Source organism: Canis lupus, chromosome 24 (assembly GCF_011100685.1).
Source record: "Canis lupus familiaris isolate Mischka breed German Shepherd chromosome 24, alternate assembly UU_Cfam_GSD_1.0, whole genome shotgun sequence".
In the NCBI taxonomy this organism is placed as follows: domain Eukaryota; kingdom Metazoa; phylum Chordata; class Mammalia; order Carnivora; family Canidae; genus Canis; species Canis lupus.
The window spans coordinates 33,518,025-33,649,654 of NC_049245.1; the positions used below are offsets into that span (position 1 = coordinate 33,518,025).

The 131,630-nt window shown below is 41.5% G+C and overlaps 7 protein-coding genes across 21 annotated transcripts; 2 read left to right on the forward strand and 5 right to left on the reverse strand.

Annotated features, from left to right (window-relative positions):
* Nucleotides 1-5,931: 5,931 nt before the first annotated feature.
* On the reverse strand, nucleotides 5,932-7,868 carry LOC119863887 (WAP four-disulfide core domain protein 10A-like). Its single transcript, XM_038571378.1, has 3 exons — nucleotides 7,635-7,868; nucleotides 6,578-6,727; nucleotides 5,932-6,199 (listed from the first exon to the last, which is right to left on the reverse strand). Exons 1-3 carry the CDS (start codon nucleotides 7,741-7,743, stop codon nucleotides 6,126-6,128), a joined length of 333 nt encoding a protein of 110 aa, XP_038427306.1. The 5' UTR covers nucleotides 7,744-7,868; the 3' UTR covers nucleotides 5,932-6,125.
* Nucleotides 7,869-15,418: 7,550 nt separating this feature from the next.
* WFDC10A (WAP four-disulfide core domain 10A) lies at nucleotides 15,419-16,805 on the reverse strand. The gene is made up of 2 exons (XM_038571379.1): nucleotides 16,622-16,805; nucleotides 15,419-15,721 (listed from the first exon to the last, which is right to left on the reverse strand). Exons 1-2 carry the CDS (start codon nucleotides 16,710-16,712, stop codon nucleotides 15,570-15,572), a joined length of 243 nt encoding a protein of 80 aa, XP_038427307.1. The 5' UTR covers nucleotides 16,713-16,805; the 3' UTR covers nucleotides 15,419-15,569.
* An 11,172-nt stretch (nucleotides 16,806-27,977) lies between these two features.
* Nucleotides 27,978-35,869, forward strand: LOC119877480 (protein WFDC9-like). 6 transcript variants are annotated; one of them, XM_038572458.1, is made up of 5 exons: nucleotides 27,978-28,175; nucleotides 31,119-31,315; nucleotides 32,962-33,114; nucleotides 34,092-34,239; nucleotides 34,770-35,869. In XM_038572458.1, the coding sequence occupies exons 3-5, from the start codon at nucleotides 33,024-33,026 to the stop codon at nucleotides 34,798-34,800; spliced, it is 270 nt and encodes an 89-aa protein (XP_038428386.1). In that variant the 5' UTR covers nucleotides 27,978-28,175; nucleotides 31,119-31,315; nucleotides 32,962-33,023; the 3' UTR covers nucleotides 34,801-35,869. The 6 variants fall into 6 exon arrangements, with proteins under 6 accessions (XP_038428386.1, XP_038428385.1, XP_038428382.1 ...); XM_038572454.1 differs by having other exon boundaries at nucleotides 27,981-28,175; nucleotides 32,936-33,114; XM_038572455.1 differs by having other exon boundaries at nucleotides 27,982-28,175; nucleotides 32,214-33,114.
* LOC119877481 (NHP2-like protein 1) lies at nucleotides 30,909-31,637 on the reverse strand. The gene has a single exon (XM_038572460.1). It carries the CDS (start codon nucleotides 31,254-31,256, stop codon nucleotides 30,942-30,944), a length of 315 nt encoding a protein of 104 aa, XP_038428388.1. The 5' UTR covers nucleotides 31,257-31,637; the 3' UTR covers nucleotides 30,909-30,941.
* A 22,020-nt stretch (nucleotides 35,870-57,889) lies between the features above and the next one.
* On the reverse strand, nucleotides 57,890-115,821 carry WFDC11 (WAP four-disulfide core domain 11). Of its 10 annotated transcripts, none has more exons than XR_005377921.1 (10): nucleotides 105,634-105,691; nucleotides 104,978-105,136; nucleotides 103,806-103,958; nucleotides 93,741-93,796; nucleotides 90,874-90,955; nucleotides 84,721-84,875; nucleotides 83,614-83,756; nucleotides 64,043-64,137; nucleotides 58,522-62,717; nucleotides 57,890-58,130 (listed from the first exon to the last, which is right to left on the reverse strand). XR_005377921.1 is itself a non-coding variant. In XM_038572465.1 (7 exons), exons 4-7 carry the CDS (start codon nucleotides 84,803-84,805, stop codon nucleotides 60,798-60,800), a joined length of 354 nt encoding a protein of 117 aa, XP_038428393.1. In that variant the 5' UTR covers nucleotides 84,806-84,875; nucleotides 90,874-90,955; nucleotides 93,741-93,796; nucleotides 115,668-115,821; the 3' UTR covers nucleotides 60,670-60,797. The 10 variants fall into 10 exon arrangements, 4 of the variants coding, with proteins under 4 accessions (XP_038428393.1, XP_038428390.1, XP_038428391.1 ...); XR_005377918.1 differs by having other exon boundaries at nucleotides 105,444-105,636; XR_005377919.1 differs by lacking the exon at nucleotides 103,806-103,958 and having other exon boundaries at nucleotides 105,444-105,636.
* WFDC10B (WAP four-disulfide core domain 10B) lies at nucleotides 108,789-110,876 on the reverse strand. Its single transcript, XM_038572466.1, has 2 exons — nucleotides 110,001-110,876; nucleotides 108,789-109,078 (listed from the first exon to the last, which is right to left on the reverse strand). Exons 1-2 carry the CDS (start codon nucleotides 110,089-110,091, stop codon nucleotides 108,948-108,950), a joined length of 222 nt encoding a protein of 73 aa, XP_038428394.1. The 5' UTR covers nucleotides 110,092-110,876; the 3' UTR covers nucleotides 108,789-108,947.
* WFDC13 (WAP four-disulfide core domain 13) lies at nucleotides 115,740-120,368 on the forward strand (the record flags this gene model as incomplete). Its single annotated transcript, XM_038572461.1, has 3 exons — nucleotides 115,740-115,932; nucleotides 118,822-118,972; nucleotides 120,215-120,368. Coding segments are annotated over exons 1-3 (492 nt in total), but the record flags the coding sequence as incomplete, so codon positions are not given.
* Between the last annotated feature and the right edge of the window lie 11,262 nt (nucleotides 120,369-131,630).

Consider the following 131,630-nt stretch of genomic DNA (forward strand, 5'->3'; position numbering starts at 1 on the left):
GTTTGTCTTTCTCCAATTGACTTACTTCACTCAGCATAATACCCTCCAGTTCTATCCATATTGAAGAAAATGGTGGGTATTCGTTGTTTCTAATGGCTGAGTAATATTCCATTGTATATACAGACCACATCTTCTTTATCCATTCAACCTTTCTTAAACTCACCAGAGCACTGAGATCGCAGGGCCACTAAGCAGCGTAGTATCAAGGGGAAGACAGGCACCTGCAAGGACACAGAAGACGCAAGCATTAATTACCTAAGAGATAGGCAGCCAGGCACCAGAAAGGATAATTCAGCTAGGTGATTGGCAAATTGCTAGAGGCTGAGTGTGCACTGGCAAAAGAAAGTGAAAACTCTGAGGCTGAAAATACCGGGCAAGGGTTGAGGGCAACGGGCAGGTCACACACTCTTAGAGATTTTCTCCAAAGTTCACGTTGCACTCGAGGTAACTACAGCAACAAACAACTCATAACCCACAAACTAGCCTGGCTCATGATTATATTAACACAAATTTCCACATAAAGACCTAATAGAAGGAATGGCAAGCCCATATTCAAGGATAAATACTATTGCCCTCTTCTGGTTCCTTGCCCATCCCACTGAATATAGCTATAAAAACTGGAAAGTCAGTACCTACATACAGAGAAGAAAGAAGGCTAGAATTCAAGCACCACATTGTTGATGATGCATCTACTGGGATTTTTCCTCCACTGGTATCCCCTAGCCAACCTGGAAAAAGCACTAGGGCACAGATAGAGAGAATGTCGGGAGAAATTCTCTAAAGATGGCTTGAGACATAGAAAAAAGAAATGTAATGCCCAGAAGAAGTGCAGAAATCACCTGGTTTTTTCTCTTTCTCTTAATTCTTCCCTTTCCTCCTCCTCCACCTCTCCCTCCTCTTTCTTCTTTCAAATATTTATTTTTACATAAACTTTACACCCAACAAGGGGCTCAAACTCACAGCCCAATATCAAAAGTTGCACGCTCTATGGTATCTGCTGAGTGCCCCTTAATCTTCTGGTGTCCTAGTCCCTAAGAAGAAGAGTAGTGATCAGGATGGGAAGGAGCCAAGACTCTGAGAGAGGGGAACTCTTCCTCTGTTGGGTGCAGCTGTAATTCTATAGAGCAGGTGGCCACCGTTGTCCCTGTTTATCTTTTCTCTCTTTGTTCTCTCACCAACTGGCTCTGGATATGGATGTAGGTGTGGAAGGGCCTAGTAGAGCAGGATAACCAAAGCCTAAGCTGTTTGGAGCTGAGGGGAAATAGAAGGCACGGCGGGGGGAGGGGAGATGACCAACAAGAACTTGAGAAAGCAAACACATATAGTTGTTTATTTATTTCTGGGTTCACCTCTAAGCCATTGCATGCACAGATGTGATCCCAGCTGACATACTTCAAGAAATGAGCCAATAGATAGGTTCACCACCACCTGGGTCCCAGACTAGCCACATGGTGGTGCATATTCAGGAAGGCACCAAACGAACTGCAAACAGGGGCTTTGAACAACTGAACCGACATAGGAACACAACTCACCCGAGACAGGTTGAACTCACTCTGTACTTAACCATTTGAATTACTTTTGAAAACACACTATTACCTTCTCCATTCAGTGTGAACAGGACTCAGAGTCCTAAAACATTTAAAATGTCCAGGATAGCGACACCTGGGTGGCTCAGCAGTTGAGCACCTGCTTTCAGCTTAGGGCTTGATCCAGGTCCAGGTTCAAGTCCCGCATCACGCTCCCTCTGGAGAGCCTGCTTCTCCTTCTGCCTATGGCTCTGCATCTCTTTGTGTGTCTCTCATGAATAAATAAACAAAATCTTTTTTAAAATGTCCAGGATAATCCAGAATTTGGAATATATGAAGGAAAAGGGAAATATCAAATCCTATGGCAAAAGGTGACCAACAGACTCATTTCAAGGTGAAATAAATGTTGAAATCATCTGAGAAAGGTGTTAAAGCACCTATTATAAAAACGCTGAAACAAGTAATCAAAACACCCTTGAAAGATCGAAAAATAGAAAATCTTGGCAAAGAAATGGAAGATATAAAGAAGAAGAAAATGGAAATTTGAAATGAGCATGATAACTGAGATTTAATACTCACTGAATGGGCTTAATATCAGAATCCACAGGGCAGAGATAGGAGCAACCAGCTTGAAGACTGCTGCATGGAAAGTATCCAATTTGAACAACAAAGAAAAACATACCAAAAATATACAGAGCCTAAGGGGCAACAACCAAGTTCTGATGCTGAAAAAATATTTGAGGACTTATTTCACTCAGCATAATGCCCTCCAGTTCCATCAACGTTGAAGCAAATGGTGGAATAAGTCAATCGGAGGACAAACATTATATGTTCTCATTCATTTGGGGAATATAAATGATAGTGAAAGGGAATAGAAGGGAAGGGAGAAGAAATGGGTAGGAAATATCAGAAAGGGAGACAGAACATGAAGACTCCTAACTCTGGGAAACAAACTAGGGGTGGTGGAAGGGGAGGAGGGCGGGGGGGTGTGAATGGGTGATGGGCACTTGATGGGATGAGCACTGGGTGTTATTCTGTATGTTGGCAAATTGAACACCAATAAAAAATAAATTTATTATTAAAATAAATAAATAAATAAATAAATAAATAAAAAATATTTGAGGAAATAATAACTGAAAATTCCTAAATATGTTGGGAGACATAAGACTGTAGATCAAGAAACTTTGATGATCACTGAAGACTTGCTCTCTCAGCAACTTGCAAGTATGCAATACACTAGTATTAACTGTAGTCAGCATGCTGTACATTAGGTTGCCAGCATCTGGCAGGGAAGGCCTGTGGTGGAGGTGGGATCAGGGGAGTGCAGGTGCACAGCAGGATGGACTGTCTGTAGATGAGTGCTGTGGTACAGGCCAGTGACTGAAGACAGGGCCTGATCCAAGACCGTAAGTGGCAACAGTGGCCCTGGAGGTCAGCAGGTGAAGCCCTCATGTGGCTCCATATTTTCCCAGGGCATGTGTACTGCAGTGAAGGCCTGTCACAGGTAGGCCAGCCCCAAGCATGTACACTTCACTTTGGTGGGGTCAGTCACGGGGGTCTTGACAGGCATCTTGCAATTGCACAGCTACAGAGGCCTGGGTCGGCTACTGGTGCAGTTCCTGAGCTCCATGTGGGCAGAGGCTAAGGAGTGGAAAGAGACTCAAGTGTCTGGTGACAGTGAGAGTGGCAAAAGCTACTGAAATCTGCTTTGAGGTCTATGGATGCCATGCTGGCCATTGGTATCTTCAATGGCAAATCTGCTGGGTTGGTTTGTAGGGCAGGACACCATTTGCCACAGTCACTTCCACTGTGTGTCTGCTACTGCAGAACTGTTTTTGTTCACGGAAAGCTGTGTAATTATTGATCTATGTGGAGGGACAGAGGCTAGGGTCTCATGTGTTGCCACTTGCTGGACATCATTCTGTATGCATATGTTTTGAGATGTCATGTTCATTTTTCAGTTCCAAATATTTTTTATTTTCTATCATGATTTCATTTTGACCTATGACTCCTTAGAATTGCTTGTTTAATTTTATTTAGATTTTATTTCTTCGAGAGAGAAATGGAGCAGAGAGAGAGAGAGAAGGATAGAGAGACCATGAGCGGGGGGAGGGGCGAGGGGAGAGGGTGAAGCAGATTCCCACTTAGCAGGAAGCCCAACATGGGGCTCAATCCCAGGACCCCAGGATCAGGACCCTTGCCAAAGGCAGACAATTAGTTGATTGAACCACCCTGGTGCACTGCTTTCCTTAACTTTTACCCATTGGAAATTTTTTCTATCAATTTTACCTTACTCATTTCTAGTTTTTTTTCCCACTGTGATATGTTTGATTTCATTTTCTTGACATTGGCTGAGACTTTAAAAAAAAAAATGTTCCATTTGTTTCTTAAGAATGTATATTCTTGGGATCCCTGGGTGGCGCAGCGGTTTAGCGCCTGCCTTTGGCCCAGGGCGCGATCCTGGAGACCCGGGATCAAGTCCCACGTCGGGCTCCTGGTGCATGGAGCCTGCTTCTCCCTCTGCCTATGTCTATGCCTCTCTCTCTCTCTCTCTCTCTCTCTCTCTCTCTGTGTGTGTGACTATCATAAGTAAATAAAAGTTAAAAAAAATTAAAAAAAAGAATGTATATTCTCTAGTAATTCATTTTGATACATGTCAGTGCTTGCTATTGTGTTGTTCAAATCTTCTAGATCCTTCCTGGGTTTGTTGTATTTAGTTTGTTTTGTCTTCCTACTCTATTGGTTACTGGGAAGTGTGTTAAAATTGTCTGCTGGTCAGTTATGCTTCTGGCAATGGCAGGCCAGTTGACTTGGGAACAATCCTTCCAAGAATGCAAAATGAGATCTCCTGGGGTTCTCCTGGCCCCATATTTGGATACTCCCAATTGTGTTTCCAGGATAGGTTACCTCTGGGCTTTGAAGTGAGACACCCCAGAGCAAAGGCTCAGCGTGTTCCTCAGTGTACCCACTGGTTAAGAGTGTCCTATCTGCCTGGTGGCTCCAGAGTCTTTCTCAACTGCTTCTTTTTGTTAATTGCTTAGCAGAAAACAGTTCATTGGTTTTGTCCTAAGGCAAGCACCCCCTGCTAGTCCAGGAGAACACTATGGACCTGTCCTCCTTCGCCCGTCTCAACTATCACTCTTTCTTCACAATGCCCCTTTCCAACCCTATTCGCCACCAGATCTCCTATTTTAAGCACATCTCTGGCCCCTGACATATATGCATTTCAGGAAACTCAAGTACAGGGGCATGTAGAGAATGAGGTCTACATATCTCTTTGTCATCAACCTGCTGAGAGGACTTGAGTAGGTTCAGCCACCTATTGTGCCTATTGGTTTTCCTTTGTTAATTTTAGCAAGTAATACCTGCGTGTTGCAGGTTTCATGGATATAACAACAGAGATCAAAAAGGAAGAGTTGGCAAGTTCCAGTATGCTGGGGTCATAGAGCTTAACGCCAAATTCATAATCCAATCTTGTCCACAACTTCATCTGTTGGTTTGGGGACAGGAAGTAGTGAGGGAATCAACCTTTCATATCCTCAAGTTCCCTTTCTTCTCCCCCACTCTATATTTAATACTGTCTTGGAGGAAAATTAACTTTCATTTGAGTTGCCCCAATTCCTCCCTATCCTCCAATTTTAGGACTAAGTATCTCTTCTTCCAGGAAACCTGATACTATGATGCACAAAATGACCTCTCTGCATTTATATCTTAAGGCACTGAGTGTATATCCCATTCATGCTTTTTTCCATGCCCCATCCTGGTTTCTGCTAGTTTGGATCATAAGACTTAACCTTTCCCTGGACTGTATGCCAACAGAGAGTTAGTCACACCTCGACTCATGAGGAGTGGTTCTTCCCTCAAGTCTGGACACATTGTACGCTCTCTATAACCTTCTAAAGTTTGTTTATTTTTTAAGAGTATTTGCACTTGAAGATATTCCTATAGTTTCCAAGTGATTGAGTAAACGACGCCAACAAATAAGGCATTGTTGGAGAGGAGAGCTTAGAGAAGCCAATGGTATTTCCTATCCATTCTAGACCATGGGTGCTGTCACCTGTGAGATTGATTGTACTTCCCTGGATTAGTTCAAAGGGAGTCCACTTGTGGGAACCTACTAGAATCACAGGCCTGAAAAGAAAAGATAAGCTGCATAAGGAAAGTCTGGAGAACTCAGAGGGATGGTGCTTCCTGTAGCTATAAGAAGATCCCACACATAAGCAGTTTTCCTCAGAGATGGTAGTCTATGAACAAAGAGAGTCCAGGAGTCTTGGCTAAGGAGTTCAGACTTCTGAATGGTGAGAGGGTAGAGAAATCCACTGGGAGGCAGGCGTTGGAAACTTAGGTACTAAATGAAGGGAGCTAAAGGTAGTGGTACTATAGAAGAAGAGACAGAGGTTCTGGGTTAATGCCACTGTTTATTTTTCAGGGAAAAGAAGCTGATATACAATGGTTCAGGGAAGAGGGTTGGCAAATAGGAGAGACATTGCCTTGGGACCCATCCACTCCCCTCCCTGCCGCCTCCCAGCTGGGATAAGACGATCATACCACTGGACATCATGTAGAATTAGCCTGACACCTTGTAGGTGTCTATAGGTCCTAATTCCAAATGGTGGTTGGGTGACACAAAGTAGTTACAGCCTCGGTTCTGGGTGTAGTGTCCTTATGGGTCTCTGAAAGAGAGAAGGGGTAGTAGGTATTCAGTGACCACACAGTTTGCTGAAACATATTTCTTTGAGAGTAACAGATCCTCCCAAACCCTGGGGGCAGGGATACTTAATGTGGTTTAGGGGATACCCACACAAGGCTTCCCTTGGGTTTTTTCGAGTCTAGTGAGCAAAGGGACATTAATATTAGATCTCCTGAGTTTTGAATAAATCAGGCAGGCCTACAAGCAGACAATGGGGGCTTGGGCTGAGGGAAGGGGTGGGGATCCCCAGTTGGAATGGGTCCTGGGACTGAGGAGGTATAGTCTCTCTGTCTTTCCCCTACAATAGTGGTTCTATAGGTTTAACAAACGAGTGGCAAGAGGAAGTGATTCTTAACCCTACCGATTTGTCGGATATTCAAGCAAATACTTCCACAGGCAGCAAAGCAGCATTCATACCCAACAGCACAGTCCCAGGAATATTGGCACTTTCTTTGGCACTCGTAGTAGGTAGGTGACCTCGAGCAATCTCGCATTTTCGGTTTTACTACAACTGAGAAGGAATACATGAGCAGTGACTCCAAGAAGAAGAGTTTTTCTCACTATTATCAGCCCCTCTAAGGCCCCAGCACCACCTCCATTGGTTTCTCTTCTTCTTTTCCCTGCTCAGGGATCTGGGAGGCCTTTTCCATTCCAAGAGTCAAAATCCAGCTCCTACCCCCTAACAAACCCTGCAACCATGAGGCCACCTCCATGGAATTCAACATCACATGACCTGAGTCCTGAAACCCAGTTCGCAGAACAAAGAGGCTCAAAAGATCTACTGGTCTCCTGCTCTCATTTTACAGAGTGAGAGGAACAGGGTCCCAGAGGAAAGGAAGAACCGTCCCTTGCTTTTCCCTGTCTGGCTGAGACAACCCTCCAAACCTGGCTATTCCTCAGAAACCTTTGCCAGCCAGTATGGACCCACTCCTCTCCCCTCAATTCTGCTGATTTTAATTGTTTTACCCGAGCCATTCCAAACTTCTCTTGGTCAATCACCCATTTTAGTACTCTTCCCACATCCAATGTTTTAAAATACTCAATTTGGTAAACAAAGGGCATATTTCAAGAGATAATTAGTCCCCCTTGCCCAATTTGGTGCTCATCTTTGGAACTCCTGAGTGGAAGACACCAATTCCTGGTGGTTCAAGCTAGGCATTCTCTATGCAGGCTTTGAATCCTGTGCAGCTTTCCACCACTACAGGTCCTCCTCAACAAAAACACCATAGTCCCCGCAACATACAGAAGAACATCATTACTTGTCACATCAGGAGTCCCTGAAACTTGAGAACTGCACATTCAGCTTTCCTCTGGTATCCTGGCTTAAAAAAGGAACCAAGAGTTTCACATATGCCAGTGCCGGGTTCCTTTTTGTTTTCTAGCCCCTCTTCAGTTTGAAGCTCCACCAAAATACCTACTGAAATTTGGACGACGAGTTACTTTCTTAGTTTTTTCTTTCATAGTTCCTGTCACTGGCATGATGACCAGGCAGTAGAGTGTCACCAGCTGGAAAACCAACCACTTCATGATGTTAACTCTGGATGTCTGAATGTGAGCCTGGCAGCAGACCCAGTATTTTACCAGGTCCTGCAGGGGGTAGCGAAGGGCTTTGGGGTGTGGAGTTTGGAGAACATGTGACTGGTCTCTCACTGCCCCATCTGGTTCTGTCTCATCTTTTCCAGGCACCACTCCTTGGTTGGGCCCTGATGTCTCCTGAGGTACATCCAATTTCTTATGTCTTCTACTCTGCTCACTGCAGAAATGAATTCTTCATATTTAATCATTTCTTATTTAGAAATTTGAAAAATACAGAAGTACAAAGAAAATGAATGAGATATAATCAGCCATCTAATCTAGATAGGTAATAGTGTCATTTGTTTTCATAGAAAGATAGCTTTAGAATTGTCCTTTCAATAAAAAAATCATACATCTTTACTGTATGAGAGTTTTAGTAAATATTTTTAATAAATTTATTTTTTATTGGTGTTCAATTTGTCAACATATAGAATAGCACCCAGTGCTCATCCCGTCAAGTGCCCCCCTCAGTGCCCGTCACCCAGTCACCCCCACCGCCAGCCCACATCCCTTTCCTTTTTTTTTTAATAATAAATTTATTTTTTATTGGTGTTCAATTTGCCAACATACAGAATAACACCCGGTGCTCATCCCGTCAAGTACCCCCCTCAGTGCCCATCACCCATTCACCCCCACCCCCACCCGCCTCCCCTTCCACCACCCCTAGTTCGTTTCCCAGAGTTAGAGTCTTTCATGTTCTGTAACCTTTTCTGATATTTCCCACTTATTTTTTCTCCTTTCCACTTTATTCCCTTTCACTATTATTTATATTCCCCAAATGAATGAGACCATATAATGTTTGTCCTTCTCCGATTGACTTATTTCACTCAGCATAATACCCTCCAGTTCCATCCACATCAAAGCAAATGGTGGGTATTTGTCATTTCTAATGGCTAATATTCTCTTGTATACATAAACCACATCTTCTTTATCCATTCATCTTTTGAAGGACACCGACGCTCCTTCCACAGTTTGGCTATTGTGGACATTGCTGCTAGAAACATCAGGGTGCAGGTGTCCTGGCGTTTCATTGCATCTGTATCTGTTCTCATTGTTTTTGTTGTTGTTATTGAGGCCATCATGTAGTCAGAATTTATTCAACCTGAAATACCAGCCAAAGTGTGTATTAAGTGTGTATTAATTAATTAATTAAGTGGAGGCATAAGATGTCTCTATTTTACTTATTTCTCATGTACTCTCTCAGGAAGCCCCTCTGGGGTGTATGCTACCAGAATGAGGTCTTTAAGAGGAGGGAAGCAAAGATACAGATGCAATGAAATGCCGGAACACCTGCACCCCAATGTTTCTAGAAGCAATGTCCACAATAGCCAAACTGTGGAAGGAGCCTCAATATCCATCGAAAGATGAATGGATAAAGAAGATGTGGTTTTTGTATACAATGGAATATTAGCCATTAGAAATGACAAATACCCACCATTTACTTCGACGTGGATGGAACTGGAGGGTATTATGCTGAGTGAAATGAGTCAATCGGAGAAGGACAAACATTATATGGTCTTATTCATTTGGGGAATATAAATATTAGTGAAAAGGAATAGAGGGGAAGGGAGAATAAATGGGTAGGAAATATCAGAAAGGGAGACAGAACATGAACTCCTAACTCTGGGAAACAAACTAGGGGTGGTGGAAGGGGAGGAGGGCGGGGGGTGGGGGTGAATGGGTGACAGGCACTGAGGGGGCACTTGATGGGATGAGCACTGGGTGTTATTCTGTATGTTGGCAAATTGAACACCAATAAAAATAAATTTATTATTACAAAAAACATAAGAGGAGGGAGGGGTAGGACCCAGGAAATGGGTTCTGTAATCCAGGAGAATTGAGTTCCACCATGAGGATGGTGAAAGGAAGTCCCTAGTGCTGCTGGATATGGCCCTGGAGCCTAGACACGCTGGTACAGAGGCTGAGGCCTTTCTGAGCCCCCACAAAGGAAAAGAAACTACTTACAGGATGCTTAGGATGAGCGGCTTCAGCTAGGGGTGCATTCTTTGACTCTACCTTCTTATTGCCAGTGGGTTCTCATTTCTGTCCCAGGTAGAAAGAGAAATAGAAGAGGTGACAGAAAGTGTACCATTCTGATTGCCAAGGAACTAACTGTCCTCCTTAAAGTGACATCCTTTTTGGAATGCCCCAGATGAACCAAATAAAATCCCTTCAGATGTTCAAAAGGACGGAAATAAGGAGAGGATGCCTTTTAAAGAAGAGTGTCAAAACTCCAAAGTTAAGCAACTGCTCACCTGGGGCAACACATCTTCTCTCCCTTCCACCTCTAAATGACCCAGGATTGCATTAGACAAAAATCTTTGTTCTTACAAAAAAAGTAACTTCTATTCACTTTTCAGAGCTTCACCTGTGTCTGGTGTTTCTTAAAAATCACCAGCTTCAAATAATCAATGTGCCAAAGAGGCATAACTTGGCTTAGCAAAATTTTCTCCCCTTCATAAGTGACATTTACATGGATGAGGATATCTCCATTTGTAAGGGTTTCTCTCTCTCTCTCTCTCTCTCTCTCTCTCTCTGTAAGTGAAAGAGGAGGATGACTTTCAACCTCTATAAACTCTTTTTATCAGTGGAGCCTGTAGGAGAAATCTGTATGACAACCATACCATTGTTCACTGTGCCTTCCTCGTGACCTCTCATAACTGACCTGCCCCTTCCTTTCCACATCTTTTGTCTTTAGCTGCAGATGATATTTAAGGAGATGGCTTGGATCATCTGGGGAAGTGACTCAGTTTTCCTTGTCTGTATCCCTGTGAGTAGACTTGTGTTTCCTTTTCTCCTGCTTATCTGTCTCTTGTAGCAGGGGGTCTTAGCCATGAACCCAGAAGGATAGCGGGAAACTGCTTTCCCTTCCCCATAATATCTAGGATACCCAAGGGAACAACACATTCCTTCCCTGTCCTTCCCCTAGGGGTCTCTAACCCTTTATTCCTCTCTACTACTTTTGTTGAGAAGGAATAGCTACTTTCACTGGATAGCACTCCAAGTGCTCCTTATCCCTGAAGATCAAGACAAAGCCCCACTCCTGCAGGATGGTTCCCTGAGACCCCGAGTCCTTGTGCCCTTCCCTTCCTCTGAGTCTAAGACGCTAATTAGGGTTCTGGTAGGCCTTAGTCCCTTGCCTGGCCTCAGTCTATTCTGTATCCTGTTCGGAAACCTTTCCATGGGCTCTGTAGTTGATAACTGTGAGGTGCTGACTCATCTCATCTAAATGAGAGTATCTCATTCTCTAGACCAGGCAGCGGCACAGAGATGAACACGTTGTAGGGATTTTATAATACCCTCATCCAAGGGAAGTTACATCATTAAAATGACCTTCAAGATACTTATGGTAGAAATTCAAATATAGAGACTGTCTTTCTTCCAGTAGATAGTATTTCCTCCGTTATGGAATATTAGTTGACCATAAAGTTGAGGGTCCACTTCTGGATTCTCTATTCTGTTCCATTGATCTATGTGTCTGTTTTTGTGCCAGTACCACACTGTCTTGATGACCACAGCTTTGTAGTACAACCTGAAATCTGGCATTGTGATGGCCCCAGATATGGTTTTCTTTTTTTAAATTCCCCTGGCTATTCGGGGTCTTTTCTGATTCCACACAAATCTTAAAATAATTTGTTCTAACTCTCTGAAGAAAGTCCATGGTATTTTGATAGGGATTGCATTAAACGTGTAAATTGCCCTGGGTAACATTGACATTTTCACAATATTAATTCTGCCAATCCATGAGCATGGAATATTTTTCCATCTCTTTGTGTCTTCCTCAATTTCTTTCAGAAGTGTTCTGTAGTTTTTAGGGTATAGATCCTTTACCTCTTTGGTTAGGTTTATTCCTAGGTATCTTATGCTTTTGGTGCAATTGTAAATGGGATTGACTCCTTAATTTCTCTTTCTTCAGTCTCATTGTTAGTGTATAGAAATGTCACTGATTTCTGGGCATTGATTTTGTATCCTGCCATGCTGCCAAATTGCTGTATGAGTTCTAGCAATCTTGGGGTGGAGGCTTTTGGGTTTTCTATGTAGAGTATCATGTCATCAGCGAAGAGGGAAGAGTTTGACTTCTTCTTTGCCAATTTGAATGCCTTTAATGTCTTTTTGTTGTCTGATTGCTGAGCCTAGGGCTTCCAGTACTATGTTGAATAGCAGTGGTGAGAGTGGACATCCCTGTCTTGTTCCTGATCTTAGGGGAAAGGCTCCCAGTGCTTCCCCATTGAGAATGATATTTGCTGTGGGCTTTTCGTAGATGGCTTTTAAGATGTCGAGGAATATTCCCTCTATCCCTACACTCTGAAGAGTTTTGATCAGGAATGGATGCTGTATTTTGCCAAATGCTTTCTCTGCATCTAATGAGAGGATCATATGGTTCTTGGTTTTTCTCTTGCTGATATGATGAATCACATTGTTTTACGAGTGTTGAACCAGCCTGTGTGGAGGTTCCTCAAAGAGTTAATTATAGACCTGCCCTACGGCCCAGCAATTGCACTGTTGGGGATTTACCCCAAAGATACAGATGCAATGAAACACCGGGACACCTGCACTCTGATGTTTCTAACAGCAATGTCCACAATAGCCAAACTGTGGAAGGAGCCTCGGTGTCCAACGAAAGATGAATGGAGAAAGAAGATGTGGTTTTTGTATACAATGGAATATTACTCAGCCATTAGAAATGACAAATACCCACCATTTGCTTCAACGTGGATGGAACTGGAGGGTATTGTGCTAAGTGAAATAAGTCAATTGGAGAAGGACAAACATTATATGTTCTCATTCATTTGGGGAATATAAATAATAATGAAAGGGAATATAAGGGAAGGGAGAAGAAATGTGTGGGAAATATCAGAAAGGGAGACAGAACATAAAGACCCCTACTCTGGGAAACGAACTACAGGTGGTGGAAGGGGAGGAGGGCGGGTGGTGGGCAGGGGGTGGGGGTGAATGGGTGACGGACACTGAGGGGGGCACTTGACGGGATGAGCACTGGGTGTTATTCTGTATGTTGGCAAATTGAACACCAATAAAAAAATAAATTTATTATTTAAAAAAAAGAAAAAGAAATCCTGAAAAAAAAAGGCAATTCAAATATATACTAGGGGAACAGTATGGGCTGGAAATCCTGCCTTGCATTACCAGACAACTCGGGATATGACTACTATTACCAGGTATAATTGCCAGGCAGACAAAATAAGCAGGAGTAAGAGGATACAGATACAACAGAAGGAAGGATCATTCTGGAAGCTCAGAGTACCCACCTTGAGGTCAGCACGCCTACTCTAATGACAGGAGGATGCTTGCTCCATTGGACGGTGATGTGGAGGCCAGGGTCTTGGGTCTTCCTTTAGGAATTTGGCTCTCTATTAGTAGACAGATCAGAGACTGCCTGCGGTAGGTTCACCAAATCCTCCTTTCTGTTGTCCTTGGGCTTATAGCTTCTCTATATTTGTTGATGGGCATTTCTTCTGAAGGTATTGCACTCAACACTGAAATCCAACCCTTGTTCCCCAGGTAGCTCCTTAATTAAGCACCATGGCTTTGTTATGACACATACTACACCAGAAGCAGTAGTGGGGCACACTTTGGGGTGAAGGCATCAAAGGTGTATGGACCCACCTGTGAGCAGTGAGGGTAGGCAAAGGATTGATATGAGGTAGAAGTTTACTTATATCATGGTGTATGAGATGGAGAATATACTTCTAGAATCTCCCATCTGTATAACATAGAGAAGGAGCATGACTGGAGGATGAGAAAAGAATAATCAATGCAGAAGCCATGGCAGCTGTGAGGCTGTGTGTTTGTCACACAGGGCAGCCTGATCAATGATTCTCTGCAGGCCAGGACTCGGTGTTTTGGGCACCAGGTCATGGCAGAATGTACATTTGCTCCCTCCTCTGCCTCCGTGAGATTCAGTCCTTGCAGGGGTCTCACTCCTCCACTTGCCCTATCACAGGGGCACACAGCTGTTCCATAGGACAGAACATGAATTGCTGACCAGGGAAACACTCCTCCCAGCCAAAGCATTCTAGCTGTAGCCTCTTTGTCACTGGGTGGGGTGGAGTGTCGAGAGAGCTCTGTAGAACACAGGCTGGGACACCAGCTGTCCTGATGGAGAAGACCAGCTGTTTCCAGTAGAATTCATAGTCCAAGGTGCTCACGCTGGGGCAAGAAATAGGTCAGCTGGCAGCATGGTGTAGTCACATGATAGGGAACACTAGATATGGATGTGGGAGCTCATTTCCTATATGGGCCCTGGCAGGAACTTTGCCTTTCTTAATAGTCTCTCCCAGGGTGTTTGGGGCATGGCCAAGCACTGGGAAGATGCTTGCAGAGTCAGGCTATGTGAGGAAGCACTAAGAAAGAGTTCCTGCAGAGCATGCTCTTACTGCCCATCTACATCTGATGATGTCTGTGCTGCTGCTTGATCTTGATCTCTCTTTCCTAAGGCCTCCTGGTCAAGTGCAGCTCCTAGGAGAGGTGGAGAAGCTCCTCTAATACTAGGAGCCCTGGGATGCTTCTGAGGTGAGCCAGAGGCTCTGGCCTGAAAGAGGCAGGTTTCCTCCTCTGGACAATCCTTCCCTGCTGCCCAGCAGGAAGCACTGGACTGGAGTGTACACCTGCCTCCAGCAAGGCCTGCTTGCTTTCCTGAGTTCTTTGCACTTGACTCCATGTTTCCACTGGACCTATGTGACCCAGTCTCTGGATTTAGTCCCATGACCACCTCAGAGCCTCTCTGCTGGCACAGAGTGGTCAGGAGTCTGTCCAATGATTAAGGTCCACTGATTCACCATGAGACCATGGGCAACACCTATAGCTACCCTCAATAGGCAATTAATCCTTGGTAGCATCACCATGAGCCCCCTATTCTCTACTGTGTAGCCTTTTCCTGGATTAATAAAGAGAGAGAGTGAGACTATATGGAGGGGGATTGCGGAAAAGTGTGGACCTTTAAATTGATGGAAGGCACTGGCGTCTCAAGTTCTGGTTCCCATTCCAGGCCCCATCCCAAGAGTGGCCGTTCTGGTGGAGGATGTGGTGGGAGATGTTAGTGAAGGCATTCACTTCCATGGCCATGTTTTCACCATAGTGGAGGAGCAGTGAGCAAACAGGGAGTCCAGGCAAGCATCCCCCTCCAGCCTATCATGGTCTCTCAATCTCTTGGCCTTGAGCATATTACTTAACTTCCCTTGGATTAGTTTTCCTCATTGTTTTAAAGGGACAGTAATCTGAACCTCACAAGGAGAATAGGAAGAATGGGATGGTGTGGATCAATTAAGAAGAGGCCTCGTTGTGGGCCTCCTATTCTGTGACCAATGTCTAGCCCCACCTCCCTCACGTTTAACTTGGCCCTTCTGATCCAGGCTAAGGAGTGTTCTTATTAGCTTTGGGAGATATCACACATGAGAAGTTTCTCCTGAGAGTACCCGTTCAGTGAGCAGATCAACAATGAGGCAGGGCCTCAGGGGCCTGGCACGGGTGTGGGGGCCAACAGGAAAGAGAAGAGAGAAGTATGACAAAGGGAGAGAGATCAGAGACCTGGATCCAGCGAGTAAGCACTCTGTGATCTGCACTATGTCCTCAAGGATCACAAGCACTGGGAGTAGAATAGTCTGGTGTGTGGAGGTTCGTTCTGGTTTATTTGACAGGAACAATCAGTTCAGACAGTGGGAAGACTGCTTTCCTGTTGACATCCTCTTGCCTGGGATCTGAAGTCTTCATGCCTTGGTGTGAATAGAGGTTTGGGACAGCAGCCCAGACTCCTCACCCACTCACTGGAGGGTGCTCATGCAAATATTCCCACAGAAGGTTGAACAGCATATATTATTTGCTTGACAGTCTTGATGATATTCACATGGGCGTCTGCACATGTATATAGTGGTGTGCTTTTCACAGACCTTGATTTCCTCAATCAGCTGTATTTCTGAAACAGAGCAGGAACAGGATCAGTGGAACCAGATCCCTTAAGAGCACTCTTCTCAAGTTTAAATCCTCTCCCAAAGACCCTAGAACCTGGTCCCACCCATGACACTCTTGGACTTTTCAGGGAACTCACTTTCTGCCTTTCACCCAATCCTGGTGATGGTGGTATATTAAATCCTATTTCCCCCATTTTCCCCTAATAGATCTCAATGCCTGATCTTCCTGAGCCCTCTCCATACTCTGCAGCCAGGACTCTGTCTCTCCTGTTAGTCATGGCCTTGGTGAATATTCTCCCTAGAATCTACACTCTGAGAAACCAGCAGAGTCTGAGACATCCTGCAGATGCTCTCCACTCTCCAGAATTTTCAGGGTCCAGAGAAGAAGACTTGCCATTTTGCCCCCTCTCTCCTGGCACTGTCCCTGATTCCAGGGCCCTTGCCCCTTCACAGAAAATACCACTTGCACTCTCTTTCTTTCCCTTCCACTGTCACCATCCTGGTCCCTCCAATGATAACTTGGACTTGACTTTGAACACCCCCAAACTTGCTTTCCCAGGGTCCTTTCATTCTACACCTACTCCCACCAACATTTCTGGATGTAACGTGTCACCTATGTGCAGAAATCGAAGAATTGTTTTTTGGTTTCCCCTCATGATTCTCAGGCCATGATGTACCTTTCACTACTGTATGTACCATTTGTGTCTGGGTATTTGGAATGGAGAATCAAAAGATAGAGGTTCCCCCTCCACCCACATCACATTCCCAGAGCTGGGTAAAGGGGCCAGAGGGCCATGGTTTGGAGGACCCAGAGTCTTCATAGTGCTGTGGTCTGAGCAGGATGTGTTAAAGGTTCCAATTCCCAGGTCCTCCTCGGAAGGCCCCTTTCCCCTCCTGTCACCTACCCTGCATCCTCTTGGATTTATGATACCCTCCCGGGGCCTGCAGCAGCAGCAAACAGAGGAGCAGGATAGGCAACAGAGCCTGGGTTGGCATGATTCTGGCCAGAATGGAGTGTTCTCAGTCTGGCACAGACTTCTCTGGAGAGTTGGCTGGTTATCCTAGGCTCCTCCTTGCTTCTACTGGCCTTGTGTCCTCCCCTTATCACACGCTGTTCTCTCTGGGACCTGGGCTTCTGAAGAAGTTTCCTGCTCTCATATGATTAACCTCCTCCTTTGCAAACAAATTTTTCTTACTTCTTTAAAAAAAAAGATTTTATTTATTTATTTATGAGAGACACAGATAGAGGCAGAGACACAGGTGGAGGGAGAAGCAGGTTCCCCTGTATCAGAAGCAGCCTGATACAGGACTAGATCCCAGGACCCTGGGATCATGACCTGAGCCAAAGGCAGATGCCTAACCACTGAGCAACCCAGGTGTCCCAATTTTTTCCTAATTCTAATTATTAGATAATTTACAGAAAAAAGAGAAGAGTATAATTTTTAAAAAATATGATAATCTAACTAGAGAATTCATGTGTGTCTCATTTATTACCATTCTATTTTTGCATATTTAATATAAACAATCTATTGTTTTCTCATATTTGAAATCACCCATCTATTGTTATCCATTTTGCCCCACCCTCATTTAATCAGGTAAATATTTCACAATGTGGTTTTCCATAATTACACACATCTCACTTAAATTCCTATTGTCAACCATTTGCATTATACTAATTACTGATTATCTAGACAATGTATTATATTGAATATTTTCAACCATAAATCTTTTATTTCTGAGATTAATATAAGATAAGTGGATTGTGTGGGTGCAAGAATTAAGTAGATGTGTTAAGTATAAATAAATAAATACACATATATATGCATGTATGCCTGTATAAATACATATACGTATATGTAAAGAGAGAGATGGATAGTTTTGTAACTAAATATGTATAAATCATATTTAACTCAACAGAGGATGAGTGTCAATTTCCTTAAACCTTATAAGGCACCACAGTGTAAGTCTGGAGATAATGGGCATGAATCAACCTTCTATTGTCTATAAAAATTTGAGTAGCAGAGGAATGTTCATACGTTTTGTGCTAGAGCAGATGGGGAGTTGAAACTGACCCCAATATTCTCCAGCTTCGTAACACTGGGACAGTCCTATGACCTCTGTAGACTTAGTCCATTCATTAATTCTTGACACTTCCATGGTGAGGATGAAATAAGATGACATCTTATATACACCCTCATAGTACCTGGCACACAGTAGGTGCTCAATGCAGTACCTTTGTCATGTCTCCAATCTTGCTTCCCAACAACACATAGCAAGTCCTAGGGACCAGAAGGACTCTCTTACCTCATCGTTTACACTGGGTACTAAGATCCAGCCCTGGAATTGGACTCTTAGAAGAGAAACTGTTTGGTCCAAGAGTCGGTGAGATTTGCATGCTTATCCAAGCAGATCTGCCAACTCCACATGGATTGGTAGCAGAGCCAGGAGTAGATATAGGAACTCAAAACAGCCATTTCAAATGAACTACCTCTACTCTCTGAAAGAACAGAAAATGTGGGGAATTTGTTCTGGTATTTTGGAGTGAGGAGGTGAATTCTGAGAAGGGAACTTTTCACGTTCTGTGAGGTGGAGGGTCAATCACTCTACCCTTCCTTCAACTTAAATTATTTCTTCCCGTTGACAAGTTCCACCAACCTACTCCCTTGGAGAGAACCCCTCAGCCTTTCCTTCTCCCCTGCCTCCTCTTTCTTCCTTGTTCACCCTAGTGACTGTGGGGAGAGCTCCACAGACTGTCTCCTCTTTCAACATTTTCTGGGTGGGATAGACACACAATCTTACCCTTTAACTTGAGGTCAACTGTAAAGACCTCCCTGTCCAAAAAGAATTCCTAAGGGATGCTTAAATTTCCAACATCAGCCATTTTTTCTTTGGAGATTGGATCCTTTACAAATGCAAATACTGTATGATCTCACATATATGTAGCCAGAAAACCAAGACAGCCCAAACCCATACCTACAAAGAACAATCTAGTGGTTACCAGAGGTGGCAGGTAGAGTGTGAACAAAATGGGTGACAAGGGTCAAAAGGTACCAACTTCCAATTACAAAATAAATAAGTTCTGGGATGTACTGTACAGCATGGTGATAGTAGTGAACAATACTGTATTGTATATTGAAAAGTTGCTTAGAGAATAGGTCTTAAAATCTCTCAGCATGTGGAAAAAATTATGTAATTGTGTGGCGATGAATGCTAGCTGGATTTATTGTGATGATCATTTCACCATATATATATTGAATCATTATGCTACATACCTGAAACTAATACATGTAAATTATGTCTCAGTTTTAAAAATACAAATATCAGGGCATCTGGGTGGCTAAGTTGGTTGAGAACTGGACTTTTGGTTTTGGCTCACGTCAAGATTTCAGGGTCCTGAGAGCCCCACTCTGGGCTCTGGGCTCTGGGCTCTGGGCTCAGCAGAGAGTCTGCTTGGGATTCTCTCCCTTTCCCTTTGGCCTTCCTCCTGCTCTCTCTCTCTCTCTCAGATATACAGATAAATCTTTTTTAAACATTCAAATGCCAATGGAATAAGCAATCACTAGGGTTTCTCTAGAGCTCAGGAATGGGGACTATGAGAGCAGACACCAACAACACAACCTTATAGTTTTAGAAGAACACAAGGCACATTATAGATAAAAATTACATGAGCATGTATTATATATGTGTGTACTACATGTGTATATGTATACATATAATCATATGATTAATAATTTGTATGAATGTATACATAAATTCATATCCATATATGTATATATGAATATATATGCCTGTCTGTTTATATGTATGTGTGTATATATGTGAGTATATATATTATGTGTCTATATATGTAAGTGTATATATATGTGTGTGTATATGTATGTTCATGCATGTATATATGTAGGTATGTATGTATGTATATGTGTATAAAATATGCAGAGAGAAAATAGATTTTGAAGAGGTGTGGGAAGAAGGAATACATTTTGTAAAATGTTACAATGAAGCTCACGAGTGACATTTGAGTAGTAGGGGTGTTAGTATGTTAAAAATCTATAATGGAGTTAAGGGAGTTACCAGACAGAGAGAAAAGTGAGCTTGCCAAGCAAAGATTGCAGTGTAGATTTTGTCTTTATCGAATGAACTTAAAGGAACAATTTATACTTAAAGTTTGAATGAGAGAACCTGCCATTGTTCCACATTAGGTTGTTGCTGTTTACATTCCTTTGTTGAGCCTACATCCTCATGAGCTGTTTAGCAAGTGTATGTTGAACACCTATGTCTTTGTAAGCTTTTTAGCAGGTGTATGTTGAACACCTCTGTTCATGGTCAAGACAGGATCAGAGGCCATGGATACTGACAAGTGATTTGTCTGTTTTCCTCTGTCTTTTTCCATGACTATATCTACTGCCTCATCTTGATTTATAAACAAAACCTGGAAAACCTACAAAAATAAGTGTTTTGTGGTTATCTAGGAATAATACAGAAAACATTGCTGTTATTTTTGGTGAAGAAAATCAATTTTGTATAGTTTATTTCAACCTAAATAAAATGTGAATTTTGTTTAAAAAAATAAAATAAAATATGCAGAGAGCAAAAGCAAGAGTAAAGGCCTGCTGTTTTCCTAAGATCTACACAGCTTTTTTGAAGATCCATTTGCATAGTCCAAAACCAAGTGTGACAAGAATCCCCAGACGAATCTCCTTAGCACTCTCAGTGACTGTGCTCCTCAAACAGACCACTAGGGACCCCCAACATCTGGACCAGACACAGGGCAGAGCTGTGATTGCCCCTCACAGAACATTATTACCTGGCCATAGAAAAAGAGGTCTTGGGATTCCATAACGCAATCATTTTAGGTGTGGCAGCCTTTGTAGTCCCCACCCATCAAAGTTCCCTTCTGTTTGCTCCCACGCCTTTGTACCCAGGTCCCCAAATTCTGTCTTTTGTCTCTATACAGTCTACCCTCCATAGCCAAGTCCTCAGAATCCTGAAATACATTTCCTACTGTTCAGTGCATTTGATGAATCCTAGAAAAAATCGCTTATACATGGATGTCTCCAGGCAGTGTATGAAATATTCCTGGACATAGAGTTTGGAAGAATGAAGTCTGCTCCCTGGCAGCCCTGGCCCTTGGCCTCTGGACTCTTTTTTTTTTTCTTTTTTCTAATAAGCTCCAAATCATGTGTATGAGTGCCCACTGCAAAACTCCTCTCTGATATTTGGTGAGCAAAGGGCCCCAGCCCTCAACCCACAAACTTGTGTCAAGACCTTGGTGCTGCTAACTGACACCTGCGCGCCCAGGAGAGTTCGCCGAGCTCCCTAAGGGCTGCAGCGCGCAAGGCTGTACCCGGGAGCAGCTCGGAGGGGCTCGGGGGCGGCTCTGCGCGGAGGGGGCTGCGCGGCCACGGGACAGCTCGGCAGGGGCGGCTCTGGCAGAGGTAGAGGCTCCATGCGGAGGGGGCTGCGCGGCTCCGGGATCAGTTCGGAGGGGCTCGGGCGGCGGCTCTGCAGGGGGGAGCTGCGAGGCCGGGAGCGCGAATCCAACAGCGCAGGCTCCGGAGCACTGGGCGCCGGGACACAGCCCAGGATCCGGCCTCCCCCGGGACAGGCAGAGGCCGGGAGGGCCCAGGACAGCAAGGACGCTCCAGCCCCGAGCTGAGCAGATCAGTGGCCCCGCCCCGGAGCCTCCAGGCCCTGCAGGCTGAGAGCTCTGTAGTTACTGTGGGAGCTGAATCCAGATTTCCAGAGCTGCCGCCACCACTGGGGTTGTTCCTCCTGGGGCCTCACAGGGTAAACAACCCCCACTGAGCCCTGCACCAGGCAGGGGGCAGAGCAGCTCCCCCAAATGCTAACACCTGAAAATCAGCACAACAGGCCCCTCCCCCAGAAGACCAGCTAGACGGACAAGTTCCAGGAGAAGTCAAGGGACTTAAAGTATACAGAGTCAGAAGATACTCCCCCGTGTTTTTTGTTTTTTGTTTTTTTCTTTTTGATTTCTGATTGCTTCCCCCACCCTTTTTTTCCCTTTCTTTCTTTTTCTTTCTCTTTTTCTTCTCTTTTTTCCTTCTTTTCTTCCTTTTCTCATTTTTCTTTTTCTCTTTTCTTTCCTTCTTTCTCTCCTCTCTTTTTCTCCTTTTCCCAATACAACTTGTTTTTGGCCACTCTGCACTGAGCAAAATGATTAGAAGGAAAACCTCACCTCAAAAGAAAGAATCACAAACAGTCCTCTCTCCCACAGAGTTACAAAATCTGGATTACAATTCAATGTCAGAAAGCCAATTCAGAAACACTATTATACAGCTACTGGTGGCTCTAGAAAAAAGCATAAAGGACTCAAGAGACTTCATGACTGCAGAATTTAGAGCTAATCAGGCAGAAATAAAAAATCAATTGAATGAGATGCAATCCAAACAAGAAGTCCTAACAACGAGGGTTAACTAGGTGGAAGAACGAGTGACATAGAAGACAAGTTGATGGCAAAGAGGGAAACTGAGGAAAAAAGAGACAGACAAATAAAAGACCAAGAAGACAGATTAAGGGAAATAAACGACAGCCTGAGGAAGAAAAACATATGTTTAATTGGGGTTCCCGAGGGTGCCGAAAGGGACAGAGGGCCAGAATATGTATTTGAACAAATCCTAGCTGAAAACTTTCCTAATCTGGGAAGGGAAACAGGCATTCAGATCCAGGAAATAGAGAGATCCCCCCCTAAAATCAATAAAAACTGTTCAACATCTCGACATTTAATAGTGAAGCTTGCAATATCCAAAGATAAAGAGAAGATCCTTAAAGCAGCAAGAGATAAGAAATCCCTGACTTTTATGGGGAGGAATATTAGGGTAACAGCAGACCTCTGCACAGAGACCTGGCAGGCCAGAAAGGGGTGGCAGGGTATATTCAGGGTCCTAAATGAGAAGAACATGCAACCAAGAATACTTTATCCAGCAAGGCTCTCATTCAAAATGGAAGGAGAGATAAAGAGCTTCCAAGACAGGCAGGAACTGAAAGAATATGTGACCTCCAAACCAGCTCTGCAAGAAATTTTAAGGGGGACTCTCAAAATTCCCCTTTAAGAAGAAGTTCAGTGGAACAATCCACAAAAACAAGGACTGAATAGATATCATGATGACACTACACTCATATCTGTCAACAGTAACTCTGAAGGTGAACAGGCTTAATGACCCCATCAAAAGGTGCAGGGTACTTAATGCAAAAAAAAAAAAAAGGTGCAGGGTTTCAGACTGGATAAAAAAGCAGGACCCATCTATTTGCTGTCTACAAGAGACTCATTTTCGACAGAAGGACACCTACAGCCTGAAAATAAAAGGTTGGAGAACCATTTACCATTCAAATGGTCCTCAAAAGAAAGCAGGGGTAGCCATCCTTATATCAGATACTAAAATTTACCCCGAAGACTGTAGTGAGAGATGAAGAGGGACACTGTCTCATACTTAAAGGATCTATCCAACAAGAGGACTTAACAATCCTCAATATATATGCCCCGAATGTGGGAGCTGCCAAATATTTAAACCAATTAATAACCAAAGTGAAGAAATACTTAGATAATAATACACTTATACTTGGTGACTTCAATCTACTCTTTCTACCCTCAATAGGTCTTCTAAGCACAACATCTCCAAAGAAACGAGAGCTTTAAATGATACACTGGACCAGATGGATTTCACAGATATCTACGGAACTTTACATCCAAACTCAACTGAATATACATTCTTCTCAAGTGCACATGGAACTTTCTCCACAATAGACCACATACGGGTCACAAATCGGGTCTGAACCAATACCAAAAGATTGAGATCGACCCTGCATGTTCTCAGAACATAATGCCTTGAAATTAGAACTAAATCACAACAAGAAGTTTGGAAGAACCTCAAACACGTGGAGGTTAAGGACCATCCTGCTAAAAGATGAAAGGGTCAACCAGGAAATTAAGGAAGAATTAAAAAGATTCATGGAGGGATCCCTGGGTGGTGCAGCGGTTTAGTGCCTGCCTTTGGCCCGGGGCACGATCCTGGAGACCCGGGATCGAATCCCACGTCAGGCTTCCGGTGCATGGAGCCTGCTTCTCCCTCTGCCTGTGTCTCTGCCTCTCTCTCTCTCTCTGTGTGACTATCATAAATAAATAAAAATTAAAAATTAAAAATTAAAAAAAATAAAAAGATTCATGGAAACTAATGAGAATGAAGATACAACCATTCAAAATCTTTGGGATGCAGCAAAAGCAGTCCTAAGGGGGAAATACATCGCAATACAAGCATCCATTCAAAAACTGGAAAGAACTCAAATACAAAAGCTAACCTTACACATAAAGGAGCTAGAGAAAAAACAGCAGATAGATCCTACACCCAACAGAAGAAGAGAATTAATTAAGATTCGAGCAGAACTCAACGAAATCGAGACCAGAAGAACTGTGGAACAGATCAACAGAACCAGGAGTTGGTTCTTTGAAAGAATTAATAAGATAGATAAACCATTAGCCAGCATTATTAAAAAAGAAGAGAGAGAAGACTCAAATTAATAAAATCATGAATGAGAAAGGAGAGATCACTACCAACACCAAGGAAATACAAGCTATTTTAAAAACATATTATGAACAGCTATACGCTAATAAATTAGGCAATCTAGAAGAAATGGACGCATTCCTGGAAAGCCACAAACTACCAAAACTGGAACAGGAAGAAATAGAAAACCTGAACAGGCCAATAACCAGGGAGGAAATTGAAGCAGTCATCAAAAACCTCCCAAGACACAAGAGTCCAGGGCCAGATGGCTTCCCACGGGAATTCTATCAAACGTTTAAAGAAGAAATCATACCTATTCTCCTAAAGCTGTTTGGAAAGATAGAAAGAGATGGAGCACTTCCGAATTCGTTCTATGAGGCCAGCATCACCTTAATTCCAAAACCAGACAAAGACCCCACCAAAAAGGAGAATTACAGACCAATATCCCTGATGAACATGGATGCAAAATTTCTCAACAAGATACTAGCCAATAGGATCCAACAGCACATTAAGAAAATTATTCACCACGACCAAGTAGGATTTATCCCCGGGACACAAGGCTGGTTCAACACTCGTAAAACAATCAATGTGATTCATCATATCAGCAAGAGAAAAAACAAGAACCATATGATCCTCTCATTGGATGCAGAGAAAGCATTTGACAAAATACAGCATCCATTCCTGATCAAAACTCTTCAGAGTGTAGGGATAGAGGGAATATTCCTCGACATCTTAAAAGCCATCTACGAAAAGCCCACAGCAAATATCATTCTCAATGGGGAAGCACTGGGAGCCTTTCCCCTAAGATCAGGAACAAGACAGGGATGTCCACTCTCACCACTGCTATTCAACATAGTACTGGAAGTCCTAGGCTCAGCAATCAGACAACAAAAAGACATTAAAGGCATTCAAATTGGCAAAGAAGAAGTCAAACTCTCCCTCTTCGCTGATGACATGATACTCTACATAGAAAACCCAAAAGCCTCCACCCCAAGATTGCTAGAACTCATACAGCAATTTGGCAGCATGGCAGGATACAAAATCAATGCCCAGAAATCAGTGGCATTTCTATACACTAACAATGAGACTGAAGAAAGAGAAATTAAGGAGTCAATCCCATTTACAATTGCACCAAAAGCATAAGATACCTAGGAATAAACCTAACCAAAGAGGTAAAGGATCTATACCCTAAAAACTACAGAACACTTCTGAAAGAAATTGAGGAAGACACAAAGAGATGGAAAAATATTCCATGCTCATGGATTGGCAGAATTAATATTGTGAAAATGTCAATGTTACCCAGGGCAATTTACACGTTTAATGCAATCCCTATCAAAATACCATGGACTTTCTTCAGAGAGTTAGAACAAATTATTTTAAGATTTGTGTGGAATCAGAAAAGACCCCGAATAGCCAGGGGAATTTAAAAAAAGAAAACCATATCTGGGGCCATCACAATGCCAGATTTCAGGTTGTACTACAAAGCTGTGGTCATCAAGACAGTGTGGTACTGGCACAAAAACAGACACATAGATCAATGGAACAGAATAGAGAACCCAGAAGTGGACCCTGAACTTTATGGGCAACTAATATTCAATAAAGGAGGAAAGACTATCCATTGGAAGAAAGACAGTCTCTTCAATAAATGGTGCTGGGAAAATTGGACATCCGCATGCTGAAGAATGAAATGAGACCACTCTCTTTCACCATACACAAAGATAAACTCAAAATGGATGAAAGATCTAAATGTGAGACAAGATTCCATCAAAATCCTAGAGAGGAACACAGGCAACACCCTTTTTGAACTTGGTCACAGTAACTTCTTGCAAGATACATCCATGAAGGCAAGAGAAAAAAAAGCAAAAATGAACTATTGAGACTTCATCAAGATAAGAAGCTTTTGCACAGCAAAGGATACAGTCGAAAAAACTAAAGACAACCTACAGAATGGGAGAAGATATTTGCAAATGACGTATCAGATAAAGGGCTAGTTTCCAAGATCTATAAAGAACTTCTTTTTTTTTAATTTATTTTTTATTGGTGTTCAATTTACTAACATACAGAATAACCCCCAGTGCCTGTCACCCATTCACTCCCACCCCCCGCCCTCCTCCCCTTCTACCACCCCTAGTTCGTTTCCCAGAGTTAGCAGTCTTTACGTTCTGTCTCCCTTTCTGATATTTCCCACACATTTCTTCTCCCTTCCCTTATATTCCCTTTCACTATTATTTATATTCCCCAAATGAATGAGAACACCAAAGAAACAAACAATCCAATCATGAAATGGGCAAAAGACATGAAGAGAAAAATCACAGAGGAAGACATAGACATGGCCAACAAGCACATGAGAAAATGCTCTGCATCACTTGCCATCAGGGAAATACAAATTAAAACCACACCGAGACACCACCTCACACCAGTGAGAATGGGGAAAATTAACAAGGCAGGAAACCACAAATGTTGGAGAGGATGTGGAGAAAAGGGAACCCTCTTACACTGTTGGTGGGAATGTGAACTGGTGCAGCCACTCTGGAAAACTGTGTGGAGGTTCCTCAAAGAGTTAAAAATAGACCTGCCCTACGACCCAGCAATTGCACTGTTGGGGATTTACCCCAAAGATTCAGATGCAATGAAATGCCGGGACACCTGCACCCCGATGTGCAGGTGTCCACAATAGCCAAACTGTGGAAGGAGACTCGGTGTCCATCGAAAGATGAATGGAAAAAAATGTGGTTTATGTATACAATGGAATATTACTCAGCCATTAGAAACGACAAATACCCACCATTTGCTTCAACATGGATGTTACTGGAGGGTATTATGCTGAGTGAAGTAAGTCAATGGGAGAAGGACAAACAGTGTATGTTCTCATTCATTTGGGGAATATAAATAATAGTGAAAGAGAATATAAGGGAAGGGAGATTAAATGTTTGGTAAATATCAGAAAGGGAGACAGAACATAAAGACTCCTAACTCTGGGAAACGAACTAGGGGTGGTGGAAGGGGAGGAGGGCGGGGGGGTGGGGGTGAATGGGTGATGGGCACTGAGGGGGGCACTTGACGGGATGAGCACTGGGTGTTATTCTGTATGTTGGTAAATTGAACACCAATAAAAAATTAATTTATTAAAAAAAAAGACCTTGGTGCTAGATTCGATCACTTTACTTCCCTCATTTGCTGGGTGGCCATCTGCCTTTCCTAAGTCCTTCCTGTTCAGTCTTTTTTTATCCACATAAAACCCCCAAGGCATTTGGTGGGAGATACTGCTATGCTTTATTTTTAATATTTTTTAAGATTTATTTATTTATTCATGAGAGACACAGACTGAGAGAGAGAGGCAGAGACATAGGCAGGGTCCTCCCAGGGAACCCGATTTGGAACTCAATCCCAGATCCTGGGATCACGACCTGAGCCCAAGGCAGGCACCCAACCACTGAGACACCCAGCCATGCCAGTGCTATGCTTTAATTAGCAAAAGAAAATCAATACAGAGAAAGGTGGGATCTTATTAGCACAAAGCAAGTCCAAAGCAAATAGATACGCAAACTGCACTTCAGTCTACCTATGGGGAGACTCAGATGCATCAGATAGACTCAAGACTTGGGTCTGTTTGGATGGCCAGAACTGTTAGTAAGGTACACAGTGTTCTTCTAGTGTAGCAGGATAGGATGTACTGTCATATTAAAGAAAATCCGATCCTTTGGAATGAGAGAGTATCAAAGGAAAAACTCTGTGACATGGCCAAAATGTAGCTCCAGGGCAGAACTTACAGATCTGCCATAATGCAAATCACCATTAAGTTCTAGGCCTTTGAACCTTGTTTTTCTGCTCTTCTGTCCTGGTTCCAGGTCACAACCTCCTCTCCCCCTCCCCAAGTAAGAAGAGGCCACATAAAAGAGCTATCAGCCAGTTCCTCACACACTCAACTCAAACACCTTCAGAGGTAAGTAAAGATAAGGGTCAGGAGGCACCAGCTTTTATTGATGGCTTGTTTGGATGAGTTCTCTGAATAGGTGGCATCAGCACTATTCCTGTGAGATGGAGATTACTGTCTCTGGTGTTTGAATAAGAAACTTGAGACAGAGGGGACATACCTGTCTGAGGTCTCACAGGTAAAAGGGGCATACATGAAACAAGATATCTGTATTCTTGACTCTAAATCCAGTACTTTCTCCTCTTTAACATTATCTGGTAAGCCCAGGATCCTGAATTCTGAGGGGAGCAGTTGGTCTGTGTCTTTGCAAACCTAGGGGTTTTGTCATTATCCTACCCTCGATCTCAAAATGACCAAAGAATTCACCCAGAATTCTGTATGTGAGTAGGACCCACCCTGGACATGATTATATATTTCTTCTGGCTTGTTAGTGCACCTGAGGTGTGCAAAGAAGAGGATTGAGCATCCCCAGGATCCTGAGCACCCTTTAAGGGCAAGTACAGAACTCAGAGAACTGGACTAAGAGTAAGGCCTTTTCAATGAACAGATCTCAAAGTTCTGGAAAACTGAGATCTAGAATGAAAGTTTTATATTTTTAAAATATTTTTTCTTTTGTTTTTATTTAAGTTTGATTTGCCAACCTATAGTATGATGCTCATTCCATCAAGTGCCCTCCTCGGTGTTAGAAACAAATACATACATAGCTTCATGGAACCCATGGCTTTGGGTTTACTGTGTTTCTGTCAGTGTGCACTAGTTTTCCTCCTTCTTTGAGCAAAGGCAGTGTCCAGGAATGCAGCCCACCCCAGGGCCTACTCACCTTCACCCAGCTACCTCCTACCTCATATCCCCACCTGAAAGTGGCTGACACAGCATCTGCATTGCTCATCTGCCTTGCTATGCACTGCTGCTTACACTCTGAGCCAGGTTGAGGAACTGGATATCCTACCACCTGAACTGACTTTTTTTTTTGCTAACTATGTGAGTGATTTATAGGATTTCTGACAATCTACCATGCTCCAAGATAGTTGGCCTTTGGCCTGGAGCTTTTCCAATTAGGTTGTATCCCTTGGTAAGTATTGCCCAGTGGTAAATGAAGTCTTAATACCTTCAGTTGGCAGTTCTCCTTCATGGCAGGGACACAGGTTCTGAATATAGAAGGTTGGAGAACAGATGTAAGCAGCTAAGAGTGGAAGCCCTCCAGCCTCAGATCTTTTACATTTTAAAGGCTATCCTCCTCCTTTGCTTTCTCTCCATAATCTCCTTCTCTTGTTCTTCTCCTCAGGTCTTCTAAATCTAATCTGCTCACAGTCAATGTGTCAAATGTTCATATGCCTAAAACTTGCATTTTTCCAGCTTCTAAATTTCACTTTTTCTGAAAGAATACATTTTCAAAACTGCCTTTGAAAAATTTTATGCTTTTAAATGATCTCTAGTCAACACTTGCTTTTGAGCAGAGGAATTTTCCTTGATTCATCTCGAGCACTGTTGTTCACTAGAACTCTCAGGGATGTTGGAAATGTTATATGTTTGAGCTGTTCGGTATAATAGCCATTAGCTACATGTGGCTATTGAATGTGTTGAAATGAATGGAAGTCAGATTTTAAATTTAATTGAAATTGTCACTTGTGGGTAGTGGCTATCGTTACTGGACAGTACGGGGGAGGCTTTTCTGTTTGGTGGAAAACTTCTGAACAAATATAAAGACTTCTAAGGAGAAGGACAATCACTGCCTTGTGGCCATGTAATTCATAACATTGGAATTTTATTCTTCTCTTGGACTCTTTTATTTTTCTTCCTCTTTATTTCGGAATATGAATATATTTCCTTATTAGGATGCTCACAAGAATGACACACTAGCACTGTCCTTCTGATGTGATAAAGAATACATACATCTGACCCTGACCCACATTCTGGCAGGAAACAGGCGTAAGGGCTCTCAGAGCTGGTACCAAGTATCCATTGAAGGCAACTCCATTCACCAGAAAGGATGTTTCCTTGATTCCAATGTCTCTGCTATAGCTTCCAGTCAGGTCTCCATGATTTGCTCAGACTTCATTCCAGTGTCAGTGGGCCCTCTTTTTTTTTTTTTTTTCTAGCCACTTCTCAACTCCTTACATCAGCTGCCCCATGTCTAACTCACCCAAGTAGCCTCTGGAATTCTGCAGCACATCTCTTTGGTATGCTGCTGCCCTGCCGCCCTCAGGGGCATGGTTGGGATTTGGGGGAAAGGGGAACAACATCACATTACCAAAGCAAACAGCAGGAGCATTTTGGCAAATGACACTTGAACACACACCTAACAACCTCAAAGAATACATGCTTTCTCCCCTAATGATTCATAATCCCCTAGAGACCAAACACATATGGCATGATTTTGTACTCCAGGCACAAAGGATACAAAGTGAATGGTGTTTACATCCATCATGTCCTACATGCAACAGGCAGTGAGCTCAAACCAGATCTCTGACGAGGCTCTTCCTGCCTCTGAATGGTGTCACCACTCTGTTTCTGCCTGTTCTTGGCATTAGTTCATTTTTCAAAAGGGAGGATAGGATGGTAGAGAGAGAGTAGAATGGGAGATGGAGGTGGGGTGGGGGATTAATATACAGATAACAACCTGTAAAACAAAAATAATACAAAAATGCAAAACCCGAATTTAGTACTAGAATATAACAAGAGAAGGTAGCTGGAGAAACTACATGCGAACACACATGATATGATACACAACCCCAGGGGGAGGACTCACTGAGGAGTGGGACAGAGGCCAGTGGTTTACACTAAGAGCCTTTCAATGGACTGCTGAACGGACTGGATCTGCTGCTTCAGCTGGGAGCCTTCTTTGATGGTGACAGAACAGGAGGCGATGACAGGCCTGGACACCCAGCAGGCCCACCCAAGGGCCTGCTTGGAGCACACAAACATGTAGGGCATGTCCTTATCTTCACACAGCAGCGGAAGGTGCAGGATGATCTCCAGGGGCTCAGCGTCTGCAGTCATCACGATGAACTCAGAGATGCCTCTGTTGAAGGTTTCGGTGGCTTCGTTGGCTCCTTTCTGAAGCTGCTTGTAGTTACATGACTGCTCCATTCACCAGAGAGGATGATCCTGAGAGGATGGAGAGGAAGGCCCAATAGTTTCTTGTTGAGGTGGGCATCTGCAAAGGGGTAGGCCTTCGCATTTACATCAGCCTCAGTCATATCTGCGATTCTGCGGTCCCGCCACCCCTCCTTTTTCTTCCTCTTTGATTTCAGGATGGTGAAGCAGCAGATAAAGGCTAAAGGAGGCAGATGGGAGAGCTCTGGGAATTTTAGCAGTAATTAATGCTCCTGCTTCCAAGGCCTATGTCTGTGCCCCACCCCCCACCTCAGCTGCCAGTTGTCAGCAGGCTATTTCCTCTTCTGCTTCATTGTTTTCTCTTTAACAATTACCACCATATATGGAGGAATGATAGTGATATTGATAGTTGGATTGTTGGCATGACTTGTGTGATGTGATCATATTATTTTGTCTCTCTTGCCTGTATACTTTATTCAGATTGGCTAGTTGTTTCCTTGCCTCTTTAGGAAAACTAGGTGGGACCCCCTAAATTGTGTGACTCTCCAGTCACAAAACAGCTCAACTTAATAATTAAATGTGCAGGCCCATGTAATTAGCCACAATTCCAAAACTGTTGAGAACTGTGGACTCTCTCCTCCCTCAGAAGCTCTAGTTATAAGAAATGATGTGGTATCTCCACCTTGGGCTCTTCATGATTCTGTTCCTTCACATCTATCTGGCTAAAAAAAGTTTCTGTCTCCTAGGTAGTAGAGGCAGGAAGAACCAATAAGTAGGAGTAGGACAGTTCTCACACAGTACACTACTATCAAAAGCTAGATTTGTGCTTCTGGCACTCTTCCATGGGAGATTTCAAGGGTTCACTGAAGAGTGAACTAGATGCCAAAATGGTATCTAGCCATTTACAATTCAGCTGGACTCCAACTGCAGTTCTCTTCTTTGGTACTGAAGGCCACTTTAGCCAGATTTCTTACCCTTCCAAGTCTTCAGTTATGTTTCAGGTCTACAGGATCACTACAAACTTCTGGAGATGCACAGTAAGCTCTATGAGTAGTATCCACCAAGTCTTTTCTGTCCACTTGGAATCAGAAGACAGCTTCCTCACTTCTTGAACAGATCTTCTTACCAATAAAATCTTCAAAACCTCTGCAACTTCTTCAACTTTGGGTCATCTATTTAAATGAAAGTTTTAAGAGTCCACTAACTAATATCTGGCCATCAACTTTCTCAAGTCTTACTGAGTAACCCATCTCCCATAACTCACTCTGGAATCACTCTGGCACTCTGGCTTAGGGTCAGGACCAACACTTTCATTGTATTATAATATTACATATGTTCTTACGTAAAAACATCAGGATCCTTGATATGTTCAGCTATTCCAAGTTTATAGAAATTCTGAGACCGAACATACACAGGGTATCCCTAGGTAGTGAAATCTAATGCTTATCTGTTTCCTTTTTGTATTTTGTTGTCGTCATTTGACAAATTATACAAGCTGAAGATTTATTGCTTTTTAATCAGAAAAGAAAGAAATGGATTTTTAAAAGAAGCAATTTTGCAAAGGAAATGGCTTGTAATGTGAGTTGAGGAAGTAGTCTACAGAAGCCAATGGCTAGCTTGATACGTTGTTAGGTGCCAGAGGGTGAAAAGGAAAAATAGGAGAAAGAATAACCCAATATTCACAAGAAATTTCTATCTCCTTCTGATCCTAGTCCCCTGAATTCCTGTTCTACCTCAGGTGGCATTAGGAGAAGACCTATCTTCTGCCAGAAGTTAACCCAAACACACAGAGTGACAACCATGAAGCCCCAGGTTCTCCTACACATCATGCTCACAAATGGGTTTGTGATGCTTCTGCCTGTGCTGGGAGGTGTCAAGGACAAGACTTTTTGTAGGTGGTATGACATGGGAGGAGGGGTCTCTGCCCAGGCCTGGGATGACGGGTGTAACTGAGACTGAGTGTAACTGGGACTACCTTTTCTGAACCACAACCTCCTTAAAGCAGGGATATCCAAAAGATTTAGGATATGTTTCCAGTTTGGTGCCCCTCTAAATCCCCCTCTGAGATCTGAAAGTGATAATGAGCATATGGAAAGGGAACCTAGCTTTGCCTATAAGTACATCCCATAAGCTATCAGAAATGATAATTTCTAGTATTAGACTACCTTAGACAGGGGAAACACCAACACAGAGCTGCCCTCTGAGTCCATATTTTCAGGTCTCTTGCCTTTGATGAATACCAAAGGACAATATTATTTACTTGGAAGGGAAGAATCTTTTAGAATATGAAAAAATGGAAAAGACAAGAAAGGGATTCTTAGGAGTTAAAGTTTGGGGACAGATGATAAAGAGGGGATAATGAAGGAAGGGTTGTGGGCTAGTAAAAGATATGGAAAGTAGAGAGAGGTTGAGTGCTTAGGTGGTATGAGCACAGAAGCAAAGAGACAAGGGAAAAGATAGTACCTATTCTCCCTCAGCTCAGTTTTCCATTCTGTAAACTGGGTACGGATAGTGGAGCTAGAGAATATTGCAGGCCCTGAAATCCCAAGTACTAAAGAAATAGACTGGTGAGGTAGTACCATTGTTGTGAAGTTGTCCTGGGTCGTATCTTTAGGGAGCTAGGGGAGGGTCCAAAGGCCTGCAGTGCTATGGGGACATGTGCAAAGAGGGAAAGCATGTGATGCAACAAGGGTCTCCTGTGAAAAGACTCAGCTAGAATTCAAGGAAAGGATTTTCTTAAAATGAAGGGAAATATTTTGTTTGTGACTTTGAGCTCAGGATTCAGAGCTTGAGGATTATTAAGCTTGGGAAAGGTGTGTGTTTTCTCTAAGTTGTGGGTGATGGATCTGCCAACATCTACCATCTCAGTTCCAGTTGGAAGAAGAGCCACTGAGCAGTGCTGGGTACAGCCTCTGTTAAAGTATTGTAAGAAGAGGTGCACTAAATTACAGGAGTGTTTATCTCCCAATCATACATGTTGCTGGACCTTCTGTGGAAATATCTGCTTGGACAATGAGTGAGTTGGTTGGAGTGGGAAGGTTGGGCTTGGACATGCTTCCTCAGTACTGGTCACCCTCATTCAGAAGCTGTAACATGGAACAGAGTCACCAAAATCCTGGTCAAAGAAATAGGCACTCTAATCTCAAAGAAATAGGTACTCTAATCTCTATACTGAGACTGCCATTCAGGGCAAAAAACCCAAGACACCAATGTAGGGGTGGGGGGTTCACTTTTCTTCCTTTGCTCTCATTCAGTTCCCCCAAAGGGTCATCCATCGGTTTGTTCATCCCTCCTTTGTCCAAGGTCCAGACTATTGCCTCCTTCGTCTGGCCTTTCCATTGGCCCCTTGAGGCAGGCAGGCCCAAAGAGTCCTGGGCTCCACCTATCTCCCCAGTTGGGAAATCTCTTTGGAGAAATTGCTTAAAATGGGTAACTCCTCATCTTACAGAAAGAATTTCTGTTCCCATTAAGAGGGACCAGGGTGCTATTAAGTTTGGCTGTCCCCAGGGCTCCCTGCATTTTAACCACTTGACTTTTCTCTTCCAGAGAACCCTTTAAAAGCATGCTAAACCCCTAGGTTCTAGCAGGCCCACCACTAGTGTGGACTAGAGGATGACAGTTTAACCTAAGAAGAGTGCTACCTGGCTCCCTACTGGGTTATTCACTTGCCCTGGCTGAGGATCCTTCCGTTCTCCCCTTGATCTCTTTGTCCTGAGAAGATCCAAGTGTCTGCCAAATAAACTGCTAACCAACCTGAGGGCCCTGCTTTGTCTTATGCTGCATTCCTGTAGTTACCTTCTGTTTTATGATGACCAACTGTTGTTCCCATCTGATCACCATTGGGTGTATAGGCACCCAACTCTGCCTTCCCGGTTAGACCTATATATTAATCAATAACCTCACAGCTGTAACAAAAATGCAGAGATTTATAAATATCCCAGTAAATGAAGTAAAAGCTTATTCTCAATTCACTGAGCCTGTGCAGTGAATGACCCCATGCCATGTATGATTCAAAATCCTGCATCCTTCTATCTATAACTCAATCATTATTCAGGGTGGCATCTGCAACCAGACAGCAGATTGGAGAAAATGGAAGTATGGAGGCTCTTACAGAAGCTTTTTAAGGGACAAGCATAGAAAGGGAACTCTATTTTTATCTACATTCTGTTTGCCATAAGGTCATCACACAGTCTTCTTATTTGCAAAGGAGACTGGCAGATATAATCTATCTGTATTCCCAAGACAATACAAAGCAGGGTTTGGTGAACTCACAGCAGTCTCCGATTTATCTAATAATAGAGAGCCAAACTCCTCAAGGAAGACCCAATACCCTGCCCTCCACATCACTGTCCAATGGAGCAAGCATCCCCCTGTCATTAGAGTAGGCATTACTGCCCCCAAGGTGGGCACTCTGAGCTTCCAGAATGATCCTTCCTTCTGCTGTGTCTGTATCCTCTTACTCCATACTCTAGCCTATTTTGTCTGCCTGGCAGTTTATACTTGGCTATAGTACTCATATACTGGATGTCTGGTAATGCAAGGCAGGCTTTCCAGCCCATGCTGTCCCCCTAGCATGTATTTGAATTTCTACCATAAGTATCTTGAAGGTCAAAAAAAAAAAAAAGTATCTTGAAGGTCATTTTAATGATGTAACTTTCCGTGGATGAGGAGATTATAAAGTCCCTACAATGTGTTCATCTCTGTGCCTCTTTCTGGTCTAGAGAATGAGATATTCTCATTTAGATGAGATGAGTCAGCACCTCACAGTTATCAACTACAGAGCCCATGGTAAGGTTCCAGGATTGGATACAGAATAGACTGAGGCCAGGCAAGGGACTAAGGCCTACCAGAACCCTAGTTAGTGTCTTAGAGCTCAGACTCGGGGTCTCAGGGAACCATCCTGCAGGAGTGGGGCTTTGTCTTGATCTTCAGGGATAAGGAGCACTTGGAGTGCTATCCAGTGAAAGTAGCTATTCCTTCTCAACAAAAGTAGTAGAGAGGAATAAAGGGTTAGAGACCCCTAGGGGAAGGACAGGGAAGGAATGTGTTGTTCCCTTGGGTATCCTAGATATTATGGGGAAGGGAAAGCAGTTTCCCGCTATCCTTCTGGGTTCATGGCTAAGACCCCCTGCTACAAGAGACAGATAAGCAGGAGAAAAGGAAACACAAGTCTACTCACAGGGATACAGACAAGGAAAACTGAGTCACTTCCCCAGATGATCCAAGCCATCTCCTTAAATATCATCTGCAGCTAAAGACAAAAGATGTGGAAAGGAAGGGGCAGGTCAGTTATGAGAGGTCACGAGGAAGGCACAGTGAACAATGGTATGGTTGTCATACAGATTTCTCCTACAGGCTCCACTGATAAAAAGAGTTTATAGAGGTTGAAAGTCATCCTCCTCTTTCACTTACAGAGAGAGAGAGAGAGAGAGAGAGAAACCCTTACAAATGGAGATATCCTCATCCATGTAAATGTCACTTATGAAGGGGAGAAAATTTTGCTAAGCCAAGTTATGCCTCTTTGGCACATTGATTATTTGAAGCTGGTGATTTTTAAGAAACACCAGACACAGGTGAAGCTCTGAAAAGTGAATAGAGGTTACTTCTTTTGTAAGAACAAAGATTTTTGTCTAATGCAATCCTGGGTCATTTAGAGGTGGAAGGGAGAGAAGATGTGTTGCCCCAGGTGAGCAGTTGCTTAACTTTGGAGTTTTAACACTCTTTTTTAAAAAGCATCTTCTCCTTATTTCCATCCCTTTGAACATCTGAAGGGATTTTATTTGGTTCATCTGGGGCATTCCAAAAAGGATGTCACTTTAAGGAGGACAGTTCCTTGACAATCAGAATGGTACACTTTTTGTCACCTCTTCTATTTCTCTTTCTACCTGGGACAGAAATGGTAACACACTGGCATTAAGAGGGTAGAGTCAAAGAATGCACCCCTAGCTGAAGCCGCTCATCCTAAGCATCCTGTAAGTAGTTGCTTTTCCTTTGTGGGGGCTCAGAAAGGCCTCAGCCTCTGTACCAGTGTTTCTCAGCTCCAGGGCCATATCCAGCAGCACTGGGGACTTCCCTTCACCATCCTCATGGTGGAACTTCAACTCTCCTGGATTACAGAGCCTGTTTCCTGGGTCCTACCCCTCCCTCTTCTTAAAGACCTCATTTTGGTAGCATACACCCCAGAGGGGCTTCCTGAGAGAGTACATGAGAAATAAGTAAAATAGAGACATCTTACGCCTCCATTCTACATTAATACACACTTTGGCTGGTATTTCAGGTTGAATAAGTTCTGACTACATGATGACCTCAACAACAACAACAACAACAACAACAACAACAACGAGAATAGTGGCTTAAAGAAGACAGGTCAATTTTTGTTCACCTGGAAAATTCAGGTGTTAGGTATCCAAAATGAGTTTAGGGACTTCACAAGACCATGGACCATCCAGGCTCTTGCACCTTTTTCTCCATTCTCCTGACATGAAGTTTCCATTTCCAAGATCATCACCTCATGATTCACAAGGCCTAAGCGAGATATTAAATATCCCCCTCAGCCAAGAATAAAATTCAGACAGAGTTGGTGGGAATGTGATCTGGTGCAGCCACTCTGGAAAACTGTGTGGAGGTTCCTCAAAGAGTTAAAAATAAATCTGCCCTACGACCCAGCAATTGCACTGCTGGGGATTTACCCCCAAAGATACAGATGCAATGAAATGCCGGGATACCTGCACCCCGATGTTTCTAGCAGCAATGTCCACAATAGCCGAACTGTGGAAGGAGCGTTGGTGTCCATCGAAAGATGAATGGACAAAGAAGATGTGGTTTATGTATACAATGGAATATTACTCAGCCATTAGAAATGACAAATACCCACCATTTGCTTTGACTGGATGGAACTGGAGGGTATTATGCTGACTGAAATAAGTCAATTGGACAACAAACATTTTATGGTCTCATTCATTTGGGGAATATAAAAAATAGTGAAAGGGAATAAAGGGGAAAGGAGAAAAAATGAGTGGGAAATATCAGTAAGGGAGACAGAATATGAAAGACTCCTAACTCTGGGAAACGAACTAGGGGTGGTGGAAGGGGAGGTGGGTGGGGGGTGAGGGTGACTGGGTGAGGGGCACTGAGGGGGGCACTTGATGGGATGAGCACTGAGTGTTATTCTGTATGTTGGCAAATTGAACACCAATAAAAAATAAATTTATTATTAATAAAAAATATTTTTAAAATTTAAATTCCATTTAATTAACATATAGTGTATTATTAGTTTCAGAGGTAAATTTTGGTGAGTCATTGATTTTATATAACACCTGGTGCTCATTAAATCAAGTGCCCTCCTTAATGCCCATCACCAGTTACTCTATCCTCCCAACACACCTCCCTCCAGTAACGTTCAGTTTGTTTCCCAGAGTTAGGAGTCTCTCATGGTTTGTCTCGCTCTCTAATTTTTCCCACATAGTTCCCCTCCTTTCTTTTATAATCCTTTCACTATTTCTTATATTCCACGTATGAGTGAAACTGTATGATGGTTGTCCATCTCTGATTGACTTATTTCACTCAGCAGGATACCCTCCAGTTCCATCATTCTTTTTTTTCTAGTTAACTATAGTGTAATATTGATTTTAGGAATAGAATTTAGTGATTCATCACTTTCATATACTACCCAGTGCTCATTACAATGAGTGCTCCCTTCAATACCCATCACCCTTTTTAGCTCATCCGCCACCCTCCTAACTCCATCAACCTTCAGTTTGTTCTCTATCCTTAAGAGTCTCAACACCACCTCACATCAGTAAGAATGGCTAAAATTAACAACTCAGGAAACAACAGATGTTGGCGAGATTGTGGAGAAAGGGAACCCTCTTATACTCTTGATAGGAATGCAAGCTGGTGCAGCCACTGTGTAAAACAGTATGGAAGCTCCTCAAAAAGTTAAAATAGAGCTATTCTACCACTCAGCAATTGCACTACTAGGTATTTATCCAAAAGTTACAGCAGTAATTCTGTGGGATACATGCACCCCAATACTTAGAGCAGTAATGTCCACAATAGTCAAACTATGGAAAGAGCTCAGATGTCCATTGACAGAAGGGTGGAATGGATAAAGATATATATAAACAAAACAGATGAACATAGAAGGAAGGGAAGGAAAAATTTAAAAAGACAAAAAGAGAGGGAGACAAACCAAAAGAGCCTCTTAATTTTAGGAAACAAACCGAGGGTTACTGGAGGGTTGTGGAAGAGGGGGTGGGTGAGGAGATGGGGTAACTGGATGATGGGCACTGAGGAGGGCACTTGATGGAATGAGTACTGGGTGTTATACTCTATGTTTGCAAAATGAATTCAAATTAAAAAATGTAATAAAAAAGAACATGTATAAACCACCCTCTGTCCACAAAAGCAACCACAGCTAAGTGAATTAAAGGCAGTTTGAGTTCATCACCTACACTCCTTCCACTTCACTGGGGTTTCAAACAGACCTAAATTTAATTTCTAATTCTTACACAAATTAGCTCTATGGAATTGAGCAAATTATTAATTTTTTTAGAGTTTATTTATTTATTCATAGGGACACAGAGGGAGAGAGAGAGGCAGAGACATAGGCAGAGGGAGAAGCAGGCTCCACGCAGGGAGCCCAATCCCATGTCTCCAGGACCAGGCCCTGGGCCAAAGTCAGCCCTAAACCTCTGAGCCACCCAGGCTGCCCTTGAGCAAATTATTTGATCTGAACTTGACTGTTCTCATCTCTGATAAAACAATAATACAAATTTCATGGAGATGTCAGATGATTACCTGAGATAATGAAGATCAAGATGTACCACAGAATCTGGCATTTATGTGTTTCATAGGTGACAACAGTTGCTGATTACAATTACTAAATCTCCCATATGTAACAGGGATTGAGTATGCAGTCAAGGCCTGAGTATCAGCATCAATAAAACACAAATTAGCCAAAATAAGAAGGAGGAAGACGAGGAGGGGGAGAGGGGAGGGGGCAAACGGAAGGAGGAAGAAAAGAAAAGAAAGAAGAAAGAAAGTAAGAGTAAAGAAAGAAGAAAAAGAAATAAAGAAGAATAAATAATAAGAAGAAAGAAAGAAGAAGAACTAACAAAATCCCTCCTAAGCCAAGAAAATAGCAAAACAGAGATCGGGCAGATTTTGGGGAGTAGGGTCCCCAAGTCACTTGTCCCCACCAACTTACCTAGATAACTTTCAAATCATCCTGAAAACCTATGAATTCGACCTGAGATTTAAAGAGAGAACAGCTGGAACGCTAAAGAGAGAAGAGTTTGTGCTTCTAACAAGGTAGGAAGACAGAAAAAAAAATAAAAATAAAAAAGAATCAAGTGGGGGAGGGCCCCGTGAAGAGCCGGGCTAGGGCCAGGCAGCAAAAGCCTCCAGACAGGAAAGCCCAGTCCCGGAGAAGCAAGAACTTTAAAAATCCGCACCAGATTCTTCCCAGAAGGAAAGGCATTTAGCAGGGAACTTGGGCAGAATCGCAGGAGGGGCAGTGGAGCCTCCAGGTTCCCAAGGTCACTAACAGAGGAAGTGTGCCCAGGGGAAAGCGCACCACACACCTCATACTGAGCTTGGTAAAGGGCTGGAGTGCGCCCAGTGGGGCCTCGGGAGAAGCTCAGGCAGCAGCTCTGAATGGAGGGGGCTGTGCCCTGCTGCCTTCGCGGGCCACCGCCCCGGGAGCGCAATTCCAGCAGCACAGGCCTGGGATCCCAGGGCCCTGGGGGACATAGCCCAGGATCCTGTGTTCCCCCTGGAAAGACAGAGGCAGGGAGGGCACAGGACAGCAAGGATACTCCTGTTGCCCGGTGCCCCCAAGCTGTGCACCCCCTGCCCCCAGGAGCATCCAGGGCACTGCAGACTGGGAGACTGCGGTAGTTACTGTGGGCGCTGACTCCAGGGCTGGAGAGCTGGCCCCGGCCAGTGTTCTCCCTCCTGGTGTCATCCTGTGCATGGAACGGAGCAGGGCCGCCAGGGAACAGGGGCCTCACAGGATAAGCAGCTCCCACTGAGCCCTGCACCTGGCAGGGGGTGGGGCAGCGTCCCCAGGTGCACACACCTGAGAATCAGAACAGCAGGCCCCTCCCCCAAAAGACCAGCTGGAAGGACAGGGGAAGAGCAAGTTCTTGACCAGCAGCGCTGGAAAGCTCCAGGGGAAGTTGAGGGATTTACAATATATAGAACCAGAGGATACACTTCCTTGTTTTTTTTTTTTTCTTCTTTTTTCCAGTACAACTCGTTTTTAGCCAGTCTGCAGTGAGCAAAATGACTAGAAAGAAGAACTCACCACAAAAGAAAGAATCAGAAACAGTACTCTCTCCCACAGAGTTACAGAATTTGGATTACAATTCAGTGTCAGAAAACCAATTCAGAAGCACAATTATAAAGCTACTGGTGGCTCTAGAAAAAAGCATAAAGGATTCAAGAGACTTCATGACAGCAGAATTTAGATCTAATCAGGCTGAAATTAAAAATTCAATTAAATGAGATGCAATCTAAACTGGAGATCCTAAAGACAAGAGGGTTAATGAGGTAGAAAAGAAACAGTGAGTGACATAGAAGTTGATGGCAAGGAAGGAAAAAAAGAGAAAAACATGAGTAAAGGCTAAGGGAAATAAATGACAGCCTCAGAAGGAAAATTCTACATTTAATTGGGGTTCCAGAGGGCGCCAAGAGGGACAGAGGACCAGAAAGCATATATGAACAAATCATAGCTGAGAACTTCCCTAATTTGGGGATGGGAACAGACATTGATATCCAGGATATAGAGAGATCCCCCCCCCCCAAATCAATAAAACCACTCAATACCTCGACATTTAATAGTGAAACTTGCAAATTCCAAAGATAAAGAGAAAATTCTTAAAGCAGTAAGAGACAAGAGATCCCTAACTTATATGGGGAGAAATGTTATATTAACAGCAGACCTCTCCACAGAGAACTGGCAGGCCAGAAAGGGCTGGTAGGATATATTCATGGTCCTAAATGAGAAGAACATGCAACCAAGAATACTTTATCCAGCAAGGCTCTCATCCAGAATAGAAGGAGAAATAAAAAGCTTCCAAGATAGGCAGAAACTGAAAGAATATGTGACCACCAAACTGGCTCTGCAAGAAATATTAAGGGGGACTCTGTAAAAGAAAGAGGACACCCAAAGAAATAATCCACAAAAACAGGGACTGAATAGGTATCATGATGACACTAAATTCATATCTTTCAATAGTAACTCTGAACATGAATGGGCTTAATGATCCCATCAAAAGACACGGGATTTCAGACTGGATAAAAAAGCAGGACCCATCTATTTGCTGTCTACAAGAGACTCATTTTAGACGTAAGGACACCCACAGCCTGAAAATGAAAGGTTGGAGAACCATTTACCATTCAAATGGTTCTCAAAAGAAAGCAGGGGTAGCAATCCTCATATCAGATAAATTAAAGTTTATCCCAAAGACTGTAGTGAGAGATGAAGAGGGACACTATATCATACTTGAAGGATCTATCCAACAAGAGGACCCAGCAATCATGAATATTTATGCCCCAAATGTGGGAGCTGCCAAGTGTATCAATCAATTAATAACCAAAGTTAAGACATACTTAGATAATACACTTATACTGGGAGACTTCAACATGATGCTTTCTACAAATGACAGATCTTCTAAGCACAACATCTCCAAAGATCAAGAGCTTTCACTGATACACCAGACCTGATGAATAGATATTTACAGAACTTTACGTCCAAATGCAACTGAATACATATTCTTCTCAAGTGCACATGGAACTTTCTCCAGAATAGACCACATACTGGAACACAAATCAGGTCTTAACTTATACCTAAAGATTGGGATCGTCCCCTGAATATTTTCAGACCATGATGCTTTGAAACTAGAACTCAATCACAAGAAGAAATTTGGAAGAAACTCAAACACGTGGAGGTTAAGGACCATCCTGCTAAAAGATGAAAGGGTCAACCAGGAAATTAGAGAAGAATTAAAAAGATTCATGGAAACTAATGAGAATGAAGATACAACTGTTCAAAATTTTGGGACACAGCAAAAGCAGTCCTGAGGGGGAAATACATCGCAATACAAGCATCCCTCCAAAAACTGGAAAAAACTCAAATACACAAGTTAATCTTGCACCTAGACGAACTGGAGAAAGAACAGCAAATAAAATCTACACCCAGCAGAAGAAGAGAGTTAATAGAGATTTGAGCAGAACTCCATGAAATAGAGAACAGAAAAACTGAGGAACAAATCAACAAAACGAGGAGATTGTTCTCTGAAAGAATTAATAAGATAGATAAACCATTAGCCAGCCTTATTAAAAACAAAAGAGAAAAGACTCTAATTAATAAAATCAAGAATGAAAAAGGAGAGATCACAACAAATACCACGGAAATACAAACAATTTTATTTATTTTTATTTTGTATTTTTGTTTTTTTAAACAATTTTATTTATTTATTTTTATAAATTTATTTTTTTTAATAATAAATTTATTTTTTATTGGTGTTCAATTTGCCAACATACAGAATAACACCCAGTGCTCATCCCGTCAAGTGCCCCCCTCAGTGCCCGCCACCCAGTCACCCCCACCTCCCACCCTCCTCCCCTTCCACCACCCCTAGTTCGTTTCCCAGAGTTAGGAGTCTTCAATGTTCTGTCTCCCTTTCTGATATTTCCTACCCATTTCTTCTCCTTTCCCCTCTCTATTCCCTTTCACTATTATTTATATTCCCCAAATGAATGAGACCATATAATGTTTGTCCTTCTCCAATTGACTTATTTCACTCAGCATAATACCCTCCAGTTCCATCCACGTTGAAGCAAATGGTGGGTATTTGTCATTTCTAATGGCTGAGTAATATCCCATTGTATACATAAACCATATCTTCTTTATCCACTCATCTTTCGATGGACACTGAGGCTTCCTTCCACAGTTTGGCTATTGTGGACATTGCTGCTAGAAACATCGGGGTGCAGGTGTCCCAGCGTTTCATTGCATCTGTATCTTTGGGTTAAATCCCCAGCAGTGGGTCGTAGGGCAGATCTATTTTTAACTCTTTGAGGAACCTCCACACGGTTTTCCAGAGTGGCTGCACCATTTCACATTCCCACCAACAGTGTAAGAGGGTTCCCTTTTCTCCGCATCCTCTCCAACATTTGTGGTTTCCTGAATTGTTAATTTTCCCCATTCTCACTAGTGTGAGGTGGTATCTCATTGTGGTTTTGATTTGTATTTCCCTGATGGCAGTTTTAAAAATAAAACAAAAAAGTCTTTTATGGTTTTCCTTCTAGTACATTCTTCTCTTTATTTCCCTTCCACACATCCACCTGTTTTGTTTAGTAAATTCCACATGAGTGAAATCATGTGGTATTTGTCTGTCTCTGATTTATTTCACTTAGTATCATACATTCTAGCTCCATCCATGTTGCTGCAAATGGCAAGATTTCTTTCTTTTTGATGGCTGAGTAATGTTCCACATCTATATAGCATATCTTTATCCATTCATCAGTCAATGGACATTTGGGCTCTATCCATAGTTTGGCTGTTGTTCATAATACTGCTATAAACATTTGGGGTCCATGTACCCCTTTGAATATGTATTTTTCTATCCTTTGGGTAAATATCTTAGTGCGATTGCAGAATTGTAGGGTAGTTCTTAATTTTTACTTTCCAAGGAACCTCCATACTATAGAGAATGACTATACCAGTTTGCATTCCCACGAACAATGTAAGAGGTTTTCTCTTTCTCCACATCCTTGTCAACGTCCTTTGTTTCCCATGTTGTTCATTTTAGCCATTCTGACAAGTGTGAGGTGGTATCTCACTATCATTTTGATTTATATTTCCCTGATGCCAAGTGATGTTGAGTATCTTTCCACGTGTCCATTAGCCATCTGTATGTCTTCTTTGAAAAAATGCCTTTCCATGTTTTCTGCCCATTTCTTAACTGGATTACTTGGTTTTTGGTTGTTGAGTTTGATAAGTTCTTTATAAAATTTGGATACTAACCCTTTATCAGAGATATCATTTGCAAATATCTTCTCCCATTACTTAGACTGCCTTTTAATTTTCTTGACTCTTTCCTTCTCTGTGCAGAATCTTTTTATCTTGATGAAGTCCCAATAGTTCATTTTTGTTTTTGTTTTCCTTGCTTCTGGAGACATGTCAGGTAAGAAGTTGCTGTGGCCAAGGTCAAAGAGGTTGCTGCCTGTGCTCTCCTCTAAGATTTTGATGATTTCCTGTCTCACATTTAGGTCTTTCATTCATTTTGAATTTATTTTTGTATATGCTGTAAAAAAGTGGTCCAGTTTCATTCTTCTGCATGTGGCTGTCCAATTTTCCCAACATTTATTGAAGATGCTATCTTTTTTCCATTGGATATCCTTTCCTTCTTTGTCAAAAATTAGTTGACCATATAATTGTAGGTCCATTTCTACATTTTCTATTATATTCTCTTGATCTATGTGTCTGGTTTTGTGCCAGTACTATACTGCCTTAATGACTATAGTTTTGTAATAGAGCTTAAAGTCTGGAATCGTGATGCCTCCAGCTTTGCTTGTCTTTTTCAGGATTGCTTCAGCTATTCAGGGTTTTTCTGGTTCCATACAAATTTTAGGATTGTTTATTCTAGCTCTGTGAAAATGCTGGTGGTATTTTGATAGGGATTGTATTATTTTTTAATAATAAATTTATTTTTTATTGGTGTTCAATTTGCCAACATACAGAATAACACCCAGTGCTCATCCCGTCAAGTGCCCCCCTAAGTGCCCGCCACCTAGTCACCCCCACCCCCCGCCCTCCTCCCCTTCCACCACCCATAGTTCATTTCCCAGAGTTAGGAGTCTCTCATGTTCTGTCTCCCTTTCTGATTGTATTAAATGTGTAGCTTGCTTTGGGTAGTATAGACATTTTGACAATATTTTTTCTTCCAATCCATAAGCATGGAACTTTTCCCATTTCTTTGTGTCCTCTTCAATATCTTTCCTAACAGTTCTATATATATCTTCAGGGTACAGATCTTTAACCTCTTTGGTTAGGTTTATTCTCAGGTATCTTATGGGTTTGGAGCATTTATAAATGGATCAATTCCTTGATCTCTTTTTTTCTGCTTCATTATTGTTGTATAGAAATGCAACAGATTTGTTTTGGGTTTTTTTTTTAATTTATCAAACTTTTTTTATTGGAGTTCAATTTGCCAACATATAGCATAGGACCCACAGATTTGTATATGTTGATTTTCTATCCTGCAATTTTGCTGAATTATTGTATCAATCCTAACAGTTTTTTTGGTGGAGTCTTTTGGGTTTTCTACATAAAGTATCATGTCACCTGTTAAGAGTGACAGTTTCACTTCTTTCTTGCTAATTTGAATGCCTTTTATTTCTTTTTTGTTTTCTGATTGCTGAGGCTAAGACGTCCAGTACTATGTTAAATAGTAATGGTGAGGGATGCCTGGGTGGCTCAGTGGTTGAGTGTCTGCCTTCAGCTCAGGGCGTGATCCCGGAGTCCCAGCATCAAGGCCCACATAAGGCTCCCCGCTGGGAGCCTGCTCTCCCTCTGTCTGTGTCTCTGGTCTCTCATAAGTAAAATAAAATAAAATAAAATAAAATAAAATAAAATAAAATGTAATGGTGAGAGTGGACATCCCTGTCTTGTTCCTGACCAAAGAAGAAAACTCTCAATTTTTTCCTACTGAGGATAATATTAGCTGTGAGTCTTTCATATATAGCCTTTATGATGTTGAGGTATGTTCCATCTGTACCTCCTTGTTGAGAATTTTTATCAAGAATGGATGCTGTGTTTTGTCAAAAGCTTATTCTGCATCTGTTGAGAGGATCACATGGCTCTTATCCTTTCTTTTATTATTGTAGTGTATTATGTTGATTGATTTGTGAATATTGAACCACCCTTTTAGCCCATGAATAAATCCCACTTGATCATGGTGAATAATTCTTTTAATATACTGTTTGATTTGATTTGCTAGTATCTTCTTGAGAATTTTTGCATACATGTTCATCAGAGATATTAGCCTGCAACTTTCCCTTTTTGTGGGGTTTTGTCTGGTTTTGGAGTCAAGGTGATGCTGGCCTCATATAAATAGTTTGGAAGTTTTCCTTCCATTTCTTTTTTTTTTTTTTTTTTTGAACAGTTTGAGAAGAATCGGTATCAATTCTTCTTTAAATGTTTGGTAGAATTCCCCTGGGAAGCCATCTGGCTCTGGACTTTTGCTTGTTGGGAGATTTTTGACTATGTATTCAATTTTCCTTGCTGGTTATGGGTCTGTCCAGATTTTCTATTTCTTCCTGTTTCACTTTTGATAGTTCATATGTTTCTAGGAATTTGTCCATTTCTTCTAGATTGTCCAGTTTGTTGGTATATAATTTTTCATAATACTCTCTTATAATTGTTTTTAATCCTGTGGTGTTGGTTGTGATCTCTCCTCTTTCATTTGTGATTTTATTTATTTGGATCCTTTCTCTTTTCTTTTTGATAAGTCTGACCTAGGAGCTTGTCGATTTTATTTATTCTTTCAAAGAACCACCTCTTAGTTTTGCTGATATGTTCTACTGTTTTTTTTTTGTTTCTAGATCTTTATTTCTGCTCTAAAATTTATTATTTCCATTCTTCTGCTGCCTTTAGGCTTTATTTGCTGTTCCTTTTCTCAGTCTTTTAGGTATAAGGTTAGGTTGTATATTTGAGACTTTTCTTCTTTCTTCAAGTGGGCCTGTATTAATATATACTTCCCTCTTAGGACCACCTTTGCTGCATCCCAGAGGTTTTGGACCATCGTGTTTTCATTTTAATTTGCTTCCATGTATTTAATTTTCTGGTTAACCCATTCATTCTTTAGTAGGTTGCTCTTTAACCTTCATGTATTTCTGGTCTTTCCAATTTTTTTCTTGTGGTCGACTTCAAGTTTCATAGCATAGAGGTCTGAAAATATGCATGGCATGAGCTCAATCTGTATTTTTGAGAGCTGATTTTTGACCATATGGAATCTATTCTGGAAAATGTCCCATGTGCACTTGAAAAGAATGTGTATTCTGCTACTTTAGGATGAAATGTTATGAATATGTCTGTTAAATCCATTTTGTCCAGTGTGTCATTCAAGTCATTGTTTCCCTTGTTGATTTTCTGCTTACATAATCTGTCCATTGCTTTAAGTGAGGTGTTAAAGTCCCCCACTATTATTGTATTATTATCAATGAGTTTCTTTATGCTTGTTATTAATTGATTTGTATATCTGGGTGCTCCCAAGTTGGTGGAATAAATATTTATGATTGTTAGATCTTCTTTTGGATAGATCCCTTAATTATTACATAATGTCTTCATTCATCTTTTATTATAGTCTTTGGCTTACAATCTAGTTTGTCTGATATAAATATGGCTACTCCACCTTTCTTTTTTTACATCTGTTAGCATGATAGATGGTTTTTCTTACCCTCACTTTCAACCTGGAGGTATCTTTAGGTCTAAAATGAATCTCTTATAAGTAGTATATAAAAGGTCTGGGTTTTTTTTTTTAATCTATTCGGATACCCAGTGTCTTTTGACTGTAGCATTTAGTCCATTGCTGACCTAAAAAGTCAGCATTTATGAAGATTTTCTTTGTTCCTTTCTAGTCTTTGTTATACTTTTTGTCTTTTTTCTCCACTTCAGGGGTCCCCTTTAATATTTCTTGCAGAGTAGTTTAGTGATCACAAACTCCTTTATGTTTGGAAAGCTTTTTATTTCCTCTTCTATTCTGAATGATAGCCTTGCTGGATAAGGTATTCTTGGCTGCTTATTTTTCCCCTTCAGCACATTGATTATATCATGCCACTGTCTCCTGGCCTGCTGTGTTTCTGTGGACATATCTGTTGTGACCCTCATCTCTCTTTCCTTGTAGGTTAGGGATTCCTTTCTCCTGTTATCTTCAGGATTCTTCTTCTGTATAGTCGTTTGTATTCTTTCCTATCTTCTATATTATGCAAATTTTACTACAGTATGTCTTGGTATTGGCTGGCTTTTGTTGAATTTGATGGGTGTTTTCTGTCCTTTATGGATTTAGATGTCTGTTTCTTTTTCCATATTAGGAAAGTTTTCAGCTATAATTTGCTCAAATAAATTTTCTACCCCTTTCCCCCTCTCTTCTTCTTCTTCTGTGACTCCTATGATAAAAATGTTATTATGCTTTATGGAATTCCTGAGTTCCTTAAGTCTACATTTGTGATCTAATTCTTTTCTTTCTCTCTTCTCTTCAGCTTCATTATTTCCCATAATTTAATCTTCTGTCTCACTTATTTATGCCTCTGCTTTGTCCATTCTTGATGTCATTGCATCCAGTCAGTTTTTCATCTCAATTACAGCAATTTTATTTTGGCCGGACTCATTTTTAGTTCTTTTATATCTGCAGAAAGGGATTCTCCAGTGTCCTCTATGCTTTTCTCAAACCCAGCAGCATCCTTGACACTTGTTTTAAATTCTGGTTCAGGCATATTGCTTATATCTGTTTTTATTAGATCCCTGGACATAATGTCTTCCTGTTCTTTCTTTTGGGATGAATTCCTCCATCTTGTCATTTTATCTAGGTCACTGTGTTTTATGTGTTAGGAGAGCTTGTTTATTTCCTATGCCTGAGAGTAATGGCTATATTAAGAAGATATCCTACACTGCCCTGGCATGGCATCTCAAGAAGTGTTTCAGAGTGCACTCTGCTGTTATGTTTTGGGTGCTCCTTCCCTCAGGTTTCTCTACAGAGTTTCTCTTTGCCTGCAGTGGAGGTGTTTGGATCTTGTCCACACTCTGGCAAGTTTTAACTAGGTATGTTTTGGTCTGCATGTTAAGAGGCTAGATCCTATTTTCCCTAGAACTGAAGCTTTGAAGCACTCTTCACAGGTAGACATGGTGTGTCTGAGGGGTTTGTGCTGGTCTTCTGGGGAGGGAGCTGCTATGCTGGTTCTCAGGCTAATTTGCCCTAGTAAAAATGCACCTGCAGGGTGCAGGGTGCTGTGTCTTGACATAAGTGACTCCAGTCTCCCTTGAAGGAGCTGTGTTCTTCACTGAAATCTGTCAATGTTGATGGGCAGGGAAAATGTGTCACTGAGCTTGCTTATCCATAGGGTGGGGACTTCTTACACACCACTTTTCTGTGAGCAGTGCTCACAGAAGAGCTGTACTGGTCATGGAGCCTAATTAGGACACTCTCTGCCTCTACCTCAGCCACTCTCCCAAAGTTTCTACTCTATCTCTCAAAAAAAATAAACTTGGAAAAGGCACATGTCATTATAAGCTAGGGAAATAATTTGGAGGCATTAGGTGATGGAAGGATTCAAAGGACCAAGGAAAGTGAGCAGGGAAAGTTATCTGAAGCCACAAAGGAAGTGGCCTCAAACAACGTAAGTCCTTACCTCCCAACTGACCCTCACTTCCAGGAAAACCTCCTATAGAGGAGAGACTGCAGCTCCTGTGAACCCATATTTCACTCTTTTATTAGATGAGGAAGTGGTCTCCTCAAAGGAGAGAAAAAGAGGCAGCAGGAGCACTACACTCCTCCAGAAGAAGGTGGCACTGTGGAGAGAAGGCTCCTGTGTGAGATGAGAAGAGGCATGGGGATTCAACACAAGCCAGACAGACACACAGACCATGAGCTGAGAATTGTGGAGATAGTCCACCAATTCTCTCAGTTCACAGATGAGAAAACCAAGATGCACAGTGGGGAAGGGGTTTGTCTGAGGTCACGTGGAGAGTAGGGCAGGACCTTCAGGCCCAGGATCCTCCCAGTGGCCCCACACTCTGCCATGGTCCTGAACCATGTCCCACCAGGACACTTGCCCATTGTCTTGCTCCTCCATGAAGGATCACCAGGATTTGTCTGGAACAGTTGCAGGGCTGGTTTTTGCTCACGTCATTCCCAGGGCAACCCCAGACATGAGTGAATACCTTTTCCTTGCTCCACTGTTGACAAGAGACTGGTGGTATGAGATCTTCAACAGGTCCTGAGCATGTCCCCCAGGGTCTTAGTGCCCCAGGAGCAAAAAATCCCAGGTGACTTTGGGTGAAGAAAAGGATACCACAGCCTCTTTCTGGTGTTACCAAGTCTAGTTTCTGATACTCCCAGAGCACTCCACACAGATGACCCTCCCCACTCACTCAACCCCATTTTCACATGTCTCTTCTTTGTCCTTATGTACCTTTTAGATTTGTGATGTGAAGAGCTGATAATGCTTTACCATGTTCCTCTCACAGACTAAATGCATCTTGAAAACAGCAAGAGAGAGAGACAGAGGCAGAAAGGAAGGGAGACAGAAAGAGAGAGCTGCAGAGAACGTTGTTATGCCCAGGAAGGCACCTATGTTATTTGTGGAACTTCAGACATGGGAAAGGCATAAAGTCTTTTCCAGATCTCCTGAAACCATATTATGGGGCTGCCTAAGACTAAAGACTTATAGCAATGTCTTCATTTTTGTCCCCAGAATTCTAATCCTGCATCCTCCCCACATTTTACAACAGTGCCTGGGCTGTTCAGTAATGACAATTATGGCCCCAAACTCAGTGACGCTAATTTTTGGTCCTGGCTGGTAACTTAGCACTGTAGCTGTCTCTTGAGCCTTAGTTTCTTCATCTGGAAAATGGAAATGATACGACCTATCTGGCAACTTTGGCATCACTGTGAGGATTAGATGAGATTGGGTGAAGAGTATTCATGAAGTGGCATGGCATGGTCAAAAATAGTGCTTGGAGTTGAATCTGAACTCATGTGGTGGATCCCCCACTTGACAGCTCCGCCTATTGGCTCAGCACGAACCTCACTGAGCCTTTGTCTGTCTGTCTTTCCTTCTTTTGTTATTTTTTTAGTTTTTTTCGTGGTTTCTGTTATGATTTTAGTTACAAGTAATCTCAGCAATTCAGCAGCGTGGCAGGATACAAAACCAATGCTCAGAAATCGGTGGCATTTCTTTAAATTTTTTTTATGATAGTCACACAGAGAGAGAGAGAAGCAGAGACACAGGCAGAGGGAGAAGCAGGCTCCATGCACCGGGAGCCCGATGTGGGATTCGATCCTGGGTCTCCAGGATCGGGCCCTGGGCCAAAGGCAGGCGCCAAACCGCTGCGCCACCCAGGGATCCCGGCATTTCTATACACTAATAATAAGACTACAGAAAGAGCAATTAACGAATCTATCCCATTTACAATTGCACCCAAAAGCATAAGATACCTAGGAATAAACCTAACCAAGAGGTAAAGGATCTATACCCTAAAAACTACAGAACACTTCTGAAAGAAATGGAGGAAGATACAAAGAGATGGAAAAATATTCCATGCTCATGGATTGGAAGAATTAATATTGTGACAATATCAATGCTCCCCAGGGCGATTTACACATTTAATGCAATCCCTATCAAAATACCATGGACTTTCTTCAGAGAGTTGGAACAAATCATCTTAAGATTTGTGTGGAATCAGAAAAGACCCTGAATAGTCAGGGGAATATTGAAAAAGAAAAACCAGAGCCAGGGGCATTACAATGCTGGATTTCAGGTGGTACTACAAAACTGTGGTCATCAAGACAGTGTGGTACTGGTGCAAAAACAGACACATAGATCAATGGAACAGAATAGAGAACCCAGAAATGGGCCCTCAACTCTATGGTCAACTAATATTCGACAAAGGAGGAAAGACTATCCACTGGAAAAAGGACAGTCTCCTCAATAAATGGTGCTGGGAAAATTGGACAGCTATGTGCAGAAGAATGAAACTAGACCATTCTCTTGCACCATACTCAAAGATAAACTCAAAATGGATGAAAGATCTAAATGTGAGACAAGATTCCATCAAAATCCTAGAGGAGAACACAAGCAACACGCTTTTTGGACTTGGCCACAGCAACTTCTTGCAAGATACATCTATGAAGGCAAGAGAAACAAAAGCAAAAATGAACTATTGGGACTTCATGAAGATAAGAAGCTTCTGCACAGCAAAAGAAACACTCAACAAAACTAAAAGACAACCTACAGAATGGGAGAAGATATTTGCAAATGACATATCAGATAAAGGGCTAGTATCCAAGATCTATAAAGAACTTATTAAGCTCAACAGCAAAGAAACAAACAATCCAATCATGAAATGGGCAAAAAACATGAACAGAAATATCACAGAGGAAGACATAGACGTGGCCAACAAGCACATGAGAAAATGCTCCACATCCCTGGCCATCAGGGAAATACAAATCAAAACCACAATAAGGGGATCCCTGGGTGGCTCAGTGGTTTAGCACCTGCCTTTGGCCCAGGGCGTGATCCTGGAGTCCCGGGATCAAGTCCCATGTCGGGCTCCCGGCATGGAGCCTGCCTCTCCCTCCTCCTGTGTCTCTGCCTCTCTCTCTCTCTCTCTCTCTATGTCTATCATAAATAAATAAATCTTTAAAAAAAACACAATGAGATACCACCTCACACCAGTGAGAATGGGGAAAACTAACAAGGCAGGAAACCACAATATTGGAGAGGATGTGGAGAAAGGGGAACCCTCCTGCACTGTTGGTGGGAATGTGATCTGGTGCAGCCACTCTGGAAAACTGTGTGGAGGTTCCTCAAAGAGTTAAACATATATCTACCCTATGACCCAGCAATTGCACTTGCTGGGTATTTTGCTCAAAGATACAGATGCAGTGAAACGCCGGAACACCTGCACCCCAATGTTTCTAGCAGCAATGTCCGCAATAGCCAAACTGTGGAAGAAGCCTCAGTGTTTATTGAAAGATGAATGGATAAAGAAGATGTGAGATAGATATATATATCGGATTATTACTCAGCCATTAGAAATGACAAATACCCACCATTTGCTTCCACGTGGATGGAACTGAGGTTATTATTAATTATTAATTAATTAATAACTGTGGTTATTATTCTGAGTGAAATAAGTCAATCGGAGAAGAACAAACATTATATGGTCTCATTCATTTGGGGAATATAAATAATAGTGAAAGGGAATAGAAGGGAAGGGAGAAGAAATGGGTAGGAAATATCAGAAAGGGAGACAGAACATGGAAGACTCCTAACTCTGGGAACGAACTAGGGGTGGTGGAAGGGGAGGTGGAAGGGTGGGGGTGAATGGGTGACGGACAGTGAGGAGGGCACTTGACGGGATGAGCATGGGTGTTATTCTGTATATTTGCAAATTGAACACCAATAAAAAATAAATTTATTATTACAAATTTTTTTAAAATAAAAAAAAGAAACGACAAATACCCACCATTTGCTTCGACGTGATGGACCGGGAGGGTATTATGCTGAGTGAAATATTCAATCGGAGAAGGACAAACATTATATGGTCTCATTCATTTGGGGAATATAAATAATAGTGAAAGGGAATAGAAGGGAAGGGAGAAGAAATGGGTAGGAAATATCAGAAAGAGAGGCAGAACATGAAGACTCCTATATCTGGGAAACTAACTAGGGGTGGTGGAAGGGGAGGTGGAAGGGTGGGGGTGACTGGGTTATGGGCAGTGAGGAGGGCACTTGACGGGATGAGCATGGGTGTTATTCTATATGTTGGCAAATTGAACACCAACAAAAAATAAATTTATAAAAAACAGTCAATCGGAGAAGGATAAACATTATATGGTCTCATTCATTTGGGGAATATAAGAATTAGTGAAAGGAAATAAAGGGGAAAGGAGAGAAAATGAGTGGGAAATATCAGTGAGGGTGACAAAACATGAGAAACTCCTAACTCTGGGAAATGAACAAGGGGTAGTGGAAGGGGAGGTGGGGGGGGGGATTGGGTTAACTGGGTGATGGGCACTGAGGAGGGCACTTGACAGGATGAGCAATGGGTGTTATACTATATGTTGGCAAATCAAACTCCAATGAAAACATATACCAAAAGAAAATAATCTCTATACCCAACTTGGTGATTATACTCACAAGCCTGAGATCAAGAGTTACATATTCTCCAACTGAGCCAGCCAGTTGCCCTGCACCTCAGTTTTCCTTTTACCCCTATTTACTCTTGTAAAGAACGTATATTCCCCAGTAATTCTGAACCTTTTTGATACACAGCAGTTACTTGTTATTTGTGTTGTTCAAATATTCTAGATCCTTCCTGGGTTTGTTGTATTTTGTTTTGTTTTGTCCTGCCTGTCTATTGGTAACTGAGAAGTGTCTCCAAAGTGTCTGCTGGTCAATTATGCTTCTGGCAATGGCAGGCAAGTTGACTTGGGACAAATCCTTCCAAGAATGCAAAATGAAATCTCCTGGGGGGCTCCAGCCCCAGATTTGCTACTGGTCATCTCCTAATTCTGCTTCCAGAGTAGGTTAACTCTGAGCTTTGAAGTGAGACACTCAAAAGCAAAGTCTCCATGTATTCCTTAATGTACCCACCAGATAATGTGTCCTATCTGCCGGTGGCTCCAGAGTCTTTCTCAACTGCTTCTTTTTGTTAATTGCTTAGCAGGAAATAGTTCATTGGTTTTGTCCTAAGGCAATCACCCCTGCTAGTTCAGGAGAACACTATGGACCTGTCCTCCTCCGCCCATCTCAGCTATCACTCTTCCCTCACAGTGCCCGTCCCCAACCCTATTTGCCACCAGATCCCCTATTTTATTTTATTTTATTTTTTTGGTATATTTTTTATTGGAGTTCAGTTTGCCAACATATAGCATAACACCCAGTGCTCATCCCGTCAAGTGCCCCCCTCAGTGCCCGTCACCCAGTCACCCCATCCCCCCTCCCACCTCCCTTTCCACCACCCCCCGCCCGCTTCCCAGAATTAGGAGTCTCTCATGTTTTGTCACCCTCTCTGATATTTCCCACTCATTTTCTCTCCTTTCCCCTTTATTCCCTTTCATATTTTTTATATTCTCCAAATGAATGAGACCATATAATGTTTGTCCTTCTCCGATTGACTTATTTCACTCAGCATTGACTTATTTCACTGGAACCCTCCAGTTCCATCCACGTTGAAGCAAATGGTGGGCATTTGTTATTTCTAATGGCTGAGTAATATTCCATTGTATACATAAACCACATCTTCTTTATCCATTCATCTTTCGATGGACACTGAGGCTCCTTCCACAGTTTGGCTATTGTGGACATTGCTGCTATAAACATCTTGGTGCAGGTGTCCCGGTGTTTCACTGCATCTGTATATTTGGGTAAATCCCCAGCAGTGCAATTGCTGGGTTGTAGGGCAGGTCTATTTTTAACTCTTTGAGGAACCTCAGATCCCCTATTTTAAGCACATCTCTGGCCCCTGACATACATGCATTTCAGGAAACTCAAGTATAGGAACATGTAGACAATGAGGTCTACATATCTATTTGTCATCAATCTGCTGAGTGGACTTGAGTAGGTTCAGCCACCTGTCTGTGCCTATTGGTTTTCCTTTGTTAATTTTAGCAAGTGTGTGCTGCAGTATTCATGGGTATAACAACAGAGATCAAAAATGAGACTTGGCAAGTTACTAGGGTAGGGTGATAGAGCCCATAATCCACTATTGCCCACAACTTCATCTGTGGTGTCAGGGAACAGAAGGAAGGTTTGTTATATCCTTCAAGTTATATCCTTCAAGTTATATCCTTCAAGTTCCCTTTCTTCTCCCCCCCAGTCTATATTTAATCCTGTCATGGAGGAAAACTAACTTTCATTTCAGTTACCCCAATTCCTCCTTACCCCTCAAGGTATGACCAAACATCTCTTCTTCCAGTAAATCTGATACCACGACACATGTAATGATCTCTCTGTACTTATATCTTAAGGCACTAACTATATATCCCATTTATCCCTTTTTGCCAAGACCCATCCTGGTTTCTGCTTGTTTGGGTCATAAGACTTGGCCTATATGCCAACAGAGAGTTAGTCACACCTCCATGCATGTGAAGCGGTCCTTGCCATGAGCCTGAGAACAATGTAGGTTCTCTATAACCTTCCAAAGTTTGCCTCTTCTTTCTAGAAGTATTTACACTTGAAGATATTTCTATAGATTTCAAGTGTTTGAGTAAATAATGCTGACATAAAGGCATTGAGTACTGGGTGTTATACGCAATTGATGAATCATAAAACTGTACCTCTGAAACTAATAATGCACTGTATATCAATTAATTGATTTTAAAGGAAAGAAAGAGGAAGATGAAAAGAAAAGAAAAAGAGAAAAGAAAGACCTTTTCAAGACCTCATTAGAAGTTATGGTAATAAAAAACTTCTTTCTTGAAAAAAAACGAATATCAAAAACAAAACAAAAAAAAAAGTGACTTGTCTGAGTGGAGGGCTTGGAGAGGCCAATGGCATTTCCTTTCAATTCTAGACCATGGGCACTGTCACCTGTAAGAAAAATTGTACTTCCCTGGATTAAAAGGTGGCCACTTGTGGGAACCTACTAGAATCACAGTCCTGAAAAGGAAAGAAAGGCTGCACCAAGAAATTCTGGGGAACCAGAGGGATGGTGTTTCCTATAGCCAAAAGAACATCCCACACATAGCAGTTTTCCTCAGAGATGATAGTCAATGAACAATAGAGTACAGGAGTCTTGGCTAAGGAGTTCAATCTTCTGAATGGTGAAAGGGCAGAGAAATCCACTGGGAGGCAGGAGTTTGGGGCTTAAATAAAAGGTGGAGGGAGCTAATGGTAGTAGGACTATAGAAGAAGAGACAGATGTTCTGGGTTACTGCCACTGTTTATTTGTCAATGAACTGAAGCTGACAATATAATTGTTCAGAGAAGAGGGTTGACAAGTAGGGGAGACATGTCCTCCTCCTTCCCCCAACCCACCGAGACAAAACAATGGTCCCACTGATTATCAGGTAGTGTTATGATGATGATGCCTCTGGAACATCTCAGTGAAATTCAAGGGAACAACAGTAGACACCACCGTGGTGCTGGGGTGGTTGCTATCACTGAGGGTCTCTGAAAGAGAGAAGGGGTAGGTATTCAGTGACCACAAAGTAAGCTGAAACACATTTCTTTGAGAGAAACAGATCCTCCCAAACCCCAGGAGCAGGGATATTTTCTGTGGTTTAGGAGATGCCACACAAGGCTTCCCTCAGGCTATATGTATTAAGTCCAGTGATCAAAGAGACATAAATATCTGACTCCTGAGTTTCATATAAATCAGCAGGCTTGAAAGTGAACAATAAAAATGGGGGCTTGGACTGGGAAGAAGGAGTGGGGATCCCCATGCTGGAATGGGTACTGAGACTAGGGAGGCATAGTATCCTTCTGACTGTTCCCTCACATTTAGGGGTTCCATGGTCTTTCAGAACCAAATTGCAAGAGAGGGGTGATTCTTAGATCTTACCAGGTTCTGGCATTTTCATGCAGATTTTTCCACAGACAGACAAGCAGCATTCATTGCCAATACCACAATCTGAGTAAAAGTCGCACTGTTTCTTGCAATCATAGTAGTTAGGCATATCCGGGCAATGTAATAGTTGTGGTGTACGTATAACTGAGAAGAAACACATGAGCAGTGACTCCAATAAGAGTTTTTTCTCACTATTATCAGCCCCTCTGAGGCCCTAGCACCCATTGCTTTCTCTTCTTCTCCCTGCCTGGGGTCTTGGTGGCTTGTCCATTCCCAGAGTCAAAATCCAGCTTCTACCTCCCAACAAACCAGCAACCATGAGGCCACCTCTATGGAATTCACCATCATATGACCGGAGTCCTGAAACCCAGTTTACAGAACAAAGAGGACCAAGAGATTCTCTGGTCTCCTGCTCTCATTTTACCAAGGGAGAGAAACAGAGTCCCAAAGGAAAGGAAGAACTGTCTCATTCTTTTCCCTGTCTGGCTGAGACAACCCTCCAAACCTAGCTGTTCCTCAGAAACCTTTGCCAGACAGTAGGACCTACTACTCTCCTCTCAAATCTGTTGATTTCAATTCTTTTACCACAGGCATTCCAAACTTCTCTTGGTCAATCACCCATTTTAGTTCTCTTCCCCACACCCAATGTTCTAAAATACTCAATTTGGTAAACAAAGGACATATTTCAAGAAATAATTACTCCCCCTTGCCCAATTTGGTGCTCATCCTTGGAACTCCCAAGTGGAGGACACGAACTCCTGATGGTTCAAGCTAGGCACCCTCTATGCGGGCTTTGAATCCTGTGCAGCTTTCCACGGCTATGAGTCCTCTTCAACAGAAACACCATGTAGGCACCACAGTCCCCACAACATACAGAAAAACATCATTACTTGTCACATCAGGAGTCCCTCAAACTTGAGAACTGCACATCCAGCTTTCCTCAGGTATCCTGGCTTAAAAAAGGAACCAACATTTTCATTATGCCAGTGCCTGGCTCCTCGTTTTCTAGCCCCTCTTCAGATTGAAGCTCCACCAAAATACCTACTGTAAATTGGAGATGAAGTTACAATCTCAATTCTTTCTTTCATTTTTCCTGTCACTGGCATGATGACCAGGCAGTAGAGTGTCACCACCTGGAGAAACAACCACTTCATGATGTTAACTCTGGATGTCTGAGTGTGAGCCTGGCAGCAGACCCAGTATTTTACCAGGTCTTGCAGGGGTTACCGAAGGGCTTTGGGGTGTGGAGTTTGAAGAACATGTGACTGGTCTCTCACTGCCCCACCTGGTTTTGCTTCATCTCCTCCAGGCACCATTCCTTGGCTGGGCACTGCCATCTCCTGAGGTACTTTTCTTGTCTTATGCTTTCTACTCCTCTCATTACAGAAATGAATTCTTCATAATTTTATCATTATTTAACTTAGAGATTTGAAAAACACAGAAAAGCACAAAGAAAACTAATCAGATATAATCAGTTATCCACTACCTAGATACATAATGATGTTATTTGTCTTTCATGAAAGACAGCTTTAGAGTTGAACCCCCAAATCATACATATTTATTATAGAAGTGTTCTGGTATATTTGGAAAGCCATTTAAGAATATCAGTAAATGGGGGTACCTGAGTGGCTCAGTTGGTTAAGCATCTGCCTTTGGCTCAGGATCTTATCTAAGGTCCTGATATCAGAGTCCTGTTATGGATCCATTTGTTGGGCTCTCTGCTCAGCAATGAGTCTGCCTCTCCCTCTCTCTCTGCTCCCCGGCCCCTTCTCAGGCCTTCTCTTTCTCAAATAAATATAGTCTTTTTCTAAAAAGAATGTCAATAAATATGTTAACTAAAATTTAAAAATCACCAGAGACTTTTAAAAATTGATTATAAAATTTGAAGTGGACAACTTTTTCTAAGCCTGCATTTCCCCAACATTTTCTGGGTTCCACAAGAATTAGTTCCTAAATGATAGCAGCACATTACATTTTGAAAGAATACTGAATTTAGTTTTTATAGATACACTAATTCTATTTCATTCAATTTCATTAAGGTATTTTTGGGAGTGACATCAGCAAGATGACTGAATAAGACTCCTGTGCTTGAGCCCACACACACACATGCAACATTTGGAATCTACTCACAGACAAAGGTACCTTTGTGGAAGCTGTGAATCCAGCACCATATGCCAAGGGACCAAGGAGGAGTCTCAGCTATGGATTGGGTCATAGGCATGGAGATCTCAGGCTTGGCACAGGACCCTGAAGTGGCCTGAGAACTGGCTCTATCTCTCCTCCACCACAGACCAGGAGCCACTGGAGAACACACATTTAGACAATAACCCACAGGTGACAGAGCTTTGTGGCTGTCCAGGCTTGTAACAGAGTTCCACCACACTGATGGAGAAAAAAATCCAAGTGTGGATGCAATGGAGAGGTTAAATATAACAGTTTGACTCTACCCACTTCACACCTACCCAGACTTTTAAAAAATATTTTCTAAAGAACTATGAATGCAAAAATGTTTATCTATGCACTCAGGGAAAATGATATATAGTCACTGCATCAAACTTAAGCTCATTTCATGCTCACATCATTTACACATATTGTGCATTATCAGTTTCTTCCCCAGATTACTAACTGAAATATTTTCTATAATAGTAGAATCTTATGAATGAGGTTGACATGAGGCAACAATAACTCTGCCTTTCCTCGTGACCTCCCATAACTGGCCAGCCCCTTCCTTTCCACATATGTCTCTACGGTAATATGAGACAGACAAATAGAATGTGGATAGAAACAGAGCTACGCTTATGGACCTGGTCCTCAAAAAGCTTCCGTAGGAGCCTCAATGCTGCCATTTTCTCCAATCTACTGTCTGATTGCAGAGGACCCCCCAGAAAATGATGGAGTTATAGGGAGAAGGATGCAGGGTCCCTAAATCATGCATGGAATGGAGGTCATTCACCGAAAATGCTCAGTAAATGTATTGTGAAAGAGAATAAACTTTTACTGTTTTTACTGAGATATTTATAAGTCTCTGCATTTTTGTTACAGCTATAAGGTTATTGATTAATATGTTGGTCTAACTGGGAAGGCAGAGTTGGGTGCCTATACCCATGGTGATCAGATGGGAACAACAGTTGGTCATCATAAAACAGAAGGTAACCACAGGAATGCAGCATAAGACAAAGCAGGGCCCTCAGGTTGGTTAGCAGTTTATTTGGCAGACACTTGGACCTTCTCAGGACAGAGAGATCAAGGGGAGAATGGAAGGATCCTCAGCCAGGGCAAGTGAATAACCCAGTAGGGAGCCAGGTAGCACTCTTCTTAGGTTAAACTGTCATCCTCTAGTCCACACTCGTGGTGGGCCTGCTAGAACCTAGGGGTTTAGCATGCTTTTAAAGGGTTCTCTGGAAAAGAAAAGTCAAGTGGTTAAAATGCAGGGAGCCCTGGGGACAGCCAAACGTAATAGCACCTTGGTCATAGGTACTATCTTTACCCTTGTCTTTTTGCCTCCGTGCTCATACCACCTAAGCACTCAATCTCTCTCTATGTTCCATATCTTTCACTAGCTCACAACCCTCCCTTCATTATCCCCTCTTTATCATCTGACCCCAAACTTTGACTCCTAAGAATCTCTTTCTTGTCTTTTCCTTTCTTGTTTTTTCATATTCTAAAAGACTCTTCCCTTCCAAGTAAATAATATTGCCCTTTGGTATTCATCAAAGGCAAGAAACCTGAAAATATGGACTCAGGGCAGCTCTGTGTTGGTGTTTCCCCTGTCTAAGGTAGTCTAATACTGGAAATTATCATTTCTGATAGCTTACAGGATGTACTTATAGACAAAGCTAGGTTCCCTTTCCACATGCTCATTATCACTTTCAGATCTCAGAGGGGGATTTAGAGGAGCACCAAACTGGAAACATACATCCTAAATCTTTTGGATATCCCTGCTTTAAGGAGGGTTGTGGTCCAAAAAAGGTGGTCCCACAATCAGTTACACCCGTTATCCCAGGCCTGTGGGGAGACCCTTCCTCCCATGTCATACCACCTACAAAATGTCTTGTCCTTGACAAGTACAGGCAGAAGCATCACAACCTCATAGAAGAGCATGCTGAGTAGGAGAACCTGGGGCTTCATGATTGTTACTCTGTATGTTTGGGTTAAGTTCTGGCAGAAGACAGGTCTTGTCCCAATGCTACCTGAAGTAGAACAGGAATTAAGGAGTTAGGGTCAGAAAAAGAAAGTCTTGTGAATATTGGTTTGTATACCTTGAAAAATACTGCCCAATGGTAAATGAAGTCTCAATACCTTCACTTGGCAGTTCTCCTTCATGGTTGGGACACAGGTTTTGAATGGAGAAGTTTGGAGAACTCCCACTCTCAGATGTTTACATCTGTTCTCCAACCTTTTCCATTCAGAACCCATGTCCCTGCCACCTAGCCTCAGCATGGCTTGATGAAGGAAAACTTCATCAATATAATACTTGCCAATGGACACTACCTAATTGGAGAAGCTCCAGGCCAAAGGCCAACTATCTTTGAGCATGGTAGGTTGCAGAAATCCTATAAATCACTCACATAGTTAGCCAAAAAAAAGTCAGTTCAGGGTGGTGGGATATCCAGTTCCTCAGCCTGGCTCAGAGTATAGTTGTGATCCTCTGGAGTCAGCAGTGCATAGCAAGGCAAATGAGCAATGCAGACTATCTGTCATCCACTTTCAGGCAGAGATATGAGGTAGGAGGCAGCTGAGTGAAGGTGAGTATGCCCTGGGGTGGGCTGTATTCCTGGACACTGCCTTTGCTCAAAGAAGGAGGAAAACTAGTGCACACTGACAGAAACACAGTAAACCCAAACACTGAGGAGGGCAATTGATGGGATGAGCACTGGGTGTCATATAAGTTGGCAAATCAAACTTAAATAAGAACAAATGAAAATATATATATATATAACTATCATTCTAGATCTAAGTTTTCCAGAACTTTGAGATCTGTTCATTGAAAAGGCCTTACTCTTAGTCCAGTTCTCTGAGTTCTGTACTTGCCCTTAAAGGGTGCTCAGGATCCTGAGGGTGCTCAATCCTCTTCTTTGCACACCTGGTATGCTAACTGAGCCAGAAGAGATATATAATCATGTCCAGGGTGGGTCCTACTCACATTCAGAATTCTGGGTGAGTTCTTTGGTTATCTTGAGATAGAGTATAGGACAATAACAAAACCCCTAGACATCACAAAGACACAGAATGACTGATCCCCTCAGAATTCAGGATCCTGGGCTTTCCAGATAATGTTAAAGAGGAGAAAGTACTGGGTTTAGAGTTAGGAATACTGGTATCTTGTTTCATGTATGCCCCTTTTACCTGTGGGACCTCAGACAGGTATGTCCCCTCTGTCTCAAGTTTCTTATTCGAACACTAGAGATAGTAATCTCCATCCCACAGGAATAGTGCTGATGCCACCTATGCAGAGAACTCATCCAAGCAAGCCACCAATAAATGCTTGTGCCTCCAGACTCTTATCCCTACGTACCTCTGAAGGTGTTTGAGTTGAGTGTGTGAGGAACTGGCTGATAGCTCTTTTATGTGGCCTCTTCTTACTTGGGGAGGGGGAGAGGAGGTTGTGGCCTGGAAACAGAGACAATGGACCAGAAAAACAAAGTTCAAAAGCCTAGAACTTAATGGTGATTTGTGTTGTGGCAGATTTGTAAGTTCTGACCAGGAGCTACATGCTAGCCATGTCACAGACTTTTTCCTTGGATGCTCTCCCATTCCAAAGGATTGGATTTTCTTTAATATGAGCAGTACACCCTGCTTAGCTAGGAGGAAAACTGTATACCTTACTTGCAGTTCTGGCCACCCAAACAGACCCAAGTCTTGAGTCTATCTGATGCATCTGAGTTTACCGATAGACTGAAGTGCAGTTTGTGTATCTATTTGTCTTGAACTTGCTTTATGGTAATAAGATCCCACCTTTCTCTGTATTGATTCTCTTTTGCTAATTAAAGCATAACACCGGGAAGCCTGGGCGGCTCAGCGGTTCAGCATCTGTCCTCAGCTCAGGGCATGATCCTGGAGTCCCTGGATCCAATTCCACATTGGGATCCCTGCATGGAGCCTGCTTCTCTCTCTGCCTATGTCTCTGCCTCTCTCTCTCTCTCTCTGTGTGTGTCTCTCATGAATAAATAAATAAAAACTTTTTTTAAATAAGAATAAAAAGAATAGAATACAATAAAGCATACCACCATCTCCCATCAAATGCCTTGGGGGTTTTACATGGACAAAAGAGACTGAAAAGGAGGGACTTTAGGAATAGAAAATGGAGGATGCCTGGGTGGCACAGCAATGGAAAGTCTACCTTTGGCCCAGGGTGTGATCTTGGGATCCGGAATCGAGTCCCATGTAGGGCTCCTTGCAGGGAACCTTGCTTCTCCCTTGGCCTAAGTCTGTCTCTCGTTTCTCTCTCTCTCTCTCTCTCATAAATAAATAAATAAATAAATAAATAAATAAATAAATACATAAATAAATAAAACCTTAAAAAAAGGAGTCCAGGTGCCAAGGGCCAGGGCTCCCAAGGAACAGACTTCCTTCTTTCAAACTCTATGTCCAAGAATATTTCATACACTGCCTGGAGACATCCATGTATAAGCGATTTTTCCTAGGATTCATCAGATGCATTGAACAGTAGGAAATGTACGTCAGGGTCCTGGGGACTTGGCTGCGGAGGGTAGATTGTATAGAGAGAAAAGGCAGAATTTGGGTACCTGGGTACAAAGGCGTGGGAGCAAACAGAAGGGAACTTTGATGGGTGGGGACTACAAAGGCTGCCACACCTAAAATGATTGTGTTATGGAATCCCAAGACCTCTTTTTCTATGGCCAGGTAATAATGTTCTGTGTGGGGCAATCACAGCTCTGCCCTGCATCTGGTCCAGATATTGGCGGGACCCTAGTGGTCTGTTTGAGGAGCAGAGTCACTGAGAGCACCAAGGAGGTTCTTCTGGGGACTCTTGCCATGCTTGGTTCTGGACTATGCAGATGGGTCTGCAAAAAAGCTGTGTAGATTTTAGGAAAACAGCAGGCTCCTGATCTCTCACTATGTAAATATTTTATACACACAATACACATGTATATGCACACATATATGTATATATGTACATATGAACACATAATATATACACACAACAGGGGGAGGAGCAAGATGGCGGAAGAGTAGGGTCCCCAAATCACCTGTCTCCACCAAACTACCTAGAAAACCTTCAAATTATCCTGAAAATCTATGAATTCGGCCTGAGATTTAAAGAGAGACCAGCTGGAATGCAACAGTGAGAAGAGTTCGCGCTTCTATCAAGGTAGGAAGACGGGGAAAAAGAAATAAAGAAACAAAGGCCTCCAAGGGGGAGGGGCCCCGCGAGGAGCCGGGCTGAGGCCGGGGCGAGTGTCCCCAGGACAGGAGAGCCCCGTCCCAGAGAAGCAGGAGCTGCACCGACCTTCCCGGGGGAAAGGGGCTCCCGGGGAGTTGGAGCAGGACCCAGGAGGGCGGGGATGCCCTCGGGCTCCCCGGGACAGTAACAGCAACTCCGCGCCCAGGAGAGTGCGCCGAGCTCCCTAAGGGCTGCAGCGCGCACGGCGGGACCCGGCGGGACCCGGAGCAGCTCGGGGGGCTCGGGCGGCGGCTCCGCGGAGGGGGCTGCGCGGCCCCGGGAGCAGCTCGGCCGGGCTCGGGCAGAGGAAGAGGCTCCGTGCAGAGGGGCCTGCGCGGTTCCAGGAGCAGCTCGGAGGGGCTCGGGCGGCAGCTCCGCGGAGGGGGCTGCGCGGCCCGGGAGCGCGAATCCACCAGCGTAGGCCCCGGAGCACTGGGCGCCGGGACACAGCCCAGGATCCGGCCTCCCCCGGGACAGGCAGAGGCCGGGAGGGCCCAGGACAGCAAGGACGCTCCTGCCCCGAGCTGAGCAGATCAGCGGCCCCGCCCCGGAGCCTCCAGGCCCTGCAGACGGAGTTCCTGCCGGAGCTGAATCCAGGTTTCCAGAGCTGCCCCGCCACCGGGGCTGTTCCTCCTGCGGCCTCACCGGGTAAACAACCCCCACTGAGCCCTGCACCAGGCAGGGGCACAGCAGCTCCCCCAACTGCTAACACCTGAAAATCAGCACAACAGGCCCCTCCCCCAGAACACCAGCTAGACTGACAACTTCCAGGAGAAGCCAAGGGACTTAAAGAACACAGAATCAGAAGATATACACACAACAAACAATACATATATACACATACATATATGCATATATGTATAAACAGACAAGCATGTATATACATATACATGTGTATGTATATGGATTTATGTATACATCTACATTAGTGTATATATACATAATTATTATTGGTACCTTTTGACCCCGTCACCCATTTTGTTCACACTCTACCTGCCACCTCTGATAACCACTAGATTGTTCTTTGTAGGTATGAGTTTGGGCTGTCTTGGTTTTCTGGCTACATATATGTGAGATCATACAGTATTTGCATTTGTAAAGGATCCAATCTCCAAAGAAAAAATGGCCGATGTTGGAAATTTAAGCATCCCTTAGGAATTCTTTTTGGACAGGGAGGTCTTTACAGTTGACCTCAGGTTAAAGGGTAAGATTGTGTGTCTATCCCACCTAGAAAATGTTGAAAGAGGAGACACCTGCAGAGCTCTCCCCACAGTCACTAGGGTGAACAAGGAAAGAAGAGGAGGCAGGGGAGAAGGAAAGGCTGAGGGGTTCTCTCCAAGGGAGTAGGTTGGTGGAGCTTGTCAATGGGAAGAAATAATTTAAGTTGGGGATCCCTGGGTGGCACAGTGGTTTAGCGCCTGCCTTTGGCCCAGGGCGCCATCCTGGAGACCCGGGATCGAGTCCCACGTCGGGCTCCCGGTGAATGGAGCCTGCTTCTCTCTCTGCCTGTGTCTCTGCCTCTCTCTCTCTCTCTCTGTGACTATCATAAATAAATAAAAAATAAAAAAATAAAATTTGAAAAAAAAAATAATTTAAGTTGAAGGAAGGGTAGAGTGATTGACCCTCCACCTCACAGAATGTGGAAAGGAACCTTCTCAGAATTCACCTCCTCACTCCAAAATACCAGAACAAATTCCCCACATTTGCTGTTCTTTCAGAGAGTAGAGGTAGTTCATTTGAAATGGCTGTTTTGAGTTCCTCTATCTACTCCTGGCTCTGCTACCAATCCATGTGGAGTTGGCAGATCTGCTTGGATAAGCATGCAAATCTCACCGACTCCTGGACCAAACAGTTTCTCTTCTAAGAGTCCAATTCCAGGGCTGGATCTTAGTACCCAGTGTAAACGATGAGGTAAGAGAGTCCTTCTGGTCCCTAGGACTTGCTATGTGTTGTTGGGAAACAAGATTGGAGACATGACAAAGGTACTGATTGAGCACCTACTGTGTGCCAGGTACTATGAGGGTGTATATAAGATGTCATCTTATTTCATCCTCACCATGGAAGTGTCAAGAATTAATGAATGGGAGTGAGGCGGGGAAAGATGGCAGAAGAGTAAGGTCCCCAAGTCATCTGTCCCCACCAACTTACCTAGATAACTTTCAAATCATCCTGAAAACCTACGAATTCGGTCTTAGATTTACAGAGAGAACAGCTGGAATGCTAGAGTGAGAAGAGTTTGCGTTTCTATCAAGTAAAACTTGGTTTTGGCCACTCTGCACTGAGCAAAATGACTAGAAGGAAAAACTCACCACAAAAGAAAGAATCAGAAACAGTACTCTCTCCCACAGAGTTACAACATTTGGATTACAATTCAATGTCAGAAAGCAAATTCAGAAGCACAATTATAAAGCTACTGGTGGCTCTAGAAAAAGCATAAAGGATTCAAGAGATTTCATGACTGCAGAATTTAGATCTAATCAGGCTGAAATTAAAAATCAATTAAATGAAATGCAATCCAAACTGGAGGTCCTAACGACGAGGGTTAACAAGGTAGAAAAACGAGTGACATAGAAGACAAGTTAATGGAAAGGAAGGAAACTGATGATAAAAGAGAAACAATTAAAGGCTCATGAGGATAGGTTAAGGGAAATAAATGACAGCCTCAGAAGGAAAAATCTACGTTTAATTGGGGTTCCCGAGGGCGCCGAAAGAGACAGAGGTCAGAAAGTGTATTTGAACAAATCATAGCTGAGAACTTCCCTAACATGGGAAGGGAAACAGGCATTCAGATCCAGGAGATAGAGAGATACCCCCCTAAAATCAATAACAACGTTCAACACTTCCACATTTAATAGTGAAACTTGCAAATTCCAAAGATAAAGGGAAGATCCTTAAAGAAGCAAGAGACAAGAAATCTCTAATCTTAATAGGGAGAAGTATTAGGATAACAGCAGACCTCTCCACAGAGACCTGGCAGGCCAGAAAGGGCTGGCAAGATATACTCAGGGTTTTAAATGAGAAGAACATGCAGCCAAGAATACTTTATCCAGCAAGGCTCTCATTCAGAATAGGAGAGACAAAAAGCTTCCAAGATAGGGAGAAACTGAAAGAATATGTGACCACCAAACCAACTCTGCAAGAAATATTAAGGGGGACTCTATAAAAGAAAGAGGACGCCCAAGGAAACAATCCATAAAAACGGGGACTGAATAGGTATCATGATGACACTAAATTCATAGCTTTCAATAGTAACTCTGAACGTGAATGGGCTTAATGACCCCATCAAAAGGCACAGGGTTTCAGACTGGATAAAAAAGCAGGACCCATCTATTTGCTGTCTACAAGAGACTCATTTTAGACAGAAGGACACCTACAGCCTGAAAATAAAAGGTTGGAGAACCATGTACCATTCAAATGGTCCTCAAAAGAAAGCAGGAGTAGCCATCCTTATATCAGATAAACTAAAGTTTATCCCGAAGACTGTAGTGAGAGATGAAGAGGGACACTATATCATACTTAAAGGATATATCCAACAAGAGGACTAAACAATCATCAATATATATGCCCAGAAGGTGGCAGCTGCCAAGTATATCAATCAATTAATAACCAAAGTTAAGACATATTTAGATAATAATACACTTATACTTGGTGACTTCAATGTAGCGCTTTCTACAATCGATAGGTCTTCTAAGCAGAACATCTTCAAAGAAACAACCTTTAAATGATACACTGGACCAGATGGATTTCACAGATATTTACAGAACTTTACATCCAAACGCAACTAAATACACATTCTTCTCAAGTGCACATGGAAATTTCTCCAGAATAGACCACATACTGGCTCACAAATCAGGTCTTAACCGATACCAAAAGATTGGGATCATCCCCTGCGTATTTTCAGACCATAATGCTTTGAAATTAGAACCAAATCACAAGAAGAAGTTTGGAAGGATTTCAAACACGTGGAGGTTAAGGACCATGCTGTTAAAATATGAAGAGGTCAACCAGGAAATTAGAGAATTAAAAAGATTCATGGAAACTAATGAGAATGAAGATACAACCGTTCAAAATCTTTGGGATACAGCAAAAGCAGTCCTGAGGGGGAAATACATCCCAATACAAGCATCCATCCAAAAACTGGAAAGAACTCAAATACAAAAGCTAACTTTGCACCTAAAGGAGCTGGAGAAAAAACAGCAAATAGATCCTACACCCAACAGAAGAAGAGAGTTAATAAAGATTCGAGCAGAACTCAACGAAATAGAGACCAGAAGAACTGTGGAACAAATCAACAAAGCCAGGAGTTGGTTCTTTGAAAGAATTAACAAGATAGATAAACCATTAGCCAGCCTTATTAAAAATAAGAGAGAAAAGACTCAAATTAATAAAATCATGAATGAGAAAGGAGATATCACTACTGACACCAAGGAAATACAAATGATTTTAAAAACATATTATGAACAGCTATACACCAATAAATTAGGCAACCTAGAAGAAATGGATGCATTTCTGGAAAACCACAAACTACCAAAACTAGAACAGGAAGAAATAGAAAACCTGAACAGGCCGATAACCAGGGAGGAAATTGAAGCAGTCATCAAAAACTTCCCAAGACACAAAAGTCCAGGGCCAGATGGCTTCCCAGAGGAATTCTATCAAACGTTTAAAGGAGAAACCATACCTATTCTACTAAAGCTATTTGGAAAGATAGAAAGAGATGGAGTACTTCCAAACTCGTTCTATGAGGCCAGCATCACCTTAATTCCAAACCAAAGACCCCACCAAAAAGGAGAATTATAGACCAATATCCCTGATGAACATAGATGCAAAAATTCTCAACAAGATACTAGCCAATACTCATCTGAGATTTAAAAAAAAAAAAAAAAAGCTCGGACACAGGCAGGGTGAACACAGGGTTTTGACACCAACTGCAGAGACATGAGGGCTTGATGGCTCTTCTGTGAAGGCTCACTGCAGACTGGGGGGCAGGATGTTCAGCTCCAGAGCCAGAGAACTCAGCGCCCCCTACACACACACACACACACACACACACACACACACAAAAGATACTAGCCAATAGGATCCAACAATACATTATGAAGATTATTCACCATGATCAAGTGGGATTTATCCCCGGGATGCAAGACTGATTCAACACTCGTAAAGCAATCAATGTGATTGATCATATCAGCAAGAGAAAAAACTAGAACCATATGATCCTCTTAATAGATTCAGAGAAAGCATTTGACAAAATACAGCATCCATTCCTGATCAAAACTCTTCAGAGTGTAGGGATAGAGGGAACATTCCTCAGCATTTTAAAAGCCATCTACAAAAAGCCCACAGCAAATATCATTCTCAATGGGGAAACACTGGGAGCCTTTCCCCTAAGATGAGGAACACGACAGGGATGTCCACTCTCACTACTGCTATTCAACATAGTACTAGAAGTCCCAGCCTCAGCAATCAGACAACCAAAAGAAATAAAAGGCATTCAAATTCGCAAAGAAGAGGTCAAACTCTCCCTTTTCGCCGATGACATGATACTCTACATAGAAAACCCAAAAGACTCCACCCCAAGATTGCTAGAGCTCATACAGCAATTTGGCAGTGTGGCAGGATACAAAATCAATGCCCAGAAGTCAGTGACATTTCTTATACTAACAATGAGACTGAAGAAAGAGAAATTAAGGAGTCAATCCCATTTACAATAGCACCCAAAAGCATAAGATACCTAGGAATAAACCTAACCAAGGATGTAAAGGATCTATACCCTCAAAACTATAGAACACTTCTAAAAGAAATTGAGGAAGACACAAAGAGATGGAAAAATATTCCATGCTCATGGAATGGCAGAATTAATATTGTGAAAATGTCAATGTTACCCAGGGCAATATACACGTTTAATGCAATCCCTATCAAAATACCATGGACTTTCTTCAGAGAGTTGGAACAAATTATTTTAAGATTTGTGTGGAATCACAAAAGACCCCGAATAGCCAGGGGAAGTTTAAAAAAAAAAAACCATATCTGGGGGCATCACAATGCCAGATTTCAGGTTGTACCACAAAGCTGTGGTCATCAAGACAGTGTGGTACTGGCACAAAAACAGACACATAGATCAATGGAACAGAATAGAGAACCCAGAAGTGGACCCTGAACTTTATGGTCAACTATATTCGATAAAGGAGGAAAGACTATCCATTGGAAGAAAGACAGTCTCTTCAATAAATGGTGCTGGGAAAATTGGACATCCACATGCAGAAGAATGAAACGAGACCACTCTCTTGCACCATACACAAAGATAAACTCAAAATGGATGAAAGATCTAAATGTGAGACAAGATTCCATCAAAATCCTAGAGAAGAAGACAGGCAACACCCTTTTTGAACTCGGCCACAGTAACTTCTTGCAAGATACATCCACGAAGGCAAAAGAAACAAAAGCAAAAATGAACTATTGAGACTTCATCAAGATAAGAAGCTTTTGCACAGCAAAATATACAGTCAACAAAACTCAAAGACAACCTACAGAATGGGAGAGGATATTTGCAAATGACATATCAGATAAAGGGCTAGTTTCCAAGATCTATAAAGAACTTATTAAACTAAACACCAAAGAAACAAACAATCCAATCCTGAAATGGGCAAAAGACATGAAGAGAAATCTCACAGAGGAAGACATAGACATGGCCAACAAGCACATAAGAAAATGCTCTGCATCACTTGCCATCAGGGAAATACAAATCAAAACCACAATGAGATACCACCTTACACCGGTGAGAATGGGGCAAATTAACAAGACAGGAAACAACAAATGTTGGAGGGGATGCGAGGAAAGGGAACCCTCTTAACTGTTGGTGGGAATGTGAACTGGTACAGCCACTCTGGAAAACTGTGTGGAGGTTCCTCAAAGAGTTAAAAATAGATCTGCCCTACGACCCAGCAATTGCACTGTTGGGGATTTACCCCAAAGATACAGATGCAGTGAAACGCCGGGACACCTGCACCCCGATGTTTATAGCAGCAATGTCCACAATAGCCAAACTCTGGAAGGAGCCTCGGTCTCCATCGAAAGATGAATGGATAAAGAAGATGTGGTTTATGTATACAATGGAATATTACTCAGCTATTAGAAATGACAAATACCCACCATTTGCTTCAACGTGGATGGAACTGGAGGGTATTATGCTGAGTGAAGTAAGTCGGTCGGAGAAGGACAAACATTATATGTTCTCATTCATTTGGGGAATATAAATAATAGTGAAAGGGAATATAAGGGAAGGGAGAAGAAATGTGTGGGAAATATCAGAAAGGGAGACAGAACGTAAAGACTGCTAACTCTGGGAAACGAACTAGGGATGATAGAAGGGGAGGAGGGCGGGGGGTGGGAGTGAATGGGTGACGGGCACTGGGGGTTATTCTGTATGTTAGTAAATTGAACACCAATAAAAAATAAATTAAAAAAAAAGAAAACCCAAAAGCCTCCACCTCAAGATTGCTAGAACTCATACAGCAATTTGGCAGCGTGGCAGGATACAAAATCAATGCCCAGAAGTCAGTGGCACTTCTATACACTAACAATGAGACTGAAGAAAGAGAAATTAAGGAGTCAATCCCATTTACAATTGCACCCAAAAGCATAAGATACCTAGGAATAAACCTCACCAAAGAGGTAAAGGATCTATACCCTAAAAACTACAGAACACTTCTGAAAGAAATTGAGGAAGACACAAAGAGATGGGAAAATGTTCCACGCTCATGGATTGGCAGAATTAATATTGTGAAAATGTCAATGTTACCCAGGGCAATTTACACGTTTAATGCAACCCCTATCAAAATACCGTGGACATTCTTCAGAGAGTTGGAACAAATTATTTTAAGATTTGTGTGGAATCAGAAATGACCCCGAATAGCCAAGACCCCTTGCCATAGCTGGCGGCATCACAATGCCAGATTTCAGGTTGTACCACAAAGCTGTGGTCATCAAGACAGTGTGGTACTGGCACAAAAACAGACACATAGATCAATGGAACAGAATAGAGAACCCAGAAGTGGACCCTCAACTTTATGGTCAACTAATATTCGACAAAGGAGGAAAGACTATCCATTGGAAGAAAGACAGTCTCTTCAATAAATGGTGCTGGGAAAATTGGACATCCACATGCAGAAGAATGAAACGAGACCACTCTCTTGCACCATACACAAAGATAAACTCAAAATGGATGAAAGATCTAAATGTGATACAAGATTCCATCAAAATTCTAGAGGAGAACACAGGCAACACTCCTTTTGCACTTTGCCACAGTAACTTCTTGCAATACATCCACGAAGGCAAGAGAAACAAAAGCAAAAATGAACTATTGGGACTTCATCAAGATAAGAAGCTTTTGCACAGCAAAATATACAGTCAACAAAACTAAAAGACAACCTACAGAGTGGGAGAAGATATTTGCAAATGACATATCAGATAAAGGGCTAGTTTCCAAGATCTATAAAGAACTTATTAAACTCAACACCAAAGAAACAAACAATCCAATCCTGAAATGGGCAAAAGACATGAAGAGAAATCTCACAGAGGAAGACATAGACATGGCCAACAAGCACATAAGAAAATGCTCTACATCACTTGCCATCAGGGAAATACAAATCAAAACCACACCGAGACACCACCTCACACCAGTGAGAATAGGGAAAATTAACAAGACAGGAAACCACAAATGTTGGAGAGGATGCGGAGAAAGGGGAACCCTCTTGCACTGTTGGTGGGGATGTGAACTGGTGCAGCCACTCTGGAAAACTGTGTGGAGGTTCCTCAAAGAGTTAAAAATAGATCTGCCCTACGACCCAGCAATTGCACTGTCTGGGGATTTACCCCAAAGATTCAGATACAATGAAACACCGGGACACCTGCACCCCGATGTTTATAGCAGCAATGTCCACAATAGCCAAACTGTGGAAGGAGCCTCGGTCTCCATCGAAAGATGAGTGGATAAGGAGGATGTGGTTTATGTATACAATGGAATATTACTCAGCCATTAGAAATGACAAATACCCACCATTTGCTTCAACGTGGATGGAACTGGAGGGTATTATGCTGAGTGAAGTAAGTCAGTCGGAGAAGGACAAACATTATATGTTCTCATTCATTTGGGGAATATAAATAATAGTGAAAGGGAATATAAGGGAAGGGAGAAGAAATGTGTGGGAAAGATCAGAAAGGGAGACAGAACGTAAAGACTGCTAACTCTGGGAAACGAACTAGGGGTGATGGAAGGGGAGGAGGGCGGGGGGTGGGAGTGAATGGGTGACGGGCACTGGGGGTTATTCTGTATGTTAGTACATTGAACACCAATAAGAAATAAATAAAAAAAAAGAATAGGTAAATCCATACAGACAAAGCAGAGGGCCTGGGGCTGCAGGATAGGAAAACATGGGGTGACTGCCTAGTGGGTTCACATTCCATTTGGGAGTGATGAACTGGTTTAGGGGACCAAGGGGGATGGTTGCACAATGGTGAATGTACTAAATACCACAGAAATGAACACATTAAAATGGTTAATTGAAAAAAATAAATAAAAAATAAAATAAAATGGTTAAAAAAAAAAAAGAAACGACAAATACCCACCATTTGCTTTGACGTGGATGGAACTGGAGGGTATTATGCTGAGTGAAGTAAGTCAATTGGAGAAGCACAAACTTTGTATGTTCTCATTCATTTGGGGAATATAAATAATAGTGAAAGGGAATATAAGGGAAGGGAGAAGAAATGTGTGGGAAATATCAGAAAGGGAGACAGAACATAAAGACTCCTAACTCTGGGAAACGAACTAGGGGTGGTGGAAGGGGAGGAGGGCGGGGGGTGGGGGTGAATGGGTGAGGGGCACTGAGGGGGGCACTTGACGGGATGAGCACTGGGTGTTATTCTGTATGTTGGCAAATTGAACACCAACAAAAAATAAATTTATTATTAAAAAAAATAAGTCAATCGGAAAAGGACAAACATTGTATGGTCTCATTCATTTGGGGAATATAAAAATTAGTGAAATGGAATAAAGGGAAAGGAGTGAAAATATCAGTGAGAGTGACAAAGCATGAGTGACACCTAACTCTGGGAATAGAACAAGGGGTAGTGGAAGGGGAGGTGGGCAGGGGGTTGGGGTGACTGGGTGATGGGCATAAAGGGGGGCACTTGGTGGGATGAGTACTGGGTGTTATGCTATATGTTGGCAAATTGAACTCCAATAAAAATAATTTAAAAAAACAAATATTTGAGGTTAAATAATAAACTGTCTTAACAAACAAACAAACAAAAAAAGAATTTATGAATGGACTAAGTCTACAAAGGTCATAGGACTGTCCCAGTGTATGATGCTGACAAATATTGGGGTCAGTTTCAACTCCCCATCTGACCTAGCACAAAACGTATGAACATTCCTCTGCTTCGCAAATTTTTATAGGCAATAGAGGGCTGATTCCTGCCCATTATCTCCAGACTTACACCGTGGTGCCTTAAAAGGTTTGAGGAAATTGACACTCATCCTCTGTTGAGTTAAACATGATTTATACATGTTTAATTACAAAACTAATACATACATGTGTGTGTGTATATATAGGTATACCAGCATACAGAATGTATTTATTTATTTATACTTACAATGCCTACTTGATCTTAAGCCCATTATTCTACCTTTTTTATATTAGTCTAAAAAATAAAATTTTTATTTTATTTATTTTAAATATTTTATTTTTCCCTGATATTCTAAAAAATAAAACAGGCTGTGGGGTGCCTGGGTCATTCAATCGGTTAAACATCTGACTCTTAGTTTCTGTGCAAGTCATGATCTTAGGTTCATGAGATTGAGCCTTGGGTCAGTCTCCCTGCTCAGCTTGAGGTTTGCTTGATATTCTCTCTCTCCTTTTCCCTCTGCCCCTCCCTCTGCCGCTCACTCTCAAATAAATAAATATATCTTTTTAAAAAAAGATTTTGGTTGTATATGTTCAACATAATATATTATCTAGGTAATCAGTAATTAGTACAATGCAAATGCTTAACAATAGGTTTTTATTTTAAATAAGATATATACAATTATGGAACACCACATTTTGAAATATTTACTGGATTAAATGAGAGTGGGACAAGATGGGTAACAAAGGGTGGATGACTCCGAAAGAGAAAACAATCGATTAATTATATTAAATTTGCAAAATATGGTAATGCAAAGAGACACGCCTTAATTCTCTGCATTTAGATTATCATACTTTTTTAAAATGTTACTTTTCTTTTTTTCCTGTAAATTATCATATCATTAAAAATGTAGGAAAAAATTATTTGCAAAGGAGGGGGTTAGTTATGTGAGGGGAGGAGTGATCTGCAGAAGCCCAAGTCTGACAAAGAACAGGCAGACAAGGTAAGGGCAGACAAGGGGAAGAAACAAGGCTCCTTGTTTGCCCAGTAAAAGCAAGGAGCCAAGGGTAACAACCCAACTCTCCAGAGAAGTCTGTGCCAGACTGAGAGCCCTCCATTCTAGCCAATCATGTCAACCAAGCTCTGCTGCTCATCCTGCTCTTCTGTATGCTGCTGCTGCAAGTCCAGGGAGGGTACCATGAACTGAAGAGGAAGCCAAGTAGGTGATGCCCTAGTGGACAAAAAGGGGAAGGAGGCCAGGAGGGACTATGTCCCTTTTGAGGAGGACCTGGGAATTGGAACCTAACAGCACATTCTGCTCAGACTACAGCACTTGGTCCTCTCAAACCATGGCCCTCTGGCCCCTTTACCCAGCTCTGGGAATATGATGTGGATGGAAGGGGAACTTATATCTTTTGATTCTCCATTCCAAATACCCAGATACAAATGGTACATACAGAAGTGAGGGGTATATAACGGCCTGAGAATCACAAGGGGAAACCAAACAACTGTTCTTGGATTTCTGCACATAGGTGACACGTTACATCCAGAAATGTTGGTGGGAGTAGGTACAGAATGAAAGGACCCCGGGAAAGCAAGTTTTGGGGTGTACAGAGTCATGTCCAAGTTATCATTGGAGGTACCAGGATGGTGACAGTGGAAGGGAAATAGTGCAAGTGATATTTTCTGGGGAAGGGCAAGGGCCCTGGAGTCAGTGACAATGACAGGAGAGAGAGGGCAAAGTGGCAAGTCATCTTCCTCTCTGGACCCTGCAAATTCTGGAGAGTGGGGAGGGTCTGCAGGATGTCTCAGACTCTGCTGAGTTCTCAGAGTGTAGATTCTATGGGGCAACTTCCTCAAGGCCATGACTAACATGGGAGACAGGGTCCTGGCTGCAGAGTATGGAGACGGACCAGCAAGGCCAGGTATTGAGATCTCTTGGCCCAAGAGATCTCAATACCTGGCCTTGCTGGTCCGTCTCCCCCCCCCCCCCCCGCGCCCACATCCCCCTCCCCGCCAGGCCCCTGAGGCTCAACTTCACTGTTGATCTGCTCACTGAACCGGTACTCTCAGGGGAGAAACTGCTCATGTGTGATATCTCCCAAACTAACAAGAACACTTCCTTAACCTGGATCAGAAAGGCCAAGTTGAACATGAGGGAGGTGGGGCTAGACATTGGTCACAGAGTAGGAGGCCCACAATGAGGCCTCTTCTTAATTGATCCACACCATACTATTCTTCTTATTCTCCTTGTGAGGTTCAGATTACTGTCCCTTTAAAACAATGAGGAAAACTAATCCAAGGGACGTTAAGTGACATGCTCAAGGCCAAGAGACTGAGAGATCATGATATGGCTAGAGGAGAATGCTTGCCTGGACTCCCTGTTTGCTCACTGCTCCTCCATTATGGTGAGAACACGGCCATGGAAGTGAATGCCTTCACTAACATCTCCTACCCCATCCTCTAGCAGCATGGCCACTCTTGGGATGGGGCCTGGAACTGGATGCCAGCACCTGAGACTCCAGTGCCTTCCATCAACTGAATGGTCCACACTTTTACCCAATATTCCTCCATATGGTCTCATTCTCTCTCTTTTTTAATCCAGGGAGAAGCCACATAGTAGGGAACGGGGGGCTCATGGTGATGCTACCAAGGATTAATTGCCTATTGAGGGTAGCTATGGGTGTTGCCCATGGTCTCATGGTGAATCAGTGGACCTTAATCATTGGACAGACTCCTGACCACTCTGTGCCAGCAGAGAGGCTCTGAGGTGGTCATGGGACTAAATCCAGAGACTGGGTCACATAGGCCCAGTGGAAACATGGAGTCAAGTGCAAAGAACTCAGGAAGGCAAGCAGGCCTTGCTGGAGGCAGGTGTATACTCCAGTCCAGTGCTTCCTGCTGGGCAGCAGGGAAGGATTGTCCAGAGGAGGAAACCTGCCTCTTTCAGGCCAGAGCCTCTGGCCCACCTCAGAAGCATCCCAGGGCTCCTAGTATTAGAGGAGCTTCTCCACCTCTCCTAGGAGCTGCACTTGACCAGGAGGCCTTAGGAAAGAGAGATCAAGATCAAGCAGCAGCACAGACATCATCAGATGTAGATGGGCGGTAAGAGCATGCTCTGCAGGAACTCTTTCTTAGTGCTTCCTCACATAGCCTGACTCTGCAAGCATCTTCCCAGTGCTTGGCCATGCTCCAAACACCCTGGGAGAGACTATTAAGAAAGGCAAAGTTCCTGCCAGGGCCCATATAGGAAATGAGCTCTCACATCCATATCTAGTGTTCCCTATCATGTGAGTACACCATGCTGCCAGCTGACCTATTTCTTGCCCCAGCGTGAGCACCTTGGACTATGAATTCTACTGGAAACAGCTGGTCTTCTCCATCAGGACAGCTGGTGTCCCAGCCTGTGTTCTACAGAGCTCTCTCGACACTCCACCCCACCCAGTGACAAAGAGGCTACAGCTAGAATGCTTTGGCTGGGAGGAGTGTTTCCCTGGTCAGCACTCCATGTTCTGTCCTATGGAATAGCTGTGTGCCCCTGTGGTAGGGCGAGTGGGGGAGTGAGACCCCTACAAGGACTGAATCTCACGGAGGCAGAGGAAGGAGCAAATGTACATTCTGCCATGACCTGGTGCCCAAAACACCGAGTCCTGGCCTGCAGAGAATCATTGATCAGGCTGCTCTGTGTGACAAACACACAGCCTCACAGTTGCCATGGCTTCTGCATTGATTATTCTTTTCTCATCCTCCAGTCATGCTCCTTCTCTATGTTAGTACATATGAGAGATTCTAGAAGTATCCTCCTGCCTCATACACCCACGATGTTGGTTAGTTTCTACCTGATTTCCATCCTTTGGCTCCTCCCACTGCTCACAGGTGGGTCCATACTGATGCCTTCACCCCAAAGTGCATCCCATCTCTGCTTCTGGTGATAGTACATGTGATAGCAAAGCCAGGGTGCCTAATTAAGGAGCTACAGGAAGTTATCTGGGATGCAAGGGTTGGGTTTAGGTGTTAAGTGCAATATCTGTCACCATGAATTGCCCATCAGCCCAAATATAATTAGTATGGGCATGACATGCAAGATTCAAGGAAAGCTCTAAGCCTAAAATCCTACCATTATAATTACATTCTCTAGGAGTGTATAGCCATCAGTGAGTGTAGTGTAGTGTCTGTCCAGTGCTTTAGCTTGGGAAGGCTCACTGCTGAGTGGGTGTAAGATGGTAGAAGAGCCTAAGTGAGAGGACACCATGCATCTGATATCTGAGTCTATTCTGGGTCACTGTTGCTGAGGATATGGTGGTCCCTTTTTATGCAGATTCAGGTTTCTTTTATGGATGAAATATTTTTTTGGATTATAGGTTTTTTTCTTTTAACTTTGTTTTTAATATTTTCAAGGCCTGTGGGTGTCCACTTGTGCTGTTTGTCTTCTTTTTTTAAGATTTTTTAAATAAATTTATTTTTTATTGGTGTGCAATTTGCCAACATATAGAATAACACTCAGTGCTCATCCCATCAAGTGCCCCCCTCAGTGCCCGTCACCCAGTCACCCCAACCCCCACCCACCTCCCTTTCTACCACCCCTAGTTCGTTTCCCAGAGTTAGGAGTCTCTCATGTTCTGTCTCCCTTTCTGATATTTCCCACTCATTTTTTTCTCCTTTCCCCTTTATTCCCTTTCACTATTTTTTATATTCCCCAAATGAATGAGACCATATAATGTTTGTCCTTCTCCGATTGACTTATTTCACTCAGCATAATACCCTCCAGTTCCATCCACGTCAAAGCAAATGGTGGGTATTTGTCGTTTCTTTTTTTTTTTTAATAAAATAATTTTTTTATTGGTGTTCAATTTACCAACATACAGAATAACACCCAGTGCTCATCCCGTCAAGTGTCCCCCTCAGTGCCCGTCACCCACTCACCCCCACCCCCCGCCCTCCTCCCCTTCCACCACCCCTAGTTCGTTTCCCAGAGTTAGGAGTCTTTATGTTCTGTCTCCCTTTCTGATATTTCCCACACATTTCTTCTCCCTTCCCTTATATTCCCTTTCACTATTATTTATATTCCCCAAATGAATGAGAACATACACTGTTTGTTCTTCTCCGATTGACTTACTTCACTCAGCATAATACCCTCCAGTTCCATCCACGTTGAAGCAAATGGTGGGTATTTGTCATTTCTAATGGCTGAGTAATATTCCATTGTATACATAGACCACATCTTCTGTATCCATTCATCTTTCGATGGATACCGAGGCTCCTTCCACAGTTTGGCTATTGTGGACATTGCTGCTAGAAACATCGGGATGCAGGTGTCCCAGCGTTTCATTGTATCTGTATCTTTGGGGTAAATCCCCAGCAGTGCAATTGCTGGGTCGTAGGGCAGATCTATTTTTAACTCTTTGAGGAACCTCCACACAGTTTTCCAGAGTGGCTGCACCAGTTCACATTCCCACCAACAGTGCAAGAGGGTTCCCTTTCTCCTCATCCTCTCCAACATTTGTTGTTTGTTTGTGATATTTTTCCATTAACTTTATAACATCTTGTTTTAATAGACCAACAGAGACAGTTCTATGCTCAAATTGTTCTAGGCTTTGGTCACTGGGAGCTTGTTAAGGTTGGTTCCTGTTTTGCATTCTTTGACTTTAAGAGCATTTCCTTACTTTCTGACCCTGTAAAATACTCCAGTTTCATTTTGTATTTTCTAAGCCTATTTCTAGAATCAGCCATTTCACCAAGAAGCCTTCACCCATTTATTGGAGAATGGTAATAAAAAACAAGATCTAGGCTCCTGGTGTATTTATTGCTACCATGGTATCACTGCTTCCAGGCATAGCCAGGAAATACATACATGTGCAACTAATCCATGTCTACACAGTCATCTATTTTACTTCTGTATCAGTCTCTCTGTATATATATATTGAGCTGAATGTGGGTTCATATTGATGTCTCTGACTCAAATCCTGGGGCTCATTCTAGCCTTCCATTTTGCTTATTTGTAACTTCTTTTCTCTTACAGTTAGAAACATGGCTCATATCATCCCCACTTATTTGCTTATTTGTTCAATCTTATATCCATGTAAAGTCATTTTAGAATTGATTACCCGTGGGCATCTGGGTGGCTCAGTTGGTTAAGTGTTCAACTCTTTTTTTTTTACGTGTTCAACTCTTAATTTTGGTCCAGGTCATGATCTCAGAATAGTGAGATCAAGCCCCATGTCCATCTCCAACCTGGGTATAAGGTCTGCTTGGGATTCTCTCTCTCCCTCTCCCTCTACCCGTTCAACCTGCTCATGCATGCTTTCTCTCTCTCTCTCTCAAAAAAAAAAAAAAAGTGTTGTTTACCCATACCTTGTGAGAAACAAATTTACCAGAGACCTGCTCGCTAAAAAAAAAAAAAAAAAAAAAAAAAAAAAAAAAAAAAAATTAAAGGGCTACTTGCCAGTTACCCACATTAAAATGAAGTACGAGAAATAAATAAACTTCTATTCTGTGAAACCCTGGAGATTAGCTTATCAGTTCTAAGGTAAGCAACTGAGGAAGCAAGAGATAAAAGCTATGTAGCCTGTAGGATGGGGACAATATTGGGGGATGTAATAGGGCAATCAAAGATAGTGGAATGGAGTTGAAAAAGCTGAAAGCTACTATTGATAAATGAGTTTATTTGTCTAGGATTTGCTCTTGCCCAGCCCTTAGTGTGAACAGACTGGTATCCTGCTGGGAGTTTAGGGTTTTAGACTTCATGCAAAGATTTTCTGCAAGACACAAATGTTATATACTCAAAAGCTAAGGGAACTCTGAGGAACAAGCATTCATTCCCAAGCCTAATATTATCTATCTCCACCAGACCCTGGGACATGAGCACCTTATGCAATGATAAGAATTGTCCACTTCTGGTGTGGTGAGATGAATCTGGTTTATGAAACAGAGGAAGGTAGAGATTTGTGGCCTGGTTGGGCCAAAAAAGTTCATGGAAAGGTCTGACTATGGAGGCCTTGGGTAGAAATTTGTAAAAAAGAAAAAAAAATAGGAAAAGAGAAAATGATTGCATAATATAATGAGGACAACATAGGCATTGATTATATAATGAAAGCAACAATGTGCCCTAAGCTGGTGTCTCGGCTTATTCACCAGTGAGCTGATGTCCAGGCTTAGGGTACATTGTCTTCCATTATTTTTGTTCCTAAGATGTGGGATGCCTCAATCTTCTCTTTACGAATAACAGCATCTGGGAATCAGTGAAGACCCATGCCCAAGCACACTTCCCAACTCACCTCATTTTTCCAGCAGATGTTTCCACAATAGGTCCAGCAGCATGTGTAATTTTTGTTTGAACATCTAAGGGCTCTAGAACACTTCCTGGTACATTCAATGACATTGGGTTCTCCCCAGCACTCCTCAATGAGCCTTTCATCCCCTGTAATTGACATGAGATGGAAAGAGACTGACAGAGGCCACATAGCCAAGGTGGGAAGAGAAGTCCTTCATCAGCTTAACAGCCCCTCCTAGAATCCAAGCCCCACCAAGCCCTACCCAGGTATTCATCTGCCTTATGAGAATATCCCTCTGCTGAGGCTCCTCATTACATCTTCATAGATCTCTGCCTTTTCTGCTCCCCTAGGCCTCTGGGCCCTCATCAAACATCCTGGAGACAGAACTCAGAATACCCCCACATTCTTGTGTCCTCCTATAAAATCTACATTTCTGTAACAGGAGACCTCAAGGCCCAAGGCAGCCTCTAGCCTCTTTATACCTATTCGCTAATGTGGGAAGCCAGACCAGGGAGAATATGGAAAAGATTCTCTCCTTTTCTCTTCTCTTTCTTGCTGATCCTGCTTTAAGAACAGCTTCCCACCAAATTCTTCTCTCTCTCACCCAATTTTCTTGGCACCCTCCACTGATTCCAATTTCTCATCATATGGCCCCCAACTCTGACCCACCAGGGACACATCTCATGTCTCTTTTCTATCTTTTCACATTCTAAAAGACCATACCCACTGAAACTTAGGGTATATATTAAGAAATCCCCCTATAGTATTCAGTAAAGTACTCACAGCTAAGACACAGAGCTTCTGGAAGTATGGAAAGATATGGTATCCTGATATGGAAAAATATTATATCCTTGTAACTTATGGAATAAAAGGTGACAGGTACCCATTACCATTTTCAAGATTGGAAGAAGAAGCAGCAAAGGACCTCAATTTGGTCATTTCTTAGATCTCTATGCACAAAAAAGTCTCTGAATCTCCAATAGGTGACCCAGGGAAGGTGGGGCCTGAGTCCTGAGTCAGGTGTGCCAGACATAATACCCCTTCACTTGTCCAGGATCAAGCACAGTATCCCCATCTCCCAGTATCCCCACCCCCAGTCTAATCACCTACTGCTATGTTTTTCCTTCAGCACTCCCAGCACAGACAGTAGCACCATACAGAAGAATATCATGAGTTGAGGTGTCCAGAGCTTCATGATGCTGACCGTATGTGTCTGAATATATATTGTCAGGATGTTGTTTTCCCTTTCCAGTTGCTGCTGGAGACTGAGAGATATAAACAGAATTGTAAGGCAAAAAGAAATGTTTATAGAATTTCTTTACTCATTGTCTACCTATTCCTCCTTGCCTCCATCCACTCAACAACAGGCACACACCTAAGCTGAGCATTGGCTTTGCTAAAATGTTTCTCCACATTGCACATTTCATGCCTCCCTTTTGTAGAAAAAAATTATTTTAAAAAGATATTGCCTTCCCTTAATTAAAAGATAATTCAAATCCAGCTGATAAAATTCTTAAAATAAAAAAGTACAGAAAAGACAATCAAATATTTACTTCTAGTAAATCCACTATATTGGTGTATGTTATTCTGTCTTCTATATGTGCACATAAAACTGCAATCATATCAAGCTTGATGTCTATATCTTGATTTTTTATTTAAAAATGTGTAACAAGATATTAGAGGTGACTGAGTGGCTCAGTCAGTTAAGTGTCTGACTCTTGATTTAGGGTCAGGTTATGATCTCGGGGTCATGAAATTGAGCCTGTGTTAGGGTCCATGCTGAGCTTGAAGCCTACTTAAGATTCTTTCTCTCCATCTCCCTCTGCCACTCTCCTACCCCCCAATTTGTGTGCTCTCTCTATATATAAAAAAATGATAATAAATTTTTTTAATTAAAATGTGTAACAGTATCAAAATTAAAGTTTTGGCCAAGACCCTTGGATAGCCCCTAAAATGAGTTTGTGAGACAGATCAACTTAGAGTTTAAAGAAAATCTGCTCAAAAATCACCTTGCAAAAAATATGTCAAATACCTGGCCATTTTCCACGTTTAAAACAAGTCAGGATTTTAAGAGTTACCAAGTATTTTTTGGCCATCTTTCTCTCTTGTTTTTAAAGGATGTTGTGCTCTTTTAATTCCAAGTCACTAGAAAGGCTTTAAGATTACCTCACATAGAGCTTTATATGTGCCCCAAGGTTTTGTGGAGACATAGTGGCACATGTATAAGTCACAACAGAGAAACAAAGAGTAAAAGACTGGCTGAAGTGACCTATAACTTGCACTATGGCATTTGATAGGGCAATGTACACAAGAAAGCCACTATGGGTTTGCACTAGATTCGTGTCAGGCAGGCTGCCTAGGAAGGACATGGAACCTCTGCAGAAGGAGTAGAAAGTGAGTGGCCAGATTCCTAGGGTCTGGAAAAGGTGTCAGAAAAGAGGTAGATTCATCCATATCAAGACAACCACAGGGAAGAAATTTCCATCAGTTGGGGTTGAGGGAAGACTTAACTCATGAAACCACCCATTACAGAATCAACTTTAAGTAATACCAAGCCCAGAAAGTACAAAGCACAAAGGTACAGTACTCCCTGCTGTTCTGACCTCCTCATTCCTTCTCCCTTCTCTACTTCCAAAATGGCACTTAGCCAGCTGTAGGAGAGGAAACTGGCCACTCTCTTCCCCAATCGTGGGTTCCTAGGTATGGGGGAAGCCACGATTTTAATTCAATTTTAGTATTTCGACTGTTGCATGGGCTTAGACTTTTTTCATATATTCTAAATTTAGGCAGTGTCTAGAAAAGTCAAGTTCTATACCCAAGCTCTATATAGAGGAAGGAAAAGAAGTAGCTTTAATGAGTAAGTTTAAATGAGACAAAGGACAAGCTTTTCAACACATTATCAATAATACTCCCTGTGAAAATTTTCCCAATATACTAGTTACACATATCACTCATATTTTCCCATTGATAAGACATCTGAGGGCAGGGGGTGGGGGTGACTGGGTGGCGGGCACTTAGGGTGGCACTTGACGGGATGAGCACTGGGTGTTATTCTGTATGTGGGCAAATTGAACACCAATAAAAAATAAATTTATTATTTTAAAAAATAATAAATAAATAAATAAGACATCTGAAAATTTGTAATTTCTCTTTGTTAGGAAAAAAAACTCAGTAGGAACCATCTTGCAACTAAAATTCAGTTAAATCCAGTATTAGCTTTAGAGTACAAATGTATAGCTCTAGAAGTTCTGAGTAAAGGGTACTGCCTCTTTCAAACCCTACATAGTAGTTGCCAGTTTTCTTCTTCATTAAGATTGTTAGTGTTAACCAGGGCAATTTACACGTTTAATGCAATCCCTATCAAAATACCATGGACTTTCTTCAGAGAGTTAGAACAAATTATTTTAAGATTTGTGTGGAATCAGAAAAGACCCCAAAGAGCCAGGGGAATTTAAAAAAGAAAACCATAGCTGGGGCCATCACAATGCCAGATTTCAGGTTGTACTACAAAGCTGTGGTCATCAAGACAGTGTGGTACTGGCACAAAAACAGACACATAGATCAATGGAACAGAATAGAGAATCCAGAAGTGGACCCTCAACTTTATGGTCAACTAATATTCGACAAAGGAGGAAAGACTATCCATTGGAAGAAAGACAGTCTCTTCAATAAATGGTGCTGGGAAAATTGGACATCCACATGCAGAAGAATGAAACTAGATCACTCTCTTGCACCATACTCAAAGATAAACTCAAAATGGATGAAAGATCTAAATGTGAGACAAGATTCCATCAAAATTCTAGAGGAGAACACAGGCAACACTCTTTTTTGCACTTTGCCACAGTAACGTCTTGCAAGATACATCCACGAAGGCAAGCGAAACAAAAGCAAAAATGAACTATTGAGACTTCATCAAGATAAGAAGCTTTTGCACAGCAAAATATACAGTCAACAAAACTAAAAGACAACCTACAGAATGGGAGAAGATATTTGCAAATGACGTAGCAGATAAAGGGCTAGTTTCCAAGATCTATAAAGAACTTATTAAACTCAACACCAAAGAAACAAACAATCCAATCATGAAATGGGCAAAAGACATGAAGAGAAATCTCACAGAGGAAGACATAGACATGGCCAACAAGCACATGAGAAAATGCTCTGCATCACTTGCCATCAGGGAAATACAAATTAAAACCACACCGAGACACCACCTCACATCAGTGAGAATGGGGAAAATTAACAAGGCAGGAAACAACAAATGTTGGAGAGGATGTGGAGAAAAGGGAACCCTCTCACACTGTTGGTGGGAATGTGAACTGGTGCAGCCACTCTGGAAAACTGTGTGGAGGTTCCTCAAAGAGTTAAAAATAGATCTGCCCTACACCCAGCAATTGCACTGCTGGGGATTTACCCCAATGATTCAGATGCAATGAAACGCCGGGACACCTGCACCCCGATGTTTCTAGCAGCAATGTCCACAATAGCCAAACTGTAGAAGGAGCCTTGGTGTCCATCGAAAGATGAATGGATAAAGAAGATGTGGTTTATGTATACAATGGAATATTACTCAGCCATTAGAAACGACAAATACCCACCATTTGCTTCGACGTGGATGGAACTGGAGGGTATTATGCTGAGTGAAGTAAGTCAATCGGAGAAGCACAAACAGTGTATGTTCTCATTCATTTGGGGAATATAAACAATAGTGAAAGGGAATAAAGAGGAAAGGAGAAAAATGAGTGGGAAATATCAGAAAGGGAGACAGAACATAAAGACTCCTAACTCTGGGAAACGAACTAGGGGTGGTGGAAGGGGAGGAGGGCGGGGGGTGGGGGTGAATGGGTGACGGGCACTGAGGGGGCCACTTGACGGGATAAGCACTGGGTGTTATTCTGTATGTTGGCAAATTGAACACCAATAAAAAATAAATTTATTATTAAAAAAAAGAGACAAAAGCCCCTGAAAAAAACTAGAAAAAAAATAAATATGATTGATTCTTTAAAAAAAAAAAAAAAGATTGGTTTATTCTACCAATATTATGCACATCTTGTCTTGCCATAAAAAAGAAATTCTCTCCCACTTGTTACCACACTGAAGACCGTCAATACTATATAGGACAGAGAATGAAACATGGATATTGGAGTCAGACAGACCTGGGCCTGAAACCCAGCACCAATGCATTGAGCTTAATTTAAATTTTGGAATTGGCTTACCTACCACCTAACTTCTCAAAGCCTCAGTTTCCTCACCTGTAACATGCTGGAATCCACATTGCAAATGTTCAATCTATAAAGCACGGACCATAGTCTGGCACATGGAATGTGCCAAATAAATGGCCTTTATTGTTACTATTAGGCTCAGACTCTTTTCTCTAGAGGAGTGATTGTTAATCTCATTAACTTTATTGTAATCTTTTTGTTTAAAAAAAAACACTATTTAACCATTTGAAATTAATTCTGGTGAGTGGGGGTCCATATTTCACTCATCTGTCTTAAATTTATTCATCCCACAAATATTTATATTTAGTGACTACTACAAGCCACTCTTCTAAGCACTGAGGATACAGTAATGGACAAAATTACAAAAACCTCTGCCCTTGTAAAGCTTATATTCTAGGACAGGGGATAGAAGATAAACAAGACACTCAAAAGGATAAATACATAATAATAGATGGACATCAATGTGAAGGAGGAAAGATAAAGATAAAGATAAAGAGGATCTAGGACCTGGAATGCAGAATATGCAAAATAAGTGCTGGCTGTTATTTTAGGGAGATCACTGGTGATAAGATTCAGGGTTCTGAAGGAAGAGATTAAATACTATTCCCCCAAATTCTCAGTCTTCTCCCCACTTCTCTCTGACTCCCAGCCTGGTGCTTCACACTCCTGAGGCCAAACAGAAGGGCAGATAAAGGAAACAAAGACAAAGAAGTCTGGATACTATGAATTATACAGTCACAGGGGAGTAATTGTCTCTTTCCCAGCAAGTGACCAATTTCCCTTCAAAGTCTTTATTTTTGCTTCCACTTTTTCAACAAAGCAGAAGATAACTTTCATACACATTGGTTGAAATCTCTTCAAATGCTCAAAAATAGACATAATATATAGAGACGTTTCCAAAGGGGCAAAATTCTTTAAGAGGTCTTATTCTCTTCTTTGGCACAAGTGAAAAGTTATAAAATAGGAAGATAAAATTTGAGGAATATGGACCATTAGATGAGTTGCCTTTAAATTATTAAGAACTCTTATTTGGAAATAATTTCAAAGTTATAACAGTAAAAATAGTATAAAAAGCATCCGTATACCATTTGCTCAGAATCATCTATTTTAGGTATTCATCCATAATTACCTCCTCTGTCTCTTCCTTCTTCCCTCTTACATATATGTGTATATATATATGTATATATATATTTATTTATGTGTATTATATTTTATTTATATATATAATATATTTATGTATTTTTTATATTTTATATTTAGAAATAATATTTCTGTATTACAATACTCTATATTATAATTACAATTGTACAATACAATTACAATACAATACTCAAAAATTCTCTTACATGATCATAGTACAATCAACTTCATTAAATTTAACATTGAAAAAATATACTTTTATTCATTTACTAAGCTACCATAAGTATTCCATTTTATAAATTCACCCAACAGTGTCCTTTGTCTCTTATGACATTGAAATTTTTGAAGAATACAGTCAAACTTTTCTTTTAGTTGAACATTCTTCATTTTGGGGTTTGTCTGAAATTTCTTCATGGTTAGACTCAGCTTATACAGGGTCAGTGGGGATGCTATCTAGGCAATACATAGTGTCCTTCTCAGGATACTACACATGGACACAGTATTCATCTACATCATCTTTCTTTCTTGGTTTCTCCATTTTTTAAAAGATTTTATTTATTTATTTGAGAGAGAAATGGAGAGCATGAACAGGGAAGGGGGCAAAGGGAGAGAGAGAGGGAGGGGCAAACTCCCCCCTGAGCAGGTAGCCTGTCATGGGCTAGATCCCAGGATCCTCGGATCATGACCTGAGCCAAAGGCACTTGCTTAACCACTTAACTGACTGAGCCGCCCGGGAGTCCTTTGGTTTCGCCATTTGAACAACGAAGACAAGAATCTCTTCCAAACAGGGGTAGTGTTGGCATGATCTGGAGGCATGATTTGGACAAGGAACTCATCCAACCAAGCCACAAACAAGTGTTTGCATGCTCCTACTTCTAGCCATAGGACTCTGACCTCCACCTACCTCTGAAGATGTTCAAGTTAGAAGCGCTGCTAATTATTTGGCTGATGGCTCTTCTTCCTGGTTTCTGGGAACCACAGAGTCTCTGCATGGGGCAAACGATGGGCAGAACAGATTTCAAAGAATCAGAATGTAATCATAGTTCTGGCTATGGCAGATCTGTGAGTTCTTTCCCAAGTCATAAATTAGGTACGTTCAGAACGTTATCACTGACTTCTTATTCAAGGAGTACTTCCTCTTTTCTCTTTGCAGCAGGTAATATAGAGACAGAAACAGAACACTGTGGATTGCTGGAGCCTCCCCTCCACCAACACACACATTTCTGGAAATCTGGGTGATTATGGAGGTGGGAAAGGATTTACGTATCTGTTTTTCTCTAGCATCTGTGTGAAGACTTTTATAAAGCCCCATCTGTCTTTGATATTAATTTCTCTTTTTTTTATTGGTGTTCAATTTACTAACCTACAGAATAACCCCCAGTGCCCGTCACCCATTCACTCCCACCCGCCGCCCTTCTCCCCTCTACCACCCCTAGTTCGTTTCCCAGAGTTAGCAGTCTTTACGTTCTGTCTCCCTTTCTGATATTTCCCACACATTTCTTCTCCCTTCCCTTATATTCCCTTTCACTATTATTTATATTCCCCAAATGAATGAGAACATATAATGTTTGTCCTTCTCCGACTGACTTACTTCACTCAGCATAATACCCTCCAGTTCCATCCACGTTGAAGCAAATGGTGGGTATTTGTCATTTCTAATAGTTGAGTAATATTCCATTGTATACATAAACCACATCTTCTTTATCCATTCATCTTTCGTTGGACACCGAGGCTCCTTCCACAGTTTGGCTATCGTGGCCATTGCTGCTAGAAACATCAGGGTGCAGGTGTCCCGGCGTTTCATTGCATTTGTATCTTTGGGGTAAATCCCCAACAGTGCAATTGCTGGGTCGTAGGGCAGGTATATTTTTAACTGTTTGAGGAACCTCCACACAGTTTTCCAGAGTGGCTGCACCAGTTCACATTCCCACCAACAGTGTAAGAGGGTTCCCTTTTCTCCTCATCCTCTCCAACATTTGTTGTTTCCTGCCTTGTTAATTTTCCCCATTCTCACTGGTGTGAGGTGGTATCTCATTGTGGCTTTGATTTGTATTTCCCTGATGGCAAGTGATGCAGAGCATTTTCTCATGTGCATTGTTGGCCATGTCTATGTCTTCCTCTGTGAGATTTCTCTTCATGTCTTTTGCCCATTTCATGATTGGATTGTTTGTTTCTTTGGTGTTGAGTTTAATAAGTTCTTTATAGATCTTGGAAACTAGCCCTTTATCTGCTACGTCATTTGCAAATATCTTCTCCCATTCTGTAGGTTGTCTTTGAGTTTTGTTGACTGTATACTTTGCTGTGCAAAAGCTTCTTATCTTGATGAAGTCCCAATAGTTCATTTTTGCTTTTGTTTCTTTTGCCTTCGTGGATGTATCTTGCAAGAAGTTACTGTGGCCGAGTTCAAAAAGGGTGTTGCCTGTGTTCTTCTCTAGGATTTTGATGGAATCTTGTCTCACATTTAGATCTTTCATCCATTTTGAGTTTATCTTTGTGTATGGTGCAAGAGAGTGGTCTAGTTTCATTCTTCTGCATGTGCATGTCCAATTTTCCCAGTACCATTTATTGAAGATATTAATTTCTCCATTGCTAGCATCAACTTACACTACCTTATCACCAATATCTTGTGTCTTTTGTACTGATAAAAAGAGAGAGGTCTACCAAGAGAGCTTGCAAAAGGCAACATAACATAGAGATTTAAAACACAGACTTAACCTGAATCCAAATCCTAGCTCCCATTTATTTTGAGGAAGTCACTAGCCCTCTCTGTGCCTCAATTTCCTCATTTGTTAAATGGGTATAACAGCACTTTCCTCATGAGGTTGTTGTGAGGGCTCTATTAGTGATTATCTGTAAAGCACCTAGAGCTAACGTCTGGCATAGAGGTCGTGCTATGTTTGTTAAATAAATGAATGAAACACCCAGTGAAGTGTCAAGAATCATTCAGTTTAAGACCAAGTTCTGGGATGCCTGGTGGCCTAGCAGTTTAGTGCCTGACTTCTGCCCAGGGCGTGATCCTGGAGACCCGGGATCAAATCCCACACCGGGCTCCTTGCATGGAGCCTGTTTCTCTCTCTGCCTGTGTCTCTGCCTCTCTCTCTCAGTAGCTCTCATGAATAAATAAATAAAATCTTAAAAAAAAAAAAGACCAAATTCACTATGTGTTAGATGTTTAACATGTATTTTTTAAAGAACAAATTTTGTTTTTTTTAACTTATTTTTATTATTTTAAAGATTTTATTTATATTTATTCATGAGAGACAGAGAGAGAGAGAAAGAGGCAGAGACACAGGCAGAAGGAGAAGCAGGCTCCCTGCAAGGAGGCTGATGTGGGACTTGATCCCGAATCCTGGGATCAGGCCCTGAGCTGAAGGCAGACACTCAACCACTGAGCCACCCAGGCATCCCTAAGTACAGGATTTAAAAGGAAGTGAGTCTAGAACCATATGCCACATGGTCAAGACCCCAGATTCTCTTGGGACTGCAAGCCATGATATTCCTTGGACCCATTTCTTATCACCAAGATTACTCTCTCCAGGGGTACTTACAATATTAGCAGAGGATCAGAGTGGGGAAAGGAATGCCAGGGGTCAAGCTGACTATGGATAGCACTGGGTAAGTCCTGGCTTAGAGTATTCTCAGAGTTGCTTGGCTATAATGCAAAGAATGGAGAACAAGAAAGAAGCAAAGCCTTATGGGTTGCCTGAACGTTCCCCCACCCCCTGCCCCCGGTAGGTTTGTTTCCTTATCTTTCCCCACTTTACAACATACCCTTGGCCTTCACTTCTTCTTGAGGCCTCTCTTTACTTCATCCCATTTACTTCCTTCTGTAAAAAAATTAAAAAATAAATAAGTTTCTTTCCAGAATACCATCTGTTGCTTATGTACTACTAAAAAGGCAGCTCATGCTTAAAGTACATACTTGTAAAAATTTTAAGTGACAGAAAAATTTAAAAACTACTGCTAATTTTGTCAGGCTGTGCCAACATATTTGTGTATATCCATGTACTATCTATATATAGATACAGAAGTAATTGATCAAAAAAGCTATAAGGCACATAGAAAATAAATGGAGAGATGACATAAATAAGTCCCTCCTTATCAGTAATTATTTTAAATATAAATGTTAGACTATCCAATCAAAAGTCAGGTTGATGGAATAAATAAAAAACACATGATCCAATCATATGTTATCTACAAAAGACTCACTTTAAATGGTGCAGCCACTCTGGAAAACTGTGTGGAGGTTCCTCAAAGAGTTAAAAATAGACCTGCCCTAGGACCCGGCAATTGCACTGCTGGGGACTTACCCCAAAGATACAGATGCAATGAAACGCCGGGACACCTGCACCCCGATGTTTCTAGCAGCAATGTCCACAATAGCCAAACTGTGGAAGGAGCCTCGGTGTCCATCGAAAGATGAATGGATAAAGAAGATGTGGTTTATGTATACAATGGAATATTACTCAGCCATTAGAAACGACATATACCCACCATTTGCTTCGACGTGGATGGAACTGGAGGGTATTATGCTGAGTGAAATCAGTCAATCGGAGAAGGACAAACATTATATGTTCTCATTCATTTGGGGAATATAAATAATAGTGAAAGGGAATATAAGGGAAGGGAGAAGAAATGTGTGGGAAATATCAGAAAGGGAGACAGAACATAAAGACTCCTAACTCTGGGAAACGAACTAGGGGTGGTGGAAGGGGAGGAGGGCGGGGGGTGGGGGTAAATGGGTGACGGGCACTGAGGGGGACACTTGACGGGATGAGCACTGGGTGTTATTCTGTATGTTGGCAAATTGAACACCAACAAAAAATAAATTTATTATTAAAAAAATAAAATAAAATTTTGAGAAACTTCCAAAAAAAAAAAAAAAAAGACTCACTTTAGATCCAAAGACACAAATAGATTGAAAGTAAAAGTATGGAAAAAGATATTTTATACAAATAGTAGCCAGAAGAGAGCAAGACTGCCTATGCTAATATCAGACAAAATAGACCTTAAATAAAGACGATAAGAGACAAAGACCATTGCATATTAACAAAAGTTCCAATACAGGAAGATTTGTATAATTACAATTATAATCACTCATGTAGCTAATGACAATCATCAAAATATATGAAGCCTCAACGTGGATGGAACTGGAAGGTATTATGCTGAGTGAAGTAAGTCAATCGGAGAAGGACAAACATTGTATGTTCTCATTCATTTGGGGAATATAAATAATAGTGAAAGGGAATATAAGGGAAGGGAGAAGAAATGTGTGGGAAATATCAGAAAGGGAGACAGAACATAAAGACTCCTAACTCTGGGAAACGAACTAGGGGTGGTGGAAGGGGAGGAGGGTGGGGGGTGGGGGTGAATGGGTGACGGGCACTGAGGGGGGCACTTGACGGGATGAGCACTGGGTGTTATTCTGTATGTTGGTAAATTGAACACCAATAAAAATAAGTTTATTATTAAAAATAAATAAATAAATAAATAAATAATGAAGGAGCTCCTCTCAGGGTCAGAAAATTAAAAAAATATATATGAAGCCTAAAATATATATATATATATATATATATATATATATATATATATATGAAGCCTAAACTGACAGAATGAAAAAGTAGATAGTTCTACAATAATAATTGGAGACTTCAGGGGATCCGTGGGTTGCTCAGCGGTTTAGCACCTGGAGTGCTTCAGGCCAGGGCATGATCCTGGAGTCCTGGGATCAAATCCTGCATCAGGCTCTCTGCATGGAGCCTGCTTCTCCCTCTGCCTGTGTCTCTGTCTCTCTCTCTCTCTCTTCCTCCCTCTCTCTCTCTCCCTCTGTGTGTTTCTCATGAATAAATAAATAAAATCTTTAATAATAATAATAATAATAATAATAATAAGAGACTTCAATACTCCACTCTCCATAATAGACCCACTAGATAGAAGGTAAGTAAGGAAATAGAGGATTTAAACAATACAATAAAACAGCTAGACCTAACAAATATATACAGAATACTCAACACAACAACAATAGCACACACATTCCTGTCAAGTGCATATGGGACACTCTCTGAACAAGACAAATGTTAGACCACAAATCAAGTCTCAAGAGATTTCAAAAGATAAATATTATCCAACCACAATGAGTTGAAGGTAGAAATCAATAACAGAAGTAAAACTGTAAAATTCATGAATTTGTGGAAATTAATGCACTCTTTAAAAACCAATAGATCAAAGAAGAAATCATAAGGAAAATTAGAAAATACTAGAGCTGAATGAAAACCAAAATGCAACATATCAAAATTGTACGTGACACAGCAAAAGGAATCCTTTTTTTTTTTTTTTTTTTTTTTTTTTTTTTTTTAATTTTTATTTATTTATGATAGTCACAGAGAGAGAGAGAGGCAGAGACACAGGCAGAGGGAGAAGCAGGCTCCATGCACCGGGAGCCCGACGTGGGATTCGATCCCGGGTCTCCAGGATCGCGCCCTGGGCCAAAGGCAGGCGCCAAACCGCTGCGCCACCCAGGGATCCCGCAAAAGGAATCCTAACAGAAAGTTATAGCTATAAATGCTTATATTTAAAAACAAGAGGTGTTGGCAAGGATGTAGAGAAAGGGGAACCCTCTTACACTGTTGGTGCAACCACTCTGGAAAACAGATTCCTCAAGAAGTTAAGAATAGAACTAGGCTATGATGCAGCAATGCGCTGCTAGGAAGTTACCCAAAGAATATAAAATTACTAATTCATAAAGGGGAAAGGAGAAAAAAATGAGTGGAAAATATCAGAAAGGGAGACAGAACATGAGAAACTCCTAACTCTGGGAAACGAACAAGGGGTGGTAGAAAGGGAGGTGGGCGGGGGGGGGGGCCGGGGGGGGGGGGTGACTGGGTGACGGGCATTGAGGCGGGCACTTGATGGGATGAGCGCTGGGTGTTATTCTATATGTTGGCAAATTGAACAACAATAAAAAATAAATTTAAAAAAGTTATTAATTCAAAGGTATGCATGCCCCCCATTGTTTGTAGCAACATTGTCTAAAATAGCAAACTATGGGAAACAGCTGAAATGACCATCAATGGGTGAATAGATAAAGAAGAGGTGATATATTCATATATATATTGGAATATTCAAATATATATGTTGGAATATTGGAATATTTATTTATTTATTTGTGAATATTGGACTATTACTCAGCTATCAAAAAGAATGCAACTTTGCCATTTGCAATGACATGGATGGAGCTAGAGAGTATCATGCTAAGTGAAATAAGTCAGTCAGAGAAAGACAATATATACTTTCACTCATATATGGAATTTAGGAAACAAAATAGGAGTACCTGGCAAGCTCAGTCAATAGAGCATGCAACTCCTGATTTCACGGTTGTGAATTCAAGCCCCATGTTGTACATAGAGATTACTTTTAAAAAATAATATCGTTTTAAAAAGAAGGAAACAAAGCAAATGAACAAAGGGAAAAAGAGAGAGAGAGAAATAGAAACCAAGAAACAGATTCTTAACTATAGAGAGCAAACTAATGGTTAGTGGAGGGAAGGTGGTCAGGGGAATGGGGTAAATAGGAAATGAGCATTAAGGAGGGCATTTGTCATAACGAGCACTGGATATTGTGTGTAAGTGATGAATCACTAAATTTTACACCTGAAATTAATATTACACTGTATGTCAACTAACTGGAATTTAAATTAAATTGTGGCGGGAAAAAGACAAGAAAGACTTCAATGAACAACTTAACTTTACAACTTGAACTAAAAAAAGAACAAACTAACCCAAAACTAGCAGAAAAAGGGAAATAATAAAGATTAAGCACAGATCAACAAAATAAAAAAACAATGAAGAAAATCAACAAAACCAAACGTTGGTTCTTTGAAAAAAAAATCAACAAAATTGACAAATATTTAGCTAGATAGACTAAGGGAGGAAAAGCAATTCTCATATTACTAACATCAGAAATGAAAGTAAAAACATTACTACTGATTTTAAAGAAATAGAAATGATTATACGACTGTACTAGAAGCAACTGTATGCCAACAAATAGGATAACCTAAATGAAATAGATACATTCCTTGAAACACAAACCCTACCAAAACTAATCATGCAGTACAGAAATCTGGATATATTTATATAACTAATTTTTAAAATTGAATCAGTAATTTAAAATCTCAGCAAAAATCTCCATCAAAGAAAGTTCTGGATCTCAGCAAAATACTATCAAACTGAATTAAGCAGTATATTAAAGGATTATGCATCATGATCAAGTTAAATTTATTTCTGAAATTCAAAGTTTAATGTATGAAAGTCAATCAATATAATATATCACATGAACAGAATGAAGGGGAGGAAAACCACAAGATTATCTCAACTGATACAGAAAACGGATTCAACAAATTTCAACACCAATTCATAATAAAAGCAAACTAGGACTAGAAAGACACTCCCTCAACATAATAAAGGCCATATGTGAAAAAGCCACAGCAAATATCATATTCAGTGATGAAGGAATTAAAGCTTTTCCTCTAAGATCAAGAGGAAGAGAAGGATGCCTGCTTTTACCACTTCTATTCAACATAGTACTGGAAGTTCTAGCTAGAGCAATTAGGGAAGAAAAAGAAATAAAAGTCACCCAAACTGATAACGAAGAAGTCAATCTACCTCTGTATGCATATTATAGGATGTTATATATAGAAAATCCTAAAAATTCCACAAAAAAATCAGAGTTAATAATTGAATTCTGAAAAGTAGCAGATACAAAGTCAACACACAAAAATCAGTTATGTTTCTATCACTGAACAACCTGAAAAAGCGATTATGAAAACAATTCCATTTACAATATCATCGAGAAGAATAAAACATTTAGGAATCAATTTAACCAAGGAGATGAAAGACTTGTACAATGAAAACTACAAAACATTGCTGAAAGAAATTGGAAGATATAAATAAATGAAAATATATCAATGTTTATAGATTGGAAGAATTAATATTAAATGTCAATACTACTCAAAGTGATCTGCAGTTTCTTTCTCTAGCACTTTATTTATTTATTCATGAGAGACACAGAGAGAGAAAGGCAGAGACATTGGCGGAGGAAGAAGCAGGCTCCATGCAGGGAGCCTAATGTGAGTGGGACTCGATCCCAGGACTCCAGGATCATGCCCTGAGCCAAAGACAGATGCTCAACCGCTGAGCCACCCAGGCGTCCCTGATCTGCAGTTTCAATGCAATCCCTATTAAAATTCTAATGATGTTTTTGCATAAATAGAAAACCTCATCCTGAAATATGTATAGTATCCCAAAGGGACTCCAAATAGCCAAAATAATCTTGAAAAAGAAGAATAAAGCCAGAGGACTTACAGTTCTTGCTTTCAAAACTTAATACAAAGCTTCAGTGAATAAAACTGTGATACTGGCATAAAGACAGACATATAAACCAATGGAATGGAATGGAAATCCCAGAAATAAACCTTTGAATGTATAGTCAAATGATTTTTTGACAAAGATACCAAGACCAGTCAATCGGAAAGGGCAGTGTTTTCAACACATGGTGCTGAGGAACTACATATCCATTTGCAAAAGAATGAAGTTGTACCCTCACCTAACACTAAACAAAAAACAAATCAGAATTGGATCAAAGACATAAATGTATGACCTAAAACTACAAAACTCTTAGAGGAAAATACAGGGGAAAACTTCATGACACAGGGAAGAGCTTCACGACTTTGGATTTAGCAATGATTTCTTGAGTAAGGCAGGAAAGGCACAGATAAAAGAAAAAGTAAGGGATCCCTGGGTGGCTCAGCGGTTTAGTGCCTGCCTTCGGCCCAGGGTGTGATCCTGGAGGCCAGGAATCGAATCCCATGTCAGGCTCTCTGCATGGAGCCTGCTTCTCCCTCTGCCTGTGTCTCTGCCACTCTGTCTTTCATGAATAAATAAATAAAAAACTTTAAAAAAAAAAAGAAAAAGTAGATAAACTGAAAATTTAAAACCTGTGCATCAAAAGACATCATTTCTAATGGCTGAGTAATATTCCATTGTATACATAAACCACATCTTCTTTATCCATTCATCTTTCGATGGACACCGAGGCTCCTTCCACAGTTTGGCTATTGTGGACATTGCTGCTATAAACATCGGGATGCAGATTACTCAGCCATTAGAAACGACAAATACCCCCCATTTGCTTCGAGGTGGACGGAACTGGAGGGTATTATGCTGAATGAAATAAGTCAATCGGAGAAGGACAAACATTATATGATCTCATTCATTTGGGAAATATAAAAAAATAGTGAAAGGGAATAAAGGGGAAAGGAGAAAAAATGAATGGGAAATATCAGAAAGGGAGACAGAACATGAGAGACTCCTAACTCTGGGAAATGAATAGGGGTGGTGGAAGGGGAGGTGGGAGGGGAGTGGGGGTGACTGGGTGATGGGCACTGAGGGGGGCACTTGATGGGATGAACACTGGGTGTTATTCTATGTGTTGGCAAATTGAACACCAATAAAAAATAAATTTATAAAAAAAAGACATTATCAACAGAGTAAAAAAGACAGAACTCTTAAAATTCAACACCAAAAGAACAAACAACTAGATTTTAAAATAGGCAAAGACTAAAATAGACATTTCTCCAGAGAAGATGTGCAAATGGCCAACAAGCACATGAAAAGATGTTCCACATTACTAATTATTATGGAAATGCAAATCAAAACTTCAGTGAGATACCATCTCATCCCATTAGGATGGCTACTATCAAAGCAAAACCAAAAAAAAAGTATTAGCAAGTATGTGAAAAATTAGAACCTTGTACACTGTTGATGGAAATGGATGTACAATGGTGTAGCCTCTGTAGAAAACATTATGGCAGTACCACCAGCATTTTTCATAGAGTTGGAACAAACTATCCTAAAATTTGTATGGAACCAGAAAAGACCCCAAATAAAGCAAAGGAATGTTGAAAAAGAAAACTGAAGCTGGAGGCATCACAACTCCAGATGTCAAGCTGTATTACAAAGCTGTAATCATCAAGACAGTACTAGCACAAAACTGGTGCATAGAGTAATGGAACAGAATAAAAAACCCAGAAATTGACCCTCAACTCTATGGTCAACTAATCTTCCACAAAGCAGGAAAGAATATCTAATGGAAAAAAGACAGTCTCTTCAACAAATGATGTTGGGAAAATTGAACAGCCACATGCAGAAGAATGAAACTGGATCACTTTCTTACACTACACACAAAAGTAGACTGAAATGGATGAAAGATCTAAATGTGAGACAGGAATCCAACAAAATCCTAGAGGAGAACACAGGCAACAACCTCTTTGAACTTGGCCACAGCAACTTCCTGCTAGACATGTCTCCAACGGCAAAGGAAACAAAAGCAAAAATGAACTATTGGGACTTCATCAGGATAAAAAGCTTTTGCACAACAAAGGAGACAGTCTACAAAACTGAAAGGCAACCTATGGGATGGGTGAAACTATTTGCAAATGTTTTCTCAGATAAAGGGCTAGTATCCAAAATCTATAGGGAACTTGTCAAGCTCAACACCCAAAATCCAAAAAATCCAGCCAAGAAATGGGCAGAAGACATAAACAGACATTTCTCCAAAGAACACATACAAATGGCTAACAGACACATGAAAAAGTGCTCAGCATCACTTGGGATCAGAGAAATACAAATCAAAACCACAATGAGATACCACTTCACATCAGTCAGAATGGCTAAAATGAACAACTCAGGAAATAACAGATGTTGGTGAGGATACAGAGAAAGGGGAACCCTCTTACACTATTGGTGGGAATGCAAACTGGTGCAGCCACTCTGGAAAACAGTATGGAGGCTACTCAAAAAGTTAAAATAGAACTTCCTTAGGACCCAGCAATTGCACTAGTAGGTATTGATCCAAAGGATGTAAATGCAGTAATTCAAAGGGGCATATGCATCCCACTGTTTATAGCAGCAATGTCCGTGATAGCCAAACTCTGGAAAGAGCCCAGATGTCCATCAACACATGAATATACAAGATATGGTATATAAACCATATCTTGTTTATATATGTATATACCATATCCTGTCTACACACACACACTGGAATACTAACCCATCAAAAATGAAACCTTGCCATTTGCAACAACCATGGAACTAGAGGGTATTATGCTCAGTGAAATAAATCAGTCAGAGAAAGACAAATACCATATGATTTCACTCCTGTGTGAGATTTAAGAAGCAAAACAGATGAACAGAGGAGAAGGGAAGGAAAAATAAAATAAGATAAAAACAGAGAGGGAGGCAAACCATAAGAGACTCTTAACTATAGGAAACAAACTGAGGGTTGCTGGAGGGGAGGGAGGTGGGGAGGATGAGGTAACTGGGTAGTGGGCATTAGGAGGACACTAGATAAGGAGCACTGGGTGTTATATGCAACTGAAGAATCACTCAATTCCACCCCTGAAACTAATAATACACTATATGCTAACTAAATTGAATTTAAATTTTAAAATAAATTTTTAAAAAGAGATACTCAGTACATTCTGCCCTCATATCTGGATGCAGAGCAGGACCTGGGAGAAGATGGAAAGAAATATCATCACAAAGACTCTGATCTCTTTCCCCATCTAACCATCCCCTTCCATCTCCTGTAGGGAAATAAAAGCTTAGGAGAAAACCTCCAACCCTTCTTCTGTGTAGCCTTCTCTGGGTCTGGTAGATCACTTTCTCCATATGAAATTCCATATCCAGTACCCTGAAACCTGTCCCATCTACCAGGCTCTCTTCATCAGATCCATTCATGATCTGGCCGCTTCCAAACCTCATTAATTCTATCTCCTGTTGCCAGAATCATTATCCGCAAGTACCATTTCTGTTTTACAGGCTCTTGATCCGAGACATGCAGTGTCTGTGGTTAAAATTTTAACCTAATATCCAGGTCTCCTGCATCTGCCCCATATTATTACTCTTTCCTACACTGGGCTTTTGTCTCAACTTCACTAGTCTTTTTATGAGTAGCATGGATTTTGAGAGAGGAAAGTGACCTAAAAGATCCTCTAATCCAATTCTGACCTATTGTACATTCTGGAATTGAAGGTCTGAAGTGTGAGGTGACTTGACAAATGCCCCATTGTATCTCAGAGTTTCCTTTTTGTCTTATACCTCTTATACATCAACATATATATATATATATATATATATAACATATATATGTGTGTGTGTGTGTGTGTGTACACATATATACATATATATAACAGAATATTACTCAGCCATCAAAAAAAGAAATCTTGCCGTTTGCAATGATCTGGCTGGAACTAGAGGGTATTATGCTAGGTGAAATAAGCCAGTCAGAGAAAGACAAATAGCACATGATTTCACTCATATGTGTGATTTAAGAAAGAAGACATAGGAGAAGGGAAGGAAAAATAAAATAAGATGAAAATTGAGAGGGAGGTAAACCATAAGACACTGAACTCTAGGAAACAAACGGGGTTGCTGGAGGGGAGATGAGTGAGGAGAAGGGATAATTAGATGATGGGCATTAAGGAGGGCACTTGAAAAAAAAAAGGAGAGCATTTGATGTAATGAGCACTGGGTGTTATATGCAACTGATGAATCACTAAATTCTACCTCTGAAACTAATACAAACCCATACAGATCAACGAGGAAAGCAAATAAATCAATCCATAACCCATAGCCGCAGTATATTGAGGAAATAGAGAATGCTGCACGTTTCAAGCAATCTATGAGCAAAGAAATAAAACATGGAAATCCAGCAGATTTGGACTAGTACTACTGGGAGTCTATAGATGCAGTGTGAAAATTCGTGAACAAAAAAACTCACTGAAATTAAGTTGGAAAGCCACAAGAGGGAGCTCTCACACCACACTCTTCGTCCTCAATTGTGGCGCCAACAGGAAATGTTCCTCGCAAGTGGGTAGTACCTTAGCTGTTTAGTACTTTGCGATCACAGCAAGAGAAAGGTTTTCCTCTTCCCCTGGCAATAACGTAGTCAATAAGAGATTATCACAATGAAAAGCCATTCTACTTGGAACTCCCAGTTACCTCTATAAAAAAGATTCCTCTCCTTTGATCTCTGGACTGGCCTATGGTTCTGTCAAAGCTTATTTGCCCTAAATTGCAATTCTCTGCTATTTCCAAATTAACCCATTTTTGTTAGTAGGATAACTGACGGTTTTATATTTAAGGTTAACAGTATAATACATTGAAATTTAAGAAATAAAACAAATAAGCAGGGAGAAAAAGAGAAAGAGGCAAACCAAGAAACAGGTAACTATAGAGAAATGATGGTCACCAGAAAGGAGGTGGCTAGGGGGATGAGTTAAGTTGGAGATGGCAATAAAGGAGTGCACTTATTGTGATGTTTATGGGATGTTGTATGGACATGCTGAATCACTATATTGTACATCTGAAACTAATATTTACACTGTATCTTCACTAACTCATTTAAATAAAACTTCCAAGAAAAAAAACAGTATAATACATTATATTAACATAATATAATAACAATATAAAATTGATGGTTTTGTATTTAAAGTTATATTTAAGGTTAACAGTATATTTACACGCAGAGACTTCAGAGACTGCATGGAAATGAGGAGATGGGAGCAGAGGGCTTAGCATAGAGGAAATGAGGAGATGGGAGCAGAGGGCTTAGCATAGATAAAATCGCCCTCACAAAAATAAAAGTCTGAATATGAATGGAGGAATACTGAGAATAAGGCTGACACTTGGTAGATTGGATCTCTGGTTCCTGAGAAACCATAAGGAAAAGATTTCAAAGTATGAGGGACACAAACAGGCAGACATGGGAAGACACCACTTCTTGGGGAATGCATGGTGGTGTGGAAAGGGAAGCTGCTCTTGAAGACTTAGTGGCAATGGGTGGGCAAGAATGAAGCAAGAGGAGACATCAGTGGGTCCTTAGGGCCCAAACACCTGATTACATAAGTTACTCATTTCCAGAAGAAAGAGTCTGAATGAGCCCATTCTCACTTAAACCATTTCCATTTGACAATGGACTGCCTCTGTGCACATCCCGTTTTAAGACTTCGTAGGTCAGATAATTCCCAATTTATGATGGAAAATTCAGACGTTCAGTCTTTTACCAGCGTCCACTAGCAAGTAAAGAGCTGCTTCTCAAATGGAAAGCATCTGTCAAAAGAAGAGGACAAGGCTTGAACTCAATACTCCAAGTGTTTGTTCTCTGATTCTCCTACTTGGACATGCAAAAGTTCTATCCATCATCTTAATCTACCATGGACACATTTAGTAAAATGTATATGCTAGGTGCTAAGACCCAGCTGGCAGGCAACTTTCAACACATCCTGATCATGCTGCAAAATATTTTCTTAATTTGGATCTCACACAAAACTAGCAGCTTTACATTCCCCTAAGGAAATAAATGAGAGGAGAATGCCCAAAGTGTCTTTTGGTATCTCCAAAATCCAAAGACACTCACCACACATTGTATCTTTCTTCAAGGTGAGCAGTACAAGGTGCAGAAACTTGTCGCCTGTCTCAAGGGACTATCCCCATATGCACCAACCCACAGGATCTCTGGAAATTTACTAATATTAAAAGTCCTGGATATCATCAGGTGTATCTCCTATACTCTGGCATGCACATGGTAAAGCACCTAGGATACCTACTACTTCCCCAGGATCAGTTAGCACAATGTAAATGACATGAGAGACCAGCATGATTTCCTCTGGGATGTCAAGTGATCAAAGTCTCTTCAATCTCTATTATGTCACAGAGCTGAGGAGATGACTTAGTCCTGATTAAGAGAGTGAGATACCACCTCACACCAGTGAGAATGGGGAAAATTAACAAGGCAGGAAACAACAAATGTTGGAGAGGATGCAGAGAAAAGGGAACCCTCTTACACTGTTGGTGGGAATGTGAACTGGTGCAGCCACTCTGGAATACTGTGTGGAGGTTCCTCAAAGAGTTAAAAATAGACCTGCCCTACGACCCAGCAATTGCACTGCTGGGGATTTACCCCAAAGATTCAGATGCAATGAAACGCCGGGACACCTGCACCCCGATATTTCTAGCAGCAATGTCCACAATAGCCAAACTGTGGAAGGAGCCTCGGTATCCATCGAAAAATGAATGGATAAAGAAGATGTGGTTTATGTATACAATGGAATATTCCTCAGCCATTAGAAACGACAAATACCCACCATTTGCTTCAACGTGAATGGAACTGGAGGGTATTATGCTGAGTGAAGTAAGTCAATCGGAGAAGGACAAACAGTGTATGTTCTCATTCATTTGGGGAATATAAATAATAGTGAAAAGGAATATAAGGGAAGGGAGAAGAAATGTTTGGGAAATATCAGAAAGGGAGACAGAACATAAAGACTCCTAACTCTGGGAAACGAACTAGGGGTGGTGGAAGGGGAGGAGGGCGGGGGGTGGGGGTGAATGGGTGATGGGCACTGAGGGGGGCACTTGACGGGATGAGCACTGGGTGTTATTCTGTATGTTGGTAAATTGAACACCAATAAAAATTATTTTATTAAAAAAAAAAGAGAGTGAGGTACGTGGCTGAGTCTCTACATGTGAGAAAGCTGCTTCTGATTATCAAGACAAAGGGTTGGGAAGAGAGAATTTGCTAGGCGCATGGCTAGAGTAGGAAAAGACAATAAAAATACAGAAGCCATGACAACCCTGAGGCCATGTGTTTGTCACACACAGCAGCCTGATCAATGATTTTCTGCAAGCCAGGACTTGGTTTTTTGGACACCCAGGTCATGGCAGAATGTGCATTTGCTCCCTCCTCTGCCTCCGTGAGATTCAGTCCTTGCAGGGGTCTCACTCCCCCACTCGCCCTACCACAGGGGCACACAGCTGTTCCATAGGACAGAACATGGAGTGCTGACCAGGGAAACATTCCTCCCAGCCAAAGCATTCTAGCTGTAGCCTCTTTGTCACTGGGTGGGGTGGAGTGTCGAGAGAGCTCCGTAGAACACAGGCTGGGACACCAGCTGTCCTGATGGAGAAGACCAGCTGCATCAAGTAGAATTCATGGTCCAAGGTGCTCATGCTGGTGGCAAGAAATAGCTCAGCTGGCAGCATGGTGTACTCACGTGATAGAGAGCACTGGATGTGGATGTGGGAGCTCATTCCCTAATGGGCCCTGGCAAGAACTTTGGCTCTCTTAATAGTCTCTCCCAGGGTGTTTGGGGCATGGCCAAGCACTGGGAAGATGCTTGCAGAGTCAGGCTATGTGAGGAAGCACCAAGTAAGAGCTTCTGCAGAGCATGCTCTTACCGCCCATCTACATCTGATGATATCTGTGCTGCTGGTTGATCTTGATCTCTCTTTCCTAAGGCCTCCTGGTCAAGTGCAGCTCCTAGGAGAGGTGCACTTAATTTGGATCTCACATAAAACTAGCAGCTTTATATTCCCCCAAGGAAATAAATGAGAGGAGAATGCCCAAAAGGAGAGGTGGAGAAGCTCCTCTAATACAGTAGCCCTGGGATGCTTCTGAGGTGGGCCAGAGGCTCTGGCCTGAAAGAGGTAGGTTTCCTCCTCTAGACAATCCTTCACTGCTGCCCAGCAGGAAACACTAGACTGGAGTGTACCACTGCACACCTGCCTCCAGCAAAGCCTGCTGGCCTCTGAGTTCTTTGCACTTGACTCCATGTCCCCACTGGGCACATGTGACCCAGTCCCTGGATTTAGTCCCACGACCATCTCAGGGCCTCTCTGCTGGCACAGAGTGGTCAGGAGTCAGTCCCCCAGTGATTTAGATCCACTGATTCACCATGAGAGCATAGCTCCCCTCAATAGGCAGTTAATCCTTGGTAGCATTACCATGAACCCCCTGTTCTCTACTATGTGGCTTTTCCCTGGATTAAAAAAGAGAGAGAGTGAGACCATATGGAGGGATATTGAGGAAAAGTGCATCCCGTTCCAGGTCCCATCTAATACAATCTCAGGTCCCTCCATCAGGCCATTCTGATGGAGGATGGAGTGGGAGATATTAGTGAAGGCATTCACTTGTTTTCACCATAGTGGAGGAGCAGTGAGCAAACAGGGAGTCCACGCAAGCATCCCCCCCCCCCCACCAGCCATATCTTGATCTCTCAGTCTCTTGGCCTTGAGCATATTACTTAACTGCCCTTGGATTAGTTTTCCTCATGGTTTTAAAGGGACAGTAATCTGAACCTCACAAGGAGAATGGGAAGAACGGGAAGGGGTGGATCAATTAAGAAGATGCCTCATTGGGATCCCTGGGTGGCGCAGTGGTTTGGCGCCTGCCTTTGGCCCAGGGCGTGATCCTGGAGACCCGGGATCGAATCCCACATCAGGCTCCCGGTGCATGGAGCCTGCTTCTCCCTCTGCCTGTGTCTCTGCCTCTCTCTCTTTCTCTCTGTATGACGATCATAAATAAATAAAAAATTTAAAAAAATAAAAATAAATAAAAAATAAAATAAAATAAAAAAAAGAAGAGGCCTCATTGTGAACCTCCTACTCTGTGACCAATGTCTAGCCCCACCTCCCTCACGTTTAACTTGGCCCTTCTGATCCCAGGCTAAGGAGTGTTCTTCTTAGCTTTGGGAAATATCACACATGAGCAGTTTCTCCCCTGAGAATACCGGTTCAGCGAGCAGATCAACAGTGAGGTTGGGCCTCAGGGGCCTGGCAGGGGTGTTGGGGCCAACAGGAGAGAGAATAGAAAAGTATGACAAGGGGAGAGAAATCAGAGACCTGGACCCAGCAAATGGGGCCACTCTGGGGTCTGCCCTAAGTCCTCAAGGATCACAAGCACTGGGAGTAAAATAGGCAGGTGTGTGGACATTTGTTCTGGTTTATTTGACAGAAACAAGTTCAGACAGCAGCGAAGGTGCATTCTTGTTGACATCCTCCTGCCTAGGATCTGAGGTTCTTGTTCCTTGGTGTGAAGAGAGCAGAGGAGCAGGATGCACAGCCCAGTCCCCTTGCCCACTCACTAGCGACTCATGCAAACATTCCCACAGAAGGTTGGACAGCATATAGCGTTCGCTTCTGGACACTTTAGAAAATATGAACAATGATTGCTGCAAAGGTCCATGCTGGGCTTCTTCTCACAGGCCTTTTGACCTAAAAGGAACAGGAGTAGGAGCAAGATCAGTGGAACCAGATCTCTTGAGAGCACTCCTTTCAAGCTTAAAGCCTCTCCAAAGACCCCAGGACCTAGGTCCCACTCACATCATCTTGGACTTTTCAGGGAACTCACTTTCTGCCCTTCACCCAATCCTGGCAATTGGTAGTATCTTAAATTCTATAATCTCTTTCTGTCCCCCAACAGATAAATCTCAGTGCCTAGCCTTCCTGGGCCCTCTCCATACTCTGCAGCCAGGACTCTGTCTCTCCTGTTAGTCATGGCCTTGGTGAATATTCTCCCTAGAATCTACACTCTGAGAAACCAGCAGAGTCTGAGACATCCTGCAGATGCTCTCCACTCTCCAGAATTTTCAGGGTCCAGAGAAGAAGACTTGCCATTTTGCCCCCTCTCTCCTGTCACTGTCCCTGACTCCAGGGCCCTTGCCCCTTCACACAAAATACCACTTGCACTCTCTTTCCCTTCCACTGTCACCATCCTGGCCCCTCCAATGATAACTTGGACTTGACTTTGAACACCCCCAAACTTGCTTTCCCAGGGTCCTTTCATTCTACACCTACTCCCACCAACATTTCTGGATGTAATGTGTCATGTATGTACAGAAATCAAAGAATAGTTTTTTGGTTTCCCCTCATGATTCTCAGGCCATAATGTACCTTTCACTACTGAATGTACCATTTGTGTCTGGGTATTTGGAATGGAGAATCAAAAGGTAGAGGTTCCCCCTCCATCTACATCACATTTCCAGAGGTGGGTAAAGGGGCTAGAGGGCCATGGTTTGGAGGACCAGAGTCTTCATAGTGCTGTGGTCTGATAGGTTTCAATTCCCAGGTCCTCCTCAAAAGGGACATAGCCCCTCCTGGTCCTCTTCCCCAGTCTGTCCCCTAGGGCATCACCTACTTGGCTTCCTCTTCAGTTCATGGTACCCTCCCTGGACTTGCAGCAGCAGCATACAGAGGAGCAGGATGAGCAGCAGAGCCTGGGTTGGCATGACTCTGGTCAGAGTGGAATGCTCTCAGTCTGGCCCAGACTTCTCTGGAGAGTTGGGAGATCCTCCTTGGCTCCTCCCTCCCTCCACTGGCCAAACAAGGAGTCTTGTTTCCTCCCCTTTGCCTGCCCTTACCGTGTCCTGTTCCCTGTGGGACTTTGGCTTCTGTAGGTCACTCCTGTTGTCACATAACTAACCCCTTCCTTTGCAAACAGAATTTCTCCCTGAAAGATGTATTTCTATATTCTAGTTACAAGATAATTTACAGAAAAGAAGAAAGCATTATTTTTGTAGGAAGATATAAAAACAACCTCAGTCCATCAATGGATGAATAGATGAAGATGTAGTATAGATATAGAGATAGATCAATAGATCAATAGATAGATTATTCAACCCTAAGAAGGAAGGAAATCTTGCCATTTTTGACAACTTGAATAAAACTTGAGGCACTGTGATAAGTAAAAATGTCAGACATAAAAAGACAAATATTGTATAATATCGCCTCCATGGAATCTAAAAATTCTGAACTGCTAGAAACAGAGTAGAATGATGGTTACCATGGGTTGCAGATTGGGGAATGGGGAAATGTTGGCAAAAGTATAAACTTTCAGTTATAAGATGAATAGATTCTGGGGATCTAACATACACCATAGTACTTATAGGTAACAGTACTACTTGAAAGTTACTAAGACACTAAGTCTTTTGTGTTCTCACCACAGATAAGAAATGATAATTATGTGATGTGATAGAAGTGTTAGATCACTTTACAACACATAAGTATATCAAATACATTGTACACCTTAAATTTATACAGTGTTATGTCAATTATATCTTAATAAGGCTAGAAAACAATATATTACATATGTTTTATATATATATAATTATATATATTACACACATGTACTTTTCCCAGCTTGAAAAAATTTTGAAATATACCAATTATATCTGGTAAAGCTGGAAATATATATTAACACATATTTTCCGGATTTACTAATATATTAATTATAATTAATAAAATATAATTAATAAAATATTATAATAAAATATCTTATCTAGAGAAAGACTAGAGGAAGACATGAGAAAAATAGGGGCACATAGTAAGTATCTTAGAGCTCAGACAGAAGAGGTGATCTGTCAATCAAGAGGAGGTGGTCATTGACCATAAATATTGTGGAGAAATATTGTGGGCTCTCAGAAGCGAAGTTGATTTTCCCCTAAGAAGAGCAAAAGGGGAACCTATTTTTGGACTGGACTCCCAGTAGGCATTGAAACTGGGAAGAAGATAGCAATGAAAAGTTGAACCCTATTCTGATATTCTAAACTAATACAATCTCCTTCAGTACAGAGGTATAGTTAATTTTTAAAATCTATGATACTTGTATTTTTTAAATTTTTTTATTGGAGTTCAATTTGCCAACATACAGCATAACGCCCAGTGCTCATCCCGTCACGTGCCCCCCTCAGTGCCCATCACCCAGTCACCCCAACCCCCAGCCCACCTCCCCTTCCACTACCCCTTGCTCATTTCCCACAGTTAGGTGTCTCTCATATTTTGTCACCCTCCCTGATATTTTCACTCATTTTCTCTCCTTTCCCTTTATTCCCTTTCACTAATTTTTATATTCCCAAAATGAATGAGACCATATAATATTTGTCCTTCTCCAATTGACCTATTTCATTCAGCATAATACCCTCCAGTTCCCTCCACATCGAAGCAAATGGTGGGTATTTGTCATTTCTAATGGCTGAGGAATATTCCATTGTATACATATACCACATCTTCTTTATCCATTCATCTTTCGATGGACACTGAGGCTCCTTCCACAGTTTGGCTATTGTGGACATTGCTGCTAATAAACATCGGGGTGCAGGTGTCCCAGCGTTTCACTGCATCTGTATCTTTTTTTATTGTTTTAATGAATTTTTTAAAGACTGTATTTATTTATTCAGGAGCGACACAGAGAGAGGTGCGAAGACATAGGCAGAGGGAGAAGCAGGCTCCCTCCAGGAGCCCCGGTACCATGACCTGAGCCAAAGGCAGGCACTCAACCACTGAGCCACTCAGGCATCCCTGATACTCATATTTATAGTTGCAGTGATATGTAATAAAATTCATCAATAGAATGAAGGGAGGGGATCACACAATCATCTCAACTGAAACAGAAAAAGCATTTTACAAAATGCACCACATTCACAAAAGTAGTAATACAAGGAACTTCCTCAACATAATTAAAGATGTCTATGAAAAATACACAATTCTCATATTCAATGGTGAAAAACTAAAATCTTTCCTCTCCATATCAGGAATAAGACAAAAATGCAGCTTTCATTACTGCTAGTCAATATTGTATTGGAAGTTTTAGCCAAAGCAATTAAGCAAGAAAAAAAAGCCATCTAAATTGGAAAGGAAGAAATAAAACTCTATTTGCAAATGACATGATCCCATGTAGAGAAATTCCCAAAGAATCCACACAAAAAAGTTAGTAGAATAAATAAACAAATTCAGCAAGTGTGTTCTAAAACCCGCAATTAGCAATCCAAAAACAAAATTTAAAAAAACAATTCACTTTACAATAAAATATAAAAGGATAAAATACCTAAGAATAAATTTAACCATGAAGGTGAAAAATTTGTGCACCAAAAAATACAAAACATTGCTGAAAGAAATTAAGGAAGACCTAAATAAATTAAAAGATATCTCATATCTGTGGATTGAAGGATCTATGACATTAAAATTGCAATACAATGTAATCCCAAATAAAATTCCAATGGCTTTTCTTGCAGACATGAAAAGCCAATCCTCAAATTCATATGGAATTTCAATGGGCATGCCATATATACAAAACAATATTAATAAAGTACTACAAATTGGAAGACTCATATTTCTCAATTTCAAAACTTACTACAAAGCTACAGTAATCAAAAGAGTGTAGTATTGGCATAAGGATAGACATATAGATGGATAAATAGAATTGAGAGTCCATAAATAAACCCACACATCTAGGGTCAATGATTTTTAACAAGGGTATAAAGACCAAGAATAGTCTCATCAACAAATGGTACTGGGACCCTTGATATTCACATAGAAAAGAATAAAATTGGATCCCCACCTCACATCATATACAAAAATTAATACAAAGTTGATCAATGATTTAATTATAAGAGTTATAAAATTCTAAGATGAAAGCATAGAGATAAATCATCATGACCTTAGATTAGGCAATGAATCATTAGAAAGGGCATCAAAAGCATAGCAACAACATTAATAAAATAGATAAATTGGACATTATCAAAATTAAGAACATTTGTGCATCAAAGATTCTATCAAAAAAGTGAAAAAACACCCCATAAAGTGGGAGAAAATAGTTGAAAATTATATGTTTGATAAAAAGTCCAAAACCCAGAATATAAAAAGAAGTCTTACAATTCAAAAAAGATAAATAGCCCATGTGTAAAATTGCAAAGGACTTGAATAGACATTTCCCCAAAGAAGATACAGAAATGGTCAGCAAGCACATGAAAAGATGCTCAGAAGGGAAATGCAGATCAAAAACCACACTTAGATACCACTTCACACTCACATGAATGGCTATAATCCAAAAGAATGAAAATAGAAGAGTTGGCAAAGATGTAGAGAAATTGGAAATCTTATGTGTTAGTGATAAAAATATTAAATAGTACAAAGAACTATGGAAGCAGTCTGAAATTTCCTCCAAAGTTAAACATATGACCCATCAATTCCACTGACAGACTTACACCCAAAAGAATTGAAAATAGGTACTAAAAAAATACTTGTACACAAACATTCACGCTGCACTATTCACAATCACCAAAGGGTGGAAACAACCCAAATGTCTATTAACAGATGAATGCAAATTGTAGTATATACATGCAATGGAATAGTATTCAGAGATAAAAATCAATAAAGTACTAGTGCATACTACATGAATTAATGTCAGCAACTGCAGAGATAACACTTCTCACTTAGTTTGGCAAAAATTTAAAAACATGACCATACATGCCATTGTGGGAAACACCCATGCTCACATGGTTGGTGGCAGTACCAAATAGTATAAACTTTATGGAGTAGAATTTAGTGGTATTCCAAGAAAACTATGTATAAATTTACCCTTTTAAACAACAATTACACTTGTAGAAATTTACCTTGGTGTTATACCTCCAACAATACAGAAAATATGCACATGGCTGTTCATTGAAGCATACCTGTAATAGCAAAATCTTGGAAAATACAAAAATGCCCCTATAAAGGAGATTGACTGAATGTCTAAGTTTGTGTGCACATGGTAGTATACAACACAATTGTAAAAAGGGGGAAATTGCTATGAACTGCCTCAAGGTAATTTTCAGGATATATTGTTAAATGAAAGCAAGTTACAAATGAGTGTATTGGTGCAATAAGAAAAAAAGGAAATTAAGGATTCAAGTAACTGATTACCTTTATCTTACACAAAAGTTTCCACAAAACTGCTATTCAGCACTTTCTATGAAGTCAGTGCAAATTTACTACAAAACCAAGCAAGGACAGTGTGAGAAAGGAAGGTTACAGTCCCAGCTCTTATGAACATAGGTGTAAAATTCCTTAAAAATAGCAAACTGAACCAAATGATATGAAAATGATAATATCCAATAATCACATTAGATATGGGAGAAATGCAAGAATGATTTAAGGTTAGAAAATCTGAAGTGGGAGTGCCTGGCTGGGGCCAGTCAGTTGAGCGACAGACTCTTGGCTTTGGTTTGGGTCATGATCTCAGGGTTGTGGGACCAAGCTCCACGTAGGGCTCTGAGCTCAGCATGGAGTCTGCTTGGGATTCTCTCTCCCTCTACCTCTACCCTTCCCATTTGTGTGCTTGTTCTCTCTCTCTCTCTCTCTCTCTCTCTCCCGTAAATAAATCTTTTTTTTAATAAATCTTTAAAAAAAGAAAATATGAAATATAATTCAACATATTAACAGGAAAAAAGCAATAAATATAATTTCACATAAATTAAAGAAATTTTTCTTGTCAGGAATGAAAGAATTTTCTAAACCTATGATAAAAGATGTCTATGAGAAACCTAAAACAGACACTATCCTAAAAGGGGAAATTTAAGAAGCTTTCACTTTAAATCAGGTATCAGACAAGAATATGCACATCCTTACTTCTATACAAGTCCTGGCCTGCACAAGGAGGCATTTGAAATGGCATAAAGTTTGAAGAGAAAAAATACAATTGCCATAATTTGCAGATGATGACTGACTACCCAGAACACTATAAGGACCACATCAAAAAATTAAAATCAACAGAGAATTTAGCAAGGTAGCTAGTAACAGACAGTACATAAAAGTCATTTTTCTACATTAGCAACAGAAAGAAGTACTAAAAAAAATTATCCACTGCTTACAATTTTATTTTTAAAGTCCAAGTCCATAGGAATAAATATAATGAAGACATGCCAGAACTCTACATGGGAAAGATTATTAAAATTTTGTAAAAGGACATTAACAAGACCCAAACAGATGAAAGACATAATAAGGCCAAGATTAGATAATGAAAGGAGGGTAGATGTGAAAATACTACCTGGTCCTGAGGAGGATGTGGTTGGGAGGTAACTTGGATGTCTGTCATTGGAATACACAAAGAAAGGCTGGTCACAGCATGCCTGTGCTTTGCCCTCCTTCATTCTCTCGTCCTCTGAGCTGTGTCTGGTCAAATCCAGCAGTCCTCAGCCAAGACCTACCTACTCATCCTGCCAGCAGCATGAAGTCTGCACTGCTTCTCCAACTCCTATTGATTCACTTAACACCACAGCAGGTGCCTGGGAGCCCCAAGCAACATTTTATGAGTAGGTTCTGGGTCTGGGCTCTGGGGAGGGATGCAGCATTTGTAGAGATGAGAGGATCTGAGGGCTGAGGATACACATTATGGAAAAAATACAGTATCATGTTCAAGGGTCCTAGTTTTACTGTCAGTAAGATCCAGGTTTGAATCTCTGCTGTGTGCTTACTGAGTGGTCTTGGACAAAGTGTCCGGGCCTCAGATTTTATCTTTGCAATGGATATAATGACACTGGGACAGTTGGGAGAAGAAACAGAAATAATGCATGCATACTAGAGCACTCTTAATGGACCATGATAAATGCTCAATAAGAACTACTGTAAATGTTATCAGCCTCATCACCCAGTGTAGTCTTGCTGCCCTAGTTTCTTCATGGATGCTTGCACCAACTTTTCAAGCATTAAAACCGAAGCGCCTGGGTGGCTCAGTCGGTTAAGAGTCTGACTCTTGGTTTCAGCTCAGGTCATGATTTCATGGGTTGTGAGATTGAGCCCTGTGTTAGGCTCTGTAGCCATCAGAGAGTTTACTTGAGATTTTCTCTCTGTCCCTCCTCCCCTCTCTAAAATAAATAAATAAATCTTAAAAATAAAACAGAGAAGAAAATTAAGTTGGTAGAACTCAAGCCAGAACCTACAAAATCTCTGCCTTGGAAAATATTTGGGAAGGAAGGAATGAAAGTCTTACATTTTATTGCACATTTTAAACATTCAGAGGTACCTACACAATTACCAGTGACTATCACCAATGGCAAAGTATAGAGTCCATCTCAGCAGCCACCATTGCCCAGCTTAACCTAATGAGTGCTGACCACAGTTATGTTGACCTTGACCAATACCAAATGGGAAATGAACTATTATCCACCATACCTCCACTCTCCTATGAGGAAAGCATCCTCAGAATACTGAGGGCTCAGAGAGGGGTATGTGTACTATCTCAAGTGTCTAGGGAGGCAAGTTTCTGTTTTAAGAATTTCAGAGAGGGCCCACACATTTGTAAGGCTGAGGGAGGCTAAGCTAGATGGGAAAGAATGGGGGAAGGGTAAATTTGGAGAATCAAGGACTAAAATTTGAAGAGAAACACAAAAAGGTCCCTGAAAGACTGGTAAGTCTTTGTAAGTAAGACTGGAATCACATACCCAGAAGAGGAGGTAAACCTGAGAAGGTCCACCTCTCTGAGATCCCTGGCTCACAGACTCCTTCCCCACACTGTCCTATTGATTCCCAAACTCCCCAAAGTGGGGACCAGTTCTAATTTTTTTGCACTGAGCTAGTGAGCCATGGGATGACCAGGAGACCCAAGGTGAGTGCTGTATACTGGTCTCTGCCAAATTGTCAACAATTTGAGCCTTGGATTTTTTTCTCTAGTGCCATTTGCTGTTCCAATTATAGCCCCAACTTCATTTTTTTCTTTTTTTTATAAATTTATTTTTTATCGGGGTTCAATTTGCCAACATATAGAATAACACCCAGTGCTCATCCCGTCAAGTGCCCACGTCAGTGCCTGTCACCCAGTCACCCCCACCATTTTTTCTCCTTTCCCCTTTATTCCCTTTCACTATTTTTTATATTCCCCAAATGAATGATACCATATAATGTTTGTCCTTCTCCAACTGACTTATTTCACTCATCATAATACCCTCCAGTTCCATCCCCGTTGAAGCAAATGGTGGGTATTTGTCATTTCTAATGGCTGAGTAATATTCCATTGTATACATAAACCACATCTTCTTTATCCATTCATCTTTTGATGGACACCGAGGCTCCTTCCACAGTTTTAGCCCCAACTTCATTAATCATTTGTTTCTTCCAGGTCAATATGATACCCTATGGACTCCCTTCTAATTGCAAATACTTGCAAAGCAATAAGTCAACCGGGGCTTATAGAATACTCCACCTATAGATTTGCCCCAGAGAAAGGTCAAGTCACAAGGTACAAAAATTATGGCCTGGCTAGGCTTCAACAACAGGGATAATTGTACTTATCCTTAATGCCTTGGTGTTCAGGAACAGAGATAAGAATGTGAGTTGGAGCCCTACAGAAGGATCTCCTGGTGGAGGTATTCTTGACTTTGACCCAAATACTGAGGGATGAGGGAAATGGGATATTAGCATGAAGATGTTTATTCTTCTCTAATAGTAGAAAATGGGACAACCTGGTGCTCTGGCTTCCTTAGCAGAAGAAACCTGAAAGAAAGAGAAGCCAATCTTTATACCTTATTCCAAAATACTCACCCTCGGACAGGATAAGCACTGAGTGTTATACTATATGTTGGCAAATAAAAAATATACAAAAAATAATAATAATAAAATTAAATTTAAAAAAATAAAAACAAAACACTCACCCTCAATCCCACGGAATAAGTTACCCCTAGAACTCACTTGTGATTTGGGTTCTAGCATTCTGATTCCAGTATCTTCAGTGTATTGTTTGGTCTTTATCATTTCCCAAAATATTCCTTCCCATTCATTCTTTCTCTACACAAATAACATACGTTAGGTCAACTTTAGGACAAACTATGTTGTTAGTGAGAGGTTGTACAACCCACTTGGGGCTACACAGTGAGTCAGTGCAAATGCACCTACACACCCCTTTCTTGCTTACCACAAACTGTTCATTTCCTCAAATATGAAGTATCTGATCTGCAAGGATGTTGAATTGTCAATGAGGGCAGGGTTCTGCTGACCTCTGTCTCTAATCAGATACCCAAGCCTCAGTTTTCCCTGCCAAGAACTCAGAGAAAGGCAGCAGCTAAGGACAACATCTGATTCCACCTCCCTATAACTACAGGGGGAAGATCAGGGAGGCTGGTTTTCTGATAGTTCCTAGGGCTTTTGGAGTTCTGGATGTTACTCCAGTCCGTTGTTTAGGCACTTCTCTTTTCTGTTCTGTATTCCAGAGTATATCTTGGAACCCCCACCCTGCAGATCAGATCCTGGAAACTGCACTCAATTCTGTACAATGCAGGAAGATTGCAAAAACGGACTTCAGTGCTGTTCTGCCTTCTGTGGGATAGTCTGTTCATTAAACAAGAATATAAATTATGACAGGTAAGGGGCTTCTCTTGCCCAGTTCTAACCCAGTTGCTTTGGGAACTCAACAGAAGAGTCTCTTGCCAGCCCCTATACTGGATCTATTTTTCTAACATTCTCCTTCTCTTTACCAAGGATAATTTTCTTAAATGCCTTGAGTAAAAGAGGCTTTCTCCATTCCCAAACTACATAATGTTTCTCATCACCACATTTGTAAATCTCAAAATATGCCTCTCTAAACACAACTACAAACCACTCCATCAACAGACCCTCCCTGTCCCAGAATCCACCTTTATCCTGAGGCCTGGGACATTATATCTGGGCTACAAGTCTCACCAAAATCCCAAAGCCAATCTGTTTTCTTTGTTTTTTGCTTTCCCTCTTTCACCAAAGACCATCCTTTGGCCCCCAGTTTCCTGGGCTCTGGAGATTCTTCAGCCTGAGCAAAGCTTTGGTTAGCTGCTGAGGCATTAGCACTGGCCCCAAATCTGCTGAATGGAAGTGTTCCTAGAGCAGAGAAAGGGCATTAGGGAGTTATGAGACAACTGGTTTCTAATTCTATCTTTCAACTATGACTTTCTACTACCGTGAGGAATACAATTCTCCGTGTTTGCCTTTCTTTCTAATGCATAAGATGAGTACTCTTTATTCTAGCCTTGTGAGGTTGGTACAAAGACTCACAAGGCAAGAGACTCAATCAGTGACCCTCTAAATTGTCTTGTTCTTTGCTGTATTCCCTCCCCTGAGCACAATAACCAACCTATGAGACAAGACACAGAGTGATGAAGTAGGGGCTCAGAGCCAGATACTCAAACCCAAATCCTAGCTCTACCACTTCTTAGCTGAGTAAACTCAGACAAGTTAATCAACCTCTCTCTCTGAGTGTCAGCTTCCTTATCTTTAAGACTTGAACAACAATAGTGACATGAAAATAAATAACACATGCAAACTCTAAAGACATTACTTGACATCTATTAATTATTCAGTAAGTTTTACAACTAGGCAACCGTATCTCATATCTCTCTTAAGAGATTAGTCTTCAGAGTGAAACTTCATACCTTTCAGGCTCTACCATGCAACACAGAAGCATAAGTATGACTCTTTGTTGTCACTTGTTTCTTTGAGGTTCTGCTTTCCCCATGGCAAGAAAGCTTAGCTTCATGGTCTAGTTTTAATGAGGGAAGTAATGGAAAATTAAGTATTATATTTCTAATAGAAAAACTGCACCAGAGAATATTTGAGAATATTTTTTTTCTACAGAACCAGTCACAAGAACATAAGAAAGGTCATGGTACAACCTAACCTTACACCTAAAATAATTGGAAAAAAAGAACATCAAATAAAGCCTAAATCCAGCAGGAGAAGAGAAATAATAACAACTAAAGCAGAAATCAATGGTATAGAAATAAAAAAACACTAGAAACAGATCAACAAAACTAGAAGCTCTTCTTTGAAAGAATTGACAAGATTGATAAACCCTTAGGCAGACATCAAAAAGAAAAGGGAAAGGACCCAAATGAATAAAATTGTGATTGAAAGAGGACAGATCACAACCAACATCACAGAAATACAATTTTAAGAGGATATTATAAGCAGTTATATGCCAACAAATTACACAATTTGGAAGAAATGGATAAATTCCTAGAAACATATAAACTACCAAAACTGAAACAAGAAGAAATAGAAAACTTGAACATACCCATAACCAGCAAAGAAATTGAACCAGCAATCAAAAGTCTCCCAAAAACAAGAGTCCAGGGCCAGATGGCTTCCCAGGGGACTTCTACCAAACATTTCAAGAAGAATTAATACCTATTCATCTGAAACCATTCCAAAACATATAAATGGAAGGAAAATTTCCAAGCTCTTTCTATGAGCCAGCATTACCTTGACTCCAAAACCAGACAAAGACCCCACCAAAGAGGAGAATATCCCTCATGAACACAGATGCAAAAATTCTCACCAAGATACTAGCTAATAGGATTCAACAGTACATTAAAAGGATTATTCACCACAACCAGGTGAGATTTATTCCTAGGCTGCAGGAGTGGTTCAACATCTGTAAAATCAATCAATGTGACACACCACATTAATAAAAGAAAGGACAAGAACCATATGATTCTCTTGATAGATGCAGAAAAAGCATTGGACAAAATCAGCATTCTTTCTTGATAAAAACCCTCCACAATGTAGGTATAGAGGGAACATACCTCAATATCAGAAAAGTCACACACAAAAACTCACAGTGAATATCATCCTCAATAGGGAAAAACTGAGAGCTCTCCCCCTCTTCCCATTCTCACCACCGTTGTTCAACATAGTACTGGAAGTCCTGGCCTCAGCAATCAGACAACAAAAAGAAGTAAAAGGTATCCAAGTTGGCAAAGAAGAAGTAAAACTCTTGCTCTTTGCAGACAACAGGATACTCTATGTAGAAAACCCAAAAGACTCCACCCAAAAATTACTAGAACTGATACAGGAATTCAGCAAAATAAAATCAATGAACAGAAGCATGTTGCATTTCTATATGCTAACAATGAGGCAGAAGAAAGAGAAATCAAGGAATCGATCCCTTTTACAACTACACCAAAAACCAAAAGATACCTAGGGATAAACATAACCAAAGAAGTAAAAGATCTGCACTCTGAAATCTATTAGAACCCTTAGGAAAGAAATTGAGGAAGACACAAAGAAATGGAAAAACATTCCATGCTCATGGATTGGAAGAGCAAATATTGTTAAAATTCCTATGCTACCCAAAGTGATCTACACATTCAATGCAATCCCTATCCAAATACCACCAGCATTTTTCACAGAGCAGGAAAAAACAATCTAAAATTTGATGGAACCAGAAAAGGCCCCAAATAGACAAAGAAATGGAAAAAGAAAACCAAAGCTAGAGGCATCACCATTCTGGAATTCAGGGTCTATTACAAAACTGTAATCATCAAGACAGTATGGTAATGGCACAAAAACAACACATAGAGCAATGGAACAGAATAGAGAACACAGAAATGGACCCTCAAAATTCTATGGTCAACTAATCTTCCACAAAGCAGGAAAGAATACCAATGGAAAAAAGACAGTCTCTTCAACAAATGATGTTGGGATTGGTCAGCCACATGCAGAAGAACAAAACTGGATCATTTTCTTACACCATACACAAAAATAGACTCACAACGGATGAAAGACCTAAATGTGAGACAGAAATCTATCAAAATCCTAGAGGAGCACAGGCAACATCCTTACTGAACTTGGCCACAGCAACTTCTTGCAAGACACATCTATAAAGGCAAGGGAAACAAAAGGGATAATGAACTATTGGGACTTCATCAGGATAAAAAGCTTTTGCACAACAAAGGAGACAGTCTACAAAACTAAAAGGCAACCTATGGAATGGGTGAAACTATTTGCAAATGTTTTATCAGATAAAGGGCTAGTATCCAAAATCTATAAAGAACTTACAAACTCAACACCCAAAACCCAAAAAATCCAGTCAATAAATGGGCAGAAGATATGAACATTTCTCAAAGAAAGATGTACAAATGGCCAACAGACACATGAAAAAATATTCAATATGATTCGGCATCAGGGAAATACAAATCAAATCCACAATGAGATACCACTTCACATCAGTCAGAATGGCTAAAATGAACAACTCAGGAAATAATAGATGTTGGTGAGGATGCAGAGAAGGGGGAACCCTCTTACACTGTTGGTGGGAATGCAAACTGGTGCAACCACTCTGGAAAACAGTATGGAGGCTATTCAAAAAGTTAAAATAGAATTTCCTTAGGACCCAGCAATTGCACTAGTAGGTATTGATCCAAAGAATACAAACACAGGGGGATCCCTGGGTGGCTCAGCGGTTTAGCGCCTGCCTTTGGCCCAGGGCGTGATCCTGGAGTCCTGGGATCGAGTCTCACATCGGGCTCCTGGCATGGAGCCTGCTTCTCTCTCCTCCTGTGTCTCTGCCTCTCTCTCTCTATGTCTATCATAAATAAATAAATCTTAAAAAAAAAAAAAAGAATACAAACACAGTGATTCAAAGGGGCATATGCACCCCAATGTTTATGGCAGCAATATCCATGATAGCCAAACTATGGAAAGAGCCCAAATTTATTGACAGATGAATGGATAAAGAAGATGTGGTATATACATGTACAATGGAATATTACTCAGACATCGAAAAGAATGAAATCTTGCCATTTGCAACAACCTGGATGGAACTAGAGGGTATTATGCTAAGTGAAATAAGTCAGTCAGAGAAAGCTAAATATCATATGATTTCACTCATATGTGGAATTTTTTAAGATTTTATTTATTATTCATGAGAGGCACACGGGGTGGGGGGGGCAGAGACACAGGCAGAGGGAGAAGCAGGCTCCTCACAGGGAGCCTGAAGTGGGATTCAATCCCCAGATTGGGATTATACCCTGAGCCAAAGGCAGATGCTCAACCTCTGAGCCACCCAGGAATCCCTCATACGTGGAATTTAAGAAACCAAACAGATTAACATAGGGGAAGGGAAGGAAAAGTAAGATAAAAACAGAGGGAGGCAAACCATATGAGACTTTAGGAAACAAAACGGAGGGTTGCTGGAGGGGAGGGGAGGCAGAATGGGGTAATTTGGATGATGGGCATTAAAGGAGGGCACATGCTGTAGTGAGCACTGAGTTTTATATGCAACTAATGAGTCACTGAATTCTACCCCTGAAAGTAATAACACAGTATATGCTAACTAAATTGAATTTAAATAAAGAAGATGTGGTTTATGTATACAATGGAATATTACTCAGCCATTACAAACGACAAATACCCACCATTTGCTTCAACGTGGATGGAACTGGAGGGTATTATGCTGAGTGAAATAAGTCAATCGGAGAAAGACAAACATTATATGCTCTCATTCATTTGGGGAATATAAAAAATAGTGATAGGGAATAAAGGGGAAAGGAGAAAAAATGAGTGGGAAATATCAGAAAGGGAGACAGAACATGAAAGACTCCTAACTCTGGGAAACGAACTAGGGGTGGTGGAAGGGGAGGTGGGCGGGGGGGTGGGGGTGACTGGGTGACGGGCACCGAGGTGGGCACTTGACGGGATAAGCACTGGGTGTTATTCTATATGTTGGCAAATTGAACACCAATAAAAAATAAATTTATATTAAAAAACATAAGTGCAAGAGAAAATATTTGCTTCAAATACATATTACACTAAATGTCATATTATTTTAAATAAATAAAACACTGCTGAAACCAAAATAAATAAATAAATTTTAAAAATTTAAAAAAAGAATGAAACATCTCGGCTGGCAACTAAGGCTTATCTCCTAGAACATTTTGTAAGTATTGGGGTTTGGCCTGGCATTCCCAGTGTGGCCTCTTCCAGTTTCCCTCCTCTAGCCTCTCTGATATCCCCACATCAGAATAGCCTTTAGTCATCCCAGTTGCACCCTCCTCCATTAACCCACCCCACCCCCACCAGGCTATGCTCTCACTCCCTGGGGCAAGATGTTGTTCAGGGTGAGTTCTGGCACACAGAGCAACATAAGGAGGCAGAGTCATGGCCCAGGGGGGAACACAGGGCACTCACATCTGAGCCTTTGCCAAGGAACAGGCTCTGCCAGCCTTTGGGTTAATGATAGCCCAGCGGAAAAGTCACGCTGAACCCTTCATACTCTGTGTGGCCTTGGTCAGCTCACTCCACACCTTTGAGACTAACAGCTTCCTCGTGTGAGAGATGAAGAGGACATCCATACGTCGGGTTTTGTGAAGATAACATGAGGCTGTATGGAACGGAAGAACTTGATCATTGTAAAGTCTCTGTAAAGGTTAGGAGCTGCCAGTAATTCACTCCTTCTGGGTTCCAGATTTTTATTCTTAAAAGAAAGGAAGATCAGGGCACCTGGATGGCTCAGCAATTGAGGGTTTGCCTTTGGCTCAGGTCATGATCCCAGAGTTCTGGGATGGAGTCCCACAATGGGCTCCCCACGGAGGGCCTGCTTCTCCCTCTGCCTACGTCTCTGCCATTCTCTGTGTCTCTCATGAATAAATAAATAAAATATTTTTAAAAAAAAGAAAGGAGGATAATTTTTATTATTTTACCAATGTTACAAGAAAGCAAGAGAGCAAAATAGAGTCCTCTATAACTCCATCATAAAAACAAAGCTACAATTCATAACTTGGTGGATCTCATTTCAGACTGGGAAAAAAGGAGGACCTTAAGATCTTCTAACAGTCCTTCTGAAGTCATCAGAGTTTCCAAGGGGCATTTCAGCTTAGACAGTCCTTTTATTAACTCTCTATAAAGGAGTTCAATAAATGATGACAAGTGAAGGCCAGTGGAGGAGCTTATGTGCATGAACACCACCTTGTACAGACCCTGGTGAGTCAGCCATGCTAACTTCCTCTGCACCTTGTACATGATTAACTCCTCAGGCCACACACTGACCATCCATCAGTGAATCAGCATTATCACATAATCTATGGCCCACCAATTGGGAAGATACTGAGCATGTAGTAAGAACCCAGGCATTCTATCCAGGTGAAAGGTAACAGAAGGTGGCTGGTGCAACTATATAGGGTATTTTTATTGTAGCTTCAGGGTTGCATGGCTATGGGTATATGAGCATTAGCAAGCCTCATCTCAAAGTATTGCCCAGAGAGACAAGACTTCATCTTGGACAAGCCGAAAAACACTGCCATAGACCTGAGTGTATCTTCTACAGAAACAAGCATCTCCATCTTGCTATCTTCTGGTAGGCTCAGCTAAGACCATGCCCTTTGATGTATCACATTAACTGTAATATCTGTTAGATCCACACATCAGAATGTTTGCTCTCCCCAATCCTGTAGCCTGTCCTCTGCAGAACAGTTTCCCTTGACTAACCATCACTGCTCTGAAAGCCCTGGTATTGGCTGGGAAGCTCAAGTAAGGGAGGAGATGGCAGTGGCAGTGAGGACCTGAGAAAAATGTTCAACTTATTCCTAGAAATTGCAGTGTTGAGCTTCCTGTGGTGACAGAATGGAAGACAGAACAGCTCAGGCCAGATCTTGCCAGCATTTTCCATAAAACCTGGGCTTTGGTAGGCGTTGCCAAGGGATTCCAACATTTGAAATGTGAGCTAACAATTTAGCAATGACATGTTTCATCTGACTAGGTCCTCATAGCAACCATCATTCCCAGTTTACAAACAAGGAAACGGAAGATGAGAGTTAAAGTCACATGCACAGCATTAGCCAATGGGCCAGTTGTAGAGCTGAAATATAAACCCAAGGATTGGGATGCCTTCTTCCCAAGGGATTGCCACCCTGAGCAGCCAATTTTACTGCTGCTGAATGGATATTCACATTTTCATGTTTCCACTGAATTTTACTATTGACACTCTTCCCCCTGCTTCCAACTCAGGCCTTATAACTCCTTATTCCCCTTTACACTTAGAAAGCTGCGAAAGAAAAGAAAGAAAAGAAAGAAAGGAAGGAAGGAAGGAAGGAAGGAAGGAAGGAAGGAAGGAAGGAAGGAAGGAAGGAAGGAAGAAGGAAGGAAGGAATGAAGGAAGGACGAGGCAGGAGAGGAATTCCCATACTGAATCCTTCTTCCCCTACCCCCCCCCTACACATCCTCCTCCCCACCGCCTACCACCCCCCAATCCCCCCCCCACGCCCCCACTCCCCCCCCCCCCCCGAAAGAAAAGAAAAAGAAAAGAAAGAAAGAAAGAAAGCAAGCTGCCTCGTTCAGGTTGGTCTCCCTCCAAGGCCCCATGCCCTCTGTCCCTCTATGCTCAAACTCTAGTTTTTCTCTCTGCCAGAATATTTCTCCCACTTTCCTGATGAGCTCCCATTCATGCTTCAAGCCTCATATTAAATTAAAAATCTCCATGGAACCTTCACCAATTCATCCCAGATGGAATGGGGCACTCTCTGTCCTTTCAAAGTACTGTATCTTTTTTTAAAGATTTATATATTTATTCATGAGAGACACAGAGAGAGGAGCAAAGACACAGGCAGAGGGAGAAGCAGGCTCTTTGCAGGAACCTGATGCGGTACTTGATCCCAGATCCCGGGATCACAACCTGAGCTGAAGGTAGCCACCCAACCATTGAGCCACCCAAGTGTCCCTCAAAGTACTATATCTTCTCACATTGTCCCATATTCATTTAACTTAGTATTTTTCTATCTAGAGAATGAATCTCATAAAAGTAGGAGCTGTGTCAGATTTCTTTGCCACAGAACCCTAGAACCTAACACCATGCCCTGCACATAGTGAGGATACAATTCTGACTTTTTCAAATGGGATGAGAAAGAAGCTGGCAAGGAGTAGACTAATCCTAACACTTGATGCCTTGCTCTCACAAAATTTTCACTGCATAGTCCAGACCACTCAGATATCAGCTGACTACTCTACTGGTAGTGGGCTGGACTCAGCCTTCTTTTATAAATTACTTTTCTTAAAGACAGATTTTTATTTGCTTTTGGAAACAGAATAGGTTGAAAAATAAACCCCCTCCAAAAAAAAGCTTGTAAAGCTGTTCATAAAGGATGGTAGGACAGAATAAAAGGTCCTGCTCTGGGACTCAGACTAGCTTTGTTCTTGCTGGCCTGGTGAAGCTGGACATCTCCAATTCCTTAGGGCCTCAAACTCTTCATCTGTAAATGTCATTGAATAACACCTACCCTCAGGTGCGTCATGAGACCAAAGGAGATGATGCAGGTAAATCATGTACCACAGTGCCTGGTAGAGAGAATCTGAAGAGAATGTTACTATCATTGTTCATGTCTTCTCATCATCTTTAAAAAAAAAAAAAAAAGATTTTATTATTTATTCATGAGAGACACACACACACACACATTGAGAGAGAGAGAAAGAGAGAGAGAGGCAGAGACACAGGCAGAGGGAGAAGCAATCTCCATACAGGTAGCCCGGCGTGGGACTCGATCCCGGGTCTCCAGGATCACACCCTGGGCTGAAGGCAGCACCACACCACTGAGCCACGGGGGCTGCCCTCAATCCTTCCTTTAACAAAAATTCTTGTTTTAGAAAAGAATCAAAGCATATCTTCCACCTTAAACTCTATGTTTTAAAAAAACTTCTCAGGATGCCTAGGTGGCTCAGCAGTTGAGAGTCTGCCTTCGGCTCAGGGTGTGACCCTGGGGTCCTGGAACTGAGTCCCTCATTGGGCTCCCTGCGAGGACCCTACTTCTCTGTCTACTTAGGGCTCTGCTTCTCTGTGTGTCTCCTGTGAATAAATAAATAAATATTTTTTAAATTTATTAAATAAAAATTAAAAATTTCTCTAGGTTCTATATAAATTAGCTCCCAGAGTGGCTGCACCAGTTCACATTCCCACCAACAGTGTAAGAGGGTTCCCTTTTCTCCGCATCCTCTCCAACATTTGTCGTTTCCTGCCTTGTTAATTTTCCCCATTCTCACTGGTGTGAGGTGGTATCTCATTGTGGTTTTGATTTGTATTTCCCTGATGGCAAGTGATGCAGAGCATTTTCTCATGTGCTTGTTGGCCATGTCTATGTCTTCCTCTGTGAGATTTCTCTTCATGTCTTTTGCCCATTTCAGGATTGGATTGTTTGTTTCTTTGGTGTTGAGTTTAATAAGTTCTTTATAGATCTTGGAAACTAGCCCTTTATCTGATATGTCATTTGCAAATATCCTCTCCCATTCTGTAGGTTGTCTTTGAGTTTTGTTGACTATATCCTTTGCTGTGCAAAAGCTTCTTATCTTGATGAAGTCCCAATAGTTCATTTTTGCTTTTGTTTCTTTTGCCTTCGTGGATGTATCTTGCAAGAAGTTACTGTGGCCGAGTTCAAAAAGGGTGTTGCCTGTGTTCTTCTCTAGGATTTTGATGGAATCTTGTCTCACATTTAGATCTTTCATCCATTTTGAGTTTATCTTTGTGTATGGTGAAAGAGAGTGGTCTAGTTTCATTCTTCTGCATGCGAATGTCCAATTTTCACAGCACCATTTATTGAAGAGACTGTCTTTCTTCCAATGGATAGTCTTTCCTCCTTTATCGAATATTAGTTGACCATAAAGTTGAGGGTCCACTTCTGGGTTCTCTATTCTGTTCCATTGATCTGTGTGGAGGTTCCTCAAAGAGTTAAAAATAGATCTGCCCTACGACCCAGCAATTGCACTGTTGGGGATTTACCCCAAAGATACAGATGCAATGAAACGCCGGGACACCTGCACCCCGATGTTTATAGCAGCAATGGCCACAATAGCCAAACTGTGGAAGGAGCCTCGGTGTCCATCGAAAGATGCATGGATAAAGAAGATGTGGTTTATGTATACAATGGAATATTACTCAGCCATTAGAAACGACAAATATCTACAATTTGCTTCAACGTGGTTGGAACTGGAGGGTATTATGCTGAGTGAAGTAAGTCAGTCGGAGAAGGACAAACATTATATGTTCTCATTCATGTGGGGAATATAAATAATAGTGAAAGGGAATATAAGGGAAGGGAGAAGAAATGTGTGGGAAATATCAGAAAGGGAGACAGAACGTAAAGACTCCTAACTCTGGGAAACGAACTAGGGGTGGTAGAATGGGAGGAGGGCGGGGGAGTGGGAGTGAATGGGTGACGGGCACTGGGGGTTATTCTGTATGTTGGTAAATTGAACACCAATAAAAAATAAATTTAAAAAAATTAGCTCCCAAAGACTTCTTCTATGCCAATTTGAATGCCTTTTATTTCTTTTTGTTGACTGATTGCTGAGGCTAGAACTTCTAGTACTATGTTGAATAGCAGTGGTGAGAGTGGACATACCTGTCCGTGTTCCTGATCTTAGGGGAAAGGCTCCCAGTGTTTCCCCATTGAGAGTGATGTTTGCTGTGGGCTTTTCATAGATGGCTTTTAAGATGCTGAGGAATGTTGCCTCTATCCCTACACTCTGAAGAGTTTTGACCAGGAATGGATGCTGATACTGCACATAGAAAACACAAAAGACTCCACCCCAAGATTGCTAGAACTCATACAGCAATTCGGCAGTGTGGCAGGATACAAAATCAATGCCCAGAAGTCAGTGACATTTCTATACACTAACAATGAGACTGAAGAAAGAGAAATTAAGGAATCAATCCCATTTACAATTGCATTCAAAAGCATAAGATACCTAGGAATAATCCTAACCACAGAGGTAAAGGATCTATACCCTAAAAACTACAGAACACTTCTGAAAGAAATTGAGGAAGACACAAAGAGTTGGAAAAATATTCCATGCTCATGGATTGGAAGAATTAATATTGTGAAAATGTCAATATTACCCAGGGCAATTTACACATTTAATGCAATCCCTATCAAAATACCATGGACTTTCTTCAGAGAGTTGGAACAAATTATTTTAAGATTTCTGTGGAATCAGAAAAGACCCTGAATAGCCAGGGGAATTTTAAAAAAGAAAACCATAGCTGGGGGCATCACAATGCCAGATTTCAAGTTGTACCACAAAGCTGTGGTCATCAAGACAGTGTGGTAGTGGCACAAAAACAGACACATAGATCAATGGAACAGAATAGAGAACCCAGAAGTGGACCCTCAACTTTATGGTGAACTAATATTTGACAAAGGAGGAAAGACTATCCACTGGAAAAAAGACAGTCTCTTCAATAAATGGTGCTGGGAAAATTGGACATCCACATGCAGAAGAATGAAACTAGACCACTCTCTTTCACCATACACAAAGATAAACTCAAAATGGATGAAAGATCTAAATGTGAGACAAGATTCCATCAAAATCCTAGAGGAGAACACAGGCAACACCTTTTTTGTTTTTTGGGGTTTTTTGTTTTTGTTTTTGTTTTGTTTTGTTTTGTTTGCAACACCCTTTTTGGACTTGGCCACAGCAACTTCTTGGAAGATACATCTATGAAGGCAAGAGAAACAAAAGCAAAAATGAATTATTGGGACTTCATGAAAATAAGAAGCTTCTGCACAGCAAAAGAAACAGTCGAAAAAACTAAAGACAACCTACAGAATGGGAGAAGATATTTGCAAATGACGTATCCGATAAAGGGCTAGTTTCCAAGACCTATAAAGAACTTATTAAACTCAACACCAAAGAAACAAACAATCCAATCATGAAATGGGCAAAAGACATGAAGAGAAATCTCACAGAGGAAGACATAGACATGGCCAACAAGCACATGAGAAAATGCTCTGCATCCCTGGCCATCAGGGAAATACAAATCAAAACCACAATGAGATACCACCTCACACCAGTGAGAATGGGGAAAATTAACAAAGCAGGAAACAACAAATGTTGGAGAGGATGCGGAGAAAGGGGAACCCTCTTACACTGTTGGAGAGAATGTGAACTGGTGCAGCCCCTCTGGAAAACTGTGTGGAGGTTCCTCAAAGAGTTAAAAATAGATCTGCCCTACGACCCAGCAATTGCACTGCTGGGGATTTACCCCAAAGATACAGATGCAATGAAACGCCGGGACACCTGCACCCCGATGTTCATAGCAGCAATGGCCACAATAGCCAAACTGTGGAAGGAGCCTCGGTGTCCATCGAAAGATGCATGGATAAAGAAGATGTGGTTTATGTATACAATGGAATATTCCTCAGCCATTAAAAACGAAAAATACCCACCATTTGCTTCGAACGTGGATGGAACTGGAGGATATTATGCTGAGTGAAGTAAGTCAATCGGA

Excerpts from the sequence above, each read along its gene's own strand:
- LOC119863887 (XM_038571378.1), bottom strand. The coding sequence starts at position 7,743 with ATGAAGTGGTTGGTTTTCCAGCTGGTGACACTCTACTGCCTGGTCATC. Across the intron at positions 6,728-7,634 it reads AACTCGTCGTCCAAATTTCA|TTGTAGTAAAACCGAAAATG; the intron begins GTAGGTATTTTG and ends ATTCCTTCTCAG. Across the intron at positions 6,200-6,577 it reads CTTGAATATCCGACAAATCG|AGACCCATAAGGACACTACA; the intron begins GTAGGGTTAAGA and ends TCTCTCTTTCAG.
- WFDC10A (XM_038571379.1), bottom strand. The coding sequence starts at position 16,712 with ATGCCAACCCAGGCTCTGTTGCCTATCCTGCTCCTCTGTTTGCTGCTG. Across the intron at positions 15,722-16,621 it reads TAAATCCAAGAGGATGCAGG|AAATACAGCTGATTGAGGAA; the intron begins GTAGGTGACAGG and ends GCTCTGTTTCAG.
- LOC119877481 (XM_038572460.1), bottom strand. The coding sequence starts at position 31,256 with ATGGAGCAGTCATGTAACTACAAGCAGCTTCAGAAAGGAGCCAACGAA.
- LOC119877480 (XM_038572454.1), top strand. The coding sequence starts at position 31,269 with ATGATCCTGAGAGGATGGAGAGGAAGGCCCAATAGTTTCTTGTTGAG. Across the intron at positions 31,316-32,935 it reads CCCAATAGTTTCTTGTTGAG|TCCCCTGAATTCCTGTTCTA; the intron begins GTGGGCATCTGC and ends TTCTGATCCTAG. Across the intron at positions 34,240-34,769 it reads AATATCTGCTTGGACAATGA|AGAACCCTTTAAAAGCATGC; the intron begins GTGAGTTGGTTG and ends TTTCTCTTCCAG.
- WFDC11 (XM_038572463.1), bottom strand. The coding sequence starts at position 84,805 with ATGAAGCTCTGGACACCTCAACTCATGATATTCTTCTGTATGGTGCTA. Across the intron at positions 83,757-84,720 it reads GCTGAAGGAAAAACATAGCA|GGGATGAAAGGCTCATTGAG; the intron begins GTAGGTGATTAG and ends TGTCAATTACAG. Across the intron at positions 60,910-64,042 it reads CAACTCAAACACCTTCAGAG|TGTGGTGGAACTCTGTTACA; the intron begins GTACGTAGGGAT and ends TTTCTCCATCAG.
- WFDC10B (XM_038572466.1), bottom strand. The coding sequence starts at position 110,091 with ATGCCAACCCAGGCTCTGCTGCTCATCCTGCTCCTCTGTATGCTGCTG. Across the intron at positions 109,079-110,000 it reads TGAACTGAAGAGGAAGCCAA|GTCAAAAGGCCTGTGAGAAG; the intron begins GTAGGTGATGCC and ends TGTTCCTTTTAG.